This window comes from Melitaea cinxia, chromosome 15 (genome assembly GCF_905220565.1).
Source record: "Melitaea cinxia chromosome 15, ilMelCinx1.1, whole genome shotgun sequence".
NCBI lineage: Eukaryota > Metazoa > Arthropoda > Insecta > Lepidoptera > Nymphalidae > Melitaea > Melitaea cinxia.
The window spans coordinates 7,685,799-7,829,977 of record NC_059408.1 but is presented as its reverse complement, the minus strand read 5'-3'; the positions used below and the strand labels follow the sequence as shown (position 1 = coordinate 7,829,977).

The window sequence follows — 144,179 nt, the reverse complement described above, 5'->3', positions numbered from 1 at the left end:
TTAGTTTTGTGATCTAAAATTTATTATAAAGTCATTAGCAGCATTAAGTTAGCCTAATATGCGTATATGTAAATATATAAAGTTATCTAAAATCTATTGTAGCTCTCTTTATAATGTTAGTTTGTAGTTAGCTCTCATACCTCAACGGGTGATTGATTGAAATTTAATAAGTTTCCATACCATCACTTTAAATATGCTTTATACCTAGTGTATTCAAATAAAATAACTGTAATTAACCATGTGTAGAAAATAACTTAACTTAGTTAAAGTAATTCCCTTTGTTACAGACTTTAAGTATTCATTAAAAGCTTACGCTTGATTTATTTTACTTGAAAACTATACGTTTTAGTTAAAGACTATATATAACGATAGATATAAGCTCAGATTCCACTGAAAAGTTTCACGGAGTACTTTTTACTACATGATATTCATTATAAATCTATACAAATAAATAAAATTGGAGTGTGTGTTTGTAATATTAAAATAACCGCTTATTACTAAATGCACATGGATGTATACACAGTACATATACCAAAATGACATTTTTTGAATTTTTTATCTGTCTGTCTATCTGTTTGTTTGTTCCGGCTAAACTTTAAAACGGCTGGATCATTTTGACGGGACTTTCACTGGCAGGTAGCTGATGTAATAAGGAGTAACTAAGGCTATTTAATTTAGAAATTTATCTATTTTTAACCGAATTCCAAAAAAGGAAGAGGTTTTCAATTTGACTGTATTTTTTTTAATGTATGTTACATCAGAACTTTTGACTGGGTGGACCGATTTCGACAATTTTTTTTAATCGAAAAGTGGTGTTGTCATTTGGTCCCATTTAAATTTATTTGAGATCTAACAAATACTTTTTGAGTTATATAATGGGTTTTTACTTGACTATTTTTTCGTCCACCTACGTTGTATTATACCGCATTACTTTTTACTGGATGTACCGATTTTGATGTCTTTTAATTTAATCGAAAGCTGATGATTATCATGTGGTCACATTTAAATTTCATTGAGATTTGATTACTACTTTTTGAGTAATCTTTGATAACCCGTATTTACTTGACTATTTTTTCGTCGACCTACGTTGTATTACTTGTCGATGTAATTGAAGTCGGTTTTTTTCGAGCAAATACAATTATGTAACTCTAAAAACTAAACAATAACCTTTTTGTTAAATTCCACGTGGACGAAGTCGCGGGCACAGCTAATTTTATATACAAACGAAGGAAGAATGAAAAACCATTTGCAATACTTGAATTTGACAAAAAAACATTGGAGCGGTCAATTTTTGATATGATATTCAAAAATGTTTAGAATTCCTAATTGTGGGTAACACAAAAATAAAAATCGTACATATTAAAAATAGCATGGTGTCGTCTCCTGTCAAAGATTTTCATTGTAATATGAAACTTTGAATAGTTACGAGTCTCTGTAAAGAACTCACTATAGACGGCGCCACGGTTCGCTTAAACCGAAAAGTAAAAATCATCATATCAAAAGTTTCGCTCTAGCGAGTATATCGTTCCATAGCTTAATTGGCTAGAGCGTCGACACGGTATGTCGAAGACGCGGGTTCGAATCCCGCTGGAGCGGTCAATTTTTGATATGATATTCAAAAATGTTTAGAATTCCTAATTGTGGGTAACACAAAAATAAAAATCGTACATATTAAAAATAGCATGGTGTCGTCTCCTGTCAAAGATTTTCATTGTAATATGAAACTTTGAATAGTTACGAGTCTCTGTAAAGAACTCACTATAGACGGCGCCACGGTTCGCTTAAACCGAAAAGTAAAAATCATCATATCAAAAGTTTCGCTCTAGCGAGTATATCGTTCCATAGCTTAATTGGCTAGAGCGTCGACACGGTATGTCGAAGACGCGGGTTCGAATCCCGCTGGAGCGGTCAATTTTTGATATGATATTCAAAAATGTTCAAAAAAACATTATTAATTCCAGTTCGAGTATTGGATTGTATTTAAAATTTAATTTTCTTAATTATATTTTGTCTTGATCGTGACACAATATCCCAAACCGGTTTATTTATTATTTATATATATAAATAAGTACTTAAATTTGTCTTGAAATTGTAATAAATTTTTGATTGACATATTTTTTTAATTTAATGACGAACAATTAATAAATATGAAATATTACCGAAACGTTTTTGAAATTTTACAATTTATAGCGCAGGTTCCTCTATTTTTGTCTGTAAAAACCTTCTACAAAATATAAGAAAACTTAAAAAAAAAATTGCAAAATCGGTCTAATCGTACTCAGGCTTTGCTCATATCAGAACATTCAGATATTCATTTTGATTTATATTGAGTACTAGGTGTGCCCGGCAGAGTTATAAAATAAATAAATTTCTAAAATAAAAGTAGCCTAAGTTACTCCCTATTACGTCAGCTATTACGTCAGCCTGTGAAACTCCCGTCAAAATCAGTCTAGCCGTTTTAGAGATGTAAATAATGTTTAATTTAATTATTTTAAAAGTTTTTTTTTCCATCGTAATCAACGGTTTTATTTAAAATACGTGCAATTTATATTTACTATTATTACTTATATAAAAGGGCTAATAAACCATTGAGTTTCTAAACATAAATATTAAAACAATATTAATATTTATGTTTTTTGTTAAAAGTGGTGGTGATATTGATCTATGTTTATTTTTTCTAAATGACTTTCACAATTTGAAGAAATTATTTTAATTTACCCGAGTAGAAATTTTTTCGTCTTCCTTATAAGGACCGGACCAGGCTAGTGGTAGTGATCAGGACTAGATGAGGCATGTAACACAGATGATTTGTCTGGACCTGATCACGATGAGATAAGATTTCCTGATCTAGACCCGATCAGTAAATCTCATCTCATCCTGATCAGCCGCTTCGGTCTGGTCCTTTTAAAAAACACGATTGTATATTCTTGAAAAAATTGTTTAACACAAAAAAAAAGCAAATTGATATTATAAATATGTGACTTAATATAATTATTATGATATTTATTTCAGTTTATTTTATCCAATGTATTGTTTATTTATGTTTTTATTTTAAATATTAATGATTTTTATTTATTTTTATGTTATTAATTAATTATTATTATTAATTGAATTTTATTTATTAACTTCCAATAATTAACTACTAATTACTATTTCCTATTACTTACGACTGCTCCACAATGTAGAAATGGACTTCCTGCTAGACTGTCCTGATTACTGTATATATACTAAGTGCGCTTAAAAACAGTAATAGCGCGATTCAGACTCAGTACCCGTTATTTCTTTCAGGCTATCCTGATCTGGCCCGGACCTGGTCCTGATCCAGTATGCCTTACTATACTTGATTATATTTTACATCAGGCTATCCTGATCTGGACCGGACCGGGTCCTGATCCAGTATGCCTTACCATACTTGATTATATTTTACATCAGGCTGTCCTTATCTGGACCGGACCGGGTCCTGATAGAGCTTGCCGGATCTGGCATGCCTCATTCTATCCTGATCCGGTCCAGATACATGATCTGGTTGAGCTTGACCTTTTTTCTAGTCGGGTATATGAAATTGGTTTTGTTAATAATATATAGGACAAACACAGTATGTAATGTACAGGATAGAGAGTTAGTAACAGCATTTTAGAGTGTTCTTTAAAATAACATGCCAGATCGTTTAAATGTTTAAATAATCAAAAATAAATCACTACTGCCTTCAAAATGTAAAATCTAATCTCGTCTTCCTCATAAATGTTTCATACTGTCCATTACTCGAATAAAATAAAATAGAATACCAACAACACTCCTTGTTGTATAGGACTAATAAATATTGGAAGTAAGTGCGGACGCGTTCTTACTCGTATAATATACAATTTCTACGTGAGTTTCGCCTTTTTCATAGTATGAAATAAAGGATTTCTAAAAGGTTACAACAGTGAAAATATTATACGAATTCTCACACAACACATTGCGTAACACGGTACAATATTAGCAACAGATTATATATTTCTTTATTATCTCAGATCGATTACTTTTTTTTTTTTTATTTGGGAAAACAAACAATATTACAATGGGTATCAATAACATCAGTATATATACAAAAAGTACTTATCGTAATACCAACACTGTTTACCACGGATTACAACGGATTTTACTTGGTTAAAGTAATCTCAAGACTCATACTCAACAGTAGCCAGATTTCATATTGGGTTAATTATTATATAAACGATGCAATGTTGGTAAAGAAAGTCTAATGGCACGTCGTAATCTGGTACCACTGGTAATCTGGTGAGAATTATTATAGCTTTAATGATTTGGATACTACGGTTTCCGAAGACCTATAGACGTACCGTGAATATTTAATCTAGCCTTGGTATAAATACTCATTAGGGTAGTTGGTAATCCTGCAAAATGCCTATAGAATTTTTCTTTTGACTTCTATTACTGTTTTTTTAATATGTTTTTATTATAGTTAGGGTAAGGTTGCTCAAGTCGTACCCCCTAAGGAAATAATGTTGTAGTATTTAATGCATTTCAAATAAAACAAAATCTTTTGCATGAACATAATCTTCATTTAGTTAACTTTCAATCAATATTCATAGAAATTTAAAAGCCACTTAGCAACATAGATATTTTAACGATTTTCACAAATGTACCTTCGGTACGATTAAGGCACCTAGTCGCCTAATTCGTACCACCTATAGCCTAAATCGTACTTAGAATAAGTCTTTAGTTAAGACATTATTAACGATATAGAAAAATACTTAAGTAATAACAAGAGATCACATTAAAATAAACAAAATTTACAAACAAATTAGTCTGAATTTCTAACATCAACTTAAAATATATTTCTTTGGTTAATAGTCACAAAATCAGTCATAGTGACCTACAAACGCTTCAGCCTGTAATATCCCACTACTGGGCATAGGCCTCTTTCCCCATGTAGGAGAAGGATCAGAGCTTAATCCATCACGCTGCTCCAATGCGGGTTGGCGGATATATTCCCTACTATGAGTAACGATCGCTATCAGGTATAAATGATAACAACCGGGACCGGCGGCTTAACGTGCTCTCCGAGGCACGGTGGGGAGACCCACAAGGACTGCACAAATACCCAGACCACAGCAAACACCTGTATGGCCAATAAAAATGTTTGTCATGTGCGGGGATCGAACCCGCAACCGCCAGCGCAACAGGCACAATCCATAGCTGTGACCGTTGCGCCAACGCGGCGTCCTACAAACTAAACTAAAAATAGAAAACAAAATTCAGCTCAGCCTATTTCAGTCCACTGCTGGACATAGGCCTCCCCAAGTTCGTGCCAGACAAAACAAAAGCAAAAAGCCAAGAAGCAAAATTATAACTTGTTAATCATACAAAGTTAAGCTTAGACAATTATTGTGGTTGAACACAGATATCACAAACGTATTTTTTTATTTTACTTTCGATGCCAGCACATCGGTCATGTACCCAACCTTTACATTTTAGACACTGAATCATATTTTCTTGATAATCTTCCTTACATAGTCGACATAGCCACGATTCTTTTCCTTTTATTTATTTGTTCTTCTTAGATGTTCCGTCCGTCTTTCTTCTCTTTGTGAGTTTATTTTCTGTTTTGATTTTTTTAATATCCAATACAGACTTCTTTCTTTTACTTATGTTTTCCTTGGTTTCTAATTCATTTTTGTGGCGACTGGAAGTAAATTCCATTGCTGGTTAGTACCTTTATTATTTTTTTTTAATAAATGTTGTTATGCAAGGAACAGGAGATAATATGTTTAAGTGAGTTAGCATGCTATTCTCTTTTCTTTGTTAAAAATGTCTCCGTAATGTAGGTTTTGGTATATTATGTCTTCTACAAGCTTCATTAAATCCGATTTCACCTTTCCGATGCTTCTCTAAAGTTTCGTTCGTATCTTTCCGCTTCCAACTATTATAAAGGTTAAAAAAATTAAGTAAATTAAACACACAATTTTCTGAATGCCTAAGTCGTACCGGTACGAGTAAAGAATTCTGCACAGGTACGACTTATGCAGTGAGGTATTCTAAGTTTCAAAACAAAATTATTGTTATAACCTAAAAAAAATCTACAGTTTATGTGTACCTAAACGACTGCCAAATTATCATTAAAAATAGAAGTAAACAAAAAAATAAGTTGAAAATTACATTCCTTTTATAAAAAACTTACGGATGAGCTGAAAATTTAATTGAAAACTGTTGAAAAAACTTACTTTTTGATTATTTTTGTTCCGCAACACGGCCGGCCGTCTGATTGTTTTCACGTGCTTGCTTGGCTGTTTAGTTCAGATCTACCTCATCAAATGACAATTTTTATACGCGACAGCTGGGATATCACCGAGGTACGACTTAGGCGGTAGTACGACTTGAGCAACCTTACCCTATATATATTCTACGAATATAAAATAATTAATCCATCTTTGTTTTCATATATCAATATGCTTTTACATTTGGCTTTTGACTTTTATTGTTCATTAGTTATTAGTTATGACTTAGGGTATTAAAATCTATGATAATTAAGATTCTAAATTGTACTGAAAATAAAAAATAAACCGTTTTCATCAAATTATTTTCATAAATCAAGACCCTATCTCTTTTATCTTTTTTATTAAGAGTGAAAAAATGATATCTCTATTAATGTTATTGTTACAATGTCATGAAGGAAAGCTGACTAAAGGTAACAACAAGGATGTTTTATTTTTTTGCTCAGATAATATTAACTATATCTTATTCGATAGTAAACTTTCTTACTCATAGCTTTTCTCTTCTTCTTGACTTCAAAAAAGGAGAAGGTTAATAATTCGACTGTATTTTTTTTGAATGCGCCTTACCTCAGAACTTTTGACTGGGTGGACCCATTTCGATAATTCTTTTTATAATCGAAGAGCGGTGCTTGTCATGTGGTCCCATTTAAATTTGATTGAGATATTACAAGTACTTTTTGAGTTATCTCTAATAATGCGTATTTAATTGACTATTTTTTGATCGACGGTCGTTGTATTATATCTCATAACTTTTTACTACGAGTAGGTGAACCGATTACGATCATTCTTTTTTTTACCGAAAGTTGCTTGTTATGTGGTTGAATTTAAATTTAATCGAGATCTGACGAGAATTTTTGAGTTATCGATTGATTGATTAGTTTTATGGGAAATATACGGAACTCTCTTTTTAAGTTATCTCTAATATTGCGTATTTACTTGACTTTATTATCATCTACCTACGTTGTATTACTAGTCCATGTATTGTAATTAAGGTACGTTTTTTTTGTTGTTTGCAAGTAAACACAGTAATGGCTATTTTTTTTATTAGCTCAATAAAAAATCCGTTACTTCTTAACTTATTTTTCAGTTTATAAAGTGATAAAATTAAATTACATCAATATATATTTACTGTTTTCTAAAGCAAAAAATAAACAAAGAAAGACAAATAGACAGAACATTGTACCAATGAAATCAAGGTACTATAACATATAGAATTTTAGTATTACTAATAAACTTTGTTAAGAAAAGCTATAACGTTACACGTATCGTTCATTATTAACATCCCCGAGCTAATTCTTTTAGCGATAACGTACAATATTGCAAATATTGTACGTTAATTATTAGTGAATATAGCCTTTCATCTTATATTTTATTTTGTGGTCAATAATAGAAGGATTAAAGTAATCCTAGCGAAGAAATATTAATAAAATATTTTCCTTCATTACTTTCTTCGATGTAGCGTTTGTCTTTTTTTGCTATCAATTACTGGTATGATATTCCAACTTTGATTATAAGGAAACAAAATGATATATACCTTAGCTAACTGTCTAAATGATATGTATTTTAAATAAACTTCAAAAGAGGGAAGAGATTTTCAATTCGACTGAATATTTTTTTTTGTATGTTACTTTAAAACTTTTTACTACGTGAACCTATTTCGATGATATTTTTTTCTTCGAAAGCTAGTTCTTGACATGTATTTTATTCAAATTTGATCGATATCTGAAGAGTACTTCTTAAGTTTCTCCTGATAATGCGTATTTTATTGACTGTTTTAGCGACTAACTACATCGTAATACTTGTCGATACATTTGAAGTCGTTTTTTTAAACGACTTCAAAAAAGTAGGAGGTTACTCAATTCGACCGTAGATATATATATATATATATATATATATATATATATATATGTATATGTATATATATATATATATATATATATATTTTATGTATTTTCGGGGATAACTTTGTCGTTCATGAACCGATTTTGATAATTCTTTTTTTGTTGAAAAAGTGATAAGGAAACCAGGATCTGATGATGGGATCCCAGAGAAATCGAGGGAAACCATCAAAAATCCGCATAACTTTTTACTGAGCGTTCTGACTTTGATGATTTTTAAATTAATCGAAAGCCGATGTTTATCTAGTGGTCACATTTAAATTTCATCGAGATCTGATGACAACTTTTGGAGTAATCTTTGATAATGCGTATTTACTTGACCATATAATTGAAGTCTGTGTTTTTTCATTTGCCAGCAAACAATTATTTTGTTTGAAAGCCAACGTAATTACGAAGTTCACGATCAATCACGATCCAGCCTTTAACATTCCTCTGCTGGTCATAGGCCTCTTTCTCTATGTAAGTGAAGGATTGGAGCTTGATCCACAACGCTGCTGTTGCAACGAGTTGGCGGATACGTTCCACACTATGAGAAACAATCGCTATCAGGTATTTATGATAACAACCGAATTAAGTGCGAGTATTATCATAAAAACGTATGAAAATAAAAGTAAAATTACATACTATTTTCGTACAATATTAAAATGTTCACCGTAATAAGTAAGTCTCAAATCTTTAAAATATTTACCCTAATAATAAATCTTCTATATTTATTTTCTCGGGGGTATGTTATAAACAAATAAAAAAGTATTATAATAAAGTAATACCTAATATGCACAAAGCAGTTATCTTTGTCGCCAATTGAGCGTGTAATTATCTAGTGGGTGTGTATAATCTTTCTCCGTATTCGTAAGAAGTATTTATACAGTAAAACTAATAATCTTGATTTTATCATTACGAAGTTTTTTATTTGAATTACGAGAGATGCAAATGTATGGTATCTATACAATATACGACCATATGTAACATTTGTCCACTTTATTTTAAAATAAAAGTATTTAAAAAAAATATCAACTTAAAAGTTAAAAGAATATTTTTTACTAGATTGTTGAATTTCTTTAAGAAATCATTTTTTAGCATTATTGTAATCCAGTAAACCGAACGATTGAATAGGATAAATTATTTGATGTACAATTCAATCAAAAAAAGATAAAAAGTGACAAACCTTCATAAGCAAAGACCCAACCTACGTTTAAAATGAGCTTTTGTAAAAAAAATTAAATACACAATCTGATATATATATATATAAGATTGTGTATTTAATTTTAAAAAACATCATTACAAAGGTAATTTCATCACGTAAACACTTTTCTATCTTGTTTATTTTAAAATAACTTTAAAATAGCTAATATTGGCACTTACAGTAGGGCGTTCCTGGTGGTTACTCGACACTTTAATGACAAATAACTCGATAATTAAACAATATACTATAATAATATTACACATATGTATTGAGCGCATATTTAGGTATAACATATTCGAAAATTACTAAAATCGGAAACATCGAAATTTTTTAGTTGTCCGCTTCGCGTGGAATGCCCCATATAAAATTCTCGTGTCACAATGTTAATTAACATACTCCTCCGAAACGGCTAGACCGATTTTTATGAAATTTCATGTGCATATTGGGTAGGTGTTGCTCCTCGCCGTAATAAACAGTAGGTCTCAGAATCGGCCAACATCTGTTTTTCATAGCCCTTAGTTATAGGGGGGGGGGGGGAAGGGAGATTAGGGGGCTAATAATATATATATATATATGGCAAAACAACGTTTGCGGGGTCAACTAGTAAAATAATAAAATTTTATTCAAATACGAGTTGTAAATGCTTTAAGTAATTTCGCGACAGCTAGTTCCTGATTAATTCATTTAGTAAAAGTATGTTTTAAAACTACGTTTAAACGTTTTAGTGCTCGTAAATTTATTGTTACGTGTATTAAATTTAAATATTATATTTTTTATAATAACCATAACTATTAACAATCATTTTAGGTAAAAGTAGTATCATAGAAAAAAGAAGACAATATCAGATTTGCATTAGTTATTTTACTTCACCTAGCAAGTCAAATTTCAATCATTTTTACATATTAAGATAATATTATAATTATATTATATTATGGGCTTACTCTTGACCCCAGTCCAGCTCTAGAGTAGAGACGAGGTCGAAGATGGAGCGAGCTCACCCAGAAGCCTGTTCACTCGCGCTTTAAACAATTATGATAAATAATGATAATTAAGCGAAGTCTAGAATTGAAATAAACTCCTAATGTACTACATATTATAACACTAACAATGTAGTCATTAATGTTAGTACCATCAATACTTCTCTATCGCTAGCTCGTAGCTAAGACAGAAAAAGATCGCTTAATTGTTGTGAATTATTTGATTGAGAATATATTGCCTACCGAAAGTTGTCTGTTAGTTTTTATTCATTGTAACCATCTCTAAATATTTTATCGCCTTGAAGAAGCTTTGGTTCTGAATATTTCTTTCTAGCTCAGTTTGACAAACGGCCTCATTAGAAATTATTAAATAGGTATTCGTATCACAAAAATTATGCTTATTCATGCCTGTTTTCCTTATGACAATGTTAGTGAGATTCAGTAAATTTGAAATGTAATTGAAGTAAAATATATCTTTTGAGATTTTAGTGGTACCAACAAGGATTTTTTACCAGAAATCTCCCTACCTTCCAATACCTACTGATTCATGTGTACTACCCGCTGCGACATACGATATACTAATCATATAATTTCTTAACAAACGTCCTCTGTCTTCAACCTCATCGATTTTGTCTTCATCGGAGAGAAACTACTATCAAACTCTTATTAAAATAAAAATAAAATAAAATGTAAAATACAAAATCCCAAGATAAGTGGAACTGAGTTAAAAGTCAATTTAATGTTTTCTAAATATGTAGAATTTTTGAGCTTTTAGTTTCTGTCAATTATAGGTTATTTTGTTTCAAAGTAAGTTCAATTTAAAGTAAATAAATACATTAATATTAAACGTGTGAAGGAATTATTTTTTCAGTCTCAGGTGATTTAATTTCCCTAAAGGCGACAGTCGTTCTTTTCTATCAATTTTCATCTACTTTAGAAGTTCGTGAGGAGTTCGTTAAGAATTATTCATAAATATTTAATGTAATTACTTTTGCTAGATAAGAACAAATTGAATAAAATAATAGTCCTTAATTTGTTGAATTTTTAAATGATAATGTCTTTTAAGACTAAATATTATGTACATAATTATTTTTATTAAAAACCAACGGGCTTGGTGAACTTAGTACCACCTTTATTTTGTTGACCCAGAGAAAAATCCCTAACGGATGCTTCCAGCCCGCGGGAGCTGGAATATCCGATTCGCACGGACTAAAACCTCTGGGGTGTTGCTTCGCTCGCCTGGGGTGGGATGTTCCCCAATTAGGGCCCGTCACTGAGCGACCTCCGAGAGGCTCCCTTAAACACTAAGGTTACCTCCCTCCTCGAGACTGTGAAATGCGGACGATAAATCCCCCGGTATATCACCCGCTGGTACGCCGTTAGGGCGGCAGGTTGGCTAGGTAAGTCCTGCGTCGCCGACCGCGCCTTCCGCGACGACTTGGGTGTGAGTTTGGGTCCTGTTCCCGCTCCCGCTCAGCCGCTTCCTTCCGCGGCATTACGGCGCTGCAGAAGGTGGAGACTGCGTCCCAGCTTTCCTCACTGCCAACCATGGCCATAATCAAGGCCGACAGTGAGAGATCCGCCCCGATGATTGCCGATAAGGCACTGCGCTCCGCACTTCACGCTGGGTAGGTAACGCGCGTATGCTCCGCAACAGCCACACAGAGCGAAACCGAAAACAAACCGAAACAGCCGTGCCCGGTCAGCATCTGCGCTAAGTGGAACGACACCGCACCGTATCGTCTATCCACCCAGCCACGTAGTACAGGCCGAATTGCCGCCACCAGTTCCCGGCTCACCTCCAGGTCCTCCAGGCTCACCGGTCATTTCCGGAAGAGATCGTCGCGAGCTGCTCTTCTCCATCGTACGACCACTTGTGGAAGAGGCGGTTCCCCCTCAACTTAGTGCCACCTTATTTTTTTCGCAAATAAGTCAATTTTATGTTGTCTTTTTATTACGAACACAAAAAAGTGACAAATCTTTATTGTTATAAACAAAGTAAAATAAAAATAAGTTTTAACGCTTGTGACAACAAATTAAAATGATTGTATGTATGTATTGGGACAAATTGTATGATTCATCATTCGCAGCGTGTACTATTCAATAAAAATTGTGTGAGGTCTCGCTCTAGTTGATAAAGTGCTTCAGAGCTACAATACTTAAGATAAATTTCTTATTCGTATAGATAATTAATGTGATTTATTTGAGAATCATTATCTAGTGGGATACTAGCTTTCAGCCATGTTTTTGCCGCTTTGAATTTTTTGTTTTTATCTATAACATAAACACACGGTCGTCTGTTCCTATTGTAAGCAAGTCAATGCTTGTGTTAAAGGTAGCAAACGACTGTTATATCTATATATCTTTTTTGATAAATATACATAAAATAATACATATATAAATACGTATAAATAAATATTACACCTAAACTCAGGCGGGAATTGAACCTGCAACCCGCGGAACAGAAAGCATTATAATTGTCGATAGTATTTTTTATAATAGTAGTAAATTGTTGTCAATTTGTACATAATACCAATTAACACCATAAAGATCAATCTATACTTAAACTCAGTTCTAATTCAGTAATTAGACGAGGCTTGTTTCGTATGAGTCCCCATCAGGTCTCCTGCGAGGTACGTTTGAAAGAGAAACGGGTAAATGGGTCAAGGACAAATTACGCAAATAACCGTCTCGTCCAGGCATTTTTACACTTAGATATAAGTTGATACAATTAGATTCTTTATTTCCAGGATATACTGTGTACATATGTATATAATACATAGAAAAGATTAATTATATCGATTGGAATCAATAATTTTACAGTATTTGGTAATAATATACGGCGGTCCCACACTAGGCAATCCTGTTCCCATTATAATTTACAAATCATGATATAACAAGTTCCGATGAAATGAACATACTAGACATAAACTAATCTTATTTTTTGAAGATACATCTGTATAATAAAATCTTTATATTATTCACTCATTATGTAATTTCAAAGACCGCTTAAGCTATAAGGATAAAATTCGGCAATGGTGTTTAGTTTATAGTTAAGAGACGTCCGTTAAGAACGGATTTTGCGATAGAAACATATTAAGCTAGTCTTAGGGACCTCTCGCAAGTTTGTATAAAAGTCCTTCATGTATTGTGCTACAAGCTTAAAGTATAGTTTAGAAGAAGTTAATAACCAAGATGCGTTTAATCACAAATACCTACGTATGTATTTTAGTATTTTTATTGATATGTATTTGGTTTGACAGTGCGTCCTGTTTTTGCATGAACCTTTATTCTTTAGCCTGATCTTGCAATAAATACTCATTTATGTTGGTTTGATTAAAAATAATAATAGATGGAGTAAACCTAAGGAAAAATTGTTTTTCCTTAGGTTGCATGATTTTTCTATGAAAGCTGATTGAAAGCGAGCTCTGTGAGCGGACTGGTATGTCTAGAGTACAAAAATCGAATCATAAATGTGGTCAATTTAATAATTTTACTAAGCGGGCGTAGCCGATAACTGCTAGTAAATGTATATATTGATACTCTTGCTACAATTTTTTTAGCATCAAAAACAAAATATACATTTAACTTTTCAAATTTTAAATGCAATTAAAAAAATTGGTATTCCAAATAAAAATACAGATCTTTTTAGTTGAAAATAGATGTATCTCGTTAAAATTTTCAACTATCTAGACGTCCCAGTGGTAATAAGTTTATTTTTACCGATAGTCGCAATACCGAATTCTAATCGAAGTTGTTGGTGCAAATTTAAAATTTAAAATTTTATTTCACTCTCAACTGTATTGGCACATTGAAGGAACTTACGTACTATGAGAAAACTTGTATTTACCCTATAAAATACGTGTCTGACAATCTACTATAGCAAAATAGTTGTAGTAAATTAAGTTCGATGGCGGAAGTGATTTTACAAGTAATAAAATATTGACAAAAATTAAAGACCATGAAAAAAAATCTATTCATAATGAATTTATTATATTTTTTAATTAATTAATCAGTTAATATTTGTTACAAATATTCTAAGAAATATATAACCTTGTAATTATGTAGCTATTAGAACTCAAATAGTAAAACAATACAATGATAATAAAAAATGTAAGCTATCTACAAACATTTCAATGACCAAAAACAACCGTAAATTTTCTTTTATGTCAGTATCATATTACAACAAGGAGTCGTAAAATACTTTGTAAAACGTGATTGTAACAGAAACGACACTTGATAATCCTTTTACTGTGTCCTTTAATATTGATTATATAAGATAGTCGTAATATTCTGTTTTCGATATTTTCATTTTTGAGAATGAAAATCAACTACTGCGATATATTTACGTCTCATCGAAAAATCTTAAATTATATAGTAAAATATATTTCACTATAGCATGCTGTGAGCGAGGCTGTACTGTAAAAATTAACTTAGCAATTTCAAAAAGTTAAGAAGTTATGCACATTTTTTGTAATTGTGCATAACTTCTGACTAGAAGAAACCTTAGCCTAGTTCAGTCAAGTAATTTTTTTTTTATACAACCAGACCAGCAAAAAGCGTACGGCTCACCTGGTGGTAAAAGATTACCGTAGCCTGCCAGACGCCTGCAACATCAGAAGTATCGCAAACTAATTGTCGAATCTACCATCAATCCCCGCCCAGGTGCTCTGGTTACCTTACTTACCACAGAAACACAACACTGTAGCGGGTACATCGTTCCATAGCTTAATTGGCTAGAGCGCCGACACGGTCAGTCGGAGACGCGGGTTCGAATCCCGCTGGAGCGGCCAATTTTTGATATGATATTCAAAAATGTTTAGAATTCCTAATGTGAGGGTAACACAAAAATAAAATCGTACATATTAAAAATAGCATGGTGTCGTCTCCTGTCAAAGATTTTCATTGTAATATGAAACTTTGAATAGTTACGGGTCTCTGTAAAGAACTCACTATAGACGGCGCCACGGTTCGCTTAAACCGAAAATAAAAATCATCATATCAAAAATTTCACTCTAGCGGGTACATCGTTCCATAGCTTAATTGGCTAGAGCGCCGACACGGTCAGTCGGAGACGCGGGTTCGAATCCCGCTGGAACGGTCAATTTTTGATATGATATTCAAAAATGTAAAGTATGTGGATTTTTATCCCTATTATACATATCTGTGCATATGTTAAAAATATTGTAAATTTATCATGTATTGCGTGGGCAACTTTAATTGATGCAACATCAAAGAGTGATTGAGAAAGGTCGGAGCGATTTCCACTTAAATGCAATTACTCACTGCAATTACGACGATATACCTTTTCTAACGATATTCGAGTAGGTACTTTGGATGAAGAAATGTGCAGTAAATATCTGCTATGCATAAAAAGTTGTGTGAACTGCAAGGTTTTATTAACAGATACTTTCTTAATTTCATTTTTAAAATTTTCTAAAACTTTTTTAAACTTTTATTGTAGATTTTACAGTGATTTCAAATCTACCAGCCGTTGTTATCTATGAGCTTTAGTTTTTCACTAGGCGCGCATTTATGAGTTTAGCATAGTATTGATCAGTAAGGTTCAAATTAACGCGAGGTATATAAAAACAATAACAGTTAACACCATAACTTTTATTGTTTTATGGTGCATATGTTGTAAGTTTATATATGTTCGAAGTTTGTTTCTTTAATAAGCTTTCTTTAGACATCTGGAGGGGTTCCGAAAGACTTACGTTTTGATTCACTTAGCTTTTAGTGCCTCTGGGGATCTGTTAACTTTATTATGGAGACAATGAATAATAATTACCTCTCTATATAGGATATCTGAGAAGGTTGAGTAACTTTCTTAGAATTCTCGTTCAACACCGAGGAGGAGGGCTCGGGACCGGGACTCTCGGAATCCTAATTCGGGTTTCGAGCGCGCCGGTCGACCATCGACGCCCTTAAACGCCTACGGGCGGTGACGGGTGAAGCGGAACACAAGAGGGAGGTGGTGTTCGCGGTGTCGTTGGACATCGCGAACGCCTTCGACAGCCTCCCGCATGCAGTGATTCGGGAGGCACTGAAATTCTTCGGAGTACCCCCGTATCTAGGGAGGCTGCTGGAGGCGTACCTCTCCGATCGGAAAGTAGGCCTCGAGAATCGGTCAGGGTTCATGGAGTGGCGGCGAGTCGGCTGTGGTGTCCTGCAAGGATCGCTGCTGGACCCGATCTTGTGGGACATTGGTTACGACTGGGTCCTGCGAGGCTGTCTCCTCCCCGGGATAGGGTGATCAGCCGCATAAAGAGTTTGGGGCTTCGTTTCAGAATTTACAAGACCGAAGCCCTCCTCTTCCGTGGGACCGGACGTAAGGGACCCCCACCGGGGCTACCCTGCAGATCGGAGAGGGGAGGGTCAGGATGAGCTCCCAAATCAAATATCTGGGGCTCATCCTTGACGGAGGGTGGACCTTCGGCCCACACTTCGTGAAGGTGGCGAGTGCATTGGGCAGACTCCTCCCGAACCTCGGAGGACCCAGCGCCACCTGCAGGCAGCTATATTCCGGAGTCTGCCGGAGTATGGCGACGTACGGTGCCCCGGTTTGGGCGGATCGCCTCACTGCGAGGAATAAGGCCACGCTGCGGTCTGCGCAGAGGATCATCGCGGTGAGGGTTTTCCGGGGGTACCGTACGGTATCGTGGGCTGCAGCTACTGCTCTAGCCGGCGATCCCCCGTGGGAACTCGTGGCGGAGGTCCTTGCCGAGACCTACTCATACGTCTCGGGTAGGAGGGCTCTCGGTGAGAACCCCACGTTGGAACGGGATCCTACGGGTGCGCCGGATGGGGCAAGAAGCACTAATGCGGAGGTGGGGGTAGGACCTGGCGGAGCAGCCGTATGGCACACGCGTAACGGCTGCCTTGCGCCTGGTCCTTGAGCGGTGGATTCACCGTAAGCGCAAACCCCTCACCTTCCGTCTGACGCAGGTCCTCACCGGGCACGGCTGCTTTGGTGAATACTTGTGTCGGATGGCCCAAAGGGAGCCGACGACTGGATGTCACGATTGTGGCGCGGCGTTGGACTCTGCCCAGCACACCCTCGAGGTGTGCCCGAGATGGGCGGCGCTACGTCGCGATCTGACGACAGTCCTCGGAGGGGACTTGTCACTGCCGAGCGTTATCACCGCGATGCTCGGCGACGACGAGTCCTGGAAGGCGATGGTCTCCTTCTGCGAGACACTAATGTCTCAGAAGGAGAACGACGAGCGGATGAGAGAGGGGGCCAACGACGAGGCCTCCGTCCGCAAGCGACGAACGGGGGTGCGTAGGAGGTGCTACTTAATGCGTTTCCAGTAACGCCCCTGTGCCCATGTCGGGCCGGGATGGGAACCCGGTCCTGCTAGACATGGCGTCGTCGTGATTGTTCAGAGGTGAGCCGGACAGTCCCTATGGAGGAGAAGTCTGGTCTTTTCGCCGAGACCAGCCTGTCGCGGATCCTGTTGCCTGCAGATCCGGGACCCTCCAATTTAAGCGGCTGAAGGCTCCCGCAGGGGTTTTGGTCGGTAGTACAGCCCCAAGTGCTGAAGCCGACATACGGTCTAGGAATGCCTACCCGGGCATCCTGGATATCACCCGTAAATGGGTTACCCTGCGATATCAAAAAAAAAAAAACTTTCTTAGAATTCCCATTAAAGTTATGCTATCAAAATTTCTCCTTTTACCGATTCTTGGCTATGCTGATACCGGTTATGTTTATTTAAGCGAGGATTAATGTTATTCAAATAAGTTTGAGCATTTACAAATTCTATGTATTCGGTTTTTATTCGGATTACATAAATATTACCATATTTCTCGGCTATATATTTCGGCTACCTATCAGATTTCTCAGGAATACTCTTAACGACCAATCCCCTCAAATGATAACCTTATCCTAAAGATCCGTCCCATTCCCCAAACTTTTCCTTTACTTTACTGTTAAAACTTGTTGGTTGTGGACTTCATTACTACTCACACATACGATAAAACGCACACAATCAATAAAGCCTTTAAAAAAACTCATAAAAAATGTATTTTGTATTTTAGAAGAAGGATCACAGCTTAATACCATGTTTTCCACTGCAGGTTGGCGGATAATGTATCCCTACATTAAGTAACGATGGCTACCAAGTGTATATCTAATCTCGAAATTGTATCATAACTTAATCATAAATATGTAAATACAATAACATAATTATTTTGTTCTGTAGCAAAAAAAAAACCGTTTTCTCCTGATTGACCTTCTTACCTGATTTTAATACAACAGGATAAACAGATTAAGAAAGCATTATTGTCAAAGTGTACTATTTTTGTCTCTATTGTAATGTAGCAATGAGAGAATGACGTGACATTTATCGACGCATCTATGAACCATTAGCAGCTTTATTGATGTTTTCTATGAAATACAAGCTTTCATCATCTTTTGAAATCTTTTTTAACGACAACAGACTATATAAACCGACAAATGCTTCCAGTACTGTTAACCATATGTCATGAGCCTATAAGTAATTAAGTTTTACGTACATTATTAAACCACATAGCAAATGAAACACTTAAGGCAATATATGGCAAAATTTATGTTAAGTTATCCTTATCACTGGAAAAGTTAAGGCTTGTGCACATTTAACTTTATTTCAAGCACATGCGCAATGCTCGTAACGTGTTTGTCGTTACCTTACCACAGTACTTAGCTGGCTCTCGAAACCTCCGTGCGTACAGCCGGGAGGAAATTATTTCGACTTTTCCCTTAACCCACCGAATGTTATATGTAAGCATAAAAGTAGAAAAGCATGCAGATGTGTGTTTAGAAAAATCAATCTATTATCTTCAAAACTAAGTGTGCGTGTGTTTTATATTTCGGGGTAAGTAATGCCTAACTTGTAGATTGTTTTGTTTTTTGATGCTACCTGTTGGTTGCATGATGTGTGTTAGTTTGATGTCATGTTTGAAAATTATAGAAGTCTTAGCCCTAAATATGTGATATATAAGACATGTCAGAACTTTTTAAAGTTTAATTTAGTGGAAATTTTATTAAATAAAAGTGGTTTCGTAAATAGTCAAATTTAGTTTGAATAGTTTATCATCCTCAAATATCAAAAAATTCCAGACTCATGTATATGATATTTTTCGCAATCTGCAAACCTTACTATAAATTACTACAGCTATAGCGCCGATTGCCATCTGACCTTCGCAACATTTTATGACGGAAGGAACGAAATGTTGCATAAATATAACTTTCTTACCTTGACGCAAATATTATTATCTGATAATTCTGACAGTACTCGACATACCACCATGAGACTTCACTTCAAGGACCCAAATAAAAGTAATATGACTAACACTACAATACATCTTGTTCGGGAACCTGCGAGTAAATAGGTTTAAGATACCTTCAACTTTTGAAAAAGCAAGTTTCATTTTTGTAACATAAATAGGCATTAAAACCTTAACTTTGTTGTAACGTACCAAAAACACGTTGTGGTAATCGCTGCTTTGATATTTCATCGTGAACTGTTCTAATCTGTTCTAATTAATTCCTGAGTATGGTTAATGTTTTATAATGATTTATTGTAAGTAGAATCCAAGAGCTCGTAAATTACAACGAAATGCTGACATTTTTTTATAAAAATAATAATGGATGCAGAATTATCGTCATTTATTATGACAAATATTGTTTCTTTGAATAGAATCCATAAATTGTATTTTTAGGAATCAAAATAAACTATTATACTATTGTAACTAGCAAGGAGCTTCTTTGTTAGTTTCAATAAATAAAATTCACATGCTTCTATTTTTCTATACAACTAGGTCGGCAAACAAGCGTGCGGCTCACTTGATGGCAAGCGCATACCATCAGGTGAGTCGTACGCTTGTTTGCTAATCTAGTTACATAAAAAAAGCGATAACCGTAGCTTATGGACGCCTGCAACACGAGAAGTATCGCAAGCGAGTTGCCGGCTGCGCCTCCAATTCTACCAGGAGCTCTGGTCACCTAACACACTACAGGAACACAATACTACTTGAAAGCAGTATTATTTAGCTGTAATTTTCTGTAAGGTCGAGGTATTTCCCCAGTCGGACTGCTCCAGATTTTGAGGCACATCGTGCTGTGCCTTATCTTAGTTTTTTAGACTTTAACCTTATTCACTTTTAACCTTATATGAAAAAACCATTCTAATGATGTTTAGTTAAAGAATATTTCTGTTTTTTTCCGTTTAGGTAAAATATGATAGAGTTTGCGTGTTCATTTTTCACAGAAAATCTTTTGTTATAAAAATTAAAAGTGTTGGTAATATTTTTTTTCGATTTAAATTTAAAAATGCCTAAAATAGATGTGGTGTATTGATCAGGTATTACAATATTATTTATAACAGACCGTTGTAATTTTGTGTTATGATCACCATGGTTGTGGTTGTCTTAATTTGATATTATATATTTTCTTTGTATGCGACGGAAGATTTTGATTATAATGCAGTAATATATAATTTTTCCGTTACCTTACAAAGATAACTTTACAAAAAATAAATAAATGTATATAAAATTCGTATCCAAAAGTCTTATAGCAACTAATATTAAAAGCTATTTTGAATATGAAGAATACGCATATTTAAATTATTATATTTATTTTAAGTGTATTTGTTACTAACACAATTTAATTTAATTTAATTTACTTTTGAATATGGATTTATTTCTGAAATAAATGATGATGATTATTATTATTATTAATAAATAGCGGTAAAGGCATAGAAATTTAAATAACTCATTCTACTTTGCGTGTCAAGCTTTAGATTTGAGTTGAAATTTAATTATTTAGACGTAAATAGACATTTATAACCTAACAGCTTATTAAAATCAAATTAACTTTATTTTATTAATAATGTAACAATTTTAAGGCTTTTAGATTAAAGAGATTAAAATGCATCAAGTTGATTAATACAACATAACTAACATTTTAGTTATTTTAAGGCACGGTAATAAAAAGGTGTTATTAATTTTATGTTAAGATAGAAATTTTTACTGTTACTCATTCGACAAAGAGCAGGTTAAAAAAATGCTACCTTAGATCGCTTGTATTTTTCTAGTTTATAAAACATTTAACTTATATCGTCTAGAGATAATAATATCTATAATAATATTATAAAGTTGAAAAGTTTGTTTTTTTACAACTAGTTGGATGATCGCTTCAGCCTGTAATATGCCACTGCTGGGAATAGGTCTCTTCCCTCATGTAGGAGAAGGATCAGAGCTTAATCCACCACGCTGCTCCAATGCGGGTTGGCGGATATATTCCCTACTATCAGTAACGATCGCTATCAGGTGTACATGATAACAACCGGGACTGGCGGCTTAACGTCCTCTCCGAGGTACGATGGGGAGACCCAAAAGGACTGCACAAACACCCAGACCACGGTAAACATCTGTATGGCCAATACAAATTTTTGTCATGAGCATCACAAACCAGTGCTGTGCCCATTGCGCTAACGCATCGTCGCGTCTTTGGATGTTATTATAACTCTATTAATTAATTCCGCTTGTATTCAGGCTGTAACATACCACTGTTGAGCATAGGCTTCTTATTCCATGAAGGAGAAGGATTGGAACTCAATCCACCACAATGCTTCACTGCGGGTTTGCGGATATATATTCCGCTTACTTTTACATAATCGTTTCTTGAATAGACCACTCAGTTTTGCTCAATTTTGTAATTTATGATTACTGTTTGACATTTTAATTTGACAAGATGCAACGTCCATGTAACATAATAATATTAATTGCAAAAATTTAAGGTACAGTCTATAATAATTACTTTTAAATATTTTGAGCCTTATCGAGTTAAAGCTTACGCGTACGTTACATCGGTTTATTTGTTTCAGAGAGAGAGAGAAAGATCATTATTCCAGTGAAAATAGAACATGAACGACCTTTGCTCTAAAATTGTCTCTTTGTATGTGACACAGTGATTGGCACATTTGATTCTTCACTATCCTTGTCCTCAATGACAGTTAATTAATCAAAAGTCAAACAGCTACAATTGGTTAAGTTACTTAATTGCTATGTGAATTAGAAAGGTGTTTTTAAATTGATGTTTTTAAATTACGTGGTTCTAAGAATAAATTTTAGATTATTATACCGTACCGTACCGTAACGTACCGAAAATCACAATCGAGTAAGTTCTGAATATTGATTTTTGCAATTAGGAGCTCGTTTTTTGCAATACTAAATTTACACTAATACGATTTAATTAAAAATAATCCAAATATATATACGGAGTTTAAAAATTAGAAGATCATAATGATCAAAATTTACTTAATTTTGTGGAATTAACGTACCCCTAATGATACACTTCGAAAAGTGTATCATTAAGGTTCAAATACGTTTAAGTAAAAGATAAAATAAATTAAAGTAACGGCTCCTTCGATCTTCATGAAATTAAGTATGCAGGGAATTTCGGGGTAGATAAATCGATTTAGCTGGGTTTTTTTTTTAGAAAATGCCGTTTTATTCCTGTTTTTAGGCAATGAAAAAATATATGTCATAACAGCTCAGGTGAGAAATCGGCTGGTGCTGAAATGAAAAGACCCCAGTTCAAATCCTTAGATCCTCTAGATCAATTATTTTTTTCCTTCTTTTTCTAATTGCACTCGTGGTTTTTAATGTACTACTTCATATTTTTATTATTATGACGGTAAGATCGATAAATTTTATTCATATTTCATCAGTATGTAATTCGTATTTAAATAAAATTTCCAAAAACGCGAATTACCAAAAAAAAAGAAAAAAAAACGGAGATAAGCGCAGTCATCTAGATACTTAATTTTAAAATTATGATTTTGATCATATGTTGTTAAATTAATTAATAATATTCATAATGATTCATGATAAAAGATCCAATAACAAAAATAATATTTCTAAATCACGCTAATGAAGCTTACGTCCACGTTGTATAAATATGTTCCGTAGTCCCACACAAGAGGACCGTCTCTACATTGTAAGCCGGATTCACAACCGTTACCGGCTCAATACGGTTGGTAATGAATGAAACATGCTATGGAGAGGAGAGGATGATGGAGATGGAGAGGGAGCTATACTTAATACTAATTCACCATCTAGGTTGAATTAGTATTAATTACAGCTCCCACTAATGTAGTAAATTTGTCCTCTTTTAGGCCAGGGTGAAAAAGGTGCCAATTCACTTTAACCAGTCTATTTAAAATCATATTATAGCTAGCTGTGCCCGTGGCTTCGTCCGCGTGGAATTTAACAAATAGAGTTATTGTTCAGTTCGCAGAGTTAAAAAAAAATAAATTTCTAAAATAAAAGTAGCCTAAGTTACTCTTCATTACATCAGCCAGCCAGTGAAAGTCAAAATCGGTCCAGCCGTTTCAGAGATTAACCAGAACAAACAGACAGACAGACGAAAATTGTGAAAATGTTATTTTGGCATATGTACCGTCTATACACCCATATGCATTGAGTAAAAATCGGTTATTTTAATATTACAAACAGACACTCCAATTTTATTTATTTGTATAGATGTATAGATATTGTATAGATGTTAGAACCAACAAAGCATCTATAAACTCAACCACAAAATAAATCAGCCCTATGTGATATATAATTTAAATAATTTACTCTTTTTGCTCAAAATGAACAAACGCCGTTATTTCTGTGCCAGCCACCAGACGCTTATCTGCAGAGCTAAAATTACTTTCACCCACATGCTTAACAAATAAATCTTTCATCAAAATTATTTAGGCCTATTTCATCGCGAATACAATGACATAGGGTTGCCTGCTAAAAGTCTGGTTGGAATGACGGTTGGCGAATATAGCCAGGTCAAGAATTTTTATAGCCAACTTTGTCGTAATTTATCCTTAATATGTTAAAAATAATAATTAAAGAAGATAATTATTTATTTTTTATCCCTTAAGCAGATGGGTGAGGATCGCGTCTAATTCGTATCTTAGACTATAATGTAAAAAAATGGTATTCAGTTTATCAATACGCTGATATAAACACGTCTGTTTCTACATTAATATCAAATGAAATGATTTACAAAACAATTATTAGTCTAAGCCACTTTATTTAAATGCAGATTATAAAAAAAAAATATTTATTAAATAGTACTAGATAGCTGGAGCGTAACTAGTTTTGTATAAATAATTCAGATTGTCCTGTCACGTACAGGCTTAATCTTGCCGTTTTTCTTTCAGCCAGCGTGAAATGAAAAACTTAAATAGACAGTAACACAAATATTGATAACAAAATAATATAATTGTTGTTAAAATGTTATAATTTGATACAATGTCCTTGAAACGACTGAAAAAAATTAAAGTTTCATAACATTAGTATTGTATATATGTAGATATAATATCGATCTGATTATTTGTTACGTTATAAATCATATTATAAAAGTAAATAAATGAGGTGGAGCATTTACGCCTGCTTACATCATACTCGTTTTCCGCTTTGAAAAATTTAGATTACTTTCTTAATTCGTTTATAGTAAAATTATAGAGTTATAATTAAAATATCTCCAAACTCTATTGACTTTAATAGACTTGTGATTCTATTTAAAATTCATTATTAACATCTATTTTATATTTTAAGATCGTAATTGCTGTAAAATTATATGCCTGGAAATAATTTTTAATTAATGATAATAAAAAAAATATTACTGGTAATTTTATAAAAATAACTATTGCAAATGTATTAGTGAAAGTTAAAATAATAAGTTGGTAAAAATTAAAATAAGAAGTTGGTGGAATTTAAAATACCTACCGGATATAAAATAGTATTATTATTATTAATTATAGTATTTAATAATTAATATTAATCGTGTTAATTATATTAGTTATTGATTAAAGTTAAGTTCATCTTTAACAAAAAATAAAATAAGTTGACTGTATAATTTAGAACAATAGAATAGATCTGAAAATACTATTCTGAAATCTTTTCCTTATTTCTTTGTGATCTGTTAATAATTCGACTATAATTAGTCTTATTCTTATCGTCTCGACCAGCACCGTAACATTTCTTCCTTATCATTAAACATGTCTAAGTCTTAACTCGTAATCGGAATAGGCCACTTTTATTCGTCCTTTTCTTGGATTTGCTCCGTGGATTCAATAAGTTTTGCGGTTAGAAATTATCTCGGTGTTTAGTTGTTATTCGTGACCTTTGTAATTTATACCCTAGAATATATAATAATAACAAAGATATAACAACAAAGGGAATTAGATAGATCTAAATAATAGATAAATTTAGAAACCTAAAGTTTAAGAGGTACCGACTAAGTGTGAGTTGAAGTCGCACGCTAAGGATTATACATCAGAATATTAAATTTATGCTGTTTTTTTTATTGAGGTGAAAATTGGAGGGAAAAGATGTATATTGCAGTTGTAACACTATTAACCCGAACTTTATTATTTGCTTTTGTCACAAATAAATAAATAGACGCATATTATGTAATAACTTCATATGTATATCGACAGCGTTTCAAAAGATGTCATATTAAAATAACGAACGCTTGTATGCGTACGTATTATTACGCGACAACATTCTGTGTAGTTTTAGTAAAAGGAACCCGTTGCGTTGGTATCCTTTAGATAAGGACATTAAAGATTGTAAAATTCATTCGAAGATTTTTATTTATTAGTAGTAGTTTAGTAGAAATATCTGTATTAAGTTTCAATTTCACCTTAGTCTCTTAGCGGTTTTTCGAAAAAGAGAGAATTAGAGTATTATATTTAGCTATTATTTCGTGATGCGTAATGTCATCAATCGTCGTCAATGTCATATAAATGCATTCTTTAGCAACTTACTATGAAAAAAACATAACACACCGTAACAGAGTAACATCTGTTATTCGTCCATAAATAAAAATATAGATATCGTTTTTTCATAAGATTTTACGTAGTTTTTACTCAACTGTACTTAACAAAGTGTTGTAGGCGTCTATAGGCTACAGTAATTGCTTACGATCTGGTGGGCCGCAAGCTTTTATGCCGACTTAGTCGCAAAAAAAACTTTCGTTTATATTTTGCTTTAAATCTCAAAATCAAAATTAAAATCAAAAACAGCTTTATTCAAATAGGCTCCATGAGCACCTTCGAATCGTCATTTTACAAATTAAAACTTTAATAATATAATTATATTATATATTAATTATATATCACAAAGTCCACACATCTTTATCAACTATGTAATCCCGCACCGAGTAATAAGCATTATCTATTATTATTTTTTTAATAAAAACTTTAAATTTATTTTGAGACAATTCCAAAATTGTTAGTGGGATTTTATAATACATGCGAATACCATAACCCAGAAAGGAAACGTTTACTTTGCGCAGTCGGAAACTTGAAGTTACAATTTAGTTATTCCTTCTCGTGTTTACAATGCGAATCTATATTTTCATATCTAAGCAACTTGGTCCTTGAGCTCTTACGTGACCAATCTTTATCGAGTCTATAAAGGGACTTAAACGCAAAGATTACACCATGCAATCTCTTAACGTTATCATAAGGATTATTATGAAGGTGGTATAAAAGCGTTAAATCTCCACAATACGTTCTATAACTAAAAGAAAAAAAAAAACTACGCGAATATTTAGATTCTAATTATATAGAACTGCGAAATTATAGTTTTTATTTCTCTTTTAGTTTGTTAATTGTTGTATAATGTTTTTGTTGTAAATGTTTGCTAAAAACAGTCTTCGCTTCGTTCAGCCGGTAATATCCCACTGCTGGGCATAGGCCTTTTTCCCCATATAGGAGAAGGATCAGAGCTTAATCCACGATGCAGCTCCAATGCAGGTTAGCGAATATATTCGAGTGTACATGATAACAACCGGGACCAACAGCTTAACGTGCTCTTCGAGGCACAGTGGGGAGACCCACAAAGACTGCACAAACACCCAAAGCACGGCAAACATATACTAGTATGATCAATAAAAATATTTGTCATGTGCGGGGATCGAACCCGCAACCACCAGCGCAACAGCCACAAATCTGTGACCAATCACACACACAATCACAATCTGTGTGTGTGTGAGCTGTGACCGTTGTATCTGTCTGTATACTGTTTGTATCTGTATACAATCCTAAAATATAAATCAAGTTTACTTCGTTTAGCTAGTCGCTTGCCAGACAAAAAAAAAACGGCTGTTTATGTGTTTTAAACGTCGATGCGTTTTCGGAGGCATTATAAATTTTACTACCGCTTGTAAGGTCTGTTTTCGAAATGTGTTAATAAAATCATTAAAATTAGTAACAACTAGCTTGATTTTATTTCAGAGTCATAGTGTTTTGTTTGAAATAAAACATCTTTGTATGCATTTTGGGTACGAAAACAATAAAGGACTTCATTTATCTGGTCTCACTTAAAAATTAAATTAGTACATTGAAAAGTTTTTATTCTCAATATGATTAAAAGAAATAATAAGTATACATCTACCCGTTTGGCAAGGAATTATTAAAAAACTTTTTATTCGCCTATTATATAAACATTTTTTATTAAAGGCATTCATTCTTACTTTCGACTCCAGATAATTGTTTTAAATTGTGTTAGCGTTTCTTTGGTATGACATCTATTAATAAAAAAAGTATGTAGGTACCAAGAACAATAATTATAGCGTGAATTAAGGTTTTTAACCAATAAGCAAATATATTTTTTACGATTTCATTACCAAACTTTATTAATCAATGACCTTTGCGAGTCAAGAATAATAATTCAGTCTGTGATCATTACTCATATCATTATTCCATATTTTTGTTTAAGTATTTTATCTAGTCTTGTCCAGTACTGCTTGTACAAATTTTAGTATACATACATACAGGTTTTTTCTGCCTCTTTAAATTGTTACACATAGTAAATAAATGAGAAGCTTAATATGCTGTTATATTAAGTAACTTAAATATTCTGAAGCATAATGACTTAAAATCTTTCTTCGAATTTTCTACAGATTTATTGGCACCAATATTATAATAACTTTAAACAAACGTTACATGTTAAACGCACGTCACATTTCGCTATGTAACGTGCTATTTTTAATAAGGGAGCTTCTCCGATTCTCCCTTCAATATTTTTTATTCATCAGACTGTTTAAAGTTGAATTTCAATTTGGCGAATGACATTTATTTCATCACCATCATCATTACAGCCTATACAGTCCACTGCTGGACATAGGCCTCCACAAGTTTACGCTAAAAATAACGTGAACTCATGTGTTTTGCCCATAGTCACCACGCTGGGCAGGCGGGTTGGTGACCACAGTACTGGCTTTGTTGCACTGAAGACGCTGCTCCCCGTCTTCGGCCTGTGTATTTCAAAGCCAGCAGTTGGATGGTTATCCCGCCATCGGTCGGCTTTTTAAGTTCCAAGGTGGTAGCGGAACTGTGTTATCCCTTAGTCGCCTCTTACGACACCCACGGGAAGAGAGGGGGTGGCTATATTCTTTAGTACCGTAGCCACACAGTAAATTTCTTTATTCCATATGAATGATGACGTCATTGATATAAACGGTTCAAAAACGGCTTTGTTTTTGCTATTTTTGTGTATAATTTTTAATGACGTGTTTTAACTAAATAATGACAATAAGTGACATTTCGAAGAAAAAAAAATATTGTATTGCATTGTATAGCGATTTTAGTGTTGCAGTTTTGAATTTTCTTTATATGTATATTTTAACCGACTTCAAAAAGAAGTCGGCTATAAATTCGACTAGATTTTTTTTCAATATTTTTTCCTCATAACTTTTTACTGGGTAAACCGATTTTGATAACCCTTTTTTTTAAAGTTGATGCTTGCCTTGTGGTTTCATTTTAATTTGATCGAGGTCTGAAGAGTACTTTATGAGTTATCTCTATCAATGTGTATTTAATTGATTATTACGTCGATGTAATTGAAGTTGGTTTATTTTTACGTTTTGGAGCAATTACATTAGCATTAAGCGTGTGTGTAATTAGCCTTTTTTTAAAAAATTGCTATAGTTACCTAGTACATAAGTTTCATGTTATTTATTTTTATTTTCTTAATTTTCTGTTTTTTTTTGCCTACTAACACCGTTTCTGATTTTTGAATTGTTTTAATTTTTGAATTTTTTGATTTTTGATTTTTGATTTTACTTTTACTTTATTTAATTTTACTGTATTGATTTTTTTAATTTTACTTTGTTTTGTTTTTTATTCTAAATGTTGTTTGTTGTACTAAACCAATAGGGCCTTAAAATCTAGTCTGAAATAAAGTATTATTATTATTATTATTATTATTATTAATTACACTTACATTAATCATTGGTGAATTTACTTTAGTTTAAAATTGAAAACAAAAAGTCAGTCAAAATTATTACCTATTTCCTTTTATTCGACACTATAATTCAAATCTAGTAAGTAATCATTAGTTGATTCCGTAAATCCGTTCTTAAAAAATATCTTATTCCCAAATATTGTTAATATTCCATGCTTATAAGTAATTAATGATATAAGACTTTTCCCCTTTTTAATGTTAAAACTTTACGATTACCTATTTAGAGATGGGAAGAAAAGGGAGGATCCTCCACCAGACGGGTGTTGTGTCTGGCGGGCTAACGCCCCCGACGGTTGTTGTCGGGATCTTGTATATATACTTATTCACTTTGAAAACTCTGATAGCGCGATGTAGCATACGTCAGTTTTCTCTAATTACGTAGTTTTGTAGTCGTTCGTATTTCGCGCGATAGATGTCGCTACATCACTCCCCTCCGAGACCGGAGGTCGATAGCAGGTTAAGTCGTCCATTCATCTTGTGATGCTTGCCGGGCCAGTGGAATGTTCCAGTGAGTCGGAACCAGATGCCGCATAGTTCACGGTGAGTCGGAACTGTCTGCGGTGATGCTGCATATGCTCCAGTGAGTCGGAGTGGTGCAGTGCTGCGTAGTGGCTGCTGCTGCGTCGACCAGGAGAGAAGTGCGTCTCTGCTTACTGACCGGCCGAAGTGCAGTGTGCTGTGCCAAAGTCGCTGAGAAGGCTGTGGGCGATGACCAGGAATGCGCGTCCGCTGCATGCTGGTGGTCAGGATACCCGTAGTAGCCGTAGATGCTGGCTGGCTGAAGCCGTAGATGCTGGATGCTACTCGCTGCTTGAAAGCTTGAGGAAGTGATGATGACGATGAAGGTTGCGCCGATGTTCATCCTTGGGGTCAAGTGATGATGACGTCATGATGACGTAGCTTGCGAAGGCTGTGCTGATGTTCATGTTCGGGGTCACCAGTTTGGTGGTGTGAGGAACGTGGGTGTTGAAGAATCACGTCCGCCATCGAAAAGGGAGGATCCTCCGACCAGACGGGTGTTGTGTCTGGCGGGCTAACGCCCCCGACGGTTGTTGTCGGGATCTTGTATATATACTTATTCACTTTGAAAACTCTGATAGCGCGATGTAGCATACGTCAGTTTTCTCTAATTACGTAGTTTTGTAGTCGTTCGTATTTCGCGCGATAGATGTCGCTACACCTATTTTATTTTAATTTGACTTCTAACGGTGCTTAACCATTTTTTTACCCTTTGAATTAAAATTTCAATTAAGAATAATATTTGCATAAAATTTTAAAGTCAAAGTTATTTAGATTAATTTCGGTTACATAAAACAATTTCAAATTATTTTTCATTTAAATATGGAACTTTTATTAATGAGCACAGATAGCACAAGTATCTTGCGAGAAATTCACCTCAGCTTCAGAAGGTTAAGAAGTCTATATAAGTTCCACGATACAAAAGAATATTGGGAGTGAAAAATTTGAAAAAAATTGACGATGACGTTAAGCAAACAAACACTACTTTTCGATCGGTTATCGATCACCTTGCGGTTGTTGTTTTTTTATACAGCCAGATCGGCAAACAAATGGCTCACCTAATGTCTGGAACACCAAAAGAATCGCAAGCGCGTTGCCGACTCTATCCCCAATCCCCGGAGCTCTGGTCACTTTACTCATCACAGGAACACAACACTACTTGAAAGCAATAATCGACTATCGAAATCAAAAATTTCTTGTAAAAATCATTATTATTTTTCTTCTAACAACCGTTAAAACACATTAACTGCTAAATTATTCAGAAAACCAACAGATTAACAAACCATGTAGGTTACAGCTATGTATGTGCAATATAGTATTGCCAAAAACAGGTTTTCCTTAAACTAACAAATAACACTTGACAATCAAATTTTCAATTCTAAAGTGAAATAACAAAATAATAAACTAAGAATATTAATAAACTCACGATGAAAATCATTTCAAAATTGACTAAAAACATCAAAGAAAATAATCATTAAATTAGAAAGTTCGTTAGTATTGTTGAGACACTATTGGGGATAACGTTTAAAAATTCCGTTCACATTGTTGACAGAAGTATTAAGTCACGTCGCAAAATTTCCTTATTAGATAAACAGAATCTTAAAAAGTATTTCATCTTGCCCTTAAAATTATTTACACTGAAACAGTATAGTTTTCATTAGCTTGAACCTTAGGTTTCAATTGTGTAACTTAACAATATTATATGTAGATGTGTGAGTCAGAATTTCGACAAGGATGATTGTATATTTAAAATTCAAGAACAGTATTCGTAAAAGAACTGAGGTAAAACACAGTAGGAAATTTCCTGCTCAAAATATGGAGCAGCCCGACTGGGGTACATCTAAATCGCGCTTGCGATGCTTCTAGTGTTGCAGGCTTCTATGAGCTACGATAATTGCTTACCATTAGGTGATCCGTACGCTTGTTTACCGACCTAGTTATAATACTTTTAAAAAAATCAAAAGGTTATAAAAATTGAATGTGAAAGAAACAGCTGCGAACATCAAAGTAAATTTTTTCCTTACTCAAAAAATTGTTCGTTAACGATTATTGGATTTCATGGTTCGTAAACGTCCATAATAACATCCTTTTCTTATGATAAATAATGACGCTACTTCTTTAAATATATTTTTTTACTATTCGAGCATTAGGTATTTATTCTTTTTCATATCAGAATGTAATCAAGTAGCTTGTTTTAGGATTTTGTATACAAAAATAGCATTTTAAATTTACATAAATTTACTTTAAATACATTATTTATTAAAGTTGAAATAATTGGTTTGTTATGAACGAAGAGAGAGATTTGCCAAATTATTAAAAATTTTACGAAATTCTTTATGTACTAAAATATATTTTAGAATAATTTAAATTAAAATCTAGACTATGTATATGAAAAAAAAAAGAGATACTCTACTGGTTTGAACAACGTTGCGACGTATCGCTGATTTTCTAATATTCCTTATGCTTAAAATTCATCTCACGCGCGACGGTAAAAGAAAGCATCGTAAGGAAATGCATGCCTCGGGATAAACTCCAAAACATACTCGTACAAGCACTGTATGAACCTTTTGTGTGTTTTAGAATTCTCATTTCCAGTTATCCCTTTCCAAGCTCGTGTCTGATTATGTCTTAATTTTTTTTGCTAGGCAGTAGGATTAATATCATAACTCATTTGATACGTTTTAATTACTGTATGTATATGTAGTATGAATTAGTCATACAATATAATATATATTATAGATTAGTAAGGTAAAAAAAAAAAAAAAATTCGAAATTTCTGCTTCTCGATGACGAAGTGTTAAAGTACTTCGCTGCATAGTCAAATATTTTCATTTGCTACACATAATACAATAGAAAACACATTAGAAAAATGAATTAGTCCCTTGAATAGCCTGAATATGAAGTTTCTAGCGTAAAAGGAAAAGGAAGTAAAACTTTAGTAGTAAAGGTTGCCTGGAAGAAATGGCTGCTTTAGCGATAATGTCCAGGCGGCCTTATTGCAACTAATGCAAATTTATTATTATTATTTTACTTAATTAAACTTATGTTACTTTTGTGTTGGTGTGCAAAAAAGTGTTAAAAAATAAATAAATAAACTTTGACCACAAAGATTGTACACTTTATAATGAAAAGAAATCCTATATTAAGTTATAAAAGTTATAAGTTTCTAAATGAAGCAGAATAAGACAATACCTCTAAAATATGGGTTTTATTTGTAAAATGCCGTGTAAATAAATAATAAAACTAATAACATAATTTACCCTTATCTCCACCTTCTTTATTGCACTAAAATTAATAGTTTAAAAAATAAAAAGGCTTGACAACAATTTCATTTACATTACGCATATACGTGCTTTCAGCTGTGCTGTAATATAATACTTTTTATTTTTATTTTATACTAGCTGTGCCCGCGATTTCGTCCGCGTAGAATTTAACAAAAAATTTATTTTTCAGTTCGCAGAGTTATACAATAAATAAATTTCAAAAATAAAAGCAGCCTAATTTACTCCTTATTACATAAGCTATCTGCCAGTGAAAGTCCCGTCAAAATCGGTCCAGCCGTTTCAAAGATTAGCTGGAACAAACAGGCAGATAAACAGACAAAAATTGTAAAAAATATTATATTGGTATATGTACCGTGTATACAACCATATACAACCATATTAAAAAGCGGTTATTTTAATATTACAAACAGACGCTCCAATTTTATTTATTTGTATAGATTTACTACATTACCTTTGTTTGTTCGTTTTGTAAAGATAAAACTTACAGACTTTAAAATAAAATGTCTCTCATAAAAGCGGAATAATATCTACGAATGTCAAAAATAGGTACATAAAATCGTGCAGGATGTCTACATCTAGTAAGGTATATTTTTGATAGTGATATGTACTTCCGACTTCAACTTCTCACAGACACCTGTCTAATCTTTACAAAGAAAAAACTCAAATAGCTTATCTTGAGTTTCTGCATTTTGTAAATGTAAAATCAGATTGTAATAATAATTTGTGAGGAAGTAATAAACTTAGTCAAGTTTTTAGGAGCGTATAGAAAGATGATTATTATTTAATGTACCTATTTATTTTTTTCTTACTTTTTTTTTTTAAATATACACAACCAGGTCGACAAACAAAAGTACGGCTCACCTGATGGTAAACGAATACCGTAGCTTATATACGTTTGGAACACCAAAAGCATTGCGCTGCTGACTCTATCCCCAATTCCCCTCAGGACCTCTGGTCACCTTACTCACCAACAGGAACATAACACTGCTTGAAAACAGTATTATTTTTAAATGTTATTTGGGACAAAAAATAGTCTTACGATAAATTTTAATTTATATACGAGTATTACTTAACAAATTACTAATTGTGAGACAAACATCGATATCCACGTGATTATTTGTAATAAAAAACTGGTTTAAGCAAACGATAGAAAAAATAAGTACAAGGCTACAAAGAGATCGTCAACATCTATTAGCCCTACAGGGAAAGGTTTTAAGCTGCCTGCAGGAACAGACAGTGGCTTTAGTTGGTACCGAAAATCGCAATTTGTTTTGTGTGTTAACAACTGTCGTACTTATTATGATAAAGATTATATAATACATCTGTATCTAAGATTAATAGACGGGTTAATGAGTTTCAGAACGTTATACTTTTGCAAAAGTTGGGCATATTTTAAGCGGCCACAAGAACATCTGTAATTTACGTATCACAATTTTTTTTTTCTGAAATATTTCCATTGCATCTATATATTTTCTGTATACTGTGTTATATTTGTACTGCGTATTCAATCTGGCTGCTTGATAGATATTTATATAAGACTAAGAAGGTTTTAGAAGATGTTCCTGGGGGGATTGAGGATTGGGTCGGCAACGCGCTTGCGATGCTACCTGTGTTGCAGGTCTATAAGCTACGGTAATCGCTTACCATCAGGTGAGCCGTACGCTTGTTTGCCGACCTAGTGACATAAAAAAAAAAGATGTAAAATGTTCACTAGCACGGAGTACAAAATCAAATATTTTGTTTTATAGTGTTTGAATTTAAAATAAAAATAAAAATAAATAAATATAAGGAGCGCGGCGGTCGGAAAACAATATGGGAAGTGAAATCGTGTAAAACAACGAAACGCCATTGACGCTGAAAGTAACGTTGGAGAGTGACGCTTTACAAAAGTTTGAGCGTTTAAGCAAGATACGAATGACAGGCGTAAATTTATGCCTTGAATTAAGGGTTTTATTGTTTTAATTAATTATAATTTGATTCATTTAATAGAATATTTAATTTTAAAATATCCCGGTAATCATTTTTAAGAAACACTCCAGTTGCGTGTCAGAGATGAAACAAAACTTTATTTTTATTTGTTACAGGTTTCAACAGATGTTTAGAGATGATAAACCTGTCACCGTCGGTTTATCGGAACGCTAATGATGGAGAGCGGACAGTAACCAGCAAGAAGGTATATTCAAGAAGACCCTGGTATGCACCGGCCATCGACCCGATAGACCCAATTGACCCGTACGCAAGTAAGTTGTACTAATATAATTGAATATAAGACGTTTATAACGAATATTTATTTTTATGTGAATATAACTGTAATGTGTGATTAAGTAGCGTAAGCTTCAAATATTTTGATACAGATCGTATTATAATATAACTAGTGACCCGCCCCGGCTTCGCACGGTTTCAAAAACTATCAATGTTCCTCTACTATCATGCATGTATTATACATATAAAATTTCCTCTCGAATCATTCTATTAACTAGGGCAAACCGCATCAAAATCCGTTGCGTAGTTTTAAAGTAGATTTTTACACAGCATACAGACAGCGGGTAGCGACTTTGTTTTATACTATATAATGACATATATAATGTGTACCAAAATTTTGTATCACTTACCAGTTTTTTATTATTTTCCTTTATAAACAATGTACATTTGAAATACGTGGTTTGATTTTTTCGAGTAAAATGTAAAGTTATCACATTTTTTTTTTTTATAATTATTAATTGTCAATTTCTTATTCTTAGCTTCGATACAATGTAAATAGGTAGGTTATTGAGTTAAATAATTGACGAATTGAAACAAATTCAAGTCAAATTCTCGTGAGGTTATTAGTTTCATATAAATCAAGACGGAGTAAAGGTTAACATAGTAAAAGTAACTTGTCACCACCAGATGTTTGGATAGAGGTACAAAGATAACGAGAGATACAAAATTAATTTTCATTGTTCTGACAGCTTTTGACCTTTTAATACGTCAATTTCATGCTTTTCTTCCAAAATTTCATTCCTTATTTCGATAACTGTTTTCCTATATTTTAAGACGTAGGTCACTAACTAATGGGCTATATTATCATTACAAAACATCAAGGAATAATAATAATTGACATTTTCATTATTTCAATATACTGGAAAATCGGGCATTTGAATCTTTGAAGACTACTAGAATAGTATTCATTTACTACCCTATTATTTTACAACTTTCTTTTCATGACTTTTTATAGTCCGTGAAAGATGAAGTAACAAGTTTGGATCAAAAGTTTTGCGACTGATATCGAATTTTGAGTAGCACTTGATTGAATTTATTCAGAACTTCAAAAGTATAACGAAGTTTCTGACTAACTTTGAAAATAACATTATTAACATAAAAAACTTTCTTAAACTTCTTTATTTACGGGTTTTAAGCATTAATAGTAAAAAAGTTTCGCTATTTTAATAAAAATTAAATAAAAACGATACAGTTGAACTAAAATACATACATTTACTTTTAATACGACAGAATTAACAAAAATGCTGAAGCCTGTATTAATTTATTTCGATAAAAGCCCAAAAGTAATTTACAAAACTTTGTCTAAACGTCTGTAAATTTTGTTTCAGACTTTTCAGTTCAAAAAAATATAATATATTATTAACTGATTTTCTTACTATCACGTGGACAAAAGTGTTTCTAAGGGTTTTCTATGTAAAACATATTGATGATAAGATTTTAATTAACATGGTTAAATTTACTAAAATGATTTCAAATTGGATATTTTATATTGGGGTAAATATCCCATTTTAAATAATTTTGTTAATACTGATGATAATTGTAAACTAATAAATCAGCCAGGAACATAAATATTACGTTATAGTATACATTGAAATTATATAAAAATGTAACAGTGACGAAAATGTATCATTGTAATCAAGTCTTGATGTATCATTTCAATGTATTAAATATCTGTGTTCTCGAGTAAAACATTTTCATGTTATGCTTCTATATATAAAATATATTATTCATCAAATCATATTCTATTTACTCATAAGAACTTTTTTTACAAATAATAAAATAGATATGTTACTAAAGTAGAGAATAAAAGTGTCACTATAAGAGAGTATATTGTCATCCTTATACTATGAAATCACACTAAAATATTTTAGTACTCAGAAATATGATATATTCATTATTTCTAAACGTTGATAGTTCCTGGAAAAACCCATAAATCTATTGTATCATCCATGTTTTATGATTGCAATTTATTGTTTATAATTTTTTTTTATTGTGGTTTAGATTTATTATTCTATATGAACTACTGTTTTGAAGCAAGTTCGCTGACCCTAGTTTACGACAAGGAATAAAAATATATTGAATTTTTTGTTTGAAGGGAAAAAAATGATCATTGTATAAGTTTTATTTATCTATTATGTTACTACGTGTTGAAGTTAAAACGTATTAAATATATTTAATATTACTTGGATCAGTAGTCACAGGTATTAGCTGATGATGATTATTCATCATAATTTGTCATAGTCAAATTAGATTAGAATTAAAGGAAGCAGATATTGATATTTTTAAATATTCTGGGAAATTCAAGAGAAAAGTTAAGACACTTATTTACATTTGAACTCAAATTAGTTACTTACTGTATGAAGTTATGAACACTCGCTTCAGCCTGTAATATCCCACTACTGGGCATAGGCCTCTTTCCCCATGTAGGAGAAGAATCAGAGCTAAATCCACCACGCTGCTCCAATGCGGGTTGGCAGATATATTCCCTACTATAAGTAACGATCGCTATCAGGTGTACATAATAACACATAATAATGAACACTCATATCATTATTATACTTTAAATCAGCTAATATCTTGTTTCTAAAACCGTTTTTACTTATAGATATATTATATTTGTAATCTATACATATATAAAAGCGAAAGGTCACTCATCACGAAATCACCAAAACTATAACATCTAAGAACTTGAAATTTGGCAGGTAGACTCCTTATAGAACGTCGACATCCGCTAAGAACGGATTTTACGAAACTCGACCCTTAAGGGGGTAAAACGGGGGATGGAAGTTTGTATGAAAATCCTATGTTTTTGAAGTAAGAGACTTAAATTAAAATGTATGCTCTATATAAGATGAGAAGGTGCCCAAATAATTTATTTTTAGAAATCAACTCCCTTTTGGGGTTAAAACGGAGGATGGTAGGTTGACTCACTCATCACGAAATCTCCGAAACTTTAACACCTACAAACTTGAAATTTAGCAGGTAGGCTCCTTATAGATCGTAAACATTCGCTAAGAACGGATTTTACGAAATTCGACCCTTAAAGGGATAAAACGGGGGTTGGAAGTTTGTATGAAAATTCTATATTTTTGAACTAAGAGACTTGAAATTTAAAATGTATGCTCTATAGATGGTGAGAAGGTGTCCAAATAATATATCTTTAGAAAATAAATCCATTTTGGGGTTACAACGGGGGATGGTAGGTTGACTTAGTCATCACGAAATCTCCGAAACTATAACACCTACCAGCTTGAAATTTGGCAGGTAGGCTCCTTATAAGGCTTAAACATCCCTAAGAATAGATTTTACAAAACTCAATCCCTAAGGGGGTAAAATAGGGGTTGGTAGTTTGTATGAAAGTCCTATGTTTTTGAAGTAAGAGACTTGAAATTTGAACAAAACTAAACAGAATAAAGAACAAAATAGAATAGAACAGAACAGAATAGAACAGAATAAGAACAGAACAGAATAGAACAGAATAAGAACAGAACAGAATAGAATAGAATTGAACAGAATAAGGACAGAACAGAATAGAACAGAACAGAATAGAATAGAATAAGAACAGAACAGAACAGAAGAGAACAGAATAGAACAGAACAGAATAGTAGAGAACAGAAAAAAACAGAACGAACAAAACTAAACAGAGTAGAGAACAAAATAGAATAGAACAGAACAGAATAGAATAGAACAGAACAGAACAGAACAGAATAGAACAGAATAGAACAGAATAGAACAGAACAGAACAGAATAGAATAGAATAAGAACAGAACAGAATAGAATAGAATAAGAACAGAACAGAAGAGAACAAAATAGAACAGAACAGAATAGAATAGAACAGAATAAAAACAGAACAGAATAAAACAGAAAAGAATAGAACAGAATAGAACAGAATAGAACAGAATAGAACAGAATAGAACAGAATAGAACAGAATAGAACAGAATAGAACAGAGCAGAACAGAATAGAACAGAATAAGAACAGAACAGAATAGAACAGCATAGAACAGAATAGGAACAGAACAGAACAGAACAGAATAGAACAGAAAAAACGGATGTTCTATACTATTCTGTTCTGTTCTATTCTGTTCTATTTTGTTCTGTTCTATGCTGTTCCATTCTGTTCTATTCTGTTCTGTTCTGTTCTCATACTGTTCTATTCTGTTCTATTCTGTTCTATTCTGTTCTATTCTGTTCTGTTCTATGCTGTTCCATACTGTTCTATTGTGTTCTGTTCTTATTGTTCTATTCTGTTCTATTATGTTCTGTTCTATGCTGTTCTATTCTGTTCTATGCTGTTCTATTCCGTTCTATTCTATTCTGTTCTGTTCTTATTCTATTCTGTTCTGTTCTGTTCTTATTCTGTTCTATTCTGTTCTATTCTGTTCTGTTCTATTTTATTCTGTTCTGTTCTTATTCTGTTCTATTCTGTTCTCTTCTATTTTGTTCTATTCTGTTCTATTCTATTCTGTTCTATTCTATTCTGTTTTATTCTGTTCTGTTCTTATTCTGTTCTATTCTATTCTGTTCTGTTCTATTCTGTTCTCTTCTGTTCTGTTCTTATTCTATTCTATTCTGTTCTGTTCTATTCTGTTCTATTCTGTTCTATTCTGTTCTGTTTTATTCTGTTCTGTTCTTATTCTGTTCTATTCTATTCTGTTCTGTTCTATTCTATTTTGTTCTCTACTCCGTTTAGTTTTGTTCTGTTCTGTTTTTTTCTGTTCTCTACTATTTCTGTTCTGTTCTATTCTGTTCTGTTCTGTTCTTATTCTATTCTGTTCTGTTCTTATTCTGTTCTTTTCTGTTCTTTTCTGTTCTATTCTGTTCTATTCTGTTCTGTTCTATTCTGATCTATTCTGTTCTATTCCGTTCTATTCTATTCTGTTCTGTTCTTATTCTATTCTGTTCTTATTCTATTCTGTCCTTATTCTGTTCTATTCTATTCTATTCTGTTCTTATTCTGTTCTATTCTATTCTGTTCTGTTCTATTATGTTCTATTCTGTTCTGTTCTTATTCTGTTCTATTCTGTTCTATTCTGTTCTGTTCTATTCTGTTCTATTCTGTTCTGTTTTATTCTGTTCTGTTCTTATTTTGTTCTATTCTGTTCTGTTCTATTCTATTTTGTTCTCTACTCTGTTTAGTTTTGTTCTGTTCTGTTTTTTTCTGTTCTCTACTATTCTGTTCTGTTCTATTATGTCTACGTCCTTCCTATAAGGAGCCTACCTGCCAAATTTCAAGTTTGTAGGTGTTATAGTCTCGGAGATTTCGTAATGAGTGACCTTTCGGTTTTATATATATATATATATATATTATATATATAGTTATATAGTTATTTTTATAAAACCTCCTTAACTTATAAACCTTATTTTTATAAAACTAAAAATGTGGTGTATAGAGATACGCCACATTTTTAGTTTTATTTTCAGGCTGCAGTATAAATAACCTATCAGGTGAACTTATAGCTACTGTATATGTCTCATACAAACCATCAACACCAATTAAACCCTCTTAGCGGTGGAATATCGCAAAATCCGTTCTTAGCTGACGTCTACTAACTATAATCTACCTCCCTGCTAAATTTCTTCTTTGTCCATCCTAGATGGATGGATCATCCAGCGGTTTTTGAGTTCTCGTGATGAGTGAGTCAGTGACCTTTCTATTACATTACATACATTATATATATAATACATATATATATATATATGTATTATATATGTATTATATATATAATGTATATATATGTATTATATATATAATGTATGTAATGTAATAGAAAGGTCACTGACTCACTCATCACGAGAACTCAAAAACCGCTGGATGATCCATCCATCTAGGATGGACAAAGAAGAAATTTAGCAGGGAGGTAGATTATAGTTAGTAGACGTCAGCTAAGAACGGATTTTGCGATATTCCACCGCTAAGAGGGTTTAATTGGTGTTGATGGTTTGTATGAGACATATACAGTAGCTATAAGTTCGCCTGATAGGTTATTTATACTGCAGCCTGAAAATAAAACTAAAAATGTGGCGTATCTCTATACACCACATTTTTAGTTTTATAAAAATAAGGTTTATAAGTTAAGGAGGTTTTATAAAAATAACTATTAAATTATACTACCTGTGCCTTTTCAAAAGTTACTCAGCGTGATAAGCATTTCAAGTGACTGAAATAAAAAAATAATTTGCGTTAAACATCTTGATCGTAGTCGTAGTCGCGGGCAACAGTTGGTGTATTATAAAACAAAGTCCCAAATAGTGTATGTGATCGATTTCCTCAAAATCTACTGAATGCCTAAGCCGATTTTGATGAGAGTTTCACTGGAAGTTTGCCGGGAAAACTTTGTGACACACTAATTTCAACGCGGGCGAAGCCGCGGGCACAGCTAGTTTTTATATATATTTACAGAATCCGCTATGTATTACCTACCCTGTTTTAAAAGTTTTATGATATTTTTGTCTTTCGTTGTTTTATTACATATACCTACATATTTTTACTTTTTTCTTTTATTTATTTATCAATAGGTCGGCAAACAAGCGTACGGCGTATGTTTAACTATGTACGAATGATAAAAACCACTGTATACTACGTTGGCTTCCTAAATAAATAAATAAATAGTCCAAGTGCTTATGCTCATGTTTGACTGTGTTGACTTTCTACTCGGGATGAAGTAATGAAGTAATTTTAAATAACATTACTATTTGCATTTTTTTCCAAATAGTCAGGTCAATCTATAAAATCAATTGATAATAATACAACCATGAAAGAATACAATTCTCGACAGGTGACAAGACGTGACAGACGTGAGGAAGACTCGTAGATGGAGAAGGAAAATAATTTGTGTTACTTAATGTTAATTGACGTAAAATTTAATTGTTACCTATATTTACGCAGATTACGAGCAAGACTACAAATCGGAGTCTAACGGAGATTACTATGGAATACTAGATAGTGGTGAACCAGTGACGCAAATCGTCGAACATCTAAAACACGTGGAGTCAGTTTCCCCGAATTCAAGATTAGAACAGACACCTACGGTGAAGACGGTTTCTGAACTCTCAATCTCCAATGCTATCAATTTAAGAGGTAGGTTTGAATAACTACAATAACAATTATCATGTGATATAAAAAATGTAAATAAACTTTTTCTTTTGTTAAACATATGCATTAATATAATAATAGAGTAATGTTATACCGAACTACACTAATATTAAGAAGCGCCAATTATCTTCACAAAGATGAGTTTTATTTAAAAATCTCTCGAGCTTCGTCTTGTGTTAGAAGCCTATAAATATCCTATAACGTGATGATGATGATGTAATAACAAGTTTCTGAAACTTCTCTTTAACGATGTTGTGCCATTACAATGGAACACAATACGTTGATTTAGTGAACCGGCGCTTGTAATCTTTGACATCTTATTGTGCACGTAAAGCCCCTCTATTAAAAAAACATAACCCTTCCTTGGCAGTCGGGTAACAAGGCATTTATTAGTGAGTAACCCATGTGTTCAAATTAAAAATATCAAAACTGAAATAGATTGCAGCACAAAATGTATGCACAAATTATGATCCTGTTTTAATTGTTTTGCCAAAAATTTTCTTTGGTTGCCTTTAAAAGAGGAAACACAAATACAATAATAGGTAGCTAAATTTTCTTATAGGCGGTCAACTTGCAGTTCCAAAATAGTTCTAGTTTGCATCGCGTCTCATTATAACATCAAGTTCTGCAAAGTAAGGTGGATAGTATCAAATAAAATGAAAGCTAAGATAATTTTTCAAGGAGAGTGTGAGATATAAAAATTAGGAAATAGGTAATTTTGGTGCTAATGTTCTTTAAGTAGAGAATTAAAGATTCACTTTTATTGATCGTAGTCGAATACATATTTTCAACAAAGTCTGATTTGGACATCATCTAACTAAAAGAGAACTGATTGTAAATACTACTATTTGAATGTGTGATAACGAATTCATGTGTGTTTTGGTTCGAATGTGCTTTTCATATCTGCAAATCTAACTGCGTAATACTACATCTGAGTGTTGATGAAGTATTGTCCGTTATTGCGATGTTTCCTAATATGCCTGTATTATGTTGTAATAAACACATGAACTGGATAGATGCCGTAGTATGTTTGTATGTTCGTTTATACCTATTTTGTTATTTGTTTGTTTTTAGTTCCAAATCACATCATTGATATTTTATTTAGGGTTACATCATATCTTCATTTATAGTTAAATTCTTATACATGAATCATGCCTTTTTTAACATTCAGAAAGGTAAAAAGTTATAACGATGAATAAGAAACTAATATTTTTAGGAATAATAGATCATACTTAGTTTTTACGTTATTTCTATATCACTCAGATAATTAAAATTATATTACTATTTAGAACTCTGGAAAAAAGTATTTCGAAATTTTGTAACGTTTTATGTTTAGAAAACAGAAAAATATTTTGAAAAATCCATGTTCACCTATTTTAGATTTTTTTTAATTTTATTATTATTGGTGAAAACCCCCCGAATCTATCACTTTAAAGGGCATGAAAAAGAAATTAATTGACGAATATTCGTAAAATCTTCAAAGAATGATAAACAATATTCTAAATAATAATAAATAATAACAAACATAACGATTACTTATTGAATTTTCAACCCTTGACTCACCAAAGTTAAAAAGAGGAAAATAATTAATGTCTTTGTTTTACAAACTTATGTCGTACTGAAAAAAAATCTATGAACGTGTATCTGCGTATTATTTTAAAAATATCTACACTTTCGAAGCTATCCAACGTGCTACAATAACCATAGTCAAACTCAAAACTAAAGTCTCAAAATCAAATAAATTGCAAGCAATCAAGAATAAATAAAAAATCAATATTGTAATTTTTTAACTATCTTTATTTACATGACCGTGTTCAGTGGAAGATCATATGTGGTCACGATCCTCGGCAGTGAGGAAACGACGAGGAAAAAGACTAATATATACTATATATATAAACTATATTCAACTTAATATGTATACAGGATGCAAGGGACAGCTATCTTTTAACTTCGCCAGTATAGGTACTCATAGCTACTATTCTAAGTTTAGAACTAGTGGAATTTCTTGTCAGAGCATTTAGAAATTTTTCGATTTTTTTAGTAGGTTTATTTTTGGCTTGTCACTTTTTTACGTGGTTCCAAAGTTAACAACGCCACTGGTATACAATGATTTTGAATCAACTAGAGCATTTAGTAACACTTCCACGTCTGCAACTACGTCATGGTAATCTCTAGGAAGTTGGGGTGGCAATAACAGACGTTATACCTGCTCGACTACAACTCGGAACCTTGATGACGAAGCCTAGTCAGATTCTACCGCTGGTTGTTCTGTATCAGTATTATTAATTGTGATTACTATGTTTACTTACCTTATCACTTTCAGATAGGTCTTACAATAAATTTTGTGCATCAGCTTTTTCACAATCAAACTCCTCTTTTAACCAAACATCTATTTGTGAATATTTTTTCTTCATTTTTGTATAATTCATGAATTCTTTAATAAAAAGTCCTATAAAACAAACTCAACTCATTATTATTACGATATTTACATAATATGCAAGATAATTAATAATATTTCAACTATGTATACAAAAAAGTTGACCCACGAATTTTACTTACGTGAGTAGTAGTAGTAGTAATTTTTCGCCAAAAGCAACAATCGTTTCCTCAAGCACAGGATTAAATTATAATTTCTAAAATAAGGAGTTGAAGTACGAGGGGGTAGCTACTGGGATGCTTGACCTTGGCAGATACACCGCGTAAAAAATTACGCGATTTTTATGCCGCGGGCGACTAACTGCTAATAGCGTGAGCAATCTCGGCTTAAGAACATTGAAAATAAAAAATTGTTTCCAAAATTTATGTAATAACAGCGTTTTACCTACCAATAAAACGCTTATTAAGCGTTAACCTTATTTGAAGCCTTTTTATTTGAGAGAGACGAACTTGACTTCCGGTAGCGTGTCGGTGAATTTCTTCCTTTTTGACCGGTGGGTCATGTGACTTCCTTTTAAAAGTACCTCCCACCACGTTGAAGTTTCCTTTTTACCTGAAAGAATCTTGTGGCTCATTGAGTCTCAAATAAATGTCATATATTCACCTAGAAGTGGTAGAGTATAAGGCTTCAAATAAGGTTAACGCTTAATAAGCGTTTTATTGGTAGGTAAAACGCTGTTATTAAGCCTTGAACCGTTATTTGAAGCCTTTTTATTTGAGACCTGTTTGTTATCTCCAGGTGTATAAATGAAACTTCTGTAAATTAATGTAAACATATATAATTTATTTAACCGTTTAATCATTAACTTATAATCAATACAACTTTTATTATTCGAGAATTACCATAGGTACAATAATTTATTAGTTCTTAATTCACTGGTTCAAAATATTGTGACATAGATTGACCTGTTTGCTTCGATCTGACCTCACGACAATAATATTTCATAAAAGTACGTTCTGAACGCCAATTTCCTTTAGATAAAATTTCATCAATTGGACAATTTTGTATAAAGTTCTTTGAGTTAACTGCTGACCGTATACTTCCAGGACTAGCATTAATACCCGCTTGAATGAAAATTCTTTTAACCCAACCAGCTATGTATGTTCGAGAGGCAGGTCTTGGTAAACCACATGTTGTAATAAATAAATTATTCAGGCCATACTTTGAACGTCTATCGTGTGATAATTCAATCATACGTTTTATCCAATACACAGCATCTAAAGTATTACATTCTTTATTTTCTAAAATGCGCCATCCAGATTGCCAATTTCGTACAGAGTCTGTTTTCGAACCTAACCTTGGCCACAATATTATATATCCCTCATTTATCAAACAACCTTCTTTTTCAATTGTCAATAAGGTCAAATCATGGACTCGGCGACCTGAATATAGCAAAAGCAATAAAGCCGCTCTAGCAGAACATTCATAAAAAGTATTACTATCAGGAACATTTTCCTCCAACCATTTTATTAAATCATCGACATCCCAAATTGGTGTTGTCTTAGGCCGGTTATTACAAGTGTTTAATTTAATTGATTTTAATGCTTGATGTACTAACAAATGCGAGCTTAATCTGTCATGACAATTTGGATCATACAATGTAGCGACCGCGGATTTGTAAACTAAAATTGTATTATATGCAAGGCCTTGTATTTGATGCAAGACAATCAAAAACTTTGCTAAGTCAGAACCGGAAGGTTTAGAAACAGTTACTGAATTTTTGTTAGCCCAATTTGACCATTTCTGCCATGCATTTTTATACGTCCTCAAAGTGGAACTACGCCAGGCTTTTTGTAAGAACAATCTTTGTTCCTTAGACCAATCTTTTAGGCTATCAGACCAGCCCCACATCTCCAAACTTCTAGAGTCATCTCGTGCCATCTGGGTGGGGGACGTCTGGTTATTACATCTATAAGGACTTTGTCGAGATTGCGTATTATGTAAGGAGGACTTATTGCCCTGTTTTTGAGATCCGGTCTCCAAAATACCTTCTCCCACCGTGGTACCACGATCAAAAATGTTCCCTTGGCTGAGTTCATGTGCTGAAGAACCTTGGGTATCAAGTAAGGGGGCGGAAACACCCATGCAAGTGGATAATTCCAAGTCTGACTGATCGCGTCGTAAAAACGTGCTTTTGGATCCCTTATGTCTAGACTGCAGTATTTCTGTACTACGTGAGCCCGGGCTGAAGCAAATAAATCTATTGTCGGTATTCCCCATAAAGCAAAAATTTTCTTGGTTATTTCTGGCAGGAGATGCCACTCGGGACGCGCTAGACTGCGCGAGAGGTGATCTGCTTCGCTGTTGTAACGACCTGGGATGTAGTGACAATCTATATGTATCTTCGCACAATCTAAAATTCTGAATATTTTTCGACAAAGATTCATTAAAGCATCTGATTTCGTTCCGCCCTCGTTCCTTAAATAGGCTATGACCGTTTTGTTGTCGCTCTGAACTAAAAGAGTCGAATTCCTTAGGACAGGAGCGTGATCTTTTAAGACGCACCAAATTGCTAACATCTCCCTCTTGTTGGAGTGGTAAGCTGCTTCTTCTAAAGACCATTGACCGCAAAGGCTTACATGATTCAATTTTGCTCCCCATCCCATCTCTGATGCATCGGTTACGAGATAATTCGTTACTCGTGGGTAAAGTATCGGAGAACGGTTTGCTAAATTCACAATCCACCAATCCAATTCTCGTATTCCATCTACCCTCTCCGTAACACATTGCAATGCCTTAAAAGCATTCGATGATTCAGACGACCTCTGGGAACCAGGAAACTGGCAAAATTCAAGGACCCGATCAAGCTTTGCATTTCGTTTAATGTTGCCTTTTGAAGTTTTTGCAATTTGTAGAGTTTTTTCAATAACTGCTTGCATTTCTGTACCGGCAGATATTTCTGGTTCTCGTGGGGATTCCAAATAATTCCCAAGTATTGAATGCTTTTTTGTGGGATAAGGATCGATTTTTTGTAATTTATTTTCCATCCTAGTCTCTCTAAGAACAGAATGACTTTTTGGCCTTGTAAATAAAGCGTTTGAGGGTTTTGATGGACTAATAAAAAATCGTCTAGATATACAAGAATTTGTAGACCTATTGTTCTCAAATATTGGGCGATCCAGTTTGTTAAGCAAGCAAAAATTTTTGGAGCGCAAGCAAGACCGAAAGGCAAACATGTCAACTGCATCAACTGGTTTTTGTATATAACACGTAGATAACGTCTGTGCAATTTGTTTACTGGCAAATGGAAGTATGCATTTAGTAAATCTATTGTGATCATGTAATCGTTTAGTTGTAAAAAATTCGGCACTCATTGTACATTGATTAGATGAAATTTGGATATCTGGATGTACTTGTTCAGATTTTTTAGATTGAAAATTGGACGCGATTTACCGTCGCTCTTTCGTATTGCGAACATTGGAGAAACAAAACTTGGACTGAGAGGAGCCAGCTCTAATACTCTCATTTGCAGAAGTTGAGCTATTCCATAGTCCAATTGTTCTGAACTTGGTGTCTTGTAAATGTTCTTTTTTAAATTTGGAGTATGTAATGGTGGTTTCTTTACAAACGGTATCCGAAAGTTTCTTATTATATTCACGACAATTAAGGGAGCTTTTGAGTCTATCCATCTTTGGATAAAATACTCTAGCTGACCAGCAAGGAAAGTTTTCGAGTCATAATCTTTGTTTACCCTGAGTTCGTGCCTGACTATTGAACCTAGTCCTTGCCCCTTTTGGAAAGGGTTGATGGCTTTGAAATTGTTGATTAGATCTCAAATGCGAGGATCTAACTTGTGGCTGTTGATGCCTTTGAACAAAACCAGATGGATCTCGAGTTTGCATTTGAAAATTGTCATTAATGTAAGCCTGAGCTGGGAATCGATTTGAATAATCATTTATATTGTTATTTGCTGGATAGTTAAATCGTTGAGGGCCATAACAATCCCTCGTATAACTAGGCAGAGCCTGAGTTTGCTGTCGTAATGGCTGAGCTTGCGCAGCAGCCCTCTTATATGAAGACCTTTGTGAAGGCCAAAAAGCTTTGGTAATACCTCCAGCCTTTTCAATAGCAGCAGTAAAAGTATCTTTTTGAAAAAGTGAATCCTGAGTGGGAGGAATCTTATAGTCTTTAAAAATGCATCTTTTACTGAACGCAATATATTTTCACGCCTCTGCTGTATCAAATTTGCTCTATGACCACAAGTTAATTGTAAAACATCACTCGATATCTTTTGTAGACTACCTTTTATAAAAATTTCGTTTAATTTCTCTTGTAATGAAATTGACGTAATATTATTTTGAACAGAATTTGACCAATCTACAAGTGATTTAAACCCTTGTTGTAACGCTTCATTTTGCATAATAAGAGCATGGGTAATAGCAGCAAAACCACGTTCAATAGATGCTAAGTGAACGTATTTATCATAAGGTTTTAATTCGTCATTGGTTTCTAATGGAATAAACCCGGACACTGAGCAGTACTGTTTCTGTACCTCTGCAAATCTTACATTATTCCAATCGTCAGTATTAAAGTACTGTATATTATTCAAAATGTCAATATGATTAGAAAGAGTCTTGGGTAATGAGGGCTCTTTAAGAACTGTATTTAATGCGATATCAAAACTGTTGGATGTTTGCACTACATCAACTTCATTATCATATAATTCTCTACTAACATCTGCACTAATCTCAGAAATATTCTGATAGCAAAGCTTGCTCATGTGAGTAAGGACTTGATTGATAAGCAGGTTGAAAAGCAACGCTACTAGCGATAAAATTTTTAATGTGACTTACTTGATCAGCTAAATCCTTAACAGTCTTTTCCATTAACCGCCTTTTCTTTTCACTCGCCTTTCTGGATTTATACATTGTCTTCTTCCTCTTATTGGTGTTGTTGCTTTGAGCAATCTTCGATGTACTTGGTTGTGCTTCCACAGAGGAATCCGACTCAGAAGATGATTCCTCAGACAAGACCAATGAATTATGCCCCTCATCTTCCATATTGAATAATAATGAAAAACACTGAAACAGTTTTTATAATGGCCTATAAAGTTTCTTAATATCAAATATTCAAAAACAACACGTCACACTGATTGTTCATAAATATTCTTACAATCACTATGTTTAATCATTATCTTTGATATTCCACAATGTCTGAAAAAAACCGGAGGGTAGTAAAACGTAATGCAAATCTTCTTTCATCAACATAATAAAACGGATTCAGTGTGAAGTTAAAGTCACTTCACAAATAAAACTAAGTATTACCCTCACTATAATATAATATCAACACGACATAATGACATTTAGTAATAATAGTAATAGGAATAAATATAATTTATAATATTTATGATAGTTATATAAAAGTTTTACTGACTTACCAAATTGTGTCCGAACGCTACCGAAGGCAAGACGCCAATGAGCCACAAGATTCTTTCAGGTAAAAAGGAAACTTCAACGTGGTGGGAGGTACTTTTAAAAGGAAGTCACATGACCCACCGGTCAAAAAGGAAGAAATTCACCGACACGCTACCGGAAGTCAAGTTCGTCTCTCTCAAATAAAAAGGCTTCAAATAACGGTTCAAGGCTTAATAGCCGTATTATAAAAGTTACATAGGTAATTGAAACTCACATATAAAATCTAAAAATCTAATTAAATATTAATTTTATATAGCTTTACAGAAAAGTTCTCCTTCACTAACCTTTAATCTAATATTTTAGCAACAGCTTAATTTATTCCACGCTTGATAGAATTTCGTTGTCAGTTGTCAATGAATTTAGCAAATTAATTTTGAGATTTAATAAATCAAGTCACAAATTGAAGTTTAATAAATTACACACTTTACAAGAAATAACATTTATTACCTCTTTATTTGTAACATTTTTTGTGTATGTATAAACGTTAAATTCTGCTGGAATCGTCACAATTTTTTTTTTGATGTTTTCATTGAATTCTATACAAAAATATAGAAATTATTATTTCCCATTCTTATTCTATTCACTGGTTTTGAATTCTCTATAACATCTTCTCAAATAGGGATATGTAATATTTCACACGAATTACGTTTTGCGCTATGAAGCGACCTTGCTCCCTGAGGATAAAACAGTGAAACGCGTAAAGGAAGCGTAGGTTGAGAAACAATTGAATAAATAATTACATTATGCTGGGGCTTGGAGAAATCATCTAACAAAGTACGGATGAAACGAGAAATTTAACTATTTACATGTGTCTTAATTGTGGTAACAGTAGTATCCATTACTAGTAAATTATCCAATTTATCCTCAGCTTCTGACAGAATCAACACTGTCACGCAAAGTGTGACACAAACCGGTGTGTATAAAATGTGTTGAATAAATAATGACTTAAAGTTATGTATTTAGGATACTTTAGTAGGCAATGTAAAATCAGTACAATTTACGTAAAGGATAATATTAAAATCTAAACTAATTTTATGGGTTGTGATCGTGATGTGGTAGGCGGGTGGTTGCTGTGGTATATAAAAATGGAAATATATGAGTAAGTTGTGTGCTTAAGACATTTTAATTAATCATATCTTTTATTATTTACAAAATTAAAATATTCAAGATATTACTATGCTCCACATTACAATTAATGTAATAATAAATAAATGATAAGACTATCTCAAATATTAAATCTCCCAACAGAGGCAGTACTCGTAGCACTAGGCGGTGCCGGCGCAGCGTTAGTTTTACTCATCGTGATGGCTGGAGTATTCTGCGCACGCAGACGCAAGAACAGCCCCAGTCCAGTGCCATCCCCTCCTATTCTCGTCTACCCTCCACATGACATCGCGGCTTCGTGCTACTTGTGAGTATATTTAGTAATTATTTTATTAACGAAATATATGCTCCATAATGTGTCACTAAACCCACACATACTTATCGTTTAAATTTTAAATAATCTAAATAATAATGTGGTCTCATGATAAAAGAAAAAAATATATATTAAAGAAAAACGCATAATACAATCAAATTAGCCCCTTCTGCCATTCCTTATTTTATAGTTTTAAACTCGCCGCAAATTATGAGGTGTCGCTATGATAAAAATTCCTGAAATCGATCTGGAAACACACTGGTTATAAAGTTAATTATAAAATACATTTTGTATCAGATACTGAACGTTCAAAGGTATACATAATTATTTTGTGAATAATCTTCAGTGAAAACCTCAGGACGTGTCAGCGATGGGCATTTGACCAGATGAAAAAGTTATATAATTTATAGTCAGTATTAAAAACAACTTTACATTTATTAGATTAGGAGAAATTAAACATGTATATAGTAAAATAATAATAAAGACTGAAATAATTTATTAAAATAAATATTTTCTAAAATAGTTTTAAAAATTAAATTAACATACTGTGTTGTGGCGTACTCAAAGAATATTATGGGAACCATTTATATAAGGATAATATCAAACCTCATTTTGTTTTTATATTTTTGTATAAATATATTTTTTATAGGTGTCAACGATTTATATTTTAGATTTAGGCTTTACAATTTATATTTTTCTACGAACGTCGTACATGTTCTATTTTATTATTTTATCTTAAATAGAAATTTACAAATATTTTAAGGAAATTCGATTATATTTCCTCTATTAGTAAGATTAAAAGTTCATAATAATTTTTAAGGTGCTTCTTTAACTTCGTATTCATTATAATTTCAATTCTTTGAACAATTTTAAAAATTAATCTTTAAAGACTGTTTTATGTAAAAGGTATTTGATGAAATGAAAAAAAAAAGATATGAAATCGTTACCTTTCATCAATTAACGCTCAACCGTTTCCCCAATTAAAACAGGTTTACTCAGTCGACTATAGTGTAGAGCGTTTGATCGGGGTGTGGATCATTTTTGCCTTATTTCTTCCTGCTCTTTAAACAATTATTTTACGAAGATATTATTTTTCTAGTGGTCGTTTCATTTTTATTCAAAAAGTATTAAGTAAGCAGTAAAAAATAATGCTTCACGCTTTTTTCAAAAACATTTGTACACTATAACTGTACTGTAATCGTTAAAAATGAAACCCTGCTGGTTTTTCTTTTTTTTATGTCACTAGGTCGGCAAACAAGCGTACGGCTCACCTGATGGTACGCGATTACCGTAGCTTATAGACGCCTGCAACACAAGAAGAATCGCAAGCGCGTTGCCGACCCAATCCCCAATCCCCCAGGAGCTCTCGTCACCTTACTAACCAACAGGAACACAATACTGCTTGAAAACAGTATTATTTTGCTGTGATCTTCTGTAAGGTCGAGGTACTACCCCAGTCGGGCTGCTCCATATTTTGAGCAGGAAATTCCTGCTGTGCCCTACCTCAGTTAAAAGTTAAGTGGTTAAGGCCACTTTGAAAGACAACAATTCAAGGTTTTATTTATTACCGTTTTTTTTTTCATTACGTACAACCGCAGTTGCACCGGCCGTTTTTTATACACGTCAGAATGACTCGAGCACTAGAATGAGTGAGGGTAGGTGAGTATCGAACGATGTGCTAAGTGGCCTGGATCGGTGCAACTTTTGTTTATAAGTTCCTTGCTAATTACCTACGACAGCGCAGGTGCTGACATATACAATTATAACCATAATTATTATGTAAATACAGCTTTATTTAATTAATATTATGGAAACAGAAGTGGTGAGATATTCGACTGCTTTAAAATTTTATTTCGTTTTTTATTTTATTTTTAATTATGCAAGTAATCGGCGCTGAAAGAATAAAACAACTATTTAATTAAGCCTTTGGAATTTTGTATATTTTCATTCTAAAAAAAAGTGTTATAAATAATTTGGTATGGGACAATATAGTATTTATTGACGTCACAACGTCTAATAAATCGATGAACACCGGCTGCATGCACGAAAAAGGATGACTCATTGCATCATGACACGTTCTGCAGTCACCCTTAACCTAAAATAATACGAAAGTTTAAAATACTATAAACATACCCAAACATTGCTAGTAAGCTAACAAAACAAACAAGAAGAGTGGAAATTGGATAATAAAGTTTTGGACTTTCATCGGAAATTTTATTAATTCAATAAGAGTTAGAATATGCGATCATTTGCCACGTAGTAAATAAGGATTTTAAATGAATTTTGAAATTTCATAGAATCACCTACGTTTATGTCATTTTACAAAACGTGGGTAGCATGTAATACTCTTGGGTAATAATTGCGATTCAAATTACGTAGAATATAGTTTTGAGATGACTGTCCTTTATGTTGTGTCTTCAGCAGTCAGTTAAGCGTAGTTGACAATATAATAACAGCTCTATACTTTTTTACTTTGAAATTCCAACAAACACCGGTTTTTTTTTTCATAATTGAAAAAAAATCTTTCTTTCAATATTATGACGTAATTCAAAAACGACGATTTTTCAAAAACTATTATAATACTCATTTGTCTTATCCAAAACATGTCTATATATAAATTACGTGAACTTTAGCTGAGAGTTTCTTAAGTATCTATGTATATATATAACTTATATTGGTAAAAATATGAATACAAAAGGTCAGCTACTATATAAATATATTCACAAATGTTATTAATTTGAAAGTATTTGATGAATGAAAGTACCGAATGAAATTTGGGTTAATTTAAAAGAAACTACTTGTAATTTAGGCTTTTATAGTCGAAATTATTAAATGACACGGATAAATGAGTGTGGCCATATTATGAAGAAATAATTATGATTCGACTAACTGTCTGGGAAATAATAGAATTAATCAATTTAATTTGTGGCGAACCTCTTTCAGGTCACCTTAGTTAGAAAATACTTAAAAATACGTAGGCATTTTTAGAGTTTCTTAATTTACTATGTTCACTTCTTTACCGATAAGTTAATTGTTAATTTATTAGGGTAATAAAGAGCAATATCAGTAATAGATAACCAATCAAATTATTATTTTCCATTAAGGACGAAGGAGGTAAACTTCTCGTTGCCAACGCTGCGATCTTCTTCGCTGGGTGAATTGCGTGACGTCAGCGTATCGAGCCTCAACAGTGACGTGCTCTGCCCGCCCACCACTTCGCAATACCGATCGAATTCATTCAGTAAGTCATTTTGCACGTTTGTAAACTACCAAAAACTTACAGATGAACATGAAACTCGAACGTGATAGATAGAATTCTATTGATATAATCTTTATTATTACACACTACATTTTTGTTTGCACTAAAACAAGTATTAAAAGGGAAAACATGTGATAAGTTAATACGTCTCTATTCTCTACAACTTTATGTAAGTAGATGAATTTCTAACAGTGACGTACGCAAGTCGCGATAGAACATCGGAATCAAAGGTAAACAGCTTCTAATTGTCATATCGATTTTGAAGCTTTGAAGTGGGATAGAATTTTGCAATATTTTCTAATAAGCCACTTGTATGAATTTAATTTGGTTTATTTAACAATAAACATGTATATATACAATAATGTTTTTTTGTACATGTAAATCTAGACGCAGAATGAAAATTGTTTTAATCATAACATTATTACATTTAAAACAGAAAATACTTTAACAAGGACGTAAAATTGTAACTAAAGGTGTAACCAAAGGTATAATGTTAATGAGCTGCGAAAGTTTACATCTCACCTCCTGTCACTCGCGGTTTTTATAAATAAATATGTAGGCGTTGATAAATCAACCAAATAAAATATTGCATTCAGCCTATAACATCCCACTGCTGGGCATAATCCTCTTTCTTCGTGCAGAAAGAGGACTAGAGCTTATTCCACCACGCTCCTCCACTGCGGGTTGCTGGATGAATAATAATAAAATATATATTTTAAAAAAATCCCAATCGTAATAAACCTATTTTTCCTATCCTTCGCTACTTTATCGTACCCTGTGCTCTAATTCTTCTAGATTACCTTATTGGTAAACTAGAAGAAATCGCTCTTCAGCGATAAGATCGCCTTTTTACATCATTGTTTCTATTTACGATTTGTATTTTGGATACGATAAAGAATATTATTATTATTGTTCTCTTTTTACATTTATATTTTTTTAACAGAGGTAGGGCACAGCAGGAATTTCCTGTATAAAATGGAGCAGCCTGACTGGGGTAGTGCCTCGACCTTACAGAAGACCACAGCTAAATAATACTGTTTTCAAGCTGTTTTGTTCCTGTTAGTGAGTAAGGTGACCAGAGCTCCTGGGGGGATTGGGGATTGGGTCGGCAACGCGTTTGCGATGCTTCTGGTGTTGCAGGTGTCTATAAGCTACGGTGATCTCTTACCATCAGGTGAGCCGTACGCTTGTTTGCCGACTAGTGATATAAAAAAAAATATGGAACAATATATTGATACTAAAAACTTCTAAAACGTTTTAGCAACTAAAAATAAGTTTTTATTTTTGGATGATATTTTCTTGAATAACGTCCTTTAACTTTGATTTATGTTTGGATTTTTCGTAATAATTTTGTATGACTTAACAGTGTTTACTATCATGGCGTCTCAATTGAAATAGTGACTATCTGAGGTAATTGTTGTTTTTAGACCAAAAGTGATTCTAGATTGTAGATTGCTATTATAACAAAATTACTCTTCCGACTACTTATACTAAAACTTATTAAATTAAACAATTACACAGGCCTATAAAATAAAAGTACTCCGTACCCTTGACCATCTAGGGAGATGTATTTTTATGTATCCGCCGAACTCAAATCCGTAGTTTAAGAAAAAAAAATTATTTGCATAATTGCAATGTTTTACGATTTTTTAGCAATTAAAAGCAGCTTTTTGCAATTTACCCCGAATCAAGGTAAACTTCCGGCTAAATCAATTAACCTTTAAGTATGGACGTCATTTTTTCTTAACACTACTGTGGACGTGTAGTCTCACAGGCTCCTATATGCACACATTTTTTTTTGCGGAATTGGATATAAGATCGCTTTAAAACTAATTACATATTAAAGTTATGTAGTTTAGCAATTAAATAACGTGCTTATATAATCACATTTTATTTAAAAAATTCTAAAAATATGAAAAATCCAAAATTATGGCTCTTTTCAGTCGAAATCTACTTAGGTTACATTTTTAGATAATAAAAGCAGCCAAACTTATTCCTATAACAAAATAAGTCTTTTTTCTCAAAATATAATGTATAACAAACCAAAAACATAAATGAACTACTTCATATAACAAATATAAAAAATTCAAATAACGTAAATTTATTGGCAGTCAGTGCACAAAGGTCTAGAACATTGGAGACACACAGGTTTGTTGCACCCAATACAAACATGGATAATCATCCTATGTTTTTTCGTGGAAAAGATTTTATATGCTCTTCTGGTTTCTTGACTGGTTTCTTGATCCTAGACATCTTCTGTAACCATATAATTACCTAAAACTAGAGTCATGGTCGACCTCAGCTCTCCTGGCAGTCGTGTATTTATAAAACGTCTTTGCACATAAGGCACCACGAGCACATGTACTAATTTTTTAAATCTCTTTCCGCAGCTTTTTTTTGGTGCATCTTATATAAAATGTACGCATTCATGGTACTTAAGTCTAGGACACGATACAGCAACACCATAGGCTATCTCTATAACTACAAGATTCTTCTCCTATGTCTTGGTCTTGGTCCTGGTCATCATCACTGTCACTTTCATGATTTTGTATCAGTTTGGACTCCAATATAAAAAAAATCTTCAGTACTTTCTTCATTGTCAGACTGATCCGAAGCTAATAACAACTAACTCACTTCACCACAAAAGTGGATCTCCTGCACAAATTTTTTTCTCACAGGGCCCCGAACAGAACTCGTAGATGGTCGTTTTGATTTAGAACTACCGGCTTTATTGTTTTTAGACATTTTGTACTTCAAAATCTGATACTAAAGTAATCGCTCTTGTAAAATATATCATAGGGCAAAAATGGACGTGTAGCCTGACAGGCTCTGGTCAATATTCTGATGGTTATTACTTAGGTGATATTCATTGGAAGACGCAACCCCCTCTCTCGTTGGTAGTTTTACAACTAAAACAAAAGCTACTGAGCCGCTCAGCCGCTGGGAGTTAGGGCAAATAGGTGAAACTAGGAAAACGAAAACATCGAGTAGCCTGTGAGACTCCACGTCCATACTTAAAGGTTAAGATTCAGATTAAGCGCATCGAAATACATAAGAAATAAACTTATTTTTTTTTTGTTTGCCTTTTCATTATGTCGATTTTTTTTTAATTTTTAAGGTTTTTTTTTTGCAATTTACTCAAAATTAAGAAAATACGTCAAAGATACAGAGCACTTGTTTTTGTGGGCTAGTATTATAGGCACCGCGTTGGCGCAACGGTTATAGTCATGGATTGTACCTATTGCGCTGGCGGTAGCGGGTTCGATCCCCGCACATGACAAATGTTTGTCAACTTAAATTTAAAGTTTTTTTAATTTTTTTTTTTTTTTTTTTTTTTTTTTTTTTTTTTTTTTTTATTACGATATGGGCTTATTCTTGACCTCAGTCTAGCCCTAGAGCACAGACGAGGTCGAAGATGGAGCGATTTCGCCCAGAAGAAGCCTGTTCACTCGCGCTTTAAATATGTTCGGGTTATATGAACTCGGAAATACAGACGCCGGCAGGGAATTCCATTCCTTGGCTGTGCGCATTAAAAAAGATGATTCGAAGCGCTTTGTACGTATGAAAGGTATATCAATCAGGTAGGAATGAAAGCCCGCGGTACGTCTGAAAGTCCGATGGAAGAAAGGAGATGGGGGTATGAGCTCGTGCAGCTCCAGGGCACACTCTCCAAAGTACAACCTGTAAAAGACCGTTAGACTGGCAACCTTTCTTCGGTGAGCCAGAGTATGAAGAGATTTCACCAAACTGGCATTACCGATAAGCCGCTTGGCTCTGCGTTCCACTGAGTCCAGTGTGGCGAGTTGATATTTAGCTGAGCCATCCCACAAGTGACTACAATATTCCATGCACGATCGGATTTGAGCTTTGTATAGCGTAAGAAGCTGTTTAGGCGTGAAATATCGCTTAACCTTATTTAAGATGCCAAGCTTTCTGGCCGCAGTTTGCGCTTTGGACTCAATGTAATTGCCAAAGTTGAGGTTAGAATTCAACTCTATGCCAAGGAGGTTGAGGGTATCGGACACAGGGACAGGTGTACCACGGAAAGTAGGAGTCAAGTTGAAAGGACTCCGTTTGGTGGAGAATAAACAGGCCTGCGTTTTGGCGGCGTTGAACGTGACCAGGTTGCAATCACCCCATTGGGATACTTGCTCCAGTATTGAATTTGTTCGTTCCACCATGGCCTCTCTCTGAGAACGTATTACGTCCCTGCTGTCTTTTGCGCTGGACAAATATCTCTCGACAATCGTACTGTCATCTGCGTATCCAACAATGCCTGGTCGTAGCATGTCGTTAATATGGAGCAGGAAAAGAGTTGCAGAGAGAACAGAACCTTGAGGGACGCCGGCGTTTATATCCATCAGGTCAGAGGAGCAGCCGTCCACGACCACTCTGATCGACCGTTCACTCAAAAAGTCTGAAATCCAGCTACAAAAGTCAACAGGAATGCCGTAAGCAGGAAGTTTGCTAAGGAGACTTGCGTGCCAAACTCTGTCGAAGGCCTTCGAGATATCTAGTGATACAGCGAGTGCCTCACCATGTTTCTCAATGGCTTCGCCCCAGCAGTGTGTGACATACACCAGAAGATCTCCAGTAGACCGCCCCTGACGAAAGCCGTATTGGTGGTCACTGAGGAGTTCATTGTCCTCTAGGTAGTTCAGCAACTTGCTGTTAAGTACCTTTTCCATGACTTTGCAGAGCATGGAGGTGATGGCGATTGGTCGGTAGTTGCAGGGATTCACTCGGCTACCCTTTTTGGGCACTGGCTGCACATTAGCCAGCTTCCAAGATTTTGGCACCGTTCTAGTTTGAAGAGAGAGGCGGTACAGGCGCGTGAGAACAGGAGACAGCTCAGGTGCACAGGCCTTTAGGACGCGCGCAGGTATACCGTCAGGTCCACTAGTCTTATTCACGTCAAGGTTCAGCAAAACTCTACGGACCTCTTTATTGTGGATCGTAATCTCTTGCATAGAAGAGTCACATCGAGGCAAGGATGGTGGTTGTGTAGAGCTAGCGTCAAGACGCGAATTGCTCGCAAAGAGAGATGCAAACAAGTTTGCCTTTTCCACTGCCGAGTGAGCTAGCGAACCATCAGGCTTCTGCAGAGGAGGCAATGTATGGCGGCAGAAATTGGACTCTAATATCTAATATAAATTGGAATCTAATATAAATTAATAGCTAAAGCTTATTATTCGGTGCAGGATGACATAGGCGATAAAATATATATTATTTTTTAAATGAATAACTGTAGAGTTTTTTGTCGTCTTTGTATGATCTTCATTCAAAATCGGTAGTAGCTTCTCTTTTGAAAGTAATAATCATTATTAATATAGATTTGTAAAATGACGATCCGAAAGTGCTTTTGAATCCTATTTGAATAAAGCAATTAATCAACTTCACGTATGCGACGCGATGTTACATCAAGTTCTTATTACATAATAATTTATGTACGTTAATGTATTCATATGTGTTCGACGAATTTGTCACTCTAATTAACAACGTCTAACAAGCTTGATAAAAGTTATAAAATATTTTGTTCAAGTAGCGTTGATATTATAAAATAAGGCTTTAAAATATATTTTAAATTAATTTTGTTCCCTTATGTGAATGAAATAAGAAAGATTTTATTGAAAAAAAAAAAACTCAATAATCTATATAAGATAACATTCGAAATATTGTATACATAGGATGGATACATATTTTCATTTTTCAATTTAAAATTTTTAATTTTTACAAACGATTTTTCCCTTCAATTTTAATAAAAGAACACTCATGTTTGTAATCTAATTTTAAGCAACGCAAAACATAGTTTAATTCACAAATTTAGTCTACTATATCTATCTATTATCGTTTTCTTCGGTTACAAACCCTCCTGCCCAGCGTGGTGACTATGGACAAAACACATGAGTTCACGCCATTTTTGGCACGAACTTATGGAGGCCTATGTCCAGCAGTGGACTGCGATAGGCTGAAACGATAATCGTGTTGTCCCTGTCAATGTCTCCAATACAATTGTTGAGGTGGGGTGAAATTAGATGGTGATCATGGTTCCATCACAAACCAGACCGTGATCAATCTATAAATTAACAGTATAATAAAGATTGCCCTAATAATTTTTATTCCTGTTTACTGAGTAATTATATTTCTAACATTACTATGTTTTCATTGAGGTATGGAATAGCAAGATATATCCTACTCGAAACCTGGAGCAGCCCGAAAGGGGAGCACCGCAACATCACAGAAGAAAACATCTAAATAATAAGTAGTTCTTAAGTAGTGTTGTGTTCCTTTGGTGAGTAAGGTCGCCAGAGCTCCAGCCGCAATTATGTTCACGATCCCATCAAAAGTATAATCAATGAATGCTTTGATCTTTCCTAACGAGCGTTGGGAGTTTTCGAAAGACTTTAAAGACTTAGTTACGCGCAAAAATTCAGCGATTACAAGCCCGTGTTATATACCCGACTAAAATAACTGGATAAACCTCTGAATTTACTTAATCCAGAAGGTCGATTGACATCTTAGGCTCATGCACGCAAAATCAACTACTAAAATTTCAACTCAGAACCTTTTTGTATTATTAGAGATATACTGCTTAATATCCTTATCTTACTAGTAAAATAAAGTCACATTAAGAATCCGCAAGCCCAAACTTATCACTACTAATTAAATATCGACTACTTAGTCTTTTGATCCCTTTTTCCTTTGAAACTACGCAAACAAATTTCTTTCGCCATTTTATCCAGACACGAGACCTTAAATTAAACTAATGTAAATAATTAATGCGACTGATTACAATTTTTTTTTAATTTAATTAAATTATTACATATTATTATGATTAACCGTTGTTATAACTTTCATAAGGTATAGAAATGACAGCTAAAATAAAATAAAAAGTAATGGCATTTTTCTTTGTCAAGTTGAATTAAGTAGTGCTTTGTTCGTAAAGCGTGTTTCATATTTCTTGCTACGAATAATAACGTTATGCAGTACCAACAATAATTACGTAATTTCAGGCTACATTTTACAATTTCGTTAGACATTCGAATAAGGTAAAATAAATAATAATATTTTTATTTCACGATAACTTTACAACTTAGTGTTTTTCTAGTTTGAAATAATAGTGTACATCTTTACAATTTAGAAAATGATATTTCATTTTATGCTAATTTTCAGACTTTTTTTTCATAAACATCAATAGTAGGGATATCCTGACACAGGTAAAGGTATTTAAAATGATGTCCTAACAACGGTTTCATATTATGTAGTATTTTTATATAAAAAAAAGAATAGTTGGAGTTGCTTCAATTACGCACCTCCACAGTGCATTAGCTAATATTGTAAAGTCCGAATTCCCTTTTAAATATGATACAGCATTTTCTCTTATAACTCCTAATTTTGTATCTAGTAGGTATAGTATATACGCCTGTGGTTGTCAGGTAGCGATTTGTGTGTTCTATTCACTACGTCATCACAGCTCATGTATTAATAGAAAACTTTTACTGACGTCATTTACTCCGTAAATAAGAAAAAGTTATCGTAGCTAAGCAAAACAAGCGTTAAATATTGTGAATAATTGTTCACGATAAGTTTTGAGAACTTCAAAAAGCCTATTAATTACGTCGGCTTGTTCTGAACAAACGTAGTGTCTGGGGTTTGTCATTTGTGACAGTAACTATGCAACTTTGATAATAACATTAAAATAAAATGTGTGGTCTAGAACGTTCGCTGTTACTTATCAACTTTGATGTGAAAATACTTCATTGAAACGTTAATGTTAGTTATGGCGTTGTTCACCTGTTTCACCTGTTGTGAATAATGTTTATCCTGCAAATAAGTTACGATTGGACTTTAACAGCAGGAGGTAGAATAGGCCGTTAGGACCTGTTTCACCTCAATTAATAAACTTCAGCTCTAATATTCATTTTTGGGAATAGAAATATCTCATAAATACAGTGTAATTCGATAGTGAAAAAGAATAATACACAAAAAAATATCTGTTGGATATCATCATCCGCCAAATAGCGTTAATAATAAGTAGTGAAACAGGCCCTCAGTGTTATATTATAAGTAGTCTATAAACTGTTCTGTTAATAAAAAATCTTATTTTACTTATATTACTTTTTTCTTAGTTTTATTTTAAATTTAAATCAATCGAAATTCGTTATCACTTTATTTAATCGCAAAAGTAATATTGTTAACCGAATTTTAAAAAAAATCTCTTAAATTTTACTGAGTATACGGATTTTGATGAAACTTTAGTTATTCGGAAGCTGGTGCTTGTAATGTGGTTAGATTTCATTTAAAATTATTTATCAAATATAATTCATACTTCGAACTGAAAGATACATTACGAAGAGAATTACATTTAAAACTAAAATACAAAAAAGGTATTGATATTTTTTTTATTATTCATTTTGCAAAAGATATTTATAAATTCTATTCAGCCGTTGCAGTTACATAACGATTTCTCAATTATTATGACTAGTATACCTCTGTAGCCGTACTAGAAGACCTGTGTCCGATATGTTAAAATTAGCAAATTACGTAGAAACACGAGTATCATTCGACTTGATTAATAATTATCGTAGGCAGCATCGCCCAAGTGAAAATACACCTAATTAAATTCTATGTGGTAAATTAAGTTTGTCATGTTATGTATTGCGGGTACATTAACTTTACATTACGTGTATGTCTCCAATATACGTGTAAGCATGAGTTTGTTTTACTTGTTTGATAATATCAAGCCTTGGCATAAGTTTGCTTTGAGCTCCTCACGGTTCCACACATTTTGTTTTTATTACTTGAAAATACTAGGCGCTTATTGACCCCGTTAACTTTAATGTTTTGTATATTTATGTACGTTTAATAAATTTAAACAAAATGAAAATATAATTCATTAATTGTGATCATTATTTGCTAAATATATATATACGGTTGAATTAAGTAACCTTCTCTTTTTTTGAAGGCGGTTAATAAAGCGAAAATAAACTTATTTTCCGTTCTACGTGATGTTAGACAAGACATCTATTGTATTTCTGCACCATTGATATATCTTAATAACATGATTATATTTATATAAAAAATGTATGTATAGTATATTATTAAAATAATAAAAATGAAAGATAGAAAATGTAATTAATATTTATCAAACATTCACCACGATACAAATAAATTAAAACTATCACACTATTTAATAATATATCGTGAAATATGTTATGCAACACGTTTTTTAAACAATGAGTATTGATTAAAATACTCAAATTGATTATAAATTAGTACTCACTATCAGTATGAAACATTCATGAATTACTTTAATGTTAATATATTAAATAATGATTCGTTTTGTTTACTTACCGTTAAATTTCAAACACATAACAATCGGACTTTAAAATTGGCGTTTAATTTGGTTTTGCCTAATTATTTTTATATTACTTCGACAAAAGGGTGTTGTCCTGCGTTTACACGGCACAAGAAGATTTGAAGTATTTACTTTATTATTATTATTATTATTGGGATTAATGGCTTTCAGTTGTGCCAGAGGGCACTGTCGATTTCGCCAGTGTCACGTGGGATAGAAAAGACGCAAAGGAGAATGATCAATGTGATTGAGATTGTAAGCTACAGAAGTATATACTTTAAACATCGTTTTATATTTCAATCATATCTGCTTATATACTTAACACCAACAGTTTTTTTTTACAACACTAGTTCGGCAAACAAGCGTACGGCTCACCTGATGGTAAGAGATTACCGTAGCTTATAGACGCCTGCAGCACCTGAAGCATCGCAAGCGCGTTGCCGACCCAATCCCCAATCCCCCCCAGGAGCTCTGGTCACCTTACTCACCAACAGGAACACAATACTGCTTGAAAATAGTATTATTTAGCTGTGGTCTTCTGTAAGGTCGAGGTACTACCCCAGTCGGGCTGCTCCATATTTTGAGCAGGAAATTCCTGCCGTGCCCTACCTCAGTTAATTATTTAGTATGTGTTCGAAAATGATGACGTTTATATGTGATTCTTATACATTATATGATATCCTGAATAGTTATTTGCATCGTTTTTTACGATATAACGGAAGAAAGCAGACTGTTGCAGTATAACATAATTTAGTACAGTATTTGAAAATATATTTTATATGACAATAAGGAGGTAGAAAGGCAGCCCAGTACAATATATATTGTTACGAATTTTATCAAAATTAAGTTTTGATTAACAATTAAGAAAACGCAATGAAATTATTAGTCTTACTATTGTTTTTTACAACTAACTAGTATATAGTACATAATATAGTAGCCTACTGTATTTGTAGACAAATATGCTTAAGCAAAAAGCTTTGTATTAACGGCACAGCAATATACAGACATAAACCATCTCAATCGAAAGCACCCTAACAATGACGTCAAATGCGATTCCACGGTTCAAGCGTTCATCAACCCTAGTAAAGATAAATGTGTTATGGAACACACCCTAGCTACATATTGATAAAAGGAAATATGATTTTGGAAAAATATACTTGTAATATCAAAACGTAATCATGTTTCAGAATAAACTGATTGTTCGACGACGCAGAAGTAATCTACTAATGTATCTTGTTTCAGTCAGGCCTTGATCCTAATCTAACCTCTTTAGTACATATATAAATAACATGACAATTTCAATCCTGACAAAGCTATTTATAAAAAAAATACCACGTTTTAATTGACAGTATTGAGTAGTGAGCTTTGTATAGCCTTTTTATTGTGCTAACCGAAAGCTAATTCCAGATTCAAACGGATGAATAGTGCCAACTTTTGTAGGAAATGAAAAATTTTCTAACTCAGGTTTAAATTAGTTTTACTGGTCCTTATAAATTAATATTAATTATACTTATACTTATAATATGATCAATATAACAATGACGATATATAAGTGTCACATAGATTTATACGAATGTTATTGTCTTATATAAAAAATTAAATTAATTTTATCAACTAAAAACAAACAAAATGAATCGAGTACTAAATAAAGACGATAAAATTAAAAGCAAATACAATATTTCATTATTTACTTTAATTAACTGAAATACGGTAATCATTTACATTATTTATTCATTACGAAGATTCTCACGCGTCTTAATCGGAATTAATTGACTTACTCTTAGTCGGCTAGGAATAATAGTATACAAATGTAAAAGCTTGATTGACTATTCAAATATAAGTAGATTCAGATTAAAATTTATTGAGTAAACAATAAAAACTATCTTACAAATATTAAAAAATTGAAGATTTTTTTTAAATAAATAAGAATATAGCCACCCCCTCTCTTCCCGTGGGTATCGTAAGAGGAGACTAAGGGATAACACAGTTCCACTGCCACCTTGGAACTCAAAAACCGCCGGTGGCGGGATAACTATCCAACTGTTGGCTTTGAAATACACAAGCCGAAGACGGGCAGCAGTGTCTTTGGTGCGGCAAAGCCAGCCCTGCGTTCACCAACCCGCCTGCCCAGCGTGGTAACTATGAGCAAAACACATGAGTTTACGCCATTTTTAGCGCGAGCTTGTGGAGGCCTATGTCCAGCAGTTCACTGCGATAGGCTGATGTGGTGATGATTATGAATATTTGTGTGTCTCGATCAAATTTATATTGAACCACATTTTGAAGCACAACATTTTGATTAAAACATAAATCATCAAAATCGGTACCTAAAATCGGTACTTAAAAATTATAAGGTATAATAAAACGTAGGACAATGACTTTAATTGTCAAAAAAATAGGCATTATTAGAGACAACTCAAAAAGTACTTCTCAGGTCTCAATTAAATTTAGATGGGACTACAAGACAAGCACCACATTTCGATTAATAAAATAATCATTAATCTCGGTCCACCCAGTAAAATTTTATGAGATAAGACACATAAAAAATACATGTCAATTGAAAACCCCTTTTTTTAATTATATATATTTATATTTCTTTGTTATATATGCCATTTAATTTTCAAATAGTTAAAATATTGTTTAAAAATACAATTAACAATTTAATTCTGATATTTTTTATGACTTAAACTTATACTAACTTCCTTAAAAAGTTAAAATTGTCATCATATTCTTGAATCCGTGTCGTTTCTGTAATTACTAAGCGTTACGAGAAACATACTTTATAACTTCTATTTTTGACTGGTCGAATTTTATTTATTTATTTATTTGTTTTTTTACACGTAATATTATTGTAAACATTACAGATCTTAATAATCTAATGCGTTTATAAAATTTGTTTTATATCAAACTTCGGTCTCAATATACCGCTGATATGATATTTTAATGCGGTTAATAAGGTATTTATAATAACATAACATAACAGTAATATAAAATGTATGACACATCAAGTAACTAATTACCATAAATGTGAATGTTGATTTTCGTAAACTCTATTGTAATTTTGTAAGTACAAAATGGAAATTGTTTAATAAATTTCCTGAGCTATGCAGATCAGGAACTTTATTATACAATATATTTCCATTTGTTTCAGAAATAAAAAAGGGGAAAGTAGAAGATAGTAGATATTGAAACTAGTTTTTCAATATCGCATTTTTCGTAGATACCTACTAGTGTTACAAAAATTTACCATCTGAAAGAAAATCAAGTTTTCACACACCGTCTGACGTTGTATTTGGTTAGAAAAGTTGTGACTCAATAGAGTACTTAAATATTTAGTCACAAGTAAATTCTAAAGCATCGAGGCAATTTCTCACTGACGAAGGTTAGTTCCATTTCAAGTGAGCTTACAATTTAAATGTCGATTCAAATTATATTTACTTGATTGATAAATAAATAAACGGTTATTAATTAAACGTTAAACTTCTTTTACATAAAAAATTCAAAAAAAAAAACACCGAAAGTTATGCTATTTCAGACGGGATTTTATTCGTAACAGGGCTTACTCGTTGTATTTATCGAAAAACATTATTTGCGTAGACGGAGAACATTTTTACAACTTTCGTTTTTAGCCAGTGACGATGTAAACAAAACTAAAATTTTAAAATCGAGTAAAAGCACCTGCGTCCACAAAATAAGCATCAAGATGAATATTTCTATATAAAATAATCTGGCAATATTCTGACCGACTGGGTAGTACTAGGTTACTATGTCACAGAAGATCAAAGCTAAATAATACTGCTCTCAAGCAGTCCTGTGTTCCTGTTTTGAGTAATGTGACTAGATCTCCTGGAGGGTTAATAGGGGTAGGTTAGGCGACGCGCTTGCAATTATTTTGGTGTGTATCGCTTATCATCGGGTAAGCCATACGCTTGTTTGCTGACCTAGTTCTATATTTAAATAATTGTGTTTGCTCGCAAACGAAAAAAAACCGACTTTAATTACATCGACGAGTAATACAACGTAGATCGACGAAAAAATAGTCAAGTAACTACGCGTTATCAAAGATTACTCAAAAAGTAGTGATCAGATCTCAATAAAATTTATATGTGACCACATGACAAACATCAGCTTTCGATTAAAATAAAAATTATTAAAATCGATACACCCAGTAAAAAGTTATTGTGGATTTTCAAGAAGTTCCCTCGATTTCTTTAGGATCCCATCATCAAATCCTGGTTTCCTTATCATGGTACTAAATTAGAGATATCTTCTTTCCAACAAAAAAATAATTATCAAAATCGATACACCCAGTAAAAAGTTATTGCGTATTTTTAAGAGTTTCCCTCGATTTCTCTGGGATCCCATCATCAGATCCTAGTTTTCTTATCATGGTACTAAACTAGGAATATTTCCTTTCCAACAAAAAAAGAATTATCAAAATCAGTACATCCAGTAGAAAGTTATGCGGTATAATACAACGTAGGTCGACGAAAAAAGCGTCAAGTAAAAACGCATTATTAGATATAACTCGAAAAGTAGTTGTTAGATCTCAAATAAATTTAAATGGGACGAGTTGACACACACCACCTTTCGAATAAAAAAAAAATTGTCGAAATCGGTCCACACGGTCAAAAGTTCTGATGTAACATACATTAAAAAAAATACAGTCGAATTGAGTACCTCCTCCTTTTTTGGAAATCGGTTAAAAAAAAACTTTAAAAAATTAAAATACATAAGAGATTGAAATAAGACAGATTTCTATGTAGTAGATATCCAACGACAGATTGATAAAGATAGAAAGTACATTATTATACGTAGAAACTACAAATTTAGGTACACAATAAATACTATGTCGATTAAATAGTAGTTAGTGTCTGTCAAAGTTTGTCATGTCCCATGTTGTGGGCCCATTTAAAGTTAATCGATATTTGACAAGTACTTTTCGAGTTCGTATCTAATTACGTCGAACTACGTTGTATTATATATACCTCATAACTTTTTACTGGTTATACTGATGTTGATGATTCTTATTTTAGTCGAAAACTGATATTGTCTTGTGCTCCGGTTTAAATATGATCGAGATTTAATAAATACTTTTTGAGTAATTTTGGATAACGCGTATTTACTTGACTATTTTTTTCACCTACCTGCAATGTAATTGAAGTCGTTTTTTTTCGTTTGTTAGCAAACACAAGTATTGTATCTTTTTCTTATAATGATAAATAATGAATGGAATGGAAGGATTTCACATTACGCTGTTTGACTTAGTAGCTGTTTCCAGCACCTAACATTGGTATTACAAATAGTAGTTACATTTAAAGTAATGTTAATCGACTAGAGCGTTGGCGCAGTTTATAGTGGCCCTGCTTTTTGCTGCGCGGGTTCGATTCCCGCCTGAGTCTGGGTGTAATATTTGAATAATAATATATTATTATTGAATTATAATTATAATATTTATCTATTATTTTGCATACTGAAAAACCAATCAAATTGTTAAAAAATTAAAATTAACTATTAGAGATAAGTTTACTAAGTTGATTTAGTAGCCCCGCTGCTCACCAGCCAGGTTTGCAGTTCTGTATTGGCGTATAATAGGAGAGGTATGTGACAAGTTTTCAGCTTGCCTCCAATACCTACCCAAAATTGGTACCAGTTCTCGTACTATAATGTTTACGCGAATTTCACTAATAACGAAACAATTTTTCGGATTTTATCGCAGTTTATTAAGTTTTTTAAATATCCAACATTTTGGATACTTTCCAGCAACCATGGTGACGGTAGGACTGTCCTCGGAAAAAGTTGTTTCATCATATTATTTTAGTGTTTATAAATTATACAATTTACTCGTAAAGCCAGCTTACAGTTTACCGGTTACATTTAGTTACATCATTAATATGTATGAAGGATAGCTGACCGTGTAAAGGAAATCCCTAAAGGACACGCTATATTTAGTTCTACAGTTTCTTATATTTGTGCAATCTTTAAAAAACCAAAGTTATATTTTTTAATAACGAAAATCGTGGGTTCGATTCCCGGTGTTGATATTTCAAATTTGAATAAATATGTATTACTGTTCTGAAGTTAGTTTCTGAAGATCTGAACACCGTACTTCAAAGAGCACATTGGTTGGTTCTTTATGTTATCATAAACACCTGATATTTGTTCATGGTAAAAAGATACTAAATAACTGTTGAACTATTCTGTTGTTGTTTTTACTGCATATAACATCACAGCAGGGTTCGTGAGCGCGGTCGAGTCTGGGTAACAACCCTGTTAACAACCATCTCATGTGAGTTGTCATGCACGCATCGTAATCCCAAAGACGTCGCCTTTGCCATCAGAGAGGTTTACAAGACCGTGTACAGCTCAAGCACAAAGATCTTTGAAAGTGGAGAGCCCCACTGGCGCGCGCATTCCTGTATGAAGGGGCTGGATCTTGTACCTGGTCTTTACGCAAGAGGAGAAGAGATTGCTGACTGACCTGGGATATGAGTCCGGTGAGGGATCGCGCGTCTTAACCATCCATTAGGCGCAGGGCCAGACCTATGAGGACGTCATTGTCCTCCAGACGAAGACAAGGAGGCTCAAGATCCACGACAGCGATCTCGCACGCTGTAGTCGTGGTGACTAGACACACCAATACCTGTCTATTACACCGACGACCGTGACGACGCAATCGGTCGCTTCGTGGCGAAGGCAGCGGAAACTTCTAAAAAAGACATCCTCGAGTACAGCCTTAGAATGGTGATTCACCACAGGGATGCTGCCGTCATTGAGGGTGTGCTCGAAATGTTAAAACGTGTTGGAGTGTGATGATAACACTACATCAATTAATATATTAAAATAAATTGTAGCACACTTATTTGTATGAGTAAATTGTAATTTAATATAAGAAAAAAAAGGAATAAGGAAAAAAAAAACAACTTACTAATAATAACATAAGTTAAACGTATATTGTAAGTAGGCTAAGTAGGTCGTAAGTGTAAATATACGTTAACTAGAAAATAAGTGTACATATATTATAGATAGCATGTAAGTGTATATATAAACATAGATAATAATAATAATAAAGACAAAAATAATAAAGGTAAGGCGCAATATAATAAAAAATAATAAAAAAATAACAATATAAAAAAAATCTATGTCTTTTTTCATGTAAGATATTAATTAAGTTAGCATAATTTTGGTCGGTGGACTCACGTCTGCATTGGGATACTAAGATAGAATAATTAGTTTTCTTAATATAAGCTGCAGTAGTGTAACAAGTAAACGATCAGTAACAAAAATAAAAATCGGAATAACAAAAGCACGGGCATTATAAGCCTCTGGACATAACTTTATATATATATAAACTATTCTGTTTAAAAAAGATGGCTCGTCCCAGCAATAGGACATTTACATCACATTACAGCTAAGTGTTATTATGTTTAAGCTCTCATATCCAATTACCTTATGTTAAGTAACATACCTATGGTACTTTTAAGCTTCAACCACTCACATAACGGCTTTGAAATTTTCATGAAAAAGGATATAAGATGCTTTTATTCCGGTCTATAAAGAAGGACCTTCGAAAAAAGTTGACGAGATAACTGAAGCGCGTAAAAGAGATCCCCTTCGTCACATGTGCGTCGCAAAACTATCCCAATCAAATGTAATTTGTATGACCGCTAGTCATTTTTTTTTTCATTTAGGTGTTTATTATTCAATAATGCTTATTAAATAATAATAAAAACTCGATATGAAACCAAATAAGGAATGCGTAAATATGTATAAGATATATCGACAACCACTTCCATATAAATAACAGACATCAATCATCAGAAATTGTATGTCTAAGTTGAATATGGTTTGTTATCTTTATTCAATAATTTAATTTATTCTTTAGATACTTTTTTATTTATCGCCATAAGTTGATCACGGGTTGTCAAATATTACATTATCAATCGATATTATTATAATTTACAACTCACCTCGCCTTACTGACACGCCCTTGTTTATCATTCATTACAAAGACTCACTGAAACGAAACAAGTTTTATACAAAATCAAAATCAAAAAATACTTTATCAAGTAGACTTCAAAAGTACTTATGAATCGTCATTTTATAAATTTAAATTAAATTTATTTTAATTAATTCGGAATGTAGATTCTAAAGAGAAGAATAAGCAAGATTAAAAACACTATTTTTTATAAATGTAGTCATAATATGTTGCATGAAAACAGCGCTCATCATCATCATCATCATCATTTCAGCCTATTGTAGTCCACTACTGGACAAAAACCTCCACAAGCTCGCGCCAAAAATGCGCGAACTCATGTGTGTTGCCCATAGTCACCACGCTGGGCAAGCGAGTTGGTGACCGCAGGACTGGCTTTGTCGCACCTAAGACGCTGCTGCCCGTCTTCGGCCTATGTCGTTCAAAGCCAGCGGTTAGATGGTTATCATGCCATCGGTCGGCTTCTTAAGTTCCAAGGTGGTAGTGGAACCTTTTTATCCCTTAGTCGCCTCTTACGACACCCACGGGAAGAGAGGGGGTAGCTATATTCTTTAGTGCCGTAGCTACACAGCAATTAAATCTTAAACCGAATAATGCTTTAGGTATGAAAATATTTTAAAAATAAACTTCAAATATATTTTCTGGCAATTGTAAAATGCCAATACCAAACACCATTAGAAAGACGTTTACTTTGCGCAGTTGAAACATTTTAGTTAGAATTTTGTCATTCCTTTTCGGGTTTATACTTTGAGTATTACCATTTATGTTAAAATAATCAATCTTATATATAAGAATTCTCGTGTCACAATAGTAGTTACCATACTCCTTCGACAGCGCTGGACCGATTTTAATGAAATTTTGTGTGCATATCGGGTAGATCTGAGAATCGGCCAACATCCCTTAAGTTATAAAAGGAGGGGAATCAAGGGGGCTAATAACATATGCAATGGCAATGAAAATGCCATTGCCAATGTATTTTTGTAAAATATACATAATATCGTTATGAAACTGCGATGCAATTGTTAGAATATATAGATATTATACTTAATAAAAACCATCTAACTTATTCATCCTGTATGGAGATTCAAGGTACAAAACTGAAGAAGAAGAACTTATTAAATAATTGTTTATTGATAAACAACTTATTTTGTCTGAAGATAATTTTATTAGCATTAGAAATTTTATACTGTGCTAATTTTTTAAAACATGTTATCCTAACTGTATAATAATTATTGTAATCAGGATTTCTTTAAATATTGCTTTAACTTATACGCTTATAATTTGAAGGCGTATTTCTTTTGATGGAAAGTATCGATTAATTTCTATCCAGTACTAAAAACTAAATTTAATTTATTAATGTTATATTTTTTTTTCTTAAAAACATGCTTTTGTTTTAGTCCAGTGAAAAGACAAAAATAAAAAACTAATCAAGTCCATCATTCTATTGCATTTTAAATTTTTCTTATAAATTAATCTAATCTGGTAAATCTTGTGTAACGATTTACCCGGTTAGATTAACTTAAATCTAATCTTGTGATGTTAAGATTTATTCTCAAATGTTTTTTAAACTACCTTTTAATTGCATGCATAATCAACAGCAAATTACAAAGACTGCTGTGATGGTTTTATGCATATAACCCATAGCCACCTACACAGATACTTGTTGTGAAAATTTTAACTAACTTCAAATAACTGAGTTTGTCTCAAAAATACCTCTATCAAAATTGTACATGATAAGTAGGATAGAAAGGTATATTGAAAAAAATCATCAAATCGGTCCAGTACAGTACAGTCGATTTGGGAACATCATCTTATTTTGAAATCGATTAAAAATAGTACTATTTAAAGTTATGACAACTACTTTATAAAGACTTATTTGTTTAAACTAGCTAATTTTAAGTTAATCTTTATCTATATAAATAATAAAATAAAATTGGAGTGTCTGTTTGTAATAGTAAAATAACCGTTTTTACAAAATGCATATGGGTGTATGTATACACGGTTCATATAACAAAATAACATTTTTTACCATTTTGTCTGCCTGTTTGCCTGTTTGTTCCGGGTAATCTTTGAAACGGCTGAACCGATTTTGACGGGACTTTCACTGGCATTTAGCCGATGTAATAAAAAGTAACTTTACTGCTACTTTTGTTTTAGAAATATATTTATTTTGTAGCTCTGCGAATTGAACTATAACTTTTTTGTTAAATTCCACGCGGACGAAGTCGCGGGCATCGCTAGTGATAAATAATTTTCTTTGAAATTAGAGAACTACACATATAGGTTACTAAAGTATGTAGGTATTTTCTTACTTTCGTAGCGTTTATGTATCGCCTTAAAAACTCAAGCGTAGTATAGGAGTCTATTAAGGAACGAAGTTCTATATGGGGCACTGTGGAGGGGTTCCCTAGCCGGCAAAATACGTTTGTAACGTTGAAAAAAAGCGTAAGATTTTTATGTATAGTCTCTATGGCTATAGTGTCTAATTTATAGTCTACGTGATGGGTGTTATTATTATTGCAGTTTGCTATTATTTTATTATATTTTTTATACATCACTTTAATAAAATAAAGGTGTGAAGATTTTTACAGTAGATTTTTGTTTTTTATCGATAAAAAAAACATAATAAAATATGTATACTCGAATAATTATTTTCTTTATACCTCGAAAAGATCTTGAAATTAATATTTTATCACAAGGAACTTCGTTCCTATGTGATGTCCTATGACACCACAATTTGTTTTCTTTATTTATAAAGTTTTAGTCATATAGCAGTCTTAAGGAGGCTATTTGCCACCAGTACTGCGAGAATAACGGTAGCACCGGGTATAATTAGAACTAACACGCGTATGACGTGATTACAAGATTACATTACATTCCTCGTCATAACCATGGATATTTGAACGCTGTTATGATGTAAACAGGGTTTAAAATTGAACGTCACGTTGTCATAGTTGTACATTGTAATAGACAGGTAATGTCCTACTATCCGACTCTCGGGAATAGGTAACAAATGATTCAGTAAGTCACGCCACTCTAATCTACTGAAATTATCCTCTAACCTTAATAAAATATATTATTTATTATTGGTATTTTCCGTGTATGTCACAGACGTAATATCTAAAAGTTCTCTACGAAACACTTTAATTTTTCTAAAGGTTACGTAAGGTAGAAACATATTCATTTTTATTATATAAGTAGATATTAGTGATATTCTTTAGAGTTATAATGCGACAATTTCATTCAAGAGTTCATAACCGTTCCTTAGCTCGTGTTTGGGTTAAAAGTTAATATAAACACTTTAAAAAAAATCAATATATGTATACTCTACATACACATGTTTTTCAAAATTAACGTGGCGTGTTCGATTAAGAATCTTTTAACAAGCGACTCAAACGATTGGTTAGGTTTTGTAAGCTTTCAAGCGTTTGGCTAATTCTCGCGCATGCAAAGCATTGAGTAGAATATACAGTAAATACGTCACGTTTTTGGAAAACAGCAGTGTAATTTACATATTAAATATAATTGCCATTACAATATACGATTTTGACGCTAACGTGTAGATATATTTTATTAAATGGCTTTGTTCTGGTTTTTAATAGACAAAAATAAAGCTGATTTATACAATATTTATGTCAAGCCAGTATGCATATGCCAGTGGAGTAGATAGTTATTTTCTATTTGATACATAAAATTATTTATTATTTATATATTAATTTTTGGAAATAAATACGAATAATTTATATACCATAAAGTTAAAAAAGAGAAACTTGAGTGTTTATCTCATTTTACCACTTTCGATAAAATATCAATCGAAACGCCTGTCCAAGGTTGTAACCGCTGTAATAAGATTTGTGCTGTCCTCACAAACGCTCATATTGAAGAATAATATTATTTTTTCTACACAGGTCACATATGAAATGTATTTGCGTCTTTATCTCGACGACCTTCATTCCAATATATTTCCTTTCCCAGACAAGAAAAGGCAATATTTATATAAAATAAAAGCAAAATCAATTGACCGTAAATTTATGTTTTTACTAATACGTTGTTACTTAATTCGAATCACTTGTTTTTTGTGTCTATAAACTATTTTGTAAATGAAAATCGTAATCTATATATGTTAGTCTAATATCTAATGTCTGTTATTGGAGATTGTTTTTAAAGTTTCAAGATGAACAGTGTAAGTGTACAAGATATAATACAATAAATGAAAAGCTATTTAAAATGACAGTATAACTTTTCTTTTTACAAAGGTGTTTTTATGAGTATTTTAATAAATAAACCACAACAATCAGCTCCAAAATTAGGACGGCGACTTAACGACTTATATCTTTCCTAGTCTAATTATTCAACAATACATTTACACTTGAACACTTAAACCACACTTAAGTGGTAGCTGGTGTCGATTTGTGACATTTTAAATAAATAAATATGAACTCTAGCATAGTATATCCAATTTTATAATCAAATTATTTTCTATTCTTTTTCAAAGATAAAGGCTTACTCAGGCACGTAATATAGAAAGGAAAAATTCTGATCCTCTTTTCGAAGATAATTTACGATTTTTATTTCCGGAATATTGGAATATTGATAAAATCGGATTTTCGGCTTCCCTTTTATTTCACATTTTTTGCCTTACAAATCTCGGTGTATAAAAATGTCTTAGGCTACAAAAACAGACCAAAGTCGAGACTGATACAGTGTCGACTTTAAAATGTAGTTTTATTTATTCTAATCGCTGTTTTATTGTGTAATTATTTTGTTGTAAAATAATAAGTATTAAGTGACTTTAATGAGCCATAATCCTCAATATTGCATATATGTTTTAAAAATATCTCTCCAATAAGCCACATAAATCACTCGATTCATTGTCAAACATAAGTTTGAGCCAACTTAACGCTGTTAAGCTTAACTTAAATACATAACATGTACTAGTATCGGCTTTAACAGCTTAATTTAACTTTTAATCTTCCATTATGGAGTTTCTGTCGAGCGAAAGAGTTCATTATGAAATAATACAAGTACTTAATATAATACTGGAGTGAGACAAAAGATACTGCGATGCTGCTAACTATATGGTTAAAGCGTTACGTGTGTTATAACGACACGCATTTGTGTCATGACACACACATAACATGATACACACATAACACACTGTCCTTAATCGTATGCTCTCATCGCTCTTCAGTCGTAAAATCTGTACTTAGTGTACGTTCCTAACTATTAAATACTTCAACAAAACAATACTAATTTCATACTTATTTATGAGAGTTCTTAGACCTCTTTAATCTGACCGTATCTAAAAATCAGTTCGTAGCGGGTGTTTACTAACTATAAACTTCCTCCTTACCAAACGTCATCTTTATAAGTCAAGCGGTTTTTGGTAGTCCTCCAGTATTACATTTGGATCGAGGTTTAAATAATTAAATAATAAATATTAATATATGCTTGCTAAATTTGACGGTAATGGCGCCAATAGCCGTATTAAAATTAACACAAGTAACTTAACAATAAACTTTAATATATTAGTAATTATATTGTAATAAGAAATAAATAAAGTGATGAATTCTGATTGATATTTGTCGATTACTTTTATTTTGCCGAGGGGAATAACTTTTTCCCTCGAAGTGCTGTCCTCGAATCTATCGGGCATTTCCATTATAGTGTAGGAAAAAAATGTGATACTAAAACCGTAAAAAAATATATAACGGAAGTGACGTATTATCAGTCACACGACTGTATAATATGACATTTGTAAAACTAAAATATTACTCGTAAACTTTTTTTTTATTAATTATTTATGTAATTTTATACTGTCGACAAAAATAAATAAAGACACATGTTTTTTTATTTCACTTAATAGTTTTAATTATTATTATTATTTTGTTTGATTCATTTTATTTTGCGGTATTTGTTATTTACTAAAATACCAAATTTCCTAACTACTTTTATGTACTTAATTAAAAATCAGTCAACAAAATTAAAAAAATAAAGAATTAGAAAATATATATAAAATTTAACATTTTTTTTCAAATTGTGTTGCTTCTATACTATCCGAAGGAACTTCGTTCCTTATGTGGTGTCCCATGACACCACATAATTTTTTTGCTGTAAAACTTCTTTACACACGCTCGATTTTGTATTATTTTCTTTTTTGTCTGATACAACTACAATAACTGGCTATTTGGGAAATAGAAACTGCAGTGTATACTTTTGTATAGTATATTAACAGGTTTGTAAGCGATTTTTTGACGATTTGATATAGGAACGAGACGTTGTAGCTTGATCTTGGTCATAATCAATTTTTAGCATTTCAACTCTGTGTCATGTATTCTTATGTACTTTGAATTTTTCGTATTACAATATAAGTTGTAGTAAAGAGTTTGAATATATTGAATATAATTTCGATGTACACACTATATGCCCTTTGTTATATTTAACTTATCAGCAATAAATATACAAAACTTAATTTACCAGAGCGACATTTACTATCAGACCTATAACAATGGATCTAAAACTAAAAAACTTGTTTAACTTACAAGGGGCTTTAAAATTTACATGAAACTCTGTGAAGACATAGTATTTACTATAGAGTTTTGAACCTTTCACATCCTACGTCAAATGGCCATTCAATGAAGGAATAAACTCAAATTACTCAATATTATTATGGAATTTAATTTTATTTATAAAAACAATAAAAGCGACAAATATACCGATTACTTATATATCTAATATGATATCTGTCTAATATGATATTTATAAAATCAAATATTTTAATTATTTTAAGATTTTTGACATGAAATAAAATTATGAATTTATTTTTTTCATTTTATACATATACGAGTACATCGCAGGTAATTCTAAATGTATTTTAACGAAAAATCAACCTAGCTCGTGTCTTGTCAACTTTTACCCAAGAGACGGCAAAAATGTAACTTTATATTCACAGTCCGCGTAAAAGTAACGTTATGTATGTATGGTAGGTAAATTCATGGTAGATTAGTTTTATCTTTAAAAAAAAGATTGTTATCGAACTTCTGCACCGTGGATATATAATGATAACTAATTAACAAATTTGGTGTCTAAAGTTGTTTTGGAACATGAAATCTTTATCATGATTCATTTTACTTCAAAATATTTGTTTAAACAAATTAAGTACTTGAGAGCTTAGCGTTACTGATTAAATTTGCTATTCACTTTTTCCACTTCGTTTCAGGATCTTCTTATTACATCGGTTTGTTGACTATACTAGCTTATTTGATATATATAGTCTATAAAGCATCGCAAGGCGACCTTCCAGTATTTGATCGAAACGATAGAGTTATCTCAAAAGGCCTTTGTCAGAGTCGCTTGTCCAATATAAACGTTTAATTTCAGGCGATACAAGAAGGCAATTATGAATTTTTGTCTGAACCTGTGACCTACAAAATTTAAACACATTTTATAAACAATCCTTATACCTGTTAAAATTCTAACTTAATTCTTTCTTTTTTTTTCTCATAATTGTAAGCTATTTATAATATTCCCTAAACCTAATCGGGTACTTTTTTTTTATTCGTTATATACTAATAGTCTCCAAAACTTTACAGTTAAATAAACAGTCAAATAAAGATCGCAAAGATATATTATTTTTATAAACATTAATTCTTTTTCTACGTCAGCTGAAATTACACTGTATACGTCAAAATGCGACAAAGCCAACCCTGCGGTCACCAACCCGCCTACGCTGGCCCAGCACGGTGACTACGGGCAATACATATGAGTTCACGCCATTTTTGGCGCGAATTTGTGGAGGCCTATGTCCAGCAGTGGACTGCGATAGGCTGAAGTGTCGTCAAAAGCTACAAAAAGTTAATAATTGTGTTTGCAGACAAACGAAAAAAAAACCAACTTCAATTACATCGACAAGTAATACAACGTAAATCGACGAAAAAATAGTCAAGTAACTACGCGTTATCAAAGATTACTCAAAAAGTAGTTATCAGATCTCGATAAAATTTAAATGTGACCATATGATGAACATCAGCTTTTCATTAAATTAAAAATCATCAAACACCCAGTAAAAAGTTATTGCGGATTTTCGAGAGTTTCCCTCGATTTCTCTGGGATCCTATCATCAGATCCTGGTTTCCTTATCACGGTACTAAACTAGAGATATCCCCTTTCCAACGAAAAAAGAATTATCCAAATCGGTATATCCAGTAGAAAGTTATGCGGTATAATACAACGTAGGTCGACGAAAAAAGCGTCAAGTAAAAACGCATTATTAGATATAACTCGAAAAGTAGTTGTTAGATCTCAAATAAATTTAAATGGGACCAATTGGCACACACCACCTTTCGATTAAAACAAAATTTGTCGAAATCGGTCTACCCGGTCAAAAGTTCTGATGTAACATACATAAAAAAAAAATACAGTCGAATTGAGAGCCTCCTCCTTTTTTGGAAGTCGGTTAAAAAAGAAAAATAAATTAGCAGTGCTCCATGCAGCGTCGCTTCACAGCGTGTTCTTATACTTACTCGGATTCGCCTATGTATATCTCTCATATTTTCTAAAATCAACTAAATACTTCACCAATTTTCTATTAAACAGGCTTTTAGCAACCAATCTTGTTTAAAATAACATTTTTTATTCACTATGACGGTCGTTTTTTTATTCATTTTATAGCATAATATTATATGTAACTTTGTATTTCATATAATATGGTGCTATGAAATAACGTAAAATCTTTCACGTTTCGTTAGTAGTATCTACAGATATATGTGTACTGTGTGTTATAAATGTACCCCAGACGTCTATACGGCTAAATTAAAATATGTGGTTCCAACTTTATCTTAAAGAAGATTCAAACTTGACATCTTATTTAAACACGTAATTAAACATAAGATACTTAATTTGAAACAAAAATAATCAAACACTTCAGAAGTTACTCATAGACGTCTTGAAGTTAAAACAGCTATCAAAGTATCTGAAACCTTAAACTTACTTGACTTTATTTTAATTATTTTGTTGAAAATTAAAAATTTTATTGTCTATCTTATGAAACTTATCTTTTTATTTTATTATTTTAATTGTCATTGAATACATCTGACTTTCCCGTTGGCGGAGGTTATAATAGCCTTGTATTCTGCCGTGAGTATGATTCCCCCCTGAGTTTTGGGTGTCTCATTTATATATGTATTATTTTTAGGCATATTTGCCAAAAATACACACATACACACACACACACACACACATATATATATTTTATATTTAGTCATTCTACTGCAGAGTCTCACGCTACGAAATGCTACGAACACTGTGAGACACTGATTCATATTTACAAGTTTTACCACGTTCAGCGTTTATTTACACTGAAGTAGAAAGTTAAGTCAATACACTATTTTGTCAAAAAATATGCTCTACAAGGACTTCTTTGCAAACACATCGTAAAAAGAGAAGAGATATTTACTTTGTAAACTAAAAATATTCGCCTTGTTTGACTCTCTCGCCTTGTGTAATGTGTGATGTAACATAATGTAGCATACAACTAAAATAATAATAAAAAGTACATAAGTGATTTTAACGTAAATTTTTAACAATGAACTTCAATAGTGTTTGTACTGTTTGAAAACACATGAGCTTTCTATTACATACATCTTCCAATTCTATATCCTAATCTATTTATGGCTGCTTTGGGATTTGGTATCAGCCTACGGATAGGAATTGATATGTCCAAATTCGTCTAAGGCGATTCTCTGATTGATTGATTCTAAAAGCAATTGTCTATTGAAATACTGTTTCTCCTAAAATTCCAATGGTAAATATTATTGATTGTCGTGGTTTTACCCGACTGCAAAGAAAGGGTAAATAAATATGGGTAAGAAATAAATACGGTAGTCCTTCGAAATTTTACGCAACATCGTACATAATATGCAGTCGGAGGCATGAAATTGAAGGATATGTCAAATCATTCTCTCTTTGTGCATGTCTCCGGCTGCATGTTATGTACGATGTTGCATAAAATTTCGAAGGACTACCGTATTGATATTTTTAAGTGTACAGTAAATAATATTTGATATTGTTTTAATTTATTGCGTTCGCTTTGTATAGTTATTGAATTTTTATCGTGTTCCAACCTTTTCAGTTGGTTTTCTATTAATTGTTCTTCACGCAGGCGGGTTTTTTTAACCCGCGACAATAAGTCTACCGTTTTATTTCTTTACTGAGATTTGATTTAAATTTCTTTTCTTCGTTTTCACCATTCGATATTAAATTTACGTGGGCACCATTTGTTTTCTCGTTTTCATTAAAATATGTCATTACGGTTTAAATTTAATTTTCAGTTTCACTGTTTTAAATAGACATAAGTAGATTACAAGATTTTTTTAGAAGTTATTGTTTAATGTACAAATAAATTATAAAGTATGCCATCTATGTGTTATCCATCCATGTTTATTAGTAATAATAAATTGTAATAATAATGAATAACTTTAATAGCAAAAAACCTTAAGCAGATTTTTAATGTGCGTTAAGTTAAATAATACCTACGTGTATATATATCTTCTTCTATATATATATATATATATAAAAGCGACAGGTCACGAAATCTCCAAAACTATAACACCTACAAACTTAATATTTAGCAGGTAGGCTCCTTATAGGACGTAGACATCCGCTAAGAATGGATTTTACGAAACTCGACCCCTAAGGGGGTGAAATGGGGGTTGGAAGTTTGTATGAGAGTTGCATGTTTTTGACGTAAGAGACTTGAAATTTAAAATGTAAGCTCTATAGATAGATGGTGAAAAGGTGTCCAAATAATGTATCTTTAGAAATCAACCCCTTTTTGGGTTAAAACGGGGGATAGTAGGTCGGCTCACTGATCACGAAATCTCCGAAACTATAACAGTTACAAACTTGAAATTTGGTAGAAAGACTCCTTATAGGGCATAGACATCCGCTAAGAACGAATTTTACAAAATTCGACCCTTAAGGAGGTAAAAAGGGGGTTGGAAGTTTGTATGAAAGTCCCATGTTTTTGAAGTAAGAGACTTGAAATTTAAAATGTATACCTTATAGATGATGAGAAGGTGTTCAAATGATGAATCTTTAGAAATCAACTCCCTTTTGGGGTTAAAACGGGGGATGGTAGGTTTACTCACTCATCACGAAATCTCCGAAACTATAACACCTACAAACTTGAAATTTGGCAGATAGGCTTCTTATAGGGCGTAGACATTCGCTAAGAACGGGTTTTACAAAACTCGACCCCTAAGGGGGTAAAACGGGGTTTGGAAGTTTGTATGAAAGTCCTATGTTTTTGAAGTAAGAGACTTGAAATTTAAAATGTATGCTCTATAGATGGTGAGAAGGTATCTAAATAATGTATCTTTAGAAATCAACTCCCTTTTAGGGTTAAAACGGGGGATGGTAGGTTGACTCACTCATCACGAAATCTCCGAAAATATAACAACTGTAAACTTGAAATTTGGTAGGTAGGTTCCTTATAGGGCGTAAACATCCGCTGAGAACGGATTTTACGAAACTCGACCCCTAAAGGGATAAAACAGGGGTTGGAAGTTTGTATGAAAGTCCTATGTTTTTGAAGTAAGATACTTGAAATTTAAAATGTATGGTCTATAGATGGTGAGAAGATGTCTAAATAATGTATCTTTAGAGACCAACTCCCTTTTGGGGTTAAAACGGGGGATGGTAGGTTGACTCACTCATCACGAAATCTCCGAAACTATAACACCTACATACTTGAAATTTGGCAAGTAGGTTTTTTAATAGGACGTAAACATCCGCTAAGAACGAATTTTACGAAACTCGACACCTAAGAGGATAAAACGGGGGTCGGAAGTTTGTATGAAAGGCCTATGTTTTTAAAGTAAGAGACGAAATTTAAAATGTATGCTCTATAGATGGTGAAAAGGAGTCCAAATAATGAATCGTATATCGTGTTTTCTAATGTTTACGCGAATTTTACTCATTTAATGAAACAAATTTTTTCGGATTTTATCGCGGTTTATTATTAACTTTTGATTCCCGACGTTTCGGATACTTTACAGCAACCATGGTCACGGAAGGACAGTCCTCCAAAAGTTAATAATAAACCGCGATAAAATTCGAAAAAAGTTGTTTCATTAAATAATGCATTGTAATCTATATATATATATATATATATATATATATATATATATATATATATATATATATATATACAAGAGAAAGGTCACTGACTCGCTCATCACGAGAACTCAAAAACCGCTGGATGGTCCATGCATCCAGGATGGACAAAGATGAAATTTAGCAGGGAGGTAGATTATAGTTAGTAAACGTCCGCTAAGAACGAATTTTTTGATATTCCACTGCTAAGGGCGTTTGATTGGGGTTGATAGTTTGTATGAAAAATATACAGCAGCTATAAGTTCGCCTGCTAGGTTATTTATATTGCAGCCTGAAAATAAAACTAAAAATGTGGTGTATAGAGGTTTTATAAAAATAACTAATAAATTATACTAAATTGTGCCTTTTAAAAAATTACTCAGCGTGATAAGCATTTCAAGTGACTGAAATAAAAAAATAATTTGCTTAAACATCTTGATAGTATGTAATGCATATCTTCATAACCACGCGAACGTAGTCGCGGGCAACAGTTAGTGTATTATAACAACAAGTCCCCAAAAGTGTATGTGATCGATTCCCTCAAAATTTACTGAACGGCTTTTCATGCGGTTTTACCAATGGAGAGAGGGCTTCAAGAGGAAGGTTTACGGAACGACTAAGCCGATTTTGATGAGATTTTGAGTTTCACTGGAAGTTTGCCGGGAAAACTTTGTGACTCACTGATTTAAACGCGGGCGAAGCCGCGGGCACAGCTAGTAATTATATATAAATATATTGTTATATTGCGGAAAACCGGGATGTCTTGCGCGAACTCAGTGAGGCCTTTGTCCAGCAGTGGACTGACTGACTGACTTGATATAACGCTTAAACAGATAGTCGATTCCGTGTTCATCATCATCATCATCTTCACTTTAGCTTGATACAGTCTACTGCTGGACATAGGCCTCCACAAGTTCAAGCTCCTCATGTGTGTTTGCCATAGTCACCACGCTGGGCAGGCGGATTGGTGACCGCAGGGCTGGCTTTGTCGCACCGAAGACGCTGCTGTCCGTCTTCAGCCTGTGTATTTCAAATCCAGCAGTTGGATGGTTATCCCGCCACCGGTCGGCTTTTTAAGTTCCAAGGCGGTAGTGGAACTATGTTATCTCTTAGTCGCCTCTTACAACACCCACGGGAAGATAGAGGGCGGCTATATTTTTTATTGCCGTAACAACACAGATATTTTGTCCAAATGAAAGTCCAGTAATAAAATAAAAAATAAATAAAACAACTACCGCAGGTTAGCTGGAAGAGACTTCTTCTAGAGTTATCTCTACCGGATTTCTACACATAAATTATATAATGTGTATAACGCCTGACTGAGCGCAGTAGTCAGTGGTCGTCGTCCGGGCTACATCTGACGCCCGTTAGCAATAGTTTTCATTTATTAGTTTTGTTTCATTGCATATTGGAAAATTACTAAAATCGGAAACATCGACATTTTTTTTATTGTCCGCTTAACTTAAACACGCCAATACGCTAACACGCCAACATGCCAAAACTTCAACACGCCAACACGCCAACACTCCAACATGCCAACACGTCAACACGCCAATACGTCAATGCGCCAACACGCCAACACGCCAATGTGCCAATACGCCAACACGCCAATGCGCCAACACTCCAACATGCCAACACACCAATACGCCAACACGCCAACACGCCAATACGCCAACACGCCAACACGCCAACATTCCAGCACGCCAATGCGCCAACACTCCAACACGCCAATACGCCAACACTCCAACACGCCAATACGTCAATACGCCAACACCCCAACACCCCAACACGCCAACACGTCAACACGCCAACACGCCAACACGCTAATACGCCAACACGCCAATGTGCCAATACGCCAACACGCCAACAGTCCAACACGCGAACATGCCAATACGCCAATACGCCAACACGCCAATACGCCAATGCGTCAACACGCCAACACGCCAATACGCCAATTCGCCAACACGCCAACACGCCAACACGCCAATACGCCAACACGCCAACACGCCAATACGCCAATACGTCAATACGCCAACACGCCAACACGCCAACACGTCAAAACGCCAACACGCCAACACTCCAACACGTCAATACGCCAACACGCCAACACGCCAACACGCCAACAGTCCAACACGCCAACAGGCCAACACACCAATACGCCAACACGCCAATACGCCAACACGCCAACACTCCAACACGCCAATGTGCCAACACGCCAACACGCCAATGTGCCAATACGCCAACACGCCAATGCGCCAACACTCCAACATGCCAACACACCAATACGCCAACGCGCCAATACGTCAATGCGCCAACACGCCAACAGTCCAACACGCCAACATGCCAACACGCCAATACGCCAACACGCCACAGTCCAACACGCCAACATGCCAGCACGCCAATACGCCAATGCGCAAACACGCCAACATGCCAACACGCCAATACGCCAACACGCCAACAGTCCAACACGCCAACATGCCAACACGCCAATACGCCAATACGCCAATACGCCAACACGCCAACACGCCAACACGCCAATGCGCCAACACGCCAACACGTTAATGTGCCAATACACCAACACGCCAACACGCAAATTCGCCACACGCCAATACGCCAACACGCCTACACGCCAACACGCCAATGCGCCAACACGCCAATGCGCCAACACGCCAATGCGCCAACACGCCAATGCGCCGATGCGCCAACGTGCCAACGTGCCAATGCGCCAACACGACAGGACGCCAACAAAAATAACAAACCTGTTTAATAACGAACCGTTATTTATGATATTATATCTGTCCGGGTCCGGAAGAAGCCACTTCGCCATCTAAGGACATCACAAATCCATTCTTGGTAGACGTCATCTAGCAAATAACTACCGCTATGTTAAATTTAAAGTTATAACGCAATAAATTAAGAACTTTTTAACCGACTTCCAAAAAAGGAGGAGGTTCTCAATTCGACTGTTTTTTATGTATGTTACATTAGAACTTTTGACCGGGTGGACCGATTTCGACAATTTTTTTTTAATCGAAAGGTGGTGTGTGTCAATTGGTCCCATTTAAATTTATTTGAGATCTAACAACTACTTTTCGAGTTTATATCTAATAATGCGTTTTTACTTGACGCTTTTTTCGTCGACCTACGTTGTATTATACCGCATAACTTTCTACTGTATGTACCGATTTTGATAATTCTTTTTTTGTTGGAAAGGGGATATCCCTAGTTTGGAAGGAAACCAGGATTTGATGATGGGATCCCAGAGAAATCGAGGGAAACTCTCGAAAATCCGCAATAACTTTTTACTGGGTGTACCGATTTTGATAATTTTTAATTAAATCGAAAGCTAATGTTTATCATGTGGTCACATATAAATTTTATCGAGATCTGATAACTACTTTTTGAGTAATCTTTGATAACGCGTAGTTACTTGACTATTTTTTCGTCGATCTACGTTGTATTACTCGTCGATGTAATTGAAGTCGGTTTTTTTTCGTTTGCGAGCAAACACAATTATAAAATCTTTCATATCGATTTTGTTGTTGTTAGAAATAAGCTTCTGTCTGTTTTGGTTTAAAAGTTAGGCAAATACTTTCAAAAGAGAATATGAAATAAAATGATATCGCTGAAAATTCTTTTTAGATTTGGATTTTTGGTTATATAAATCTGTCTGCCAGGTTTTGATTTTTTTATCGATAAAAATAAAATGAAACTACTTTTAACAATCTATCATAACACTTTTATTTTACTTACAATGATTTATAACAATATATAATAATTTTCGAATGATATAGTAGTAGCAGCAAACTGCAATAATAATAACAGTCATCACGTAGACTATACGTTAGACACTATAGCCATCATACATGACTATACATAAGAACCTTACGCTTTTATTAAACGATAATCCTCAACGCCCTATAATAATATTCCTGCCAAAAAGTTGTAACGTAATAAATCTAAGATATAGATTGAGTACTATCTTTAAAAAAATTCAGTCAAGTTGAAAGCCCTCTACTTTTATGAAGTTAGCGTAGACAAAGTCATAATGTTCAATACAGTATTAAATTAATAAATAAATAACAAAAGCGTTTCTATTAGTCGTAAAAGCATACTCTACAAGATACTAAATAATTAAAAGACGTAAAGTTCTCTTTGTCAGTCCTTTATTATTCAAATCTCCACCTGAAATAAACCGGCTAGACGACGTTAATTGCTCGAAAACCTTCTCACCTTTACATACATGTTATAACAACCATTTCAACCAGTCTATGAAGAAACAATTAATAATGCACACCTCACACGGCTAAGCGTCCTTCTTCTCTTCATCCTTTGTTACTATAAACACCTGCCTAGCAAACGAGTGCTTTTGTTCTTATCAAGAATACTTATCTCGTTATTGTTACCTAAATTTGTTTACGCTTCAGCCTGTAATATCCCACTACTAGGCCTCTTTCCCCATGTAGGACAAGGATCAGAGCTTAATCCACCACGCTGTTTCAATGCGGGTTGGCGGATATATTCCCTACTATGAGTAACGATCGCTAACAGGTGTACATGATAACAACCGGGACCGACGGCTTAACTTGTTAAATTTGTTTAATTACTGGTAAAATAAATAAAAATCTTAAATGTCTCTACAATATTATGTGTATTTACTTAAAACTAATATTTATCACCATTTAAAATGTACTATTAACAACTTAATAGTAGCATAAAATCGACGAAAAGATATTTTTTTTGTTGAAAATACAAAGTTCATCTGATATAAAAGAAAGCATAATGTAATAAAACACTGAAGTTCACCTACAAAAGTTCACCTACAAAGTGAAAACGATTTAAATTAGGATTTACTTAAACATGGATTAAGTTTAAATTGCTTAATTATTTTGTAATTCTGTCTGTAAAATTATAATATAAACATTTATTTGATTCCATTTAATACTACCTTAATAATACTACTTACATAACTTAATAATACTACTTACATAACTTAATAATACTACTTACATAACTTAATAATACTACTTACATACCTTAAAAATACTTAAGTAATACTACCTTATCTTAAGAAACAAAGTCCGTTTTACCTCTTCGATACAACTTACGGCAATTGGCAATTTAAGTTATATTTTAATGTTAAACATGTTTTTTTCTCGACCGTGATCCAGGTACGAGATGGATTGTACCCAAGCGTGAAATTACTTTAGGTATAGTAAAGGCTCAGTGTAATAAAAATGGCCAACGTTTACGCGATAAATTACATTTTGTTCCAAGTACTAGTTAAGATACTAGATATTAGTCGAGATATAATGGTTAGTACTGAATTATCTTATCTACAGTTTACTTCGTTGTAATTATCATTGAATATTATAAAGCATTTCATAATTATACAAAAGAGCGATGACACACATGTTTTCAACAAGGCAATTAAATGAAAGTATTTTGAATTAACGTTAAATTATTTAGTATATTTACCTGCATACCATATTGTATTATTTTGATACAGTTTTACCATTTACAAAAGAAACAATTTTAATTAATGTAGGAAGAAGTTATGGTAATAAGGGAATCCTTATAGATCTACAATGCATACCAGGAGATCATAAATAATTAGTTTGTGGTGTTCGGTCCTAATTAGAGCCTTGGGATTATTAGTATCTTATTATTACATTGAAACTTGAGCAACCACCAAAACATTCTGGGTTTCGAAGTAGCTACAACTCCGCGGATTTAGCCCGTTGGAGCAATTTGTAGTGACCCTTCTTTCTGTTCTGAGGGTTGTAGGTTCGATTCCCACCCCGAGTCTGGTGTAATATATATATATGTATGTATTATTCATATGTATGTTTATCAAAAAAAAATGTAGCTATATCCGTCGGTTGTTTCCTATAACACAAGCATTGAGTTGCTTATTTTAGGAACAGATGACCATTTGTGTATGTTGTAAATATTTATTTATTTTCTATATAAGTATATATGAAATTCGAATGTTACCTATAGCATAAAAAGTTTCGAACTAAAAATAATTTTGGATAGTAAACTTCGTTTTAATTTCAGCAAACACCACTGATTTGGGAGTTCTTGACCCATCGCTTTATAAGGCGGACTGCTTAGTTGAAGATCAACTTTGGCCTGAGGGACACGTGGTAAGTTTTACCAAATAAATTTTTATAAAAATTCGTACTGACGGAAGGGAAAAAAAATTGTGATTTAATTAAAGCTTTTAAGTTATTATCTACGTCACTGAAATTATTATTATATTACTTTTTATAAAAATCATTTTGTTCTAATTTATAGCATATTATAATAATTTGCTTAAATTTAGATTAATTGGGAAAATAAATTAGACATTAAAATACTAATTAAATAAATTACATTTAAACAAATAAGTCAAAGTTTGCTAAATAATCTATGTGAAAGATTTAATCGACAGAAGTGATGTTATAGTTATTAGCAGACTCTAACAGACAAACTTCAATGATAGCAATTAAATTATCTTACTTTCACTACACAAATAAATTACTAAAGCAACTGCTTTATTACTAAAGTAAAACAGTACCGTAATTGAAAGTTGTGTCCTCTAAAGCCTATATTTATATAAGATACTTACTTTGAAATAGGTAGACCAAGAAGACGGTTGCAGAAAGGGATTAATACGACTAAGTTGTAAAAAACATGCGTTTTATTATCTTTAGATAAAAAATTAGGCATGTAATATGCCGATAGTGTTAAGATAAAACAGAGAAATGATGTATATGTATCACTCATTAATCAATAGAATAAAATTACAGATATAGCTAAGAAATAACATAATTTTGTGCAAAAGTGGAAGAATTAATTTACGGTCAATATGCCTGGCGAAACATCGACGTGTTGAGGTTCATATATGTACGACGCGGCGAAGATGATCGTCCATATCCATGACCAGCGAACGAGATCCATTTTCCTTCGTCGCGGGTTAAGACAGGGGAATGTAATATGGCCAAACTGTTTACCACTGCGCTGGAAGATGTCTTTAAGACGTTGGATGGGAGGGAGGGACGCGGCATCAACGACAACGGCGAATACATTTGAACCTTCATTTCACTGACGATATTCTTATCTTGGCGGTGACGTTGGATGAGCTAGACCAAATGCTGGGTGGTCTAAATAAGTCGGTCTTGGGTCGGTATGAACTTGGACAAAATGAAAGTAATGTTTAACAACCAAGTCATACCGAGACCGGTATCAGTCGATGGTACCCTTCTCGAAGTTGTTCAGAATTAAGTTTACCTAGGTCATACTACCCAACGAGGCCGCTACACATTCGAGAAGAAGACCAATAGGAGAATCCAGTTGGGCTGGGCGGCGTTTGGCAGGCTTCGTCGAGTCTTCACTTCGAAGATTCCGCAACGTTTGAAAATAAAAGTCTTCGAGCAATGCGTCCTGCTTGTATTAACAAACGAAGCCAAGACGTGAACACTGGCGAAGGGACTGGTCCACAAGTTCAAAGTCGCTCGACGTGCTATTGAACACTATGCTTAGGTTTTTTCTCAAAGATTGTTAAATGTTAGAAGGTTTAGAAATGAGATTATCCGCGAGAGGACTGATATAGACCAGTTGGCATGGCACTGAGATGGTCACCTGTATCGCAACCGATGGCCGTTGAAACAGACGTATCCTGGAGTGTAGACTGTGTGTTGGCAAACGCAATGTGGACGTCCTGCGTCCCACGGGACCGACGACCTACGTAAAATTGTCTGTATAGGCTGGATGAGGATCGCAGAAAACTAGGATGTGTGGCGCCAACTTGGGGAGGCCTATGTCCTGTTATTTGACTATTTAAAGATATGGTAATAATAGAATATTTTATATAGTCATCAATTGTAAAGCTAAATGTCAGCTCAGTGTGTTGTCGTGCAATGCCTGGTGATGCATGATAGAGATACAAGATAAGAAATACTTTCGTTTTAAATGTAAATAAGAGTTGGAAAACTTGTAAAATAAATATTAGCATCATGTACTTGACATCGTTTAGTCATATATGTGTATGTACGTTATTGTTTTTAACCAACTTCAAAAAAGGAGGATATGGTATTCCTGGTGTAGTACCATGATAAGGAAACCCGGATCTGATGATGTGATCCCAGAGAAATCGAGGGAAACTCTCGAAAATCTGCATAACTTTTTACTGAATGTACCGATTTAAATGATTTTTAATTTAATCGAAAGCCGATGTTCATCGTGTGGTCACATTTAAATTTCATCGAGATCTGATTACAACTTTTGGAGTTAGTTATCTTCGATAATGCCTAATTACTTGACTATATTTTCGTCCACCTACGTTGTATTTACTTGTCGATATAATTGAAGTCGGTTTTTTTTTCGTTTGCCTGCAAACACAATTATAAAAGCTCGTATTAATCCATTATAGTGTCACGTAAAGCTATTTCAACCAACAAATTCAATTTCAGTAAAATTACTTTTCTATGTGTCCTATATGTGTGTTGACCAGAAGTTGTCAGAGTAACACTCGCACCACAGAGGGCGTTAAACCGCTAATTCTAATGGCTTCATATATCGAACTCACTTCAAAATAGTGAATGTATTTGAAATTTGCTTAGAGACAATATTCGGGTAGAAAAAGTTTGAAGTTGGTAAAAAATATTTATTTTAAAAAAATATAACTCTATGCTGCTTTTTCTATTAAATAATTAGGTTTTAAAACTGTTAAAGATTATTGTATATATTTACTTTTTAACTTCTTAACGATTCTTTTTACACAGTAATTGTATTTTCTCGCAAACGAAAAAAAAACCGACTTCAATTACGTAGTTAAGTAATACAACGTAAATTGACGAAAAAAATTAACAAACGCACTAGTCGTCACTACGATCACGTCACATCATAAAGCAGTATTATTTTAATGTTACTTCGAAATTTCATACCATTACCTCTATAAAGTAAGATTACTTTAAGATCGTTTCGTCGAGAAGTTTTATGACGTCATCGTAGTTTCATTCGCTCTCACCGTACCACAAGTTCCATTTTGACAACGTGTGAACTCCGCTCAACCCCTGTTCACCCCCCCCCCCCCAATATCTGGAGAAACTTGTTATCAATGTCGGACAGAGGTTGCTCCGTTGATGGACCACCCCCAGTCCTGCCTGAGGACAATCGCAAGGATGCCACTCTTTTTTTTTAATTTTGCCTTATAATCTACCCAATACCGAAAAAAAATCATTATAGTAATATTGACAGTAATGTTAGATAATATTGAATGATTTAAAAATGAAAATTACGTATTTTATTTACTTTAGACCAGCTTTTCCAATCTTTATGGGCTGTCCTGGACTCTCTGCAGAGATGTCATATCGACTGGCGATATATCGAGGTACTAAAATCTATGTACGACGCGGCGACGATGACCGTTCATGTCAATGACCAAAGAACAAGACCTATTTCCCTCCGGCGTGGGGTAAGACAGGGGGATGTAATATCACCGAAACTGTTTACCACTGCGCTAGAGGATGTTTTTAAGACCTTGGATTGGGGGGAACGAGGCATCAACGTCAACGGCGAATACATCTCTCACCTTCGTTACGCTGACGATTTGGCAAATTTGCGGAGATATTGGATGGGAGGGAGGGACGCGGCATCAACGACAACGGCGAATACATTTGAACCTTCATTTCACTGACGATATTGTCATCTTTGCGGAGACGCTGGATGAGTTAGGCCAAATGCTGGCCGGCCTAAACGAGTCCTCCCGACGTGTCGGTCTCTGTATGAACTTGGATAAAACGAAAGTTATGTTTGTAAACCAAGTCATACCGATACCGGTATCGGTCGATGGTACCCTTCTCGAAGTTGTTCAGGATTATATTTACCTAGGCCATACTATCCAACTAGGCCGCAACAACTTCGAGAAGGAGGCCGATAGGAGGATTCGGTTGGGCTGGGCGGCGTTTGGCAGACTCCGTCGAGTCTTCACTTCGAAGATTCCGCAATGCTTGAAGACAAAAGTTTTCGAGCAATGCGTCCTGCCTGTGTTAACATACGGAGCCGAGACGTGGACACTGACCAAGGGACTGGTCCACAAGCTTAAAGTCGCTCAACGTGCAATGGAACGGGCTATGCTTGGGGTCTCTCTCAAAGACAGGATTAGAAATGAGACTATCCGCGAGAGAACGAAAGCAACCGACATAGCCCACAGAATTAGCAAGTTGAAGTGGCAGTGGGCTGGTCATCTGTGTCGCAGGACCGATGGCCGTTGGAGTAGACGGGTCCTAGAGTGGAGACCGCGACTTGGCAAACGCAGTGTGGGACGTCCTCCGACCCGTTGGACCGACGATCTACGTAAGATTGCCGGTGTAGGCTGGATGAGGATTGCGGAAGACCGGGATGTGTGGCGCGAACTTGGGGAGGCCTATGTCCAGCAGTGGACTGCGATAGGCTTAAGTGATGATGATGATGATGATGAGCCCTATCGCCTTGAGCGTTTAATACTCCGCCACCTCTTGCCATTTTCTTTTAGAGTGCTCTTTTGCCTGTAGGGATCTATTAAAGGAAACGGCAATATCCATATGGGCCCAGAAACCCGACGCATTCCAACGCTGCAAACAAAATCGTTAACCACTCGAACCACTTGAAATACCATGTAACTTTTGCATTGATGTTCTCAGTATAATATTATAGAGCGATTTCACGCATTTTCAAAATTCTTTGTTTTAAAGTATTATTACTTACATTTGTTTGTCATTGTATGTTGAGTCTGTTGAAAATTGAAATTAGATATTCAAAGTTCTTCACTTGAAAACTTGTATTATCGCGCGCCTCAACACTACACTTCTAGTAATATTTTACGTTCCGTTTAAAGACATTTAATTTTTTTAACAGCTTTACTGTTTAATCGCTCAATTTTTAGACAGTGTCATACTTTTTTATGTTTAATTAATTAAATTTTATTGATTTTATGTTATAATATTTTAAAATAACGTTATTATTTAGTAAGAAAATTCTATATTTTATGAAATAAATACGTAATACGAAACGCAAATCATAATGTTCGTGCGAAAAGGACAAAACACATAAAAAAAGTGACTATCTCGTTTTCGCCCATTGCAAAGTAATAGACAATCGTTATGATATCGTTCATTCTTTCACATCTCTAAGCAGGAATAAAACAATAATGTTTTAATACATTATAAAATGTTCATGGTACGAATCTGAGCAATGTTATTGTAATCTTATAACAAAGTGTTCTGGAAACATGATGGTGTTAGGAAAGATCGTGGTAAGCCTGCAGATGCTCATTTCCTTATCATAGTACCACACTGGTGATATCTTCTTCCCAACACAAAAAGAGTTATCAAAATCGGTTCATAAAAGACGAAGTTATCCCCGAACATACATTAAAAAAAAAATATATATATATATAAGGTCGAATTGAGTAACCTCCTCCTTTATTGAAGTCAATTAAAAATATAAAAAAATAAATAGAGGTATGTTCTATAGACGGTGGCCTAAGTTTTAAAGCCTCCAAAGTATAATTTATCAAATAAAGATTCTTAACGAGATCCAAATTCCTTCCTGAATTAATTTCGCGTTACCTCGAGGAAATATTACATTCATCAATCATAGGAATTTAATTTACTTCAAACGGAGCTAAATCTATCAGCTTTGTATGTTTGCTACAACTAAACTAAAATTTATTCAAGTATTTAACAAGCTATTTTCCGAGCGTGAACATGTAATATGAAAATATAAGTAATGTGACCGTGATTAATGAGGTAAGAAGTTATTTTTCATACGTCACCACAAAAGTTGTTCAGGAAATTAACCTTGAAGAAAGTCCTTTAAGGACACGTCGGAAAAGGTCATTCATTACTGTAAATTCATTAAATTTTACTATGATATATTAATTCAAAAATTATAGATGTACGATACCTTGCAATATACAGTTTGTAGAGAGCCTGCTTTCTGCTCCAGTGTTTGTGGGTTTGATTCTCACTCCGAGTCTCGGTGTAATACATGTATTTATTTATATATATATCGAAAAATATATCTATACCAGTCCGCTGTTACTTTTAACACAAGCATTAAAATGCTTACTTTAGGAACAGATGACCGTATGCGTATGTTGTAATAATAATAATAATAATAATACACTTTATTGTACACCAAAAACAGAAATAATACTTAACAAAGAAAGAAAAATACTAGCAATATATTCATTAGGTACAAAGGGCGGCCTTATCGCTAAAAAGCGATCTCTTCCAGGCAACCTTAGGGCAAAGGGAATGGTCTAGCGTCAGCATAGATGTACAAGTTACAACAAATTTATAATAAATATTCAAATAATTAAACATATACATACATATATACACGCAACACAACACAGTTCCACCACTACCTTGGAACTTAAAAAGCCGACTGATGGCGGGATAACCATCCAACTGCTGGCTTTGAAATACACAGGCTGAAGACGGGCAGCAGCGTCTTCGGTGCGACAAAGCCAGCCCTGCGATCACCAACCCGCCTGCCCTGCATGGTGACTATGGGCAAAACACATGATTTTACGCCATTTTTGGCGTGAACTTGTGGAGGCCTATGTCCAGTAGTGGACGGCGAAGGGCTGCTGTGATGATATATACATATATACATAGATACATACATACATACATACATATATACATACATACATACATGCATACATACATACATACATACATTATAATTATAAATTACTTGTTTATTGTTGAGTTTGAGGAAAATGCTTCCAAACAGTATTTTTAAAAGTTGCAGGTGTTTGTACACGAATTATAAAAGCGACAACCGAAGGATGCAAAAAAAAGCAAAGTTTTACTTAAAATTAAATTTATCACTACTAAATTATAATTAATTATTTACACGTGACAATTGTTCGATGTGAGAAACAAGAGTGACTTAAAATTAAAGATCGCTCAGTCGGAGCATCGGGTTGTTTTGGGTTCTTCGTGTTGGGTCATTTCACACGGTGCCCAGGTGCGATGCTCAGGTGCGATGCCATGGTGGGAAAGTTTCGTAACAACCTCCGGCTACCGATGCGAGACGTGGGAATGTTTCGAAGGAAACTCCGGTCAGCAAATCCCGGCGTAGAGCGTTTCGTAACACACGTCTGATATTCAAGTTTATTGTAAATATTTATTTATTTTATTTATGTACAATATATTTTAGTATTTATTTTCTTAAAGACTCACCATGTAAGAGATGAACCGTAGCCTAATTCACCATTTTTTTTTAGCTGATAAATGATAACTAAAACTAAAATCGTAAGGTGCACCGCAATAAGCATTTTAGCATAAGTTTGGCGCTCACGTGAGTACTGCCTCTAAGAAATCACATTTAGTATAAGGCAACTTTTGTTCGTATTATTTTTAAGCCTATGGTTGAAATATAATCTTAAATAATTTTGCGTCTATTTTTATAGAGTATTATTATACATAGTCTAAGTCAAACTAAGTTAATCAAACACACTAGACAATGCCATAGCTTAGTTTCAAAGCGTGACAATGAAAAAAATAAAATATTAAAATGACATATATGCAACAGATTCATCTCTCATTTATTTCCCTAGGGTCGCGTTTGGTTTACTTTGAAGTATGAATCGAGTACTGAGCGTCTACAGGTCCATATAATAAAGGCGAAACATCTGCCTTCCCGCACACCAGCTCTCGCAAATGCCTGCGACCCCAACATAAAGTAAGTAGTAATATGTTCATAATCAGCTGCAATCAGTGCGTAGAAAATATTCTACTGTTAAGTTCTGTAAATGACGACGCGTTGGCGCAACGGTCACAGCACTGGTTTGTAGCTGTTGGGCTGGCGGTTACGGGTTCGATCTTCGCACATGACAAACATTTGTAATGGCCATACAGATTTTTGTCGTGGTCTAGGTGTTTGTGCTTATGTATGTGCTTTCAGAACCCCTACACAGGAGTAAATCCTAATGGGGGCCGTTGAATGTGAGGTGTTTATTATTTGTTATTATTTATTTGAATATACATTTTTCTAATATTTCAAATTGAAATGGTTATTGTCATCTATCAGGCGACCGCAAGCGCGACAGTCAGTGTGTCAAAAATGAAAATATATATTAAAAAAAAAATATTTAAACTGTATTCGAATATTGTACTCAGTAATAAAGATAAAACTATATTATAAAATGTTATGCAGGTGAATATTAAACATGATAATATTCGGAACACTCATACCAATGAATGTATAAACGGTGTTAATATTCAAATAATACTCATACTGCTACAGTTATGTTAGCAAAATATGGTAATGTTCGTGACTTACATAAAATCATATTCGGCCGACTCTCTGAGAATTTCTGTTTCATATCTATACAATTAGGGTGTTGAATAATCAATAAAACGACTGCTATATGAATTCACGGAAAGGACTCTTAGATCATCGGATTCATTTTGACCTCGATGTAAATTGAAAACATTAAGAGAAAATCTGCACGTTTATTGGGGAATTGTAATACATACGTATGTACATATGTATTTAATTAATAGGCTCACTCGTAAAGATATAATAGCAATTTGGTAAAGGACCTGCAGTCACGGGTTCCACACCGTACATGGCAAATGTTTAATTAAACACCGCCAGATAACATTTTTATATTGAATCTAATTTACATATAACAGTAATGTGTATTTCTATGAACTAACTCGGTAAATTAAAAAGATAATTTTGCTTAGTTTTACACTAATAATGTTTATTAAATAATAGTTATTTCGTGTAAGTTATACTATCTTACATACCTACTGGTACCAAATATATTTTAATCATAAATTTATTAACTACTACTAGCAGTATGCACCGGCTTCGCACGGGTATGTAACAAAAAATTCAAAATTGAAAATTGTAATACACCCTTCTATTTGCGTTAGGTTACAAAAAAAAATATTATTTTAATGAACTTCTATTTTTACTTCAATGACCTATTTTTTAGTTATTATTTTTGTAAAGAATGTTTTGGGTATTTTTTTTACACCTTGGGTTACATTTTTGGAGTTTTAGTAAGAAACCCTATTTTTTTTAAAATAGCCTATGTCACCCGGGGATAGTGTAGCTTCTCAACAGTGAAAGATTTTTTGAAATCGGGTCAGTTCTTTTGGAGCCTATTCAATGCAAACAAAAAACAACCAAATCTTTCCTCTTTATAATATTAGTATAGACTATAGGCTTAAGTCATTAAAACAAATGACTCAATTTAAACAAAACAACAAAGTTTAAATAGAAAAGAAAATGAATTCGTTAACAAAATAAAAGAAAATATGAAAGTGAACTTTTAAAAGTTCAAACGATATTGAGTTTCGTTGTTAAAAAAACTTTGATTACAATTAACTTTATTTAACAGGATTCAACTTATGCCAGATGAAAGGCGAGTGCTACAAACAAAGCAGAAGAAGAAAACCTGCAACCCGTTCTTTGACGAGACTTTTGTTTACCAAGTAAGTTCTATATGTTTAACGTACACATAGTTCTCTGTATTTTAGGTAACAGCTGGCTGACGTAGATGCATTTTCTGATATATATTCAAGCAAATAATACGTATATCGGGCGGAAATCAAATCCCCGTAACTGAAAGCAGAGTCACTGCCTGCGTCAACGGGCTAATCTACATCAGTATATCGGATCCTTTACATAAAGAACTCTAATAGAATCCTATTATGAGATCATCTTGCGTTCAATTTATTATCCCGCTAGCTTTTATTTAACATATTTCGTCTGACCTTGATATCTCGCTGTGGTTAGGGATTGCAATTCCGGATTTCCGCAATCCCGTGGGATCCTGCACCAATTATTGATTGACTTGCAGAATCCCGCACCTCCAAAAAACGGATCCGCAGATCCCGCAAGTTTGAAAAGTAGTGCTAAATCTTTCAGGTCAGCCAAAAAATGAAAAATATATAATAGTAAAATTCACTATAGTTGGAGAAAACTAGGTGAAAGCGAAATTTTTAAACTACACTTACGGTATTGTTCTGCTGTTAATGGAAAATTAAGAGAAAGAGCTTCAACAAGAAAAAGAAACAAAAAAGACATAAAACAACCGACTGGACTATGACTAAATTTTAAAAAAAGAAATGGAGTGCTTTGAGTCTGATGCTATCAGAAGACCGTACCTGACGGAATCCCAATTTTGCTCAGGTAGAACACAGCAGAAATTTTCCAGCTAAAAATGTGGAGCCCAACCGGGGTAGCACCTCGACCTTACAGACGATTACAGCTATATCATACTGTTGTATTCCTGTTGGTAAGGTGACCAAAGCTCCTGGGGGGAATTGGGGATAGGGTCGGTAACGCACTTACGATGCTTCTGGTGTTACAGATGTCTATAAGCTACGGTAATCGCTTTCCATCAGCGGAAGACGTACGCTTGTTTGCCGACCCTGTTTTATACTTAAAAAATCCCGCGGGATTGAATAAGGTGCGGGATTGCAATCCCTAACTATGGTTGATATTACTATCCGTGTTTATGCCTAACGTTTGCGGTGTATTGGATCAAATAACGATAACTTTTATGAATTGTAAACACTTATTTTTATTGAGACAAGATGAAATAATATTATGAAAATCAATATATATTTTCCTTTCTCTTTATCTCTTGTCAAGGTTTTTCTAGATAAAATCTTCTTATATCTTAGTAGTTACACAAACTTCAACTTTCTGAATCTACATTTACACGGTGTAAGTAATTTAAATATAACTTTACTTTGTATTATGGCCATTATTTGCATAAACTTGGCTTACAGACACATGCATAAACTTTCAGTTGAGCTAGTTAGGAATAAGCGAAAATCATGACTTTCGTATAAAGATATTATCCGTTATCCGTTACCGTATACCGTTTCTTAAAGATTTAAGTATTGTTGGTATTGTTATAAATCTCCAGCTATCTACGTGTGGTCCGGGAGCCGGGTACAAATTTGGTCAATTATTTCCCCCCAATCGAAACTTCGTGAAATACATTAGGGATTTATATAATGAATATTCGCGACTGTCAGCTGCGACTCCGTGGGCGGTGTGGGCAGTGGCAGCCGAGAAAAAAAGAAGTTTTTTTTAGTCATTTTCTCCCGCTTTAGAATGTGTCGAATTATAGTTTATCTAATATCTTGAAGGAAAAAAATAAAGTCAGCCGACCATAACAGGGTAGATTATACGTCAGCTGGCTTGAACATGAAAAAAAAATATTTGCAATGATTTCCTCTCGACTAAAAATTTACCTGGTGGTATACCGGGTGGATAGTTTATATGCTATTATGAATGAAAATTAATGTCACCTGGCTGTATTTCGGTGGAAAGTTTGTTAATTATGATAATACGAAGAACGTGTTTACTTTTATTTATAGATTACTAAAACGGCTTTCAATAATTTAATGATTTACAATAAAGTATTAGTCGAAAATATAATTAACAAAAACAAATAAAAATTAAATTAAATAAGTAAGCAAGAGACTAATTAAGTATGTATTTAAATAATGTACATACCCTGTTGTTATACTGTATTTTAATTAAAATTCAAGGCCATTAATTATTTATACGATGTAGCTACGTATTCATAATAGAGTCTACGGCAAATACGGAAATGTCACCCAAACTATTCACTCAGCTGAACACAGCTTAATTTTGATTGGAGTAATGAGATTGTAAACGTTATTTAACATTTTGAAAGCATTTCATTAACTTTTATAAACTCAATTGATTCTCTTTAAATATTTTGTTTCTCATTTAATGGATAATCTATACTAGTTTTTACGTTTTTTTTTAAATAAAGTTTTTCTCACTCAAATATTTTGCTATGAGATATTGATGAGTTTAATATCATCATGATATTGCGTATCTTAATACAAAGCATAAATTACCTACTTTATGTTAAGAGTACGTATGAATTGATAAATCAGAAAATATATGTACGTATTTTTTTACAGATTCCGCCAGGTAAATTGGAAGCGTTAACGCTGAAGCTATCTGTCCTGGACACGGGTAGAATGGGTAAAAACAAGCAGCTGATAGGACATATTATTCTACCGCTCAGTGAACTGGAAGGTGTCGCCCCTGATGAAGAACCCCAACTTTACAAATTGGATATTGAGAAGGTATGTTTTTGTTATTATTAATGTAACATATTTTAAAATAAACGTTTTTAAAGGAAAAAAAATACTCTGAAATTAAATTCCACACGTAACATTGAAGCGACATTAATTTTAAAAGTTAAATTGATCAATACCCAGAAAATGATGACTTGATATTTGATTCACAACAAAGGTAACGTTAAGAAAGAAATCCTTTGATGCGTAAAATAAATGTCAACATTTATTTCGGATTCTGTTTTCTATTATTGACCCTACATACTCGAGGGATTTGAATATTGAACTTGTCATTTTATTGCCACTAACCTGCTTCCAAAAAAGAAGGAGGTTCTCAATTCGATTGTATTTTTTATCTGTGCTACCTCAGTAATTTTGACTGGGTGAACCAATTTCATTGATTTTTTTTCCCATTAAAATTTAATTACGATCTAACATTTACATTTGAAGTTACATCTAATAATGCATATTTACTTGACTATTTTTTCGTCGACCTACGTTGTATTATACTGAATAACTTTTTACTGGTTATACCGATTTTGATGGTTCTTATTTGAATCGAAAGCGGAATCTTATCATGTGGTCTCATTTAAATTGGATTGAAGTCTGATGACTACTTTTTAAGTAATCTTTGATAACGCGCATTCACTTAACTATTTTTTCGTCTAATTACGTTGTAATACTTGTCTATGTAATTGATGGTTTTTTTCGTTTGTGAGCAAACCGAATTATTTTTATAAAGTGGTGAAGTTAACATAAACTAAATTAATTAAAGTCAAAAAACTTTTTTTAAACAAGCTTTTTATTTATACTTTAAAAAGCTGGTTATAAAAAACTAAAGTTTTCAACCACTAATTTAACCATGCACACTATACGTGAATACAAAATTTCAGTACTATCAATTGATATATGCTTCAAAATTGAGTGGTAAAATTCCATCCTACAATATACGCTTCAGCCTGTAATATCCCACTACTGGGCATAGGCTTCTTTCCCCATGTCATGATCAGAGCTCAATCCACCACGCTGCTCCAATACGGGTTGGCGGATATATTCCCTACTATGAGTAACGATCGCTATCAGGTGTACATGATAACAACCGTGACCGACGGCTTAACGTGCTCTCCGAGGCATGGTGGGGAGACCCACAAGGACTGCACAAACACCCAGACCACGGCAAACACCTGTATGGCCAATACAAATGTTTGTCGTGTGCGGTGATCGAACCCGCAACCGCCAGCACAACAGGTACAATCCATGGCTGTAACCGTTGCGCCAACGCGTGTCAACATATACAGATACATACATGTATAAATACATGCATACATGTATAAATACATGCATACATGTATAAATACATACATACATATTACATAAATGCATTGCAAGTTAAATAAAAGCTTTTAATAAATAATCTTTTGTCCGTAGGAAGTACAAGACCCGACATCAGATTTAGGGGAAATTCAAGTATCCTTGCTGTATAATGAAAATCTGCATCGACTCACTGTCACGGTGATAGAAGCAAGGAGCCTAAAGGTATATATGTTATAGTATTTCATAAACACGGAGAACATAGCTATAATTACAGAGAGTCGATGTTGTACAGACAAGATTGTAATCAAATTATGGTTACTAGTCTTTTGTTTATTTATCATAAATACATCTTTATTTTCTTTCTTGGATACACAAAATAAATTACGTAAAAGATTCGTTATTGTCGAGGCAAATTTGAGTAAAAATAATCCATTTAAATAAAAAATGGATTAATAAATAATGTGTTACTAAGAGCAAAACTCGAGAACGATATTGATCCAGGTAAGTAATTTGGATAACTTTTTTTAAGTTTTCTAATTCTTATTTGAAGGTTTTTTTTCAGAATTAAATTAAGAAAATTGAATAGAAAATAGAAAAAAAAATAGTGTCAAATTCACGTGTTTGACTGTTTGCAAGTCAGAATAACGTATGTCGTGTCAGCTAGTTTAAATATTCATACATTCGAATACAGCTTATTATTTAGCGACTAATATCGCAATGTGATTATTAGTTGGATCCGTCGTCAAGTAAACGCGAAGTGGTGGCACGTGTGACGCAAGAGCGAGCGTGTCGTGGTGTGAGAGCACGTCGCACCGCTGCTGTAGAAGTTTCGGAAGATGGTAGCGCTCTTATATCTGAGTGCTTCAACTTCAGACTGCGGCCGGACGAACTCCACACGACCAGCGTCACCGTACAGGCCTTGCAACCGCACTCCGTTTATGCCAAAGGTATACATTATATATTATTCAGAATATAATGAACTAATACTTTTATATAAAGTATACGATAATACTACTTTATGTGTACATATACATATGTATATATTTATGTGTGTGTGTGTGTGTGTGTATATGTATATATTTTTATATATGTATGTATATTTGTGTATGTTTGTATATGTGTGTATATGTATATTATATATTATATACTAAAATATTTACTTATTTATATGTTTTTTTTTCTTCTTTAATAATGATGTAGGTCTATCATATTGTAGTTTTTATCTAGTTCTGATGTATCTAGTTTTATTATTGATTTTTCTTCCTTAATTTGTGCACACTTCTAACCGCTGCTACTGTATCGTGTCCAGTACCAAAAGGTTATCTGCAAGAAATCGCTATTTAGCGATAAGATCGCCTTTGTACATCTTGTATTGTGTCTTTCTTTATATATGTCTGTATTTCGGTGTACATTAAGAATAAATTAATAAAATAAATAAATAAATACTAGAAGTGTACTAAACTGCAGCCTATAAATGTCAATGGTTTCTTCCATTGTGAAAACACGACCGATTTGTGGGTTCGATTTCCACTCAGAATAGATATTTTTATTTGTTTGTTTCCGGTTTGGATTTCCGGTCTGTCCCAGTGCACAGTGGTCTCATCACCGTATCTCGGAGATTAACATGCTCTCCGTTCTGTCGGTTTCGGTTGTTATCATAAATACCTGATAGCTATCGTTACTCATAGTAGGAAATATATCCGCCAACCTTTATTGGAGCAGCGTGGGTAAAGAAGTATATGTTCAGCAGTGGGATGTTACAGACTGAATCGAGACGATATAAGAATTTTAAGAATAAACAAAACTAAGAGTCTTAAAAGAAAAAAGGAAAAGCTATTTGGGTTTCTCGTTTAAATTAGATGAAATTACTTTGCATTTTGAAAGATTTACATAATATAGCAATTCACTTCGAGACACACAATACTCAAAATATTTTTTTCATCAATTGTTATAAGTGTAAAACTTTTGCAGTTAAGTACAGAAAATTCCAATTTTTTTAAATACGTTAAAATAAAAAGATAAAATAACCAGTCTTTTTTATTTAACATACGATTAAATATGTCTATATTTTTCAATTCGATGCGAATATTTGTAGATTTGTTTCATACAAAGGCTAATTTGGATGTTAAGAGTAAATAAATGCTACGGAAAACTTAAATTCTTATATGTTATATTCGTTGTAAGTTCTTATAAACGTTCTATGCTAAAAAAAAAATTAAAAGTTTAATTGTTCTTATTCTATACTACATTTAAAAATGATGTACACAATGTCCTAATATTTTTAGTACACATTATTTTCGCCACCAGGTTTTTGTTATGTCATTTCTTAATATAGTAAATGTGTAAAAATTATTTTTGTATGGAATAATAATGTTTTGGTTAAGCTGAATGCGCGCTTATTAAATTATTATAGAACTTAAATGTCAAAACATGATGAATTATTTTAAGCTATGCGCTACCTAAGATATTTAATATCAGTATATAAAATTAAGCGAATGACTATTTTTAAGACGCCTTTGCAGTAATAGCGGTCTAAGCCTCGATCATGCGCGGTAAAGATCCTTCTCAATTGTTCCTTCATAATGACAAGATAAATGTCGGTATAAATTTCGCGAGAGAAAGAGCTAATGTCTAATCCGCCGTCTACTACGGATATCGTGCGGATATACTTGTTTATATATACCTATACATGTATACAAATAAATAAAATTGCAGTGTCTGTTCGTAATATTAAAATAACCGCTTTTTGCTAAATGCATATGGATGTATACATGGTACATATACCAAAATAACATTTTTTACATTTTCTGTCTGTCTGTCTTTCCGACTGGTACTCTTCACTCTCTGTGTAGGAGAAGGTTCAAAGCTTTTATTACTTAAGGATTATAATATATTAAACATTTTTCCTTCGTTGTAAACTGTGAAATATGTTAATAATAAAATACGGTATATAATAAAAAAATTGTATCGAATAAATTATACAGGCTCACAAAAAAGTGCCCTGTACCTCATATCCATCTAGGGTTATATATTCCTTTCGATGCATTTAAGCCGAATTTGGGGTTTGTTTGATCCCATTCCCTAGTTTTGAGTAAATTCTAAAAATAAAAATCGTAAAAAATGGAAATAATGCAAAAAAATGCATTTATATAAATGATTTTTTAATGCCCATACAAGTAAGCCGTACAAATCCGTCCTAGATATGTTTCTGCAAATTTTATTAAAAAATTATCCTAAATATTCATTGTTATCTGGTCATAATTGATGACAAAACGTAAAAGAAAGAAACGTAAAAATGTAAAAACGTAAAAGAACGAAACGTAGAAAAAAGTAAAAAAAAAACCTATAAAATCTCTTGAGGGCAAATCAGTAAATTTGACCTTTTATAATCACCTGTTATACGAGTAATCCCCGCACATCATTATATTCAGATAGACTTAAACATTTGAGTGCCTTACTTTTCAAACATTTGAATAGGATCTGCACGTAGAAATTGATCACTAATCTCTTCTTATTTTCATATTCCTAAATGTGACTCAAATTCACGTTTATTTATTTAATTACGTTCAATCGTTAATTTTGTTTACAAGCTCCACCTACAGATTAATAAAATATCACTCATCTATACTAAAGGTCACAATTACGTGACATTTAAAAAAAAAGCAGGCTAGTAATATAATTTTAGATAATTATATTACGTATAATTAAATAAAAGATAATTTTGTGAAATATCGTTTCCTATTATTACACATGAAAGTCGCTTCCCGCCGTCTGTATGCTTATATATTTAAAACTGTGCAACGGATTTTTATGCGGCTTTCTTTAATAAATAGAGTGATTCCAGAGGAAGGTTTATATGTATAATACATGCATAATATAGTAGAGGAACACTGATAGTTTATGCAACCGTGTGAAGCCGGGGCGAGTCGCTAGTTTTCATAAAAAAAACGCTACATTATTATAATTAGGGTAAATTGTCGTGTTACATAATATGGACTGACTTGAAATTTGTATTAACAAGTGAAATATTATGTATTAAAAATTAACATTAATAAGCATAATATACTAGCTGTGCCCGCGACTTCATTTGCGTGGATTTAACCAAATAGTTATTGTTCAGTTCGCAGATTTATCAAATAGAATCTAAAATAAAAGTAGCCTAAGTTACTCTATATTACATCAGCTATCACCACCAGTGAAAGTCCCGTCAAAACCGGTCCAGCCGCTTCAGAGATTAGTCGGAACAGACACGCAGACAAAAATAATATAAAATGTTATTTTGGTATATGTATCGTGTATACATCCATAATTATGCATTTGGTAAAAAGCGGTTATTTTAATTTTACAAACAGACACTCCAATTTTATTTATTTGTATAGATAATTAAGAATCCCAAGTCAAGAACTAATGCCATATATTTATTGTACTAAAAATAAGTATTGATTTCTTAATTTGTTGACAATTTAACTACATTAATTAGTAATTTAACAAAAAAGTGATTGATGTTAATTTTTTTTTTAGTTTACCTTGCTAAATAAAGCAGTATAGTTTGCTTTGTTTTCGTTTTTGAATTACAATATGACAGCAATAACAATTGATATTTCTTACTATCGCTCGAATGTTGCAAGTCACGTAACAGTCCAGTCAAAGTTTATGGACTGGTTGGGGTATTGATTGGGAATATTGGGGTGAAACAAAACTTAAATAATATCATAAACAATCGCTGCAAATAGTTTCCTTATTATCAAACTTTCAAAAGGTTGCTTTCCTAGTCATGTCACGTCGGACGTTAATATCATACGTTGTTCTTCGACCTTTGACGGAACAGCAGGCAGCTGACTGTTGCACTAACAGTCGCTGATATGATGCCTCATCACGACCGATGTATTTATTGACCATACTGATGTTTACCCTTATCTGGGTGTTTCTACTTGTGTATTGTATGCTTTTCATAGAGGAGTATACTGGCAGCCGTTGAGTGTGAGGCATTTGCGTATTATCTTGTCACTGTCTGATACAGATCAGGTAGATTTTTGTCAAATACCTATTTCTATTTGCTTAAAAGATCTAGCGATTATATTAAAAATGGGTTATAAGTAATTATTTTTAAGAATTTAAAACTGTTACCACCATAATTGATGTTTTTGCTCCCTTGATAAGAACATAAAGAAATTTACAAATTAATTATTTATTGTTTATCTTCTATATCAATAAAAATGAATTTTTAAATTGTAAATACACGTATAACGTTCGAACAACTTCATCTAATTAAAACACTTTATTTTTTACCTGTCAGGAACTAAAGTAAAATAAAAAAAATAGATGCATTTAAAAAAAATAAGTTTTAAGGGTCAGCTAGTTGAAAATATTTCTAAAGATGCAAAATCGTTTTAATAAAAATCTAAGATTCGACTTGATAAGAAACATTGATAAAAATATTAAGGGAAAATTATTACTAACTCATAATGAAATAAATACACCGTACAATAGTGTAGAAGAATTTAGTATGTTTTTCTTTCCAGATCGACTTCTTGGAAAGTTCGTACTGGGATCCTACATGTTCGCACGAGGGCGAGCCCTACAGCATTGGAATTCAGCAATATCTAGTCCAATGGAGCAAGTAAAGCAGTGGCATCCTCTCACAAACTAGACCTCCACCACGCCTAATGACAACCGATCGTTTAGATGTAAGTTAAAACTACGTAAGAATGCCTCACGTAGATGTCATCAAAATTTTAAATTTTGTTCAATCTTTGCTACTTTATTTTTATTTAGAGATAATTGCAATAGTCAAATTATTTGTCTATTCTACAAATTTATTCAAACAAAAATAATTTTACTGTATTAGAAGCTATCTTTTTATTCACTCTTTAAACTGATTTCAATCACGATAACCGTATCAAAAAATTGTATAATATACGTTACGTGTAAAAAAAAATACATAAATAGTAAATATTAATCCTAGCATAGAATTGATTAAAATATTGAATCCTAGCATGTGTTATATCATTTTTATCCTATGCTGTAACAATATTATTTCAAAAAAATCCAAAAATTTCAATGAATTCTCATTAACTGTCAAACGGAAAATTTAATAATAAAAATTGTATAAATACAAAATATTTTATTGGTATTTTGTACTGAACTAATAATACAGCTGTATACAGAGTAAAGCATATTATTAGTTCTGATACAGTGTTGCAAATCTCTAAACTTTATCCCTAGACATTTAGCTTGCCTTGTAAATGTCAGGGATAACTGTCATGGCATCTACGTGCGGTTCAATTTTCTAGTCGACTACGTTACGAACAGCTACGATTTCATGATTGCCAACCACATTTCACTCTAGCTTAGCACATGTCAAAGCAAAATCTGCGCTAGTTCATTTGTGTAATTGCTTCGTAAACTGCGTAAATTTAGAAAATTACAAATATATTTCATTCAACAAATTAATATTAAAAATATATTTAGTAATTGTAATTTTGTTAAGGTTTTTAAAAATATGTTTGATATTTTGTGACTGACAGTTTTACTTTTTTTGTATACTTCTTTCTGTTTTGATCATCATTTTAAATTTCAAAAGCAAATAAAAAGTAACAAGTTATCTATCATATGAGTGTTAAAAGGCAGAATTTTAAGTTTGAATTTTCTCTATTCTGTCTTAATAATTTTACTTTTAAAGTAATAAAAACAAATCTACTAGAAATCTTACCTTAAAGTTAAAAATTCATATTCAAAAATTTTCGTCCTATAAAGCGAATACGAACATGAAATTGTCCACGCAGGGTAATCGATCTTTCTGCTTGACTGCTCAACATCACGAATATTGGGCAAGTGATTATATATGTATATTCCACATATCTTAGCCCCCAATTATCCGATCCAATTACCTTTCATTGAATATATCGCCTAATGTCACCTTTACAGGTACGTACCAATATACTGTCATATGACTATATCAGCTTTATAATATAAGCTATTTATAAACAGGTAGAGTTTGGTTCTATTAAAATCCTTAACGCAGAATTTTATTCATATGATTTCTGCAAAATCATATTAATTGAAAAGCATATAGGCTTTATTTTATAAAGCTTTGCTCATATTGATATCCATAAATGTTTGTATTTATTTATGTGTATAATCGTTTCAATAGCTGTCCGTAACTGTTGACTGCTTATGAAAACTATTATCTAAAAATCAGATTATTATATTTATATACCTATCATAGACAGTTAAGTAATGTTATTATTCTACATTATTATGCCATTATTAGGTACTAAACTCGCAAACAAAAATTATATTGTCGGGATAAATACTAAAAAGTTTAAAATTTAAAAACGTATTAATTCATTTTAACAAATTCCGTAACTTTTATTAATAATTATAATTATTATATGTATAAAAGAGTGAAATCTAAATCGTAACATATTATATAACTGTGTTACAATTTAATCGTATACTTTTTTAAACAAAAGTAATGCTTCTACATCACCTCCTTAAAATGTCCCACCAATGATATGTACATATTTTAAAACATTACAATTTCAATTAACATATTAGCTATTGAACTCTCAGCCATCGTAAGTATATTTACGTGAAGTCAATAGTTTCGTTGCTTGTTATCACAAGAATAAAACAATCAGCTTTCATTTTACTATACTTTATATCAAACAAAAACTCAAACTCAAATTAGACTTTTAATAATTCTGCAACTTAAAATTGTATGACGTCTGTAATTCTGTATTATCTGTATTAGTGTAATAAAATTGTTTCAAGTTACTAGAAAATGATAGCAATTATGTTTATTAAGATTTGATGTTATGTTTTTCAACTCAAACTAAGATCAATACACTAGGTATAATTATAATGGAACACCAATTCAAATATCATTTTAAATATTGACTTACTTTTTCAATATATTAAATAATCTATAATTAAATATAAAACTATATCTTAATAAGACGTATAATATTGTAAAATACATATACATTGTATTTAGTGGTTATACATTCAATATTGTGCAAATGAAGAAATAAATGGAGTAACGCCAAATTGTCTACAAGATTGGTTTTTTTTTTTCACAAACACATACTATTTTCCTTTTTAAATACAGTCGAAACGTAAACTACCCTTAGAGGATGATTGAAAAAAAAAATGGTTCTTTTAGCAATAAGTTCGTCTTTGTGCTTGTACAGGAAAAATGTATTTCTCTATATTATTGCTGTGTGTTACATTTATGTGAGTGAGCAATAAAGAACATATAATTACACCTAGAGGTATTCGTTATATTAGATAACGGATAAAATAACCTATTATTTATAAATAATCATATAAACTTATATTTATTTTACACATTTAATACTATAAGCGCGGACGAAGATTTTTAAGCAGATTTTTTTACGACTTACTTGACAATCATCGTTATAAACATTTTTGAATATCATATCAAAAATTGACCGTTCCAGCGGGGTTCGAACCCGCGTCTCCGACTGACCGTGTCGGCGCTCTAGCCAATTAAGCTATGAAACGATGTTAGACGCCTGCAGCACCAGAAGCATCGAAAGCGCGTTGCCGACCTAATCCCCAGCTCCTCCCCAGGAGCTCTGGTCACCTTACTAATCTCTGAAAATACTGGGCCGATTTTAGCGGGACTTTCATTGGCAGATAGCTGATGTAATAAGGAGTAACTTAGACTACTTTTATTTTAGAAATTTATTTATTTTATAAGTCTGCAAACTGAACAACAACTTTTTTGTTCAATTCCATGCAGGCGAAGTTGCGGGCACAGCTAGTAAATATATAATACTTGCCACACTGGTGTAGAAGTCTCTGCAAAGCTGACAATAACAGGGTCATCGTTGAATTTTATCCATAATTTCCATATTAGACCAGCAAAGAATACAATACAGCAAGCGAACATGAGAAGCCAGAAAATTCTGAAAATAACAATTTTTTTAATATAACGAGATAGATAAGATTTAACTGAGGTAGGGCACAGCAGGAATTTCCTGCTGAAAATATGGAGCAGCCCGACTGGGGTAGTACCTCGACCTTACAGAAGATCACAGCTAAATAATACTCTTTTCAAGCAGTATTGTGTTCCTGTTGGTGAGTAAGGTGACCAGAGCTCCTGGGTTGGATTAGGTCGGCAACGCGCTTTCGATGCTTCTGGTGTTGCAGGCGTCTATAAGCTACGGTAATCTCTTACCATCAGGTGAGCTGTATGCTTGTTTGCTGACTTAGTGATATAAAAAAAAAGATATTCTGGTAAAGCGGTTGAAAGTTTATTAACACTGACGGTCATGGTATTGCTTCGCACTGGGGTCAGGTAATAGTATTTATAAAAAAAATAATGGGTCTGTTCGGTAAGCACGGTACGGTGCGACATTTAAAATCACTATGTTTTTAAAATTAACGTGGTTATTCAACGAAACTTTATCTCTTCCGCTTTTCGATCAAAAATAATTATTTTGATCGAATTTCACTTAGAAAAATCTCTCTTCATCTCTTCAAGCAGTTTTTGTTAGTTCTATCATTACTAGTTATTACTTGAGAGTTTCAGAGAAGAAAGTATTCAGAGGATGTCAGACATAGCAATTCAACTATCGGTACTATAATAAGGTAATTTATTTCGAAGTCTTGTAGTATATTTCATATTTACAATTCACACCTTAAGAATTAATATTAAGATTAAGAAGATAAATAATAAGATTCCGCGGTGCGTGAAGACGCCGTAATACTGGCGGTCGCGAGTTGGAGTTCCAGTTGGTGAATGTAAAATTTTTTTTAAATCTTTATTAGCGGTGTCTACTCAATACAGTGACCGCTTTACCTAGATTTCTGTGCTTCACGTTAATAGTTTACATTCTGCGATGTTAAATCAGCTAGACTACGAGAGAGCCTTCGATTCTGTCGAGACTTGGGCTATCCTGGACTCTCTGCAGATATTGTCATAACGACTAGCGATATATCGAGGTACTGAGATATATGCAAGACCAGAAAACAAGACCATTTTTCTCCGGCGTAGGGTAAGACAGGGATATCCTTGGATTCTGGGGAACGAGGCATCAACGTCAATGGCGAATACATCTCTCACCTTCGTTACACTGACGATATTGTCAACTTTGCGGAGACATTGGATGAGCTAGGCCAAATGCTGGCCGACCTAAACGAGTTCTCCCGACAAGTCGGTCTCGGTATGAACTTGGACAAAACGAAAGTTATGTTTAACAACCAAGTCATACCGAGACCGGTATCGGTTGATGCTACCCTTCTCGAAGTTATTCAGGATTATGTTTACTAGGTCATAACATCCAACTGGGCCACAAAAACTTCGAGACGGAGGCCTATAAGAGGATTCGGTTGCGCTGGGTGGCATTTGGCAGGCTTCGTCGAGTCTTAACTTCGAAGATTTCGCAATGCTTGAAGACAAAAGTCTTCGAGCAATGCGTCCTGCCTGCGTTAACATACGGAGCTGAAACGTGGACACTGATGAAGGAATTGGTCCACAAGCTTAAAGTCGCTCAGCGCGCAATGGAACGGGCTATGCTTGGGGTTTCTCTCAAAGATAGAATTAGAAATGAGACTATTCACAAGAGAACGAAAGTAACCGACATAGCTGACAGAGTTAGCAAGTTGAAGTGGCAGTAGTATTTGTATTTGTATTTGTATTGGGCTCGATTTTCCGCATTTAGACGTAAAGGTGGACATTATGCGTGAAAAGTGGGCTGACTAGTTCAGCCAGCCCAGCTCCTTCCAGAAGCTCAGAAGCCTCCTGGGGCGTTCACAGGCTTCTCGGAGCGTCCTTATTTCCTTAAGAATGGTAGCCCAGTGTGCGGCCACTCCCTCGCATTCCAGGATTACGTGGGCGGCTGTTTCTTCAGCAGCCAGACAGCCCCTGCAAAGAGGACTGTCTGTTGCATTTATGATGAATAGTTGGTGATTAAGTGCCATGTGGCCGGTAATCGTGCCAACAACTATTCTGATGTCCAGGCGGTTGAGACTGAGCAGTCGGCACGCTAGGTGCGGTGATACTTCCGTGAGTATCAATTTGGACTGTCTACAGCCGGTTTGGTTTGCCCAAAGGGCATTGTGATTTGCACGTGTACGTTGTCTTACCCACGAGCGCAGTTGTCCAAATGGTAGCGGCAATAGGACGGTTGGGCCGGCAACCTTTGTATTGGACCCCTGTCTTGCAAGCTCGTCGGCAGCATCGTTTCCGCGCGATCCACTATGTCCTTTTATCCACTGGAGGATTATCTCATTATGTGAGGCTAATACTTCCAGGGTTTGATGACATTCGTATATAAGACTAGAGTTAGTCGAATTGCTCTCTAGTGCTTTAAGTACGGCCATGCTGTCCGACAGAAGTGGCAGTAGGCTGGTCATCTGTGTCGCAGGACCGATGGTCGTTGGAGAGGACGGGTCCTGGAGTGGAGACCGTGTTATTGCAAATGCAGTGTAGGAAGTCCTCCGGTCCACTGGACCGACGATCTACGTAAGATTGCCGGTGTAGACTGGATGAGGATTGCGGAAGATCAGACATCCGTCTGGGTCGAACTTGGGGAGACCTATGTCCAGCAGTGGACTGCAACAGGCTGAACTGACTGTAGCATAAGCCCTCTTCTGTAAGTATTGATGAAAATAATCTTAAGTCACTTATTGTTTTATTTTTAAGCATGGTTCCCAATATAACACGGCCAATTTGTGGTGATATTGAATTTACAAACTTATTTTTTAATGTAAATCGTACATAAAATTGGCTTTATTTATTATTTGTGTAATTAATATTGCTATTTACGTAATATTAATTATAAAATAAGTGCCCATTTTATGACTTAAAATATATTATACATATAATGAAGAATGGTAACATTTTTCATGATTCCAGTAACAGGTGTAGTAATTATTTCTTATTGCCTTATAACATTCTGGCGTATTATGTACGTTGACCTTAATAAGTAAACGTATAAGACGTTGCTTCTGTTCTATTGTCACGGACATTACTTGGCTTATATCTACCATATTGTTCTCGTATACCTTCCTTTGTTACCTTGATCTTCTTAACCTTTCTCTTTATAATTCTCTTAGTTACTTGCGGTGGTTAAATCAATAAGTCACGTTTAAATATATAATGAAACGGGTTTTATAATTAATTGAAAGAGGAATTAGAAAAAGTTAAAAAAGCCTTGGTAGACATGTCACGTGATTATAAGTAAATTTTAAAGGCATAAATTAATATGAGCAAGGAATACAACTAGCTGAAAAACGCTTTGTTTAACTGTGGACAGGTGACGATTTCAGTTGTATACACGTGTAGCAATAAATGTTTTTAATATTATTAGTATAAAGTAGGAACAGCAATATACAAATATTTTTGTAAAATTATAAAAAAAAGTTTATTTTATTACGAAAACTTAAACGAAACTTTATGCAACGTCGTAGATAATATGCAGTCGGAGGCATGAAATTGAAGAATAAGTCAAATCATTCTCTCTTTGTGCATGTCTCCGAAGGACTACCGTATTAATATATTTTAAATGTGCAGCACAAAATGTTTGATATTGTTTCTATTTATTTCGCTGACTTTGTGTGCATATTGAATTTTTATCTTGTTCCAGCTTTTTCAGTTGATTTTCTATTAGTTGTTCTTCAAGCAGGCGGGTTTTTTGTTTTTTTTTTTAAATTATTATTTACCTTTCATCTTCTGAAAGTCGAAATACTTTCTTGTCCAACGTCAGTTATAATTTATTTCTATCGATTAATATTGTGTTTAATACCCTTAATATTTAATTTAAAATCCAGTAATAAAATCTTTGTTATGTTCACAACATACGGTATTCAATATTACACATCATTACAAGTTCAGTTAAAACAAAAGGTAAAAGTTTTGTCGTTATAACTTTGTACGGTAAATTATTGTGCTAAATAACGTATTTAAAATTTTAATTACATCTTCATTCTACGTTACAACAACTAAGTATGATTTTTTTTACGTATGTGAGTAATTTGCGATTTTTTTCTATTAAAATAAAAAAAGTAAACCCAAACTCAATCAATGCGTTTGCGTTATAATCATAAGATTTATTTATATTTGGACTTTTTTCATTTTCTTCTTTAGTATATGTACTCAAAAGAAAAGATACAGTTTTAAATATGTACAGGACAATAGCTTGTTAAGCAGTTAAATTGATACATAAATGTAACAAATAATTTAATTACTTAAAATAAATGATTTAATATTTAATAAAATCAGGCGAATAAATATTAAAAAAGTTCTGAAGTGAAAGTAACAAATTTTTTCTTCAAACGAATAAAGGTTACAAAAATTGAGTTGAAAAGAAACGCACACGAAAGAATTGAAGCTTCGTTGAATTTACAATAAACTCTGAAACAACACAGATTTTAATTCTTATTTTTTTATTTTTAGAAAGGAGCACTAGTTAGAGTAAGTGTAATCTTAACCCTCCACTAATGTGTGACTCTTATTTTAAGGTTCAGAAAACATACAAAATAAACAAACAGTAGCGCCCAAACCAGGATCATCTAGCATCAAGTATTTGTAGTGTATCGATCCTACTATAACTATTTTTTTTTTCCTAATTTATTATGCCAACGAGTCTTTAAATTTAAAGCAGGAATTTTCGCCTCCTTGTTTTATATGTAAACTTTATAAAGTGTTAAAATAAACTCAAAGTTAAACAGAACAAAGTTGCTCGTAAATTTTAAGTCATAACATTTTAAGTACCTACTATTGTTGTTAATTCCTTTTGCCTTCAGAAACAAATTCAATTTCAATTATAGCTTTTCTACGGAAACGTCCTTGAAACAACAAATTAAAACAAGATCTTTCTTATTCTTATTAGTAATGTTTTAAATTCACAACTTAAGAACTAAAAATATTTACAGATGGTTTTGGTACAGATCATGTCCGTGTGGAATTGTGCCAAGAATGGTGGCAGCATTTCCCCGTTGAATCGCTATGCCGATTCTCTGATACTTTTAGGTATTGTAAACAAATCCTTTTTGCGGACAAACTTTTTTTTTCTTTCTTGCCTGCGAGGAATGTGGAAGTAGATATTAGGAAGCAGGAAAGGGGCATCAACCATATTATTCAGAATCTTAAATAGATAAATTGCATCGTTACAGTCTCGCCTTTCAGCAAGGCCTAACAGCTTGTGTACTCTTAATGAATTGCTATAATCTATATAACTATTGCCAACTCTATACTCTAATGACTTAAGAAATTTTCTTTGCAATCTTTCTATTTTCTTTACATGTACTTTTTGATAAGGATTCCAGACGCAGCTGGCAAATTCTAAACGACTACGGACATAGCTATTATAAGAACCTTATCGTTGAAAGCAATTTTAAATGGCTTACCTACACGCAAAATGAAACCTAAAAATGTATATGCCTTATTTAAAATATTTTCAATATGAGATACGTAATTTAATTTAGAATCTAAAATAATGCCAAGATCCCGGATTTCATTGACTTACAAAACAGTTTCGCATAACTCATATTTTTTTTATGGATGGGATTTTTTTTACGAGTGTATGTTATTGCAAAGCACTTATTTGTGTTAAGGAAGAGATTATTATTATGGCAATAATCAACGAAACTATTGAGGTCTTCCTGTAAAAGATCCGAATCATGGGTATCTTGAATGATCCTAAATATTTTAGTGTCATCGTCATACATTAATACCCTAGAGTTAATGATCGAGTCAGAAAGATCATTAATATATAAGGTAAATAACAGCGGATATAAATGCGAACCCTGTGGAACTCCAGAGGGTATATCCTTATACCGAAAACAATGACCCGATATTACAACAGCCTGACTACGATTTCTTATATAATAAAAAAATACTATTAGACTATCGATCAAAAAAACTTTATTATTATTGTTCTATTTTGAAATCTAATCTATCTTAATTTTAAGTGATAATAGAGTAATAAAAAAGCTGTTACACAAAAAAAAATTCTAGAAGGAATATAGAATATACCTATCAGGAGAGTACTGGACACGATACAGTAGCAGTGGTTAGAAGTGTGCATGTATTAAGGAGGAAAAATCAATAATAAATAACGTTAGACAAATTGTTTACATGTTTAATACTAAAAATACGAGACTATATCAGACGTACATCGTTTTTCCCTAATATCTCTCATGTAAGGATATTGCCAGTTATAATTTTAGAACATCTATTAGAAGTTTAAGAACCCTTATCAAATTAGGCATTGTGATTTAAGAAGCTCTTGTCTTCCAACCGCTTTGTTACTGTTATCCGTCCAGTGTGTCTTTCTTTAAGGTTATAACTGGAGGCTCTATCTACGTTATAATTGTATATAATTTTAAACCTATCTTTGATCTTTTAAACGTATAACGTGTCTGGCACATTCTAATTTTGAGACTTAAAGCTGAACTTGATTGTTTTTTTTTTTGACTTGATTATGTCTTATAAATCGATGAACACCGGCTGTACACACGAAAAAATATAACGTTCCGCTTGAGATAGAGAGGCACGATCGGTCCAAGCGTTGGCTTGAAACACATTTATCTCTCTTCTCGCGTGACGTCAGAGCTAGCAGTTCGAAATAATTCAGTGGTAATAATCATTTTAATTTATAAAAGTATGCAATTTTTTATCCATGGTTCTTTATGTTTTTATCACGTAAAAGTTAATTATTAGTAGTCGCTATAGTAAAAATTGTAAAAATAAAGTTAAAAGTCTAAAATAAGCCGTTAGACCCGCATTTGAGTAAGTCAATGGACGACAATGAACATGACTTTGAAGTATTAAAACTTTTTATTACAGTTGGAACATAAACTCTTGTTCACTGTTTTCTTTAAAAATAATTATAAATTCCATTTAAATATTATTATTATATTTAATATATTCCATATTTATTGTTATATTTATATATATTATTAAAAAGAATTATATCTTAGATATGGCTTACATATTCGAACGATTCGCTGTCCATTGCACCGATTAACTATGAGTGCAGTCGTGTGTAAATTATTCTCTAGACAAAACTTAGTTAATCTATTTTTATTTTCAATTTACAGTTTAAGAGCAGAGTTAAGCCATTTAACTGTTCCGGTGATGCTCTGTGATGACTTTATGATTTGACTTACATTTCTATATATCCTAGAGCGCCTGGTAAAATATTTCAATCTGTACTGTCTTTTTGATTATAATTGTGTTACACTAAACTTCAGTGTAATCTATAATATATATAAAAGCGAAAGGTCACTCACTCATCACGAAATCTCCGAAACTATAACACCTACAAACTTGAAATTTGGCAGGTAAGCTCCTTATAAGACGTAGACATCCGCTAAGAACGGATTTTACGAAACTCGACCCCTAAGGGGGTGAAACGGGGGTTGGAAGTTTGTATGAAAGTCCTATGTTTTTGAAGTAAGAGACCTGAAATTTAAAATGTATGCTCTATAGATGGTGAAAAAGTGTCCAAATAATGTATCTTTAGAAATCAACCCCTTTTTGGGGTTGAAACGGGGGATGGTAGGATGACTCACTGATCACGAAATCTCCGAAACTATAACACCTATAAACTTGAAATTTGGCAGGTAGGCTCCTTATAGGGCGTAGAGATCCGCTAAGAACGGATTTTACGAAACTCGACCCCTAAGGTAAAACGGGGGTTGGAAGTTTGTATGAAAGTCCTATGTTTTTGAAGTAAGAGATTTGAAATTTAAAATGTATGCTCTATAGATGATGAGAAGGCGTCCAAATAATGTATCTTTAGAAATCAACCCCTTTTTGGCGTTAAACCGGGGATGGTAGGATGACTCACTGATCACGAAATCTCCGAAACTATAACACCTATAAACTTGAAATTTGGCAGGTAGGCTCCTTATAGGGCGTAGAGATCCGCTAAGAACGGATTTTACGAAACTCGACCCCTAAGGTAAAACGGGGGTTGGAAGTTTGTATGAAAGTCCTATGTTTTTGAAGTAAGAGACCTGAAATTTAAAATGTATGCTCTATAGATGGTAAGAAAGTGTCCAAATAATGTATCTTTAGAAATCAACCCCTTTTTGGGGTTGAAACGGGGGATGGTACGTTGACTCACTGATCACGAAATCTCCGAAACTATAACACCTACAAACTTGAAATTTGGCAGAAAAGCTCCTTATAGAACGTAAACATCCGCTAAGAATGAATTTTACGAAAATCGACCCCTAAAGGGGTAAAACGGGGGTTGGAAGTTTGTATGAAAGTCCTATGTTTTTGAAGTAAGAGACCTGAAATTTAAAATGTATGCTCTATAGATGGTAAGAAAGTGTCCAAATAATGTATCTTTAGAAATCAACCCCTTTTTGGGGTTAAAATGGGGGATGGTAGGTTGACTCACTGATCACGAAATCTCTGAAAATATAACACCTACAAACTTGAAATTTGGCAGAAAGGCTCTTTATAAGGCGTAGACATCCGTTAAGAACTGATTTTACGAAACTCGACCCCTAAGGGGGTAAAACGGGCGGTTGGAAGTTTGTATGAAAGTCCTATGTTTTAGAAGTAAAAAACTTGACATTTAAAATGTATGCTCTATAGATGATGAGAAGGCGTCCAAATAATGTATCTTTACAAATCAACCCCTTTTTGGGGTTAAAACGGGGATGGTAGGTTGACTCACTGATCACGAAATCTCCGAAACTATAACACCTACAAACTTGAAATTTGACAGGTAGGCTCCTTATAGGACGTAGACATCCGCTAACAACGGATTTTAGGAAACTCGACCCCTAAGAGGGTAAAACGGGGGTTGGAAGTTTGTATGAAAGTCCTATGTTTTTGAAGTAAGAGATTTGAAATTTAAAATGTATGCTCTATAGATGGTGAGAAAGTGTCCAAATAATGTATCTTTAGAAATCAACCCCTTTTTGGGGTTTAAACAGGGGATGGTACGTTGACTCACTGATCACGAAATCTCCGAAACTATAACACCTACAAACTTGAAATTTGGCAGGAAGGCTCCTTATAGGGCGTAGAGATCCGCTAAGAACGGATTTTACGAAACTCGACCCCTAAGGGGGTAAAACGGGGTGTTGGAAGTTTGTATGAAAGTCCTATGTTTTAGGAGTAAAAGAAATTTAAAATGTATGCTCTATAGATAGCGAGAAGGTGTCCAAATAATGCATCGTAATCTATATATATAAAAGAGAAAGGTCACTCATCACGAGAACTTAATAACCGCTGGATGGTCCATCCATCCAGGATGGACAAAGATGAGGCAGGGAGGTAGATTATAGTTAGTTGATGTCCGCTAAGAACGGATTTTGCGATATTCCACCGTTAAGAGGGTTTAATTAGGGTTGGTAGTTTGTATGAAACATATACAGCCTGAAAATAAAACTAAAAATGTGGTGTATAAAGAGGTTTTATAAAAATAACTATTAAATTATACTAAATTGTGCCTTTTAAAAAGTTACTCAGTTTGATAAGCATTTCAAGTGACTGAAATAAAAAAATAATTTGCGTTAAACATCTTAATAGTAATGCATATCTTCATAACCACGCGGACGTATTCGCAGGCGACAATTAGTGTATTATAAAACAAAGTCCCCAAAAGTATATGTGAAAGATTCCTTCAAAATCTACTGAACGGATTTTCATGTGATTTCACCAATGGAGAGAAGGCTTGGAGAGAAAGGTTTACGGAACGGCTAAGCCGATTTCGATAATAGTTTCACTGGAAGTTTGCCGGGAAAACTTTGTGACACACCGATTTCTACGCGGGCGAAGCCGCGGGCACAGCTAGTATTATATATAGCGTGTTTTTATTGTTTTCAGGAGTGATAGTCGTAGTTCGAGTGCAAAAAATCTATACCAGAACGTTTTGTTACGGTTTTGTCTTCGAAAAGGGGAGAGAAGAATTTTTGTGCGTTAATATCGTTTTAACATTTATTCGTTTCCTTTTTTTTAAACTGATATACAACCACTGCTTTAATGTAAACGTAACTGTCTGTACCTTCCAATAACATTATTTAACGGATAAGTATATAAAAATGTATTACAATATCATTAATTAGACTGTTTCAGTTCTAATAAAAATTACTTTTTTATTATTTCACTTATTTTTTCTTAAATTAATATATATTATATTACGGTTTATATTACGGTTTTCAATAAATCTAAGCCTTTACAAAAACGTTATACAAATATTTAATTAAAACATCTGTTATGAAAAAATAACATATTTGCCCAAACTTAATTAATTCGTTATAGGATCAGATGTATAAAGATCCGATCCTAAATATAATAAATAAATTTATAAAAATATTTCGTACAGCATTTTTATTTAATCAAAAGATAGCATAATTTTATCTTTCGATTACATGCATAACATAGACAACAAAGAATGTTCGCTATAAGGACTTTTAATAAATTTTTGATAAATAAATGATTCTTTATTAACTTTGAATTTCTTTTTGCATGCATTCATATCAAAATGTCTGGTGTGTCCCATTATATAACCTGTATATATTATATATGTTCTATATTTTTGCTGTGATTGGGTAAATGGTAGAAATCAATAAGCGTTGATTAATATTTTTACATTTAACCGACTTCAAAAAACCTTTCTCAATTCAACTATATTTTGAAAGTGTGTTACTTTTACCTGGTGTGCCGAATTTGATGGCTCTCTTTCAGTTCAAATGTTTTTTAACTCATTTATTTTTTTAATGTATTTTGTTTTTTATATTAGATATATTATTGTACTATTCTTGTCTTTGTATATTTAATTTTGATTTCTTTTTATATATCAGAACAAGCAGATATTTTATTAAGGTAGGACACAGTAGAATTTATCCGAATCCGAAACCGACCGAAAGAAATATTATTATAGAATTTATCAGAATCTGAAGCAGCTAGTCTCCCCAGACGGTACCTTAACCTCACAGTAGATCGCAACTAAATCACACCGCTCTAGACTAATGGTGTGCTTGGGGATTGCAATCCGGTATCGTTTTAAATCCTGATTGATGAATATCGGTATGAAGTATCGGATGAAGGTCGGACGGAGAGTGGTAATTTTTCTAAGAATGACATCACCGGATCCAGTCACTGGATCCGGTATTTGGCACCAGATCTGGTAAATGTATAATGATGTTAGATCCGCCGGATTACTGGAACTAGTTTTCCAGATTGCAATTCTTAGTTGTGTTCCTGGAGTGAGTAAGGTGGCCAGTGCTCCTAGGTGAGGTCTGGGGTCGGCAACTGGACGGTGGACACGGTCAGGTCGGTCCTTCGGGAGTGGGTGAGGCAGCATTGCGTGCATGCATTTAATCTGGACGGATATTTTACAAGATAATGTAAAATCTAACGAAATGATTTACACGCTGGTTTGATTAGTTAAATATTAATACATTTCATTCAAGGTATGTTGGACGTTAGGTCTATTAGATGTGTTTATCAGTGATGTGTTATATTATCTTGAGATTCAGTTTAAATTACCATAACATAACAATTTGGTTTTAATCCTTTTTGAAACAAACTTGTAATAATTGGTCAGTAAGAATAAAAAATAGAACTTGTGCGACACTGGACTGTAAAATTGAAATAAATTTATTAAAAATTGAAAAGTAAAGGAATAGAAATAAATAGCATTAAAAAAGCGCTGACTTTTGTAAAAAAAAAAATAGCTTAGAATTAGGAGACATTTTATTAATAATTTACAAACCAATTCTCTGTTGATCCGGTATTTCTTTCAAATCTGTCTTTAAACGACACGCTATCTTGATTTCTTTAAATACAAGATTATTAAAGCTTGCATTCCAAGATTTCAAGATTTATTTAATATTAATTTAACTAATAGATATTCAAATTACTTCTAAATCACGCGTGAAGTGAAAGATTTCACTACTACTTAATTTTCAAAATTTGTAAGGTCAGTCATTTTAAATTTATTGTCAATATATAAACATTAAAAATTCTTTATTCTTTTTGGTTTTAGTTTGTAATATTAAATAAATAAATATCTTATTTAATCCAACACCAAAAATGAACCATTTTCACAGCTTATCTTATTCTCAACATTTCCTTTAGGAATGTAATTCTAAATACCTATTGAAGAATTCCAACTTCAACTCTAGGTTCTTATAGTATTTATGTTTTCTTGCTTAGTGTTGTTATTTAAAATTAACTAATATTTATTATTCGACTCTTATGATTAAAAATCAGATTTCCTTAACAATGTATGTAATGACAAATTTTCACCTTTATATTGTTGTTCGCATTATATTATATTTTGTTAAAAAGTGAACACTATTACATTCGACAAAGTCTAGCAGATTATTTTGAAAAAGGAAAAGAAAGAGCAACCAAAATTTTACTTGACTTCACGATAAAATGGTAACGATCTCTACTCGAGATAATAAAAAAGAAATAAATATTTCTTTAGGGTGTAACGTAAAATATATTTTAATGTTTCATTTCTCGTTTCTTCATATATGAAAATAAAATTATTCTAAGTACAAAGGTACGAAAAGATTCAGATGCCTTTCGAAATGAAGAACGGAGCTATCGATTACTGCTGAAGAGAAAATGAATATAAAATTTCACATCTGGTGAACATTAAACTTATGTTTATTATTTGAATCGTAATATGAAATAGAATAGAAAAAACAAAAAAGATATGCTGTAAATATCTTTATTTATGGTGTCAAAAACGTTACCCTTAACTAAGTAGTAACTATACAGCAATTATTGATGTTCTTTATCTAAAAAATAGTAACTAACAGTAAACTATTACAAAAAGTATATGTGTTCAATTATGTATGGAAATTCTCTTAATACGCTCTAATTAGGCTCTTTTGACGTAATATAAAATAATAATATTTTTGTTGAGAAATTTATAATGTGTTAGAAAACCCATTTATTGAGTGGTAATCAAGCCCACGTTCTTTCTGTCTAAATGGCGGAAAGCAGCTTCTTAATCGGCTTCAACATAAGAAACATCACAAGCGCGCTACTAACACCACCCACGCTCTCGAGACAGCGCATTTCTAGGAGTTCTGTCTACTTCACTTACCACTTCAGGTATTAAACGTTAATTAAGTATTATTTACTAAGCAGTATTATAAAGCTGTTATATTCAGTAAAGTTGAGGTGTTTCCCCAGTCCTGCTGGTCGAAATATTTTGAACAAGATACTTACTGCTGTATTAAAAAAGATCAAAAGTATCGTAATGCTATTTATTTGTTTATAATTGATAAGAGACTTATCTATAGATATGTATGTAAAATATCTAGAAATATTTTAATTAATTAAAAATACTGCTGCGATTTCTTTTATGTTCGCATCTAACATCATTAAAAGCCCACGGTCTTAAGTAATAATTTAATTACCTTAACGTTGAAAAGTACGGCAACTAATTGAATTTTCTTATTAAATTTACCAGTTCAGCAATAAGGAATAAAATTAACAAAAATTCTGATATTCTGTGTTGGTATAAATACAAATAAAGTATACATGGATATAACATTGCTTAAAAATATAGAATTTTCTAGAGTGTAATTGCATAGATAGACTAGTTATCAAAGCAAACATTATTTTGCCATATCAATTATTTCTACTAAATAGGTTAGTAGTTAAATAGAAAACAACCCACTTTTTGTAAGTGGGTAACTGGGTATGTAGGACGGGATCTATGACCAAAACAGGAAAAGAGAGCTGTGGACAATGACGCCCTGTAATCAAACACCATCCACTTATTGTTTAAATTCAAAATACTTCATTAACTTAACTTACATATTTTAAGTTTGATTTCTTAAAAGTTAAATGTGAATTAAAAAAGTGATTCGTATTTATATTTTAAATTATGACATTAAAAATATCAATATCAATCTCAAGGAGCAATCGAGTAAGATATTTTTCTCAGTCCGTTTTTGCTAATGCAAACAAACTGGATCTCCTGCCCAAACGAGAATATGCTACGTATATACTCGTAATAGTTTATGTGAAAAACATGATATGCCCAAAATCTAAGCCACTAAAAGACACCATTTATCCTTACGAGCGCCAATCTAACTAGAAATGCGTTATAATAATTAAAATTGGCACTTCTGTGAGAATCGTTGGGATTAATGTCAGCACTAATAAGACACTTTTCTTCGGAACTTGCCATTCAAAATGGTGGCTTCGACAATATTTTCATAAATTTTTCTGCTCTTTCACAGTCGTAATGGGTACAAAATCCGAAGTAAAATGACCGCAGAGCCAATTTTTAGCTGTGGATGGTACGGTGACATGCCTCGCAAATCAATAATCAAAAGTAATATTTTTTCGTTGCTTTTATATTTTTCAGTCTAGCGCCTCAAGCGAGTGTTTATGTACCATAGATCATTCATGAAAGATGATAATTTGCCTTGGACAATTGTTCTATTTTTATGTTACACACTGCATCTAACCCAGACACATTTTGAATATTCTGTGGCAGCTTAAATGCTGAATGAACTGTCCAGCCTACATCCAATTTACATTGATGTAAACCATAGCGGTAAATATTCTGCTACAAATTTGACGGTATATAGTTTGGCCTGACTGGTATACCCCTTACAACAATATGCAACAGAATACTGCTCTAAAGTAGTGTTCTGTTCCTGTCTTGAGTAAGGTAGCCAGAGCTCTCGGGGAGAAACGGGGTTAGAATTGGTAACGCGCTTGCAATGCTTCTGGTGTTGCGGACGTTCATAGACTATGGTAATCACTTATCATCAGGTGCTGGCCGAAGTTTCCTGGTTTGTCACCCTTGAAGTATAAAAAAATCCAATTTAGTTGCCTAAGTAATAAACAACGAAAACGAAAAAAACCGACTTCAATTACATCTACAAGTAATACAACGTAAATAGACGAAAAAAAAAAATTTACAAACACACTAGTCGTTACTGCGATTTTCGAGGGTTACCCTCGATTTCTCTTGGATTCCATCATTAGATCCTGGTTTCCTTACCTTGGCATATCTCCTTTCAAACGAATTATCAAAATCGGTTCATAAACGACGAGATTATCCCCGAACATACATATACACACACACACAGACACACATATATATATATGTGTGTGTATATATATATATATATATATATATGTGTGTGTGTGTGTGTGTGTGTATATATGTATATATACAGTCGAATTGAGTAACCTCCTCCTTTTTTGAAGTCGGTTAAATATACTTATATCGCTATTTAAAAAATGGAGACTAGTGGTCGTAGGGTGAAAATTTATGTTAGTAAAAAAATTGAAAAAATATTTATCCAAAAAGTATTGTGGAGAGGGCCACCCCTATCATCCAGAGGTATAAAAAATTACCTAAGACATATAAGAATATGTACCATATAAGAATATGTAAGAATGTGTGTGTGTGTATGTATGTAGACCTACTAAGTATACACAAAAAAAAAATCATAAAAAATCGCTGAAGCTGTTTTGTACAAGTGCTATGAGAATTAATTTGAAAGACGATCTTATTAATATACACGACTTCATTTAATTAATAGTTCATTACAATGAAACAACTTTTTCGGATTTTATCGTGGTTTATTAAGTTTTTTTTTTTCACATGCCCGACGTTTCAGATACTTTACAGCAACCGTAATTAGTGGGTTTTATATTATTATATCGTTATAATACTTAGTTGCGCCGCGTTGGCGCAACGGTTACAGCCATGGATTGTACCTGTTGCGCTGGCAGTTGCGGGTTCGATCCCCGCACATGACAAACATTTGTATTGGCCATACAGGTGTTTGCCGTGGTCTGGGTGTTTGTGCAGTCCTTGTGGGTCTCCCCACCGTGCCTCGGAGATCACGTTAAGCCGTCGGTCCCGGTTGTTATTATGTACACCTGATAGCAATCGTTACTCATAGTAGGAAATATATCCGCCAACCCGCATTGGAGCAGCGTGGTGGATTAAGCTCTGATCCTTCTCCTACATGCGGAAAGAGGCCTATGCCCAATAGTGGGATATTACAGGCTGAAGCGATAATACTTAGTACAAAAATATTCGCTTCAGCTTTTAATATGCATACACTGTGCATAGCCCTCTTTCTCCATGTGGGAGAAGATTTGATACAAAAATATTGATAAAAGTAAAATATAAATATAAGTAAATATTTTATGTATAGAACATAAAAAGTCTAAAGTTAAAAAAATAGAGTTTATTTTCCATTGATTTGATCCTAATATTTTTTACGTATAGTTTAGTTTAATTTTGATTTTTATATCTTTAACTAGGTACATGTTGTATGGTAATGTATTTAGCATTCCATTAGGATTTTATGGTGTTATTATGTCTTCGTAATAGAGATGTGTCACGTGCCACATAGAGCTTATAGGTCAATTCAAACTTGATGGATATACTCGTAATACGTCAAATGATTCAATAATTAAATGCCGATGTCATAAAAAATAAAATAAAAACAACTTTATTTTATAAAGAAAAAAAAACGAACTTTTGAACTAAATCGCAAAAAAAAAATATTTATAATATAACACGAATTTATATACATGTATATTATAAGATTTTAGTTTTTCAAGTATTGTTTCCATTAGGAGATATGTACATAAGGTTGCACTGAACACATCGAAGGCATTTTAATAGAACGATTTAATTCTTTTGCAATATATAAACAAAGGTTTGCCATTAATATCAGTATAACCATTTTGCTACAATTTTTCTCGTTTTTTTTTTGTTTCTGGGTCTGTTTTGTAATATTTTATTTGACCTTTCTTCCGCAAAACTTTATGCAAATCCCTCTCAGAATAATAATTTACATTTTGTTTCGTTTTTTTGTTGTTTAGTTTGCTCATGTTTGTAATGGGATCATTCTATTTTGAAGGGATTTTATTTATAGATTTACGTTATGTATTTCTTAAATTAAATACTGTGATTTCTATATTTGTACATTTTTATTTCTAATTTGCAGCGAGAAACATATAGCAGCTATAATGCCGTAACAAATATATGTGATGCAAATTTAATGTCACAAACTTAGACAAAGTCCATACCATAAATAAGTAGAATTGAAACTCAATCCTCTCAAAGTAGTCAATCAATACACTGCTTCAAAAATTATATGCTGCTCTCAAGTACTCAATCAATATACTGCTTCATTGTGATTTCTTTAAAACACAATAGCTTTTTGATGAAAATAAAGTATAATTTTATTGTAATTTAAAAATAATTTTAAAAATTAGTAGTAGCTCGAATTGTATACAGATCCATATTCGACCATGAGAATTATTACAATAGTTATAATTAACTAATGAATAAAGGTTACTATATTTACGTTACTACTAAAATTTTATAGATTTAAAAATACAGCAAATAATAACCAAAGATCCACAAAACACAGTATTATGATAATAAAGTAAATGTGAATTTTAAAATTGCCAATGTACCTTTCTCTATAACAGAGTAACACTACCAATATTGTTCACATAAAGCTAAACATCGCATATAAGAGTATAATGGTATAGAATAGCTTTCAACAATTTTAATAATAAAATATAACGATACATAGAGTGTTACATTTTAACATTATATTTTGCTATAACTACTTACTATGTTTAAGTTGAAGGAAAAATGTAAATGCTTCTTATAAAGAAGATGTGCAAGTTCTCATTTTGAATTTGAGGTGCTATTCAGATTTTCGTGGTCAATAAATTGCTCTTCCTAAAATAATTAGAAAAATTAACACCTAGTTAGTGTTAGCCTAAGTTTCACCCAGTCAAACGGTTTTTATTCGCGTCTTCCATGAATTGACTCATTCCAGGTCATAATTACGTACCTTTTTAAATGTGGTTTTTATAATCCTATAATGCTATATTTAAACACTTATTATTTACAAATCTTGTAAAATAAATCAAATTCTTCAATTAGTACTAATAATGAGAGATAAATAACCAGTGAATAATAATTATGTTCCTTCAAAAATTATGCAGTATTAATAATTTGATGACATTAGGAATATTTAAAGTCTATCTTAGTAAAATGTTAATGCTTACCTAAACCTTTAAACGATTTTTCGTATCTATATACGATAATTATTGCGGAGTTAGTCCGCTGAGTTTCTCTTAAACTCGATCAAGCATGACAAAAGCTGGACGAAGTTGCTCAATTTGCTCTGTTCTGTTTATAAAATGGTCAGACCTATTTTATATGAAAGAAAATGTATGTTAATTTACCGGTACTTTAAGTGTATTTTGAGTGATATTTTTATGTGTATAATATAACTATAGCTGTCACGTGTTTTGACAACAAAGACAAAATTTGAATGGCATACTTGCGTTAGACTGTATAAGTTACAAAGCAAAACAAAAACAAAAAGTTAAGCTTGGCAAGTTCATTTAGAATATAGTATTTAAACAAATATAACTTTTAGCGCAATGAGATTTTCAACTTTATAAAGTATTCTAACAAACCTGAAGCTGAACAGAGGGAATAACTTATGCCAAAAAGTCGAAACATTTTAAGTAGGCCTGCCAATTTTATTACCGTTTATTTATTTGCCTTTGATTGTACAAAATACAATTTCTAAGATCATTTTAATGTTAGAAATGTGTTTGATGTAGAAGCCATTTAAGTAATTGAAACACGAGTATCTGAAATCTATTACATTTCAGAGTAGACAAAATTAACATAGTAAGTAACTATTTTAATGATTTACTCGTATCGCTTTCACATGTAAATATATAGTTAATCGTATTTCTTATGTATTAAATTTATGTACATTTAATTAAATAAAAATTATAAATTTATAAAAAATAATAATTTAGTTTCCTCTTTTAAATAATAAATTTAGTTTACTCCTTTCGCAACTTTTCGCCTTGTCCCTCCCGCCTCCCCACCACAATTAGGCGTGAAAAATCATTTACATAAATAAATAAAAAAAAGTTGCCTATACTTAACAACGTTTAATCGACGACTATTAATAAATCATCTTTGGAAACAAAAACAAAACAGTGTTTAAAATTTGTTATAAGTATACATATATTATTATTATATTAGTATGAATATACATAAATAGTCATATTTTTTATGTTAATCTGTTCCATCACTAACTAAATCACTAATACTAGATCAGTCGCAGTGTTTCAATCGTGTTTGGCCTGGGCTTATTTTTTCATTTTAATTTAATTTCATTTCATTTGGAAACCTTTAAAAGTACAGCTACTCTTAAGCTGGGAATATTACATTTCCCTTATATTTAACAAAGAGAAAGGCAATCGTGAACGAAGTCGTGAGTAGAGATAGCTAAAGTTAAAATCAAATGGTAACGTTTGTTTTAAAATAGCTATGACTACGCCTACGCAAGAAACGTTGTCGAAAAACCTTTTTAATATCATTCGACCTTCCCGATTTTTTATCTCAGATCTTTTCAAATATTATATTTGACTAGGTGTCTACTTGTAAATAATAATATTTATTACATTACATTATATTTTACCGTACATTTTATTTATTATTTAAAATTACTTTTTTTTAATAAGAATCATAAATTATTTATTGTAATATTTTTAACCGACTTCAAAAAGGGAGGAGATTACTCAATTCGACCGTGTATGTATATTATGTATGTTCGGGGATAACGTCGTCGTTTATGTGCCGATTTTGATATTTTTTCTGGGTGTGTCTATTACAACTTTCCATTTATATTCGTATATGCCATGTACTTACAATGTATACTTTATTTTTATTTTTTATGTGTTTACATTATTTTTTGTCTAAATATATTGTATGTATTTAGATAAAACTGTAAACCTCAACCATCTACATATATACCATTTCCTCTGCTCAAAGGTTGCCTAGAAGAGATCGCTCATTAGCGATAAGGCCGCCTTTTGTACTTATCTCCTGTTTTTATTTTTGTTATTTTGCTGGTCACTCTTGGTGTACAATAAAGAGTTATTATTATTATTATTATTCCTTTTTTGTTTGAAAAGAGATATTCCAGGGGTGGTAACATGATAAACCATGAGAAACCACAGGATCTGATAATGGAATCCCAGAGAAATCATTTGTTAATTTTTTTCGTCTACTTACGTTGTGTTACTTGTCAATGTAATTGAAGTCGTTTTTTTTTGTTTGCTAGCAAACACATAACACACAGATTTAAATATTAAATCTATATAATTATATGAAATTGTCGAGTCATTATCACGAAATATCCAAAACCGCTGGACGCATTAATATTTTTGGCAGGGAGGTAGTTTACGGTTAATAGACGTCCGTTCCCCAATAATCCGGAAATATCGTAAAAGGATTTTTAGGGTCTAAAGGCTTAAGCAAGTTAGTATATGAGTCCTTCCAATTTTTATTTATTTATTTATTTATTTATTTATTTATTTAAGGTGAATTTACAGTTATGATAATACACAATTATAGTTTATACATATTAGAAAATTAAAGAAACCAATTACAAATTCACACAGATAGACATAAAATAGTAATTAAGGCAGATGTTGAGCTTGCAATAGAAACAACTTATACACATTATATTAGTAAATATTTATGTAACTGTTTGTAAATATTTAAGTAAATATTTATGTACTTATAATAATACTAGGATGGTTTTATTCTAATTCAAAATAGATGTTGGAAAGCTTGCGTCTTGCAGAGATATGACTTACATTGGACAGATCGAAATCAATAGTCATACACAAGTCATTGAAGTGTTTACCAGCTCTTAATAAAAATGAATTCTGCCTATAATTGCTTTTTGCCAAAGGCACATGTATAGGTTTAGAATTTCTGAGATTACCAGTAGGAACATTAAACTGTAACAGAGACAGAAGGTCGGGGCAATCAACATCATTAGAAATTATTTTAATCCAGAATGCTGTGTCGGCTATTTTGCGACGATATGCCAACGGTAAAAGATGGTGCTTCCGACAAATGTGATCGTATTGGTCGGACTTATATGTTTCTCCAGTACGATAACATAAGTATTTTAAAAATCTTTTTTGTATGTTTTCGATCCTATCGATATAAACAGAGTACCTCGGACTCCAAACTTGTGAGGCATATTCTAAGCCACTCCGGACCAGTGAACAATATAATATCTTCAGCGTCTTAGCATTAACGAAATCTTGCGTATTACGAATTAAAAATCCCAGAGCTTTCGACGCTTTGGACACTATACCGTCAACATGCTTGTCAAACAGAAGTTTGGAGTCGTGCGTAACACCAAGATCACGCATAGAACACACCCGCCGAAGAACCCTTTGTTGGAGTGAGTATTCGTACGATATTGTGTTGACTCTACGACTAAATGACATTACTGTACATTTTTCTGGATTCAGGTCGAGTTTATTTTTAAGACAATACGATTGGAGTAGATTAAGATCTTCCTGCAACAAGATGGTGTCAGCGTATGTGCGTATCCTTGCGAAGATCTTCATGTCGTCAGCAAAGCAAAGAAGTTTAGATGTTTTTAAGCACTTCTCGATGTCGTTCACGAAGATAATGAACAGTAGTGGGCCAAGTAGTGAGCCTTGTGGCACGCCACTAGGGATTTCAACCCAACTAGAGATATAATTATTAATAACTACTGCCTGAGAACGATTTTCGACATAGGAAGCAAACCAACGCAACAAGTCACCGTGGATACCAATCATTTCCAGCTTATCCAAAAGGATTTCATGTGGTATTCGGTCAAAAGCTTTGCTATAATCGGTATAAACTACGTCCACCTGACAGCCATCATCCATAGCATTAGTAATGTAGTCACCAAGTAAGACCAGATTAGACACCGTTGAACGTCCCTTAATAAAGCCGTGTTGCGAAAGACTGATGGAGTGACATAAAGCCGAGTAAGTCTGTCCATATATCAATTTCTCAAAAACCTTTGCAATAATACATAATTTAGAAATAGGTCTGTAATTTGATACCTCAGACTTGGAACCTTTTTTGTGGACAGGAGTGATATATGCCCGTTTCCATATATCGGGGACACGGCATTGAGAAAGAGAAAGCTTAAATAATAATGCAATTGGTTTTGAAATTAATGCAGAGCAATTGATTAGAAAGCAGGTTGGTAAATTATCGGGCCCCGCTGACTTACCAGGATCAAGACGTATCAAAATATCATGTATAATCTTCTCATCTACTGTGATAGACGAGATGTAAGAAGTGCAGTTAGAAGCTTCCCGAGACACTCGATGAGATCCACTTCCCGCATGAAGGAAGGATGACATGAAAAAATCGGAAAAAGCTTTACATATTGTCTCACCGTTATTAACCTCTTGTCCATTATATCGAAGCACATTAGGTATCTGCATAGACTTGTTTCTATTTTTTATATGAGACCAAAATCTTTTCGGATTAACTTTGATTGAATCTTCAACATTATTAATATAATTTTGGTAGCAAGTCTTTTCTAGGGATTTAAATCTCTCACGTAGTATTTTGAACGAGATTAGATCACTTTGATTCCCGTAAGTTTTAAACTTACGCAGGTGTTTCTGTTTTTCAATGGGTACGCAGTACAAGTTGTTATTTTGGAAGGAATGTACTTATCGATTAGAGTATTTACAATGTTGTAGAAGAAAGAGATACATTCTTCCAGGTTCCGAGACGAAAATTCAGCAACCCAATCTATGGTACTTAGTTCCCTGTTAATCGATGAATAATCACCACGATTAAATAGAATCTTCCTTCTAGGTGCTGGGCTTAAAGATGAAATTTGCAGATTAGGAATATTGAGAACTAGAGCGCCCTGGTGTTTGTCAATAGGTACTAACGGGTCTCCATTAAAATCAGTTACATGAACAATGATATTAGATAAAACAAGGTCAAGAATCTTACCAAAATGATTATAGTTACCATTATATTGACGCAAATTTAACGAACACATTTCATCTACAAGAAGTATCTCATTGGGAGAACTGTGATTACTCGGCTCGAACGATTTATCAGAGGTTGGGCTGGGCGTCCATTTAATATTACTTAAATTAAAGTCACCTACAATAATAAATTTACTTAGAGGATTAGAAATAACAACGTTGTTTAAAGACGTTAGAAAATTTTGCAATTGTTGTGAAAAAGATAATCCCAAATTCTCCTTACATAAATATAAGACACATAAGTAGATATTATCAAGACAATTTTTATTTTTAGTTTTATTTTTATTAAATAAACTAACGGTTAACCATAAGTCTTCCGCAGTCGAATGATAGTTAACTTTTGGAATCACCTTGAAATCACGGCGCACCGCAATCAGGACCCCACCACCCCTGGTCAATCCCGTAGCCGAATAATCACGATCGCGGCGAAAAACTACATAACGCGCATCAAATAACTCCGTGTTGTATATACTGTCGAGTAACCAGGTCTCTGTGATAACTATAACATCGAAGGTACTAGCACAAACATTACGATAGAACTCAGTTGTCTTAGTACGAAGTCCCCGAGCGTTCTGGTAATAAATACTAATGTCCATCATATTAAGTTAAAATAATATAAAAAAGCAAAGCGGTCAACATAATAATATATATATGAATATAGTGTATATTTATATAATATATACTTCTATAATTCAAGTATTTGTTATGAATAATATATATTTGAATACAGTGATTTACTAAAATAGTCACACCAAATGTTCCCACTAGCATTTCTAAACATTTATTATAAATTAAGCAATAAGCATAGATTAGATCAAGATACAAAAAACTAAAAGCAATAATAGGCAAATTAAGTCTAAAATTAAATTCATAAACAACTAATAACAAACAATAAAAGAAGGTACACAGGTAAAACATCAATCGCGCATAGGTGCGAAAAGTGAGGCCTATGTAAAAATGCGCATACGCAAGCAGGAAAGCAGAGCTATACAATACAAATGACTCAAGCAATACCAGCGAACAAAGGAGCCGGACGCCTCGATCGGGCAAGACAACGGTTATCAAACTTTCTGCAATACATATATTTAACATGAATAAAATTAAATTTGTGATTAATAATCTAAAACAATGTATGAAATTGATTACAAAATTCTGTTTAAATCGGATTCTTTACCAATTATATGTACTGGAGAAGTGTCATTTTTACGTACGTGAATCTTCGAATGTTTCACCCATACATAAGACACGTTTTTTTCCTTAGCAATTGATTTTACCATCGTTAATAATTTCTTGTTTTCAGCTGTTAGGTGATCATTTACAAAAATCTTAAGCGTAGAATCACCAAATCCTAGATCACTGCCCGTGATAGTTTTTTTAAGTCTTGCAGCGGCCATGAACTCATCTTTAATGTATCTATTTATAAAGCTTACTATTATATGTTTACTTTTAGGGCTCTGAGTGGGCACTCGCGCAACATAATTAATTTGTGTCTTTGGGAATTGGTAGCCAATCGCCTTCGAGAGATTCTCCAATATGGAAAACAGATTTTCGTCTTTTTTAATTGGGACGCCTTTAATTTCAACGTTGTTCAGCCTCGCCCATTGTTCCCTCCTGATGTTGTCCTGCATGAGAACTGTTACATCCTTCGTGGTGGAATTGAGACGATCATTGACACCCTGCAGTTCCGAAGACATGACTTCAATCCGTGTTAATTTGTTTTCAAACTCATCTATCTTCGCGCTGTTGAATTCACAAGACGTTTTCAAATCCAAAAGCTCATTTTTAATGGATTTTACGGTTTCGATCAGAGTAGGTAGTGCACTTAGGTGTTTTTTCATTCCTTGTATCTCTTGAAATAAGAGGTCAAGCGTCACAGGACCCGAAGGAGCATCCGTAGGGCTTGTCAATGTACTGCTTTCAGTTACATCTGAATACGGTGTCGATGTTTTCAAATTGTCCCGCACATTTACAGCTGGTCGGACCGGTGTAGTAGGCCCACTTTTAGATCCGGATATTTTGCACTGAGGACATCTCCAAGAAGCCTGACGCTCACGACCTAGTCTTCGGTATCCCACTTCGCCTATACTAGCACATCCAAAATCGAGGTGCCTATTACAACCATTGCACAAAACTCCGTCGTTAAAATTATCACCGCAAGCTGCGCACTTCATCTTGAAAAAGTAGATATAAAAAATCTAAGTAAAAAATTGATAAGAAATTTGGGGACCACTGGCGTTGCCTTGAGTAAAAAATTACGACTGTACTGTTTGCTAGCTCAACAATGACTTTTGTGCTTACAAGCTTGAAATAGGACAGAAAGATAGCTAATATTTAGAAGCCAAACAGAGGGCTCTTGCAAGTTTTAACAAAAGTTCTTAATTTATTGCGTAATAACTTTAAATTTAACATAGCGGTAGTTAATTGCTAGATGACTACAAACCCTACAAGTTAATAAACGTCCGCTACGAACGGGTTTTGAAAAATTGTTCACGTAAGGATCTGAAATAGGGTTCAAAATTTTTGCGGATCATTTTTTATGAAAGAAAAACTAAAATTTGTTTTTGGTCTACGGTAAAAAATTCCAAATAAGCGTGTTTTACCATTTGTGGAAATTCTACCCTGACAGGAATAAAATAGGTGATGAAAATTTGTATGGAAGATCGGCAATTTTGATGTTAAGGATACAATTTTTTTTAAAGCTACTAATCAAAAATGAGTAAATAAATATTTTAGCGTTTGCGAAATTGTGGCTTTGAAGGGGGTGATTATTAGTAGTCTCTATTTGTATACAAGTTAGTACGGAGGTCCGTTACTTCCGGAGAAAAAATCATGAAACTTTATCCTTCGGCTTTTGATTACAAAAACAATCAGGTATTTCAGTATTTTTGAAATATAATCTCTAATGGCGGTGAAAGAAAGCTTCATCATTACAGCCTATACAGTCCACTGCTGGACATAGGCCTCCACAAGTTTACGCCAAAAATAACGTGAACTCATGTGTTTTGCCCATCGTCACCACGCTGGGCAGGCGGATTGGTGACCGCAGTACTTACTGGCTTTGTCGCACTGAAGACGCTGCTGCCCGTCTTCGGCCTGTGTATTTCAAAGCCAGCAGTTGGATGGTTATCCCGCCATCGGTCGGCTTCTTAAGTTCCAAGGTCGTTGTGGAACCTTGTTATCCCTTAGTCGCCTCTTACGACGCCCACGGGAAGAGAGGGGGTGGCTAAATTCTTTAGTGCCGTAGCCACACAGCACAAAAAAAAAATAGTAATAACAAATTTTATATATTGTGAATGTATTAAAACCATAAACATCTAAAAACTTAAACAAAAAACAAATTTTCTAACAAGAAGTTATTTTACATGCAAATTATTCTGAATATGATTTTCAAACATATATAAAACTGTATTAATAACGTGCATACCAGCTGCGCTGGCGAAATATTAACGTAATAAATATGCCGTGTATCTGTGTTCTTAGCATGTATAATTCGAAATTCAAATATAATTCTACTCATATACTTTTTAAATACTTCAACATATTCTTTAGTGCCGTAGCCACACAGCACTTGAAAAGCACTTGAAAGAAAGCTTGCCATTTTGTATAAAAGCGCCTTTAATCTTCAAAGGCGCAAGCAACTTTATTTTTGGACTACTTTTGTAGTTGTCTATATCTATATTTATTCTTAAATCCGGTTAGGAACTTATTAAAAATATATAAGTAAATAAGTTTTAATAACAAAGTTTGTAAAGGTATTTTTAGTAGTAATTTTCACTGACACTCAAGAATGGCACGCGCAGCGGCCGTCTGTTGTGCGTTAGACGTTATTTGGATGGGTGAAATCTCGTGCGTTCGCGTTACCGACATGCTTGTAGCAGTAATATCTAGCTCTCTAGCTAAGCAGCTGATGTGTTGTGCAAAATTAAAAAAAAAAAAAACAAACATTATGGAATTTCAAATTTTAATACTAAGAATTCTAAGTTTTCTCTTCAATCAGCAGTCTCTGTAACTGTCAATTAATTCATAAATTTAAATCTTGTTTTAAGATAATTATTGTATTCTAAACAAGTTACATTATAATTAATATCACAATCTTAAATTAAAACGTACCCAATTAGAACCAACCTAACATTTATCTAAATAAATACACTGTACAAAACTATCTAATTTACGCACGTTTGTCATTTATTTTCGTTACGAACGTACAAATAGACCCAGTTGCGTTAACACAACAGACACGTTCCAAAATATTTACAAAGACCTTGGTTTGTCGTATTTGTTCGAATTCATCAATTACAGTATGAGTTAACATTTAATTGAGAAATCATCTGAGAAATTTGGAAATATTGTTAAGGAAATGCGTAACTATATTTCACTACAATAAACTGTAGATAACAAACTGCTGAGAAAAAATTCTCGATTTCTAATAACAACAATAAGAAAAAAGCTACGCAGATGATTAAACTCCTCCCAAACGACTGATCCGCGCTACTGTGCATTGATAGATTTACCGAAATATATTTATATCAAGATTGCTTACAAAGCATATAGGTTTCCTAACACGATGTTTCCCAATGCTACCAGAAATAAAATGAATTTTTAGCAATATATAGACTGTATATATCAAAATCAAAAATAGCTGTATTCAAATAGGCTCCAAGAGCACTTTCGAATCGTCATTTTACAAATTAAAACTTTAAAAACAAATTATTATTTTTGTAAAAGTGAAGCCACCACCGATTCGCAATGTAGATTCTGCAGAGAAGAATCGGCAAGAAACTCCGCAGTTACTCTTTTGAAAATAATATATAAACTGTGTTTTAGTACAAAATTAGAAACATGTTGCATGAAATACAGCGTCACTAAGTCCACACATCTTTATCAACTATGTAACTAGCTAACAGAACTATTCCAAGGCTTAGTGAACCCCATTAAATCCTATTTATATGACTTTCTTTATTCATACATTTGCTATCTGCCTGTTATTTATTTATTGAAAACCTTATTTCACATTTTTAATATGCATGAACAAATAATAGATAAATTAACTGTCATTGATCTTTAGAACTGTAAAAAAACATCGGTCAGTCAGTCAGTTCAGCCTATTGCAGTCCACTGCTGGACATAAGGCTCACCAATTTCGCGCCAATTATCCCGGCATAAAACATTATTCCACTTCCCACAATAACGTTTTTAATGGGTATATATTGATTTTATTCATACCAATCTCGTCCTGACAATAATGAACACAAAAAATATATGTAATTTTACTTGGTTATATTTTACATCAGGCTATCCTTGTCTGAACCGGACCTGGTCCTGATTAAGTATGCCTTACCATACTTGGTTACATTTTACATCAGGCTATCCTTGTCTGGACCGGACCTGGTCCTGATAGAGCTTGCTGGAACAAAAAAAAGCATGCCTTATTCTATCCTGATCTGGTACATGATCCAGATACATGATCTGGTTTAGCCTGACTTTTTTTCTACTCGGGTAGTGGCAGTTGCAGTGATTTAAAAGAAATACGCGTACATACATTACCACGATTCATTTCTGTTTATAGAATTTGTATATAAACGTTATAAATTAAAGGGAGCTTAATATAAAAAACGGGTTAAGAAAACTTTGTTGGGTTCGTCTATAGGAAGTCAATAACATGATGAAAATAATATCATTTAGTACATACCTAATTGAAAAAATTATCTTCAGACAATATATTGAAATACAAATGAGTTACTTGCTGCTATTTACTTCATCATTTTAGATATAAATTTATGTGACTTTTTTTATTTTTACTTAGTTATTATATCAATTTATTACTTAGATATACAAAATCCTATACTATGTTATCATTCGTTCATACAACAAAGCATATTCCAGTGACGCGAATATTTAACCAAACTGCGTGTGACATCCAGTCGATACAATGCCTGTGTCTAAATAATATTTACGTTGTTACCTACATATATCGAAATATTTATATTTATAACATATACAGAGTTTTCCATATATGATAAGCAAATAAAGTTGTATCAAATCTGTTGTCGATTGTATTTTATATAATTCTTTAATTAATTATTTCTGTTAGCCTTTTCTTTTATTTTAATAACATTATTTTAAAAATAAGGCTAATATTATACACAAAAGTAATATCTAGCTGCCAAAAGAATTAAAAGGGATGACATATAATATGTATACATACAACGTGCTATTCAAATGGCGTCCTTCTATTTAACTGGTATATCAGAATTGATATTAGAACGTAAGTATACAACTTACTTGCCCTAATGCTTTAATAAAAATAATAAAATTAAATAATAAGTAGTTATTATTTACAAAATAAAATGTAATCGCTGAATACGATGGCTACGACACGTTCCACAACACGTATACATCTCAGGGTTGTACACGTAGCGTTTTATTACCATATAAAAAATTAAATCTTAACAAATTATTATTAATATTGTTTATTGACGAAATTAATCTTAATACTTAACAAATTATAATTAATATTGTTTATTGACAAGTCAATCCATATAAATCCCAATATTCACATTTTTTTGTTATTTTACTAGGTTAATTATTGATAGAACAATCGAATGAAACAAACGTTTCAATCTCATACGTAAAAAAATAGGTAAAAAAACTTTTTAAGTTAAACGGTTTTATGTTAAACATACATTGCAATGTTTAAGATAAATGTACTAAAAACCAAAAAATAATAAAATAGATACAGTCGTGGGAATTATAAACATATGCATAGACTAGACTAAAATAAAACCGTGGGGCACGTCAATTGTCTACAATCGTTGATTAAAATGTTTGTTTTGTAATGTTACACTATAATTAGGCAGTTGTTCAACCGACAACGATGGACGTGTGATAAGTAGGGCTAGAATGTGGAAACAAGCTAGCAAGCTCGATTATAAGCGAGTTTTAGGGTTTCATAGTGGTGAGCGAGTAGTACTTTTATCATATGTTTTGTCGATTAAAGACAAACTACGAGCAGTGAAACGATTCCTCGCCAGCCAGCAGTGTGAATGTCCAACGATAAACTAGTTGAAACATCTCTTTTATTTACATGGAGTGTATAACTATTGGAATTTCCATGAGCAAGAAAATAGTAAGTAATTTCCTCACCGTCTGCGGGCCAACTGCCTATTTTAACGACGAATTAAACGATTCTTCTATCGCACATTAAGTCGATAATTTGTAGACAATTGACGTGCCCCACGGTTTTATTTTAGTCTAGTCTATGCATATGTTTATAATTCCCACGACTGTATCTATTTTATTATTTTTTGGTTTTTAGTACATTTATCTTAAACATTGCAATGTATGTTTAACATAAAACCGTTTAACTTAAAAAGTTTTTTTACCTATTTTTATTTTCTAGTTTTTAGTTTTTATTTCGCATTCTGTTTAATTCATTTAGTGCTTCATTATTGCAAGGCCCATCTTAAATATTGAGGTTGTATAGTGCACTGTATTCTTCTTGTCAAGCCCTTTTATTTGATACCCATATTGGTGGGATTGATAAAAAATTGTTATCAGACATTTGGTAGCGGCGGCCAGCTTAGATTTCAATTTTGCATAGTAAATTGTATTCTACTTGTTGAGACCTTTCATTTGATACAAATGTTGATGGGATTGATAAAACCTAAGTTATCCGCCATTTTGTAGAGGCCGCCATCTTGGATTTTAATTTTATATAGTACATTGATTATACTGGTTGAGCACTTTCATTTGATACCCATATTGATGGGATCGATAAAACCTACCTTATCCGCCATTTTGTAGTGGCCGCCATCTTGTATTTCAATTTTTTATAGTATATTGTATTCTGCTTGTTGAGCCCTTTCATTTGATACCCATATTGATGGAATCGATAAAACCTACGTTATCCGCCATTTTGTAGCGGCCGCCATCTTGGATTTCAGTTTTTTACAGTATATTGTATTCTGCTTGTTGAGCCCTTTCATTTGGTACCCATATTGATGGGATTAATAAAACATAAA

At 33.2% G+C, this 144,179-nt stretch overlaps 1 protein-coding gene across 1 annotated transcript; it reads left to right on the top strand.

Annotated features, from left to right (window-relative positions):
• Positions 1-35,545: 35,545 nt before the first annotated feature.
• Positions 35,546-110,007, top strand: LOC123660682 (synaptotagmin-15-like). Its single transcript, XM_045595733.1, has 11 exons — positions 35,546-35,681; positions 42,591-42,782; positions 51,897-52,059; positions 55,170-55,306; positions 90,892-90,980; positions 98,432-98,556; positions 100,229-100,322; positions 102,804-102,971; positions 104,391-104,498; positions 105,007-105,223; positions 109,799-110,007. Exons 1-11 carry the CDS (start codon positions 35,546-35,548, stop codon positions 109,924-109,926), a joined length of 1,557 nt encoding a protein of 518 aa, XP_045451689.1. The 3' UTR covers positions 109,927-110,007.
• The last annotated feature ends 34,172 nt before the right edge of the window (positions 110,008-144,179 follow it).

Bases quoted from the DNA above. Each gene is read 5' to 3' on its own strand.
- LOC123660682 (XM_045595733.1), top strand. From the start codon at position 35,546: ATGATAAACCTGTCACCGTCGGTTTATCGGAACGCTAATGATGGAGAG. The intron at 98,557-100,228 runs GTAAGTAGTAAT...TTTATTTAACAG, and splicing joins GCCTGCGACCCCAACATAAA to GATTCAACTTATGCCAGATG. The intron at 100,323-102,803 runs GTAAGTTCTATA...ATTTTTTTACAG, and splicing joins ACGAGACTTTTGTTTACCAA to ATTCCGCCAGGTAAATTGGA.